Source organism: Paralichthys olivaceus, chromosome 7, assembly GCF_024713975.1.
Source record: "Paralichthys olivaceus isolate ysfri-2021 chromosome 7, ASM2471397v2, whole genome shotgun sequence".
NCBI classification, from domain to species: domain Eukaryota; kingdom Metazoa; phylum Chordata; class Actinopteri; order Pleuronectiformes; family Paralichthyidae; genus Paralichthys; species Paralichthys olivaceus.
The window spans coordinates 4,254,051-4,371,807 of NC_091099.1; the positions used below are offsets into that span (position 1 = coordinate 4,254,051).

The 117,757-nt window shown below is 41.2% G+C and overlaps 3 protein-coding genes across 6 annotated transcripts; all 3 read right to left on the bottom strand.

The window, feature by feature from the left end:
* Positions 1 to 10,116: 10,116 nt before the first annotated feature.
* On the bottom strand, positions 10,117 to 84,543 carry gnao1a (guanine nucleotide binding protein (G protein), alpha activating activity polypeptide O, a). 3 transcript variants are annotated; one of them, XM_020102165.2, is made up of 8 exons: positions 83,739 to 84,464; positions 82,874 to 82,916; positions 65,825 to 65,966; positions 31,129 to 31,289; positions 26,247 to 26,375; positions 24,558 to 24,687; positions 13,443 to 13,596; positions 10,117 to 11,853 (listed from the first exon to the last, which is right to left on the bottom strand). In XM_020102165.2, the coding sequence occupies exons 1-8, from the start codon at positions 83,854 to 83,856 to the stop codon at positions 11,666 to 11,668; spliced, it is 1,065 nt and encodes a 354-aa protein (XP_019957724.1). In that variant the 5' UTR covers positions 83,857 to 84,464; the 3' UTR covers positions 10,117 to 11,665. The 3 variants fall into 3 exon arrangements, with proteins under 3 accessions (XP_019957724.1, XP_019957725.1, XP_019957723.1); XM_020102166.2 differs by lacking the exon at positions 13,443 to 13,596 and adding an exon at positions 19,484 to 19,637 and having other exon boundaries at positions 83,739 to 84,461; XM_020102164.2 differs by lacking the exons at positions 10,117 to 11,853; positions 13,443 to 13,596 and adding exons at positions 14,187 to 18,706; positions 19,484 to 19,637 and having other exon boundaries at positions 83,739 to 84,543.
* Positions 84,544 to 96,722: 12,179 nt separating this feature from the next.
* Positions 96,723 to 112,490, bottom strand: hsf4 (heat shock transcription factor 4). 2 transcript variants are annotated; one of them, XR_011243454.1, is made up of 14 exons: positions 111,946 to 112,490; positions 109,790 to 109,898; positions 109,562 to 109,689; positions 108,902 to 109,026; positions 107,295 to 107,370; positions 106,700 to 106,767; positions 106,132 to 106,231; positions 105,776 to 105,894; positions 105,129 to 105,359; positions 104,882 to 104,999; positions 104,669 to 104,734; positions 100,347 to 100,412; positions 99,777 to 99,907; positions 96,723 to 97,079 (listed from the first exon to the last, which is right to left on the bottom strand). XR_011243454.1 is itself a non-coding variant. In XM_069528511.1 (13 exons), exons 1-12 carry the CDS (start codon positions 112,069 to 112,071, stop codon positions 100,353 to 100,355), a joined length of 1,326 nt encoding a protein of 441 aa, XP_069384612.1. In that variant the 5' UTR covers positions 112,072 to 112,490; the 3' UTR covers positions 96,723 to 99,907; positions 100,347 to 100,352. The 2 variants fall into 2 exon arrangements, 1 of the variants encoding a protein (XP_069384612.1); XM_069528511.1 differs by having other exon boundaries at positions 96,723 to 99,907.
* A 329-nt stretch (positions 112,491 to 112,819) lies between these two features.
* LOC109638989 (cytochrome P450 2F2-like) lies at positions 112,820 to 117,347 on the bottom strand. The gene is made up of 11 exons (XM_020102216.2): positions 117,171 to 117,347; positions 116,656 to 116,818; positions 115,863 to 116,027; positions 115,483 to 115,643; positions 115,259 to 115,327; positions 114,866 to 114,970; positions 114,638 to 114,776; positions 114,300 to 114,385; positions 114,100 to 114,201; positions 113,385 to 113,526; positions 112,820 to 113,290 (listed from the first exon to the last, which is right to left on the bottom strand). The coding sequence occupies exons 1-11, from the start codon at positions 117,330 to 117,332 to the stop codon at positions 113,076 to 113,078; spliced, it is 1,509 nt and encodes a 502-aa protein (XP_019957775.2). The 5' UTR covers positions 117,333 to 117,347; the 3' UTR covers positions 112,820 to 113,075.
* Between the last annotated feature and the right edge of the window lie 410 nt (positions 117,348 to 117,757).

Consider the following 117,757-nt stretch of genomic DNA (forward strand, 5'->3'; position numbering starts at 1 on the left):
GGGTTTGTTATCAAGTCGAGTGTGAAGCTAAGTTTAGTTCAGATTATATTTCATTGTTTTTTTATGAGATTTTTTTAAACAAAGTTTTCTTTCCTTGGCTCTAAACTTGACTAGTTTAGTTTGAGTTATATCCAAAATAATTGGAGTTATTTGGTTTTTATTGTCTTTATGTTAGTTTGAGTTTTATATTTATTCTTCCAGTTTGGTTTTACTTATCTTAAGTGACCTGCAGATTAAGTTATTTCATTATAATATTAATACATATTTCAATATTATATTAATCCAACATTATTTGGGTTTTATTTAGATTTAAAATAAAATTTAATAAAGAGATTTTACGTCATTCAAATATTTGTCTGGTTTACTGTGGTCTTGGTCTGGTTGAGTTTGAAAGGTGATTAATATTATGAAATAAGATGTTTGAGACAAAAAATATATATTTGTATTTAATGCACATTGAGCTACTTAAATGAATCTATCTGTGTTTTTATTTACAAAGCGGACAAAAGGGGAAATCCTTGGTGGAAAGGTTTGGATACGAGGCCTCGGGCTGGAGCATATGTTCTGAAATGTTTTATGACGCCGTGTCATTGATTTCAAATCTTCAAAGCCAATCAGGGAGAATTCTCAGACGATAGAATCAGACCGTAGTACTTGTATCCTGATCTGTCCCGTCTGGCTCAGTTAAGTCTGGTTTAAATTTAGTCGGGATAGTAAATATAAACTTATTTTGTTTACACTTTGAATTTAACCACGATTGAATTTCTTCATCAAATCATGTTGACTTGTTGAGAGTTGAGCTGGAGGTCGTACACCTGACACACTGATTTCTGGTCCTGGCTCACAGTCTGTTTTTATTTGACATGAATACAAATATTATGTCGCCTCACTTTATATATGAAATAATTCCTGATTTAAAGAAATAGTCGATGCAGCTCCTGCTCAGTCTAACACGAATCCGTCTTTCTCCATTAAGCAGCTGATCTCATGTCTTAAAATAATGTGGCTGAAATATTTTTGCTTCACATGATCAGGTTCATATTCTGCTGAATTTCTTGGCTTGGTAACTTTTCTCTTACTCTTAATTTATTGTCGGCCAAGTGCGGAGAGCAAATCCTCTGCACCGTATTAGAGGACGTGAAGCTGTGCAGCGTTTCACTGAAATCACGTTGAAGATGGATTCACTCTTAAAAAGCTTGTTTGATTTTTGTGTGTGATGTTTTTCAGGCTGAGGACTTTGGACCATCACTGGCTGAAAAGATGCCGAGCGGCTCCACTAATTATAAGTAGACCTTAAAACTTCAACCTGATTTATTGCTTCGTGACACTTTATGAGACCAGGAGTTGTTCAGTTTTTAAATTTGGTCAAATCTGCTTGTTTACAATGAAATAAAAGTCTCCTGAGCTGCAACAGTCAAACAGTCAAATGGAATTATTTTGTACAGACATTGATGTGGCTCACAGGATGAATATGAATAACACAAATATAATTTCTTAATAATAACCTCTGACATGTTGTTTGGGCAAATATTCACATTTGATTAAATGAATCTAAAGATCAGTGGCCGATGGTCACACCGCTGTTAGCATGTTAGCACGCTAATTCAACCTCTCACCTTTACTCAGACTGTAGCAACACGTGCACCCACATACACCAACGCACATGCAAATCAACGGACGGCCTCATTTCTGTCACCGAACGAACACGTATGTGGAACCTGTCCCTTATATAACCTCACCTGTCATCAGGGAAATATTCATGGTTGTGTTTCTACTTTGACTTTGACACAAAATGATTAACTGATTATTCAATAATGGAAATAAAAGCAAATGGAGAATGTAGCTTGATCTTTCAGTTTGTAAATCAAATTGTCCGATCGGCTTCACACCGACAGATTTTCTCAACAGCGGCCAAACAAGGCTGCACGAACGACTGAACGATAAAGAGTGTAAAAAGAACAACCATCCCTGGGACATGGCATTGAACCTTTTCCAGACTGAAAAGAAAAGAAAACATTTGTCCTGTATCACATAGATTTGTCCCCGTTGTTCCTCCTCATTGTTATTCAAGGACACACTCAGAAATAAATCGTCTTTGTTCACCGGCTGAGGAGAAGATGCTGCTGCTGCTGCGGCTTCTGTGGAAGTGGCCTAATAAATATTTAAAATGCATCAATAACACCAGAACACAGAAAAGCTAATGATGCTACACTGACACACAGCTGACTGCAGACAATCAGTGTGTGTGTGTGTGTGTGTGTGTGTGTGTGTGTGTGTGTGTGTGCAGATGCCCCTCTCAACTTAACTCCTTGATGCATGCATGAAAGGAGCGTGAGCAGGAGCGTGAACAAAGTGACTTGTCGTCTGTCGGTCTGTCTGTGTTTGGTTACCTGCGTCTCATCCCCTCCTCTTTAATAATGTTGAAACACACTGTGGCACAGAAACGAGACGTTTCCGTAACTCGAGACTGAAAACTTCCATCTGACTCCATCATTTCTGCTTTCGCTGCAAAACTAAAGCGACAAAGGAGCAAATACATCATGCATGAGGGAGGACATTTTAAAAAACCTTTTCAATCCAACACATTAAATATGTCTCTCTGAGTCAAACAGTCTTTCTGTCTCAGCCTCTGCTCTATCACTTATGTGTGTCTGTCCTGTGCAGCTGATGAAGCAGTAAACACAGAACAGAGCCCTGAGCTGGACGGTGTATTATTAGGGGGTTGCAGAGGGTCAGTGGGAGTTCAGCAGGGTCTGTGAACCCACAGTGACAGAGAGTAAAGAGCAACTCTTTGAATTAAATTACCATCAGCTACAGACTGGATCCCCCTGCAGCTCCATAAAGAGAAGAGCTGCTGCACGTGGGCTCGTTTAGACCTGACCCTGGTTACATCAACGACTGAGAATCAACCTCCTTCCTCACACACACACACACAGGGGCGTACAGTATGGAGCAGGGAGACGCCTGTGTGTGTGTGTGTGTGTGTGTGTTTATTCCTGGTCAGACGGTGGGATCCCGTGGCTGAAAGATGAATTTGGAATGGCGCATGCAGTATTTTAGTTTATCTGTTATGTTATGGTCAGTCAGTCTGTCTGCTGAAGAGTTGTTGGGGGGGGGGGGGGGGGGGGGGGGTCTCCTGCTCCTCACGACAAAAACAAATATATAAAACACACACACACACACACACACACACACACACACACACACACACACACACACACACACACTCACTCACCCTCACATTATCTTTGATGTGAGGAAGCAAATGAGTATTTTCTTTTCATTCATTTGTCATCACAACTTGTCACTGGAAACAAACACAGTCACAGATCATCACCAGCCGTTAGCGAACATAACAAACTTACTCGACAACGTTTAATTTGATCTTATTTTCTCATCTGTATCATTTTTTTATTTCGTATTGGTGCTACAATGTCGTGTGACATTTAAATAGCTTTCACTAGTTTCATCCTCATCTTGTAAAAATCTCTCTCGACCCGGGCAGTGTCATGGTTTGTAGTTTTATCAAAGTATTTGTACATGCTGAAGCTTTGATTTTCAGTACAAATACACACTCTCCTTCTTCTCTATTAAACTGCCAAAAAGATGCTTGATGAACGTTGTAACACACCCCACTCACCACCAGAGGTCAGTCATTCTATACGTAACCATGAGAACCATGAGCAGAGGAGAGGACCTGAGAAAGATGTTGAGCAGATGAACAAAACTCAAACAAATGTTTGACTGGTTCGTGTGGTTTTTATAGTTTTCAGGCAGCAGAGATCCACGACACAGACACACAGACAATATCTGATCCATCGATTCGTTTCTTGTTTAGCAGGAATTGATGACAAGACGAAGAAATACAGAATATCAGCAGACGTATTCTTCTGTTTCTCATTAAAACACACTCCTCCTGAGCCTGTGCGTTACGCTTTGCTTTGTGGGATCAGTCTGGTCTTCACTGGTCTGCAGGGGCCAGAAAGAGTTACAGGATTTTGGATTCAGGTAAAAGTTTGATCAAACTCAGATTACTCAATCCAGACATGTTGTAATCCCAGAGGTGGAAGGTGGCCGGGAGAGCTCAGTGCAAAAAGAAAAACTAATAAAGACAAACATAAATTAATAAGAAAACAAATGTAGAAATAAATGAATAAAGAATCAAATGCGTAAATAATGAATGAATAAATGTAGAAATTCATAAATAAACTATTTCATTACCAAACTGTATATTTTATTAATGTATTTCATCATTTATTTTGGTTTTTACTTGTCGATAAATATATTATCGAGTTGTTTATTTATTGATTAAGTAGTTTCTGTCCTCCACACTCAGAATCCTTCACAAGATTTTATACAATCTCTTGTGAAAAGTTCATCTCGTCATGCTGAGTTTCTCTCTGGACCAGTAGAGGACGCTGTGGTTCCCTGTGAGTGAAGTGATGCTGCTGAGGAGCCAGAACACAGAAGAGCCAGGAAATAAACTCTGTCAGCATCTTTCCTCCTTTTCTCTGATTCTCTCTGACGCTCTCTCCATCGCTCCTCTCAGCTCAGGTCAAAGTGTTCCTCTGACTCACTGTGTGTGTGTGTGTGTGTGTGTGTGTGTGTGTGTGTGTGTGTGTGTGTGTGTGTGTGTGTGTGTGTGTGTGTGTGTGTGTGTGTGTGAGACCAAACACACTGAACATGTTCATTTTTGTAAACAAAGATAAACTGCATGTCTGAGAATAGATGAGCCGACTGGTATCCTAGCAACAGACAGGCTGGTGTTAGAGTGCTATAAATATCCTTTTTGGTGTGTGTGTGTGTGTGTGTGTGAGTGTGTGTTTGTGTGTGTGTGTGTGTGTGTAGCTTGGACACTGTCTTTCTATCTGATTGAAAAGATGCGATAGAGAAAAAGAGAGCGAGAGAGGAAGAGAAGAAAGAAAGGATGGAGCGAGGGATGGAACAGTGAGTCCATCCTCTCTCCATCATCGCGTCATGGGGACAGATGTGGTCCAGAGTTTGGCTTCTGGTCCTGATCACTGGGTGTGGTGGTGCAGTGCCCTCATCCAGCCACAAGGTGGGCGACCTGTTCCACTTCAGAGTTAGAGAGAGGGAGAGAGAGAGAGAGAGAGGGAGGGAGAGAAGAAGGGCAGAGAGGCTGGTGTTATTTCAAACCTGGGGCAGCCCTCTTTATGTTCTGCTGCTTGGTGTGAGGATGTTTAAACGAGGCTCAGAGACGGAGGAGAGGAGGAGAGGAGGAATCTTTCATTCTCATCACGTCCTTTTATCACCTGCGTGTTTTTCCTCTGGTCTTTGTTATGGCTGGTTTTGCAGTTTAGTTCATTAACAGGATCAGAAATGCTGAAATGCAAATTAACACTTGTATCTTGTATGTTTATATTTGCACTGTGCCAAATCCCAAGAGCGGTGGTGCAGTCACTGTCGCCTCACAGCAACGAGGTTCCTGGTTCGAGTCCCTCTTCGGCCCGGGTCTGTCTGTGTCCTCGGTCCAAAGTCATCCAGACTCACATTAGCTTGCAGATTTAAGAGACTCCACAGTGACGGTACAGGAGAGGGTGAATGGTGATTGTCGGCCATGTGATGAACCGATGACCCGAGCAGGATGGACAGAGCCTCCAGCCCAGTGTCAGATGGGATTGGATCCAGCCAGAAACTGAACCTCTGGGTTTATGATTTAAAAAAAAAAGGATCCATGAATCATTCTTTGAGAAAATGACCAAAATGCTGGAAAACTCTGTCTCACAATGTTGAAGAAATTTAAAAAATATTGTCTATTTGTAATTTTGTTTTAAAGATGTCTGAATAAAATGTCAGACGTCAGTGATACACGTGTTTTGGTGAATGTTGGACTTGAATATAAGAACATTCAGGTTTAATTTCCTACTCTGAAATACAACTGATTTGTTTTGCTCTCAAACGTCACAGTGACAGGAGCTCGGATTATATAACACTTTGTGAAGTAGCCTCATCTTTAATGGAAGGAAACATAAGAGGCTTTGAATCAAGGACCTGATGAATAAACAGCAGCAGAGAAACGATCACGATCCGGATGAAGAACAAACTGTGTCGTCCTCCTCAGCTTCGAAATCCACTTTTTTAAAATAACAAAATGTTAACCGCCTTTTACTTTTGTCTTCTACTTAAACATTTCAAAAATAACTGTGCTGTACCACATGCACTGTATTCTAAAGCTGAGAAATACTGTGTCTCAATAATCATCATCATCGTCAAAGTTATAATCATCTTCATCATCTTCATCACAGTAATGAGGTCAGAGTTCTTGTAAATAAACGGTTATTTATATAATGTGATATTTGATGTATCTGAGTTGGAACCAGGTCAGAGTGAGTAGATCACATCACGAGGGTCATTGTTTGATGAGGAAACATCTCAGTGATGATTCTGTTTCTCAATTTCCTCTCAGAAGTGACGGCAGTGATTTGTGAAGTGTCTCCCTCCTCAGTCGTGTCCTCGTCTCCCTCCACTCCTCCACCTCCTCTCTGCTTCATCACTCCATCACACTTCCCTTTAAATTTACCGTCCAACCTATAGTTGCTTCTGTGCTGCGCATGAAAACAAAAGCCAAACTTTAAAACTGTGACTCAGCAATGTGTGTCAGCTTTTAGGTGAAATCTGTGATTTGCTGCATTCACACAACATTTGATGTGAAAAGGAAACAAAACACAAAGAAAACTACTCAGTGAGATTCAAGTTGAGGGTCAGCTCCTTCACCTCTTCATCACCGTTAGTTCAAATCTAATATTCTGGATTACGAAAACCTGAGAAGTGAAAAAACCAAAAGGGAAATTAAAGCGTCACACAGTAAACGCTGCATTAAACCTGACAGGGATTCCATTTCTGTGTACAAGCCAACCCTCCTTTGTTCATCACAGTAGCTTACAGGATGGCAATAAGCATCATGCTTCAGGAATTAGTCTGTACCCATGGCTCTCAAAATGACTGCTCCAGTGAAGATCAAGCACTGAAACATGCACAGAAAATGATTTTCTACTCGTCAGTGGGGACGATGTCATGAATATAATTATGCAGGAAAACTACTTCTTCATTTTCTTTCATTCAGAGAAATTTAGTAAAAAACTTCTCTCATTTGCCTTCAGCACAACTTTGTGAATGTGTGGGAGTGGAGATAATGAAAGTGTTGTCATGTCGCTCGCTTGTTATTTTTTAAACAGAAAAACTCGATGAGGAAGAGTCGCTTTCTAATTGGTTTTTTCTCCCTCAACCCATCTTCATTGTCTCGTTATCTTTTTATTCCATTGCTTCCATCGCTCCCTCTTTCTGTTAATGTGAAATGACCATTGATCCATTTTCAGCTTTTTAGGAAAAACTTTTAATGTATTTTCTTTTTTAGAATGAAAGAAAACATATATTTTTTTTAAAAACAATTAGTCTGGAGGAAGTTGATAAGATTCACAGTTTTCCTTCCTCACACTTCCTCCTTCACTCTCCTGCGTCCAGCCTCCATTTTTCCTCTGTTGTCTGATGTGTCTCTCCATCTGCTCGTCCTCCCTCGTCGTCTCTCTGTATGTTGCTTGAACTCAGTGAACCGGTGTCCTCCTCGCAGCTACAGCAGCAGCAGCAGTGAAGATGAAAGCCTCCTCTCTCCCTGTGTGAATGAAAACTGTCTGACACAACCTCTCTCCGCCTCCGATCACCACAGCTAACATTTACTATTCCAGCTGCCATGAGTGTGAGTGTGTGTGTGTGTGTGTAGAAGAGTTCAAATACACCCTGGATGACTCCTCTGCTTTATGCATGACATGGCTTCATGTAAAGTGTGTGTGTGTGTGTGTTTTCATACCTGCATTGAGGTCTGGACATTTTCCTGGAATTTTGCGGATAACTGTGTGAGAACACAAACGTCCCAGTAACTTACTTTGGACGTTTTCTTTTCTCTGTCAGCGTCCGAGTGAAAGTCCAGAAAAATGTCCCTGAATAAAGCAGGGAAACGAATATTTCTCACTCTATTTGTTCTCATGTGTTCTGTTGAGAATTCTTCATATTCCAAGTTTCCAGGTTGAATATTGGAGATTCAGAATATTGAAGCTGCAATTTTACTGTGAGAAAGCTGCATATTTTTATTTTACTAAATGTTATAGGTACTTCTGCCAAAGAGGTTTTGTTCTCACTCCTGTGAATTTCCTTGTCAACAGAGATACACAAAAAAAACTACAAAACAGACTTCCAGGAAATTTGGTGGAAGGATGGGAAATGAACCGAGAGAGAAACCATTACATTTTGTGGATTTTTATCATAATTTTCTGTAAAATTGAAAGATGGGAGATTTTCACCACTTTCTCATGATAAAAAAAATCTAGATTAAAGGATTCAAACGTGGTTTTATGCAATTGGCTTTTTTCAGCCACTGTGTGGTAATAAATATAAATACACTTTGGTTTGGATCTGGACAAAGCAGCAGATCCAGGAGTTCTTTTCTAATTATTTTCTATCACATAGAGCCTTGGCAGAGGTTAAACTGATATTCTAGTTAAATCTAATTTGCGTCACCAACAAACACTGGGCGGAATCTCAGTTTAGAGAACTTACTCCTCAATGTGTGGTTTGAACCTCAACAGGCTTTGATCACACAGATATTTATGATCAAATATCTTTTAAAACTGGAAGATTTCACAAATGTCTGCCCAGGAAATGCTCTGCACGTTCAGTCCAGCCGGATGTGTAACCGTTTCCTCGAAGGTGAAAACACAGAAACACGACTGAAACTAAATGACTCGGAGACAAGAAGAGGTCGTGGTTGGTTTTTTTTTTGTAGTCATGAAAACAGTGGCTTTTTAATGTAAACACTACATTCGATTGGTTTTTCCAGCACGGACATCCCACATGAAATAACAACCATTCACTAAAGAGGAGTAGAGAGGGAGAGAAACCAAGAGAGAGAGAGAGAGAGAGAGAGAGAAAGAGAAAGAAAGAGAGAGAGAGAAAGCTGCACAGAAAAAAGCATTCACTGGGTAGAGAACAGAACATAGAGGAGGTGAAATAAAAAAGGATGAAGGTAAAAGGAACAGAAACAGGTATATCATGTCATTATACACAGTTGTTTTCTCTTTTAAAAACTAGAAATCAAGAAAGAGTGGACTATATAGAAGGATGGATGGATGGATAGATTGATGAGGGGTAACATAGAGTAGGAATGAATAGATAACAAATGTCCAAATCTACTTATTGGATGTGTATGTGTGTGAGTGCGAGCAAGTGTGTGTGTGTGTGTGTCTGTGTGTGTGTGTGTGTGTGAGAGAGAGAGAGAACTGTGCTTTTCATTGTAGACCTGGAAGGTGTGTGTCGAACTGAAAAGAGACAGAGAAGAAGAAGAAGAAGTAGAAGAAGAAGAAAGGAGCATGACTTTATACAGCATCGATGTGTGAACATGCGGCGTCCCTAACTAGCGAACGCAGCGAGAAACGTGCTCTCCCCCCCGAAAAAAGTGGTTTGTTATTTTTTTTTGTTTGTTCCTGAAATAATAAAAAATAGATATTGTTATAGTATTATATTTAATCGTTCTGAGTCAGGCTAAAGAGAGGACATGGTTCAAATGCAGGGAAACAGGCAAAACGGTAAAAGGAGAAGGGGCTTGGGGGGGGGGGAGGGGGGCGGGGGGCGGGCCACAGTTCAGAGCATTACAACAACACAAGGTCGGTCTGAGGTCGCCGCAGTTCCGGATCAGCTCGGCGTCAAACTGGAACCTTTTCCAAAACATCGTGTTAATTAAAAGAGATACAGAGAAAAACGAAAAAAAAAAAAGGATCATGATCGTTGTTGTGGATATTGTGTTAAAACCCATGTTCATTGATTTTCATTAATTATTTTAGTAATAAACTTAAAATCCTACGTGTCACAAAATCCCAAAATCTAAACTTCGTCTTTCGATCTTCCCCTTTTCTACCCTTGAAACATCGACTCGTACTTTTTTTTTTTTTTTTAAATAATTGATCCCGCCCCATCCAATTCAGGAACCAATCACCTCATCTGTTAAGTTGCCCTCCGACTTCTTAGTCTCTTTTTTTTCACATCTTTTTAATTCATCTTTTGCTATTTTTTTTTTTAAAAGGATTTTTTTTAAGTTATTATCTGAACAGTATTGAGGAGGAGCTTGTTTGTGTTTTTTTTGTGATTTTTTTTATTTTATACTGGTCTCTTTATACAAAGGCTTGAGTATCTCATGCTGTCTGTGTCAGGGCTTCAGGAGGAGCAGGCGCGGAGGGACGGTGGGAGGGAGGGTGGGAGGGAGGGAGAGAAGGGTCGGGGGAGAAACGCTGGGGAGCCTTTGACCCCGCAATCTAGGTGCCGGGGTGCCATGTGGAAAGAAGGCCAGAACTGAAAGAGATGGATGGACGTGAGGAGAAGTAAAGGCCCGGTGGTGGTGGAGGGTAAATGAAGAGAGAGAGAAGGCAGACAGATCGGTAATGTGTCGGACAGGCAGTCAATCAATAAATAAATTAATAAATTAATCATTATCAAACCAGGAGTGAGTTTTCTTACATGTTGAATGTTAGTGGGTCTAAAGGTTATAACAGTGAGGAAGGTAGAGTTATAACATCGTGTACTTGCTTCTAAAAGCGTAGCTATCTACAGTTCAGTACCTCTGTTACATGGCACTGATCGGACATTTAGCACATTTCCTATCGGCTCTCAGGATCAGCCTCGGCTGACGCTCGGCCAATGGCTAAGGCCGGGTTTGGGAAACAGGAAGCCTCACTTCCTGTCGATGAAAACCGGGTCTCGGAAGAAAGAAGTAAATTAATACAAGTTAGTCAAAAAATTAAAAAAAAGAAAGTAATCGACAGCAAACATCTTAAAATGTCTCGGCTAATGTAAACAAAAGACTAAAACCCAGCGTTGTCAGTTCCAGAAGGTCTCACAAGTTGTTTCTGAGGTTTTGGCTGACCTGTCCGGTGTTTTTCTTCTTTTTCTTTTAGTGCTATCGATATTTTCACAGATTCCATCAAAACTTGTTTTTTTATATAATCACTACTATGGCAACAAAATAACACACAAGTAAAGGTGTCAGGTGAGGCAAAATGTGAATAAAAATCAGTGTACAGACTGACACTCATGTAATAAATATACACACGACCAACAAAAATAAAACAGAAGTCATATTCATAGTAATAATAAAAAAAAAATGCGGGGGGGGGAAAAAAAAAAAGCACAGGGTTTGTTTTGTTACCAATAAAAGACACAGCGGAGAAAGAAAGAGAGAGGAGGAAGGGAGCAGAGGCTTTCATCGACTTTGTTCAAGAAGTTTTCAAGGCTGCAGGGTCTCAGGTTTTCTACTAAAACTAAAATTTGTTTGCTTGGCGGCGGGCCAAAGAACATCAGGGGGTGCGGGAGAAGAGAAGAGACGAGAACTAAAAACATTATATATATATATATATTTATATATACGTATGCCTATTTTTTTTTTTAAATTATCCTCATTATTAATATGTACCTAGTTGCATTTTTCGTTCTTTTTTCTTTAAATAATCAGCAGAACCGTCATCATCACCATCATTATTTCCACAGCAGTGTCAAAGGAACAAGGAGGAGGAGGAGGAGGAAGAAGAAGAGGAGGAGGAGGAGGAGGGCAGGAAGGGCGGGGGGGAGAGGAGGGGACAAAGAGGGAGGATATCAATGGCAGTGCTCAGTACAAGCCGCAACCTCGGAGGTTGTTGGCAATGATGATGTCGGTCACGGCGTCAAACACCACCTGGATGTTTCCTGTATCTGTGGCGCAGGTCAAGTGACAGTAGATTTCCTTATTTGGGGAGCGATTCTTGCTCTCGAACTGTGCTTGGATGTAAGCTGCTGCGTCCTCGTAGGTGTTGGGTCCTGGAGAGAGAGAGAGAGAGAAAAGAGACGAACAGAATTATTAGAAATACACTCGTCCGTTTTCAGAGAACGCTGGGGATCGAGATCCCAAAGTTTTCGGATCATATAAAGTCACAACGGGGCACTAAGGTGTGCTACATGGGAAGATAATGGAGGACACGATGAGGGAGGGATGAAGAGATGGACTCAGTCAGACAGATCAAGTGTGATTATCAACATGTGAATTATTTATCAGTATATAAAGCATGAGAGACAGAAGAATGGGATGAGCTCAGGGAGATACGACAGGAGACAGCTCTCGCTTGTCATCTCCTCTCTCCCGACCTCAAGGCTGACCAAGTGTGACCGTCTCCTTTTCTCTTTCTCCCTTCTATCCCTTCTTCTCTCTGTCACAGCCACACATGCGTGTCCCCTCCTCTTTCGTTCCTGTTTGCCATCGTCTCCTCCGCCTTTTTTAAAAACAGTCACGTAAATCTTCGTCGTTCATTTGACTGAGCGGCAGACGCTCTTCACACGGGCGAACATTTCATCCACCTGCTTGTTTGGTTTCAGTTTTCTCTCCTGATAAATCTAAGCGACTCATTGCTGTAAACAGCTGGGATCCAAAGAGCCACATTTCTCAGCGCGGTTTATTTCTCACTGACAGCTAATGTGGCGCTCGCTCAAACTAACTCATCCACTGTATCATGCAGAGGTTAATCACTGTCCAAAAACATTGAGGCTGTTTACAAAGCTATTTCACTTCTGGGAATCGTATGAGGCCACGACAGGGCGTCTTCATTCATACTTTCACATGATGTCATTTAAACTGGCGTCCTCACTTTACCTCCTCATGGAGTGTTAGCTCAGAATCTAGATGTTTTTACTATCAGGCAGTTTTAGAGCTGAAGTTGAACCCACTTCTTCTCTCCAACCATGAATCTGCGGAGAATGTTTGATACCACTCTAATATCACATATCTACGATAAATATGGCAGCATCAACAGCAGCCAGGCCAATGGAGGATTTCCTATTTGCGTCACCAGCTGTCCCGCCGCTACCATCGTAACCTTAGCTACTTTGAGCGGCTGCACTCTCTGCAACTCAGCCGCTCGCACGACTAACGCGTTCTGGTGACCTTCGGATCTGCCACCTTTCAGTTTTGATGCTATGCTATGCTAAGCTAACTAGCTTCCCAGTGTAGCTTCAAGTTTAGCATACAGACATGACAGTGGCATCAATCATCTGATCAAAGCAACTTGAAAGTGAATTTTATAACATCATTTCCAAATTAAATCCAAATATTCCCCTTAAATCTGAATTAACGAAACATTTAAACTATTGCTTTGGGGATTAGTGGTCCACTAGTCTCAAATTGAACTATCTAGTAAACCTCAGTTTATAAAAATGCTGATACCAGTTATTTTGTGTTTCTGATTTGTTCTGTTTGTGGCGGATCAGCTGTGTGTTCTGTCGTGTGTAATTACATCCAGTTTCAGTGTTTTTGTACACCTGTCAAGTTTTCTCCCTGTTGACGTGTTGATTGTCACTGATGCATTCACAAAAAAAAAAAGTTTAAAGAATTAAATTCATATGCGTAATTGTCTTACCTGTGTATTCGGGGAAGCAGATGCTGAGCGCAGACTTCTTGATCTTCTCTGCAAACAGATCCTTCTTGTTGAGGAAGAGGATGATGGAGGTGTCGATGAAGAACTTGTTGTTGCAGATGGAGTCGAACAGCATCAGGGACTCGTGCATGCGATTCTGTCGCGGGAGGAAGGAAGGAAAAAGGAAAGGGATGGAAAAAGAATAAAAAATAAAAAAATGAATGAAGAGAGCAAGAAATGGGGTGATGGGAAGAGGTGAAAAGAAAAGAAAGAGAGGGAGGAAAGGGTAGGAAGTACCAGTCAGGGCAAAAGGAGGAAAGGTGAGGAACAGACAAAGAAAAAATGATGATGATACAAAGAGGAGGAAAGAAGAGAAAAAGTTACAACCATTGTTAAACCTTTAAAGTGCGACAGAGACGAACAGGAAGAATAAGAAAAGGCTGCTGTTGCTGTGGCGAGTCGAGACGCACCTTTTCTATTTAAACCCTTAAACACTGTGATGAGAAGAAACAGGAGGACGTTTGTTGTGCAACAGAGTCATGAAGTGTTCAGGAAATACTTTCCATTCTTTTCAATAAATATTTAAAGACGAGAAAAACATTGAGAGGAAAAGAGAAAGACAAATATCAACAAACTCAGTCTTCACAGTTAATCAGGCTGTTTCAACAATTTAGTCAAATATTCTGCGAATGCAAAGACACGGACAGAAAATAATTAGGTCACAGGAAAATAATCGCACACACGGAGTTCTTCATGTGGGCCTTTATTATGGTTTATTTTACGTATAAATACAACGTTCAATAAATTATCACAGCAGTGACGGAGTTACAGCAGACTCATTTTTACTCTGTGCTCAGTGAAATACAGCACTTGCTCAGACATACATACACACACACACGTGCAAATAAACACATTTGCTTCAGGTGATCTGTACAGTATAGACAGGTGTTGTTTGGTTCGGACGGATGAGATAAACAACGTTAAAAAGCTAAAAGAGCTGCAGCGGTGAGAGTGAGAGGACATTACCAGTGCAGATGCTTTGGGATCAAAGTATTTGCAGGCAAAACTCTTATCTCTAAATTTGAAGCATAAATACGGCAGCAAAGAAGAAACATGACACGAGCTTGTTTAAATCAATGTGGGAAGATTGAACTACTCAGTCTGAATAGCTCTAAATTTGGCCATTGTGACATTTCAACACGGTTTTTTAAAAGCTAGCAGGTGCAAACATTTTTTTTTTTGGGAAGAGCAGCTGCCGCTCAGAAAAACATCACAAGACCTGCGTTACCTGAAAGGACCTCTGCTATTATCATCCACACCACAGGCAGCCACTGGAAAAAAATGGTACTGCCCATAAACCCTCCGTGGCATGGCCTCAGACTGCATTACCCACAAATCTCTGCTTTCATATGGGAAAACCATGATTTCTTGTTGGGGCCGAAGCAAGACATAAACTACATTACCCACTATCCTCTTGGCCTCGCCTGTTGATATGATTTCCCACTGGTTGTTTGAGGTTTATTAGTCATTCATCAGGAGCAGGGACGGGTTTTGAAAAGCACACACACACACACACAAACACACACTGCGGAAGCATCAACCCTGTCTTCACCTTATAAACCACTAACAGCTTTTGGTGGCAGTGTTGCAGACAGAGTGGGTCAGAGAGGGAAAGAGAAGATGTTTCCTTTTAAGAATCAAAGATCATCAGAGGATCATATATGAGATGAGACCTCTCTCATCTTATTTGTATCACTGAGCTCAGTTGGCTGAAGCTCAAACAAAGCACGACATTTAACTCTCTCCTCCGTGCTATTGTCTCACCTATAACAATTTTAAGTGTTTCATTCCATTTTCAGAGTTACTGTCAATCACATCAAAATAATCTTACTTTAAATACATCTGATAGAAGAATCACGGCTGTAGAATCACATCGATCTGAGCACATCCTGAGGTCGACACAGGCAAGAAAGAAGCCGACGACCGACGACCGAGCGGCACGAGGGCAAATAAATCACCTAAATGTGAACGGGAGCCTGCTAAGTTAGTGTGAATGGAAATTTCACCAGCCTGTTGTTCCACAGCTTGTGTCAACTGCTACCTGCCCTTTAGGCTCTCAGACATGTGTCTTCATTAATTACAACAGAAATGTCTCCACAAGCATCTTCGCCTGATTCACAACAACAAATGCTGAACCAAATATATTCTAAGAAAATCATGTTATTGTACTACAGAAGTACAATTACCAACCTCAAACATAGGTCGCAGACGCTCATTGAAATATTTGTTTGAAATCTGTGCAAGTGACTAAGAAAAGAGAACACGTGCACACACACACACGCACGTGCATTAAAACAAGAGAGAAGCTTCTTTGCACGATCTAACCACTGACAGGAGTGAGAGGGCAAAAGTTTATTACTGCTTTTATCTTCTCTGCAATCACTTCAGGCCAAACACTCTCAATGTTTTGTGTATATCTCACATCCTGTCGTCCTGAAATCAACAATCAAACAGCAAATGCAGAAAGGTCATTTTCACATGTAGAAATAATGAGACCGAGGAGATGATGATGAACTAAATATACGAAGCACAAGAGGCAGCAGACATCTTGTTGGGCAGAAGAACCTAAAAACATCTGAGGCTCTCTGGCTGTGTGAGGCGGTATTATCTGGTGCTGCCAAGTAAGGTGTTGTGACATTTTGAGAGTCCCAAGGGTGTGTTTGTGTCTTCAGTGCCTGCGTGTGCATGTGTGTCCATGTCCGTGTGGAAAGGGTAGACAGGTGCCTTCTGGGTAATTAATCCGCAGATACTGACTCCAGCGCAACACCCAAGGGCTGATGTTGTCTCTTACGCAACACATGAGCATGAACGCACGCACACTTTCCTACAATCAGCACACACACACACACACACACACAGGCTGTTACCTTAGGAAGGTCTCTGTATCTAGTTAGAAAACATTGGCACAGATGTGTGAGGGAGAGCTGAGTTCATCTTCTACCTGATTAGAGAAAAGATGGCAGCCTTGAGCGGAGGGAGGCGTTTGGAGGCAAGAGCGGAATAAATGCCTTGCTCATAAATAAAAAAAGAAACTCTCTACCTGTTTGCCAGGGAGCACTCATACCAGTGAACCTATAATTCAACACAGTCCCACAGACAAACCGAGCTCAGTTAATAAATGACGCTGTAAACTTTTGCTTGTAACAGAGGGGAGGGAGGAGCTGATTATATATTTTCGTGGTGCATCTCTCTGGCTCTAATACCAAGCCTCAAATTCAAACTGTCCTTAAACAATTACACACATCAAATTCCATTTCACCCAAGATGAGCGCTACATCAATCCTGCGGCAGCTCTGGGAGTTCTGCCCGACACGAGAAATGAAACTCATTTAGCAAAACCGTGACACATCAAGGCTCAAACTACAGTCACAAGCTTGACTTTCTTATCCCACAGGACTGTATGTGCTCACCAGCCCCATCTTTCAAAGCTCACTGCCGGCTTATTAAGGCGGCGCGGTGGACAATAGGGATGTTACACTGTGCAACCCAACACAATGGATGCGGCCCTGGGGACCTTTGAAATCAATGCTTCCATTGAAGCAATATCTGGGAGTCAGCACACTGGCTCTGGTACTTCTTGGTAAAAAATTATATTTATAGTGGATCCATGCGTGCACCCCCCTCCCCCCCAAAAAAAAGTGGCTGGAAAAAAATCGATCCTAAAATATGACCAGAGGTGATGAAGGATGACGTCAGCCTCCTCCTCACACGAATAGCAACTTCCTTGCGAACAATAAATTGAATATAAGTAAAAAATTATCAGACAAGCCAGAGAGCGAAGTTCAATCAAATCACAAGCATTCTTCCCCTGAGAGAAATGCATCCACAGTTAAAACCAATGGGCTTTGGAATAAAACACTATAACTCTATTCATTTCTACTGTATGAACTCTGGCTGGGTCATTTCTAGGGAGCAGATTAACAATGGTGTTTACTGTAAAAACTCTGTGATATGTCCGTTAATAACTTGTCTATCTTATCTGTAATTATCGATTGTAATTTAGTTGATGATGTCTTTTATTTTCATGTTTGCACGCAGGTATTTATATGAAGTTCCATGGTTTAAAGGGCAAAGACGAAGTGCAACAGTCTTACACAACAGAGCAGGAGCTTTACTCAGAATAAATATCAAATATCACAACATGGCACAAGTCCACGTTTTACAGATACACGAGAAGAGAGAGGGGCATAAAATGCAGAGGAATCAAAATGGGGACATTGCAATGATAAGTTATGGGCCTTAACCACGAGGATAGCAGGATGTCCCATGAAATTACGTTTTAGATGACAAAGCATCGGAAAGTGCTCTTATTTTTTTGGCACAGCCAAGTGATAATTTCTTTCAGAACAAAACTGGGGATAAGTTTGACTTTGGATGGGACTCACTGTACGACATAGTTTAGAGCCGTTTTAAATCAGACTTTTATGGGACTAAGGCACAGGTCTGTGGTATATCATTTCAAGCTTAATAAAAAATACATCAGGGTAGGAGAAGAGTGATTCCCACTGTATTTTTAAGGATTTCTCCTGGATCTCGACGAGAGATGCACTTGAACTGCATTCAGTCTATGAGCATGGCACTGTTGTGTATGTACAAATACATGTCAGGAACCTTGTGTACCTCAAGAGTTTACTGTAGGTATTGTGTAAGATTCCTGTAGCACGCTAGCAACACATTTGGCATTTAGGCACACAAACACACAAAGAACAGTGGTACTGGACGGTGCTGCTGGTTCCTCTTAAGGAACTGACAAAGGGAATTAAAAAGGCAAATAGATTAAAAGAAGTCTCAACCAACCAATCAATTCAATAATTAAAAGTCAAGCCATACCAATGATCAGCCTTGTGGCTAAGTTGCACTGTGACACCTCCATATTGACTTCCTGTCACATGACAGGCCACATAACCATATGATTTAAACCACGTGGGCAGCACAAGTATTTACCCTTGTGACACCAACAGGGGTAAATACATGTCATACAAACACCCCTCCTCAGCCGACTAACATTTAACAGCATCCTCAGTAAAGGCCACAGCCCCGCAGGTTATTGGCTATGATGACATCAGTGACGGCGTCAAAGACAAACTGGATGTTGTTGGTGTCGGTAGCGCAGGTCACTTGGGAGTAGACCTCCTTGTTGGTCGACTTGTTCTTGCTCTCGTACTGAGACTTGATGTGGGCTATTCCTTCCAAGTAAGTGTCAGGTCCTGAGGACAGAGATGACAGATAGAGGGAATTAGGTTCAGGCTGGAAAGCTGTTTCTGATATTTCTCTAAAAACATAACCTTTGACTTTCAAGCTCAGCACATAATCTGCTGTGGTGTGCTCACTCTCTGCCAAGCTTTAAGGATATGAAACATGGACGACGTTATGGAAGCTGATAGGGAGTGAAACACAGACTAAAACAATGTACTTCCACAATAAATGGCATTTTAGGTTCATGCACATGGATGTGGCATTTGAGGAAAAAGGAAAATGAGGTAATAATTTGCATTTTCACTCTAATGGGTGTTCTATGACCCTATTAATATGGATTTATATATTATAGTATTCAAAAATTTAAATGCAATACACACTGTGGAATGTGAGGCAATATTCTATATTCTCAGTAGCTGGAGTCATTTGTGTTGGAAGAATCAGAATAGTGAGAGCGACGTAAAAAGGATGAAGAGCAGCGGAGCGTACGAGAGGAAACAGGCTCCGAATGCTAAATTAGCTTTTCTCACACACTTGCTGTTTGGTCTCTCTCCATCTTGCAGTTGTGAGCTGTTTATGTTTTTTCCAATGTCCCTCAGTTGCTCTTGTCTCTCTCACACTCGTCTTGTTTGGACCTCTGGTAACAGCCATGATTTCATTCACTGTTTCACTCTAATTGTTTGCAAGCTTTAACATTGTGATTTCTCCATAATACTGTGTTAGACCTCAGTGGGCACAGTGCCTCCTAGTGTTCATATATTTACAGTATACATTAATGTAGTACATACCAGTGTATTCAGGGAAGCAGATGGACAGTGGCGACTTGGTGATCTTATTTTCAAAGATGTCCTTCTTGTTCAGGAAGAGGATGATGGACGTATCATTAAACCACTTGTTGTTACAGATGGAATCAAACAGCTTCAGAGACTCATGCATGCGGTTCTGTAGGAGAGACATTAGCTCTAGTTCAATGGGCAGACACAGGGTGACATGTCAATAAATAAATGTGCATTGAGAATGAAATGTAAATGTGTTCAGAGGTAGTCAAGAACACACAAACCACATACACACGTCATCGAAACATAAAGAGGAAGTGTGAAAACAAGAAAGCGGAACACAAGAACTGAGGAGTTCCTCTTGTCTATGGTGGTTTGCTGTTGTGAATCAAGTGTGTGTGTGTGTGTGTGTGTTAACGATCATTTCAGTAATAGAAATCATTAGAAAACTTCTTGCAGCCAATCAGTTAAACAAAGCCATGCACCTTTAGCTTGTTAGCTGCAAGCTGCTGTTTGCTAACTGTGGTACACTGAGTAAGTGATCACTTAAAGGGACCATGTGGAGTTTTTGACCACAGGGGGCACTGCAGAGCAATGTTTTGAAGAGAAGGTCCTTGTAATGTTAGAATCACATGGTTTGTATCACATGGTCAAAGCAGCATATGCACAAGGACAAACCAGTTTGCTATGAGTGGGAATTGATAAAAAAAACATTTGTTTTGCCAACTGCAGGAGGCAGCAACAATCTGTGGAAGCAAAGCACTGTAGAGGCAACAGTGCACCAATAAAAGGAGGAAAAGAAAAAGACGAAAGCTTGTGTCTGTAATGCACATTCAAAAAATATATCTAAATATGAGCCACAGAATTTATTATATCTGTTGAATTCTGCAGCTACAATTGTTACAAAGCAGAATTATTATTATATTAAAAATGAAATGAAATTTAGTAGTTTATATTTTCCATCGTTAGGCACTTATTCATGTCAGTAGATCTTGTTTTTCCCATAAAATCATGGTTTTCTAGATGAAATCGTGAGCACCACTACGGCGCTTTGTAAATCATTCCACTTCTTGTGTTTGCTAATGAAATCTGAAGTGGGTGAAAATCAGTTCTAGTGGGTCACATTAGTTTTTGTAGAAACCTGGTCATACTGCATGAGGCACCAGATGAAGAAAATAGATTTGTTCAAAGAATGAGTTGAAAGCAGTTTCTCTCTGGTTGTGAGCCCTAGTTGCAGAATAGAGAATTTACGGGCGCCATCAACCAATCAGATTAGAGATAAAATACAACTGTAGCTAATCACTGCAGATTGAGGCTCAACAGTCTCTCAAAGGAAAGAAGACAGGAGGTTTGAAGAGTTAACAGTAATTTAGAGGTTTTAAATAGTGTTTAGACGGACGGACAGATGGATGATGAATGGATAGAAAGATAATAAACAGATAGAAATAATCATGAAGAGGATTGACAACAAAGCGTGCACACACACACACACACACACATACACTGATACAACTCTTTGCTTCACTAACACAGTAAGTCACTGCTCTCAACTCTCAGTGAGTGTATCAACCTATCAGGAGGTTTCATACCTGTCTGTGCGTGGAGCATCTGCAGAAGATCTGACTGCTGATTGGTTAGAGAGGACAGTCGATGGCGAGAGTGACAGGAGGAGCAGAAGGAGCCAGAGATGCTGCAGGGTGGAGCTTAGAGCAGGAACCGAAAATGCAAGGGGGGGGGGGCCCACCCACCCAGATCGCCCACTCACCCCCAAGGAGGCAGGAAGACAGTGTTCACCGAGAGCAGTTATCATTTCAGAGAGAAGTGAGTGCGTGAGTGTGTGAGTGTGTGAGTGTGTGAGTGTGTGAGTGTGTGTGAGTGTGTGTGAGTGTGTGTGTGTGTGTCTACGAGTGTGTATTGAGAGAAACAAGAGGAGGACAGCCAGAGAAACACACATTGCAAGCAGTTCACAAATAGAGAGAAGGGCTTGTGGTACTGGGTTGGGTTTATACAGCGCACAGATTCATATGTAGATAAAGTGTAAATCCTTCGGCACAGGGCCAGTGAAGTGGTCTTTTATATTGTCCTGTTGAATTGAGGACAAGAGAAATCCACAAAAAACAGCCTCCTCTTTGTGGCACCTTTAAAAACAGACAGGGTTTCTGCTTCATCTTTACAAGTCTTAGAAGCATTTTCAATTATTTTCCCTATAAAAAAAAGGCCTTAGAATATATTTAAAAATCTTGAAATGTTAAGAAAAGTTCAAGTATTATGGGAAAAAGTTTTCATTCTAATTAAATTCACGGCGTATCAGTGACCTTAACGAAACTGCCCAAAAGGGATGTATGTATGACTTTATCACTCCCATTAGAGAGAACGTGTCTGACTGTGGAATATTTCTGTGCCTGTCATTTCTGAATCACTTGCCATGGATGTGTCTGATAGTAGAACTGATGGCGGAGTGTGGGAGCTCACTGAAAAACATTTGGTTGGTGCCTGGTAATTTACCTCCCACGCTCTTTAACAATAATAACACATAATGTTGATCAAAACACAGTCTCTCTGATTAAAAAGGACCAGATCTGCTAATGATGGAATCAACAGATCTGTGATGTTTACGAGATTTGTTGACATTTTCTTTTTTTGGGTGCACACATAATCAGAATCATAATTAGAGAAACTGTCTCGATGCTCGGATGGAATGATGGCAGTTAGGAAAAAGGACGTTGTACAAACTACTATAAAATACTAATGCTAGCTTGTCTTTATTATTGTCCAGTGATCTCAAGCTGCCCATTATGATAAGAGAGAGATATGACTTATTAATCCTCTTCTATCACACTGATTTCTGGACTTTCTCTTCCCCCGTCGCTTGGATCCCTGGTGAAAACAATGTAACCATGGTATAAAGAAAGGTTTTGCTGAAAGACATAAATGATTCCACAGTAAAAACACGGAGGAGATCATCTCTTTACTAGGTTGTTTAGAGAGGAAGCAGCTTAAACAAGTTGCTTTTAAAACGTTGAAGAAATAAGAAACGACACGGAACAACTACGATGGCTGCATTCCTGGACAATAAAGTTTTGACTCTTCTAAATGCATCACACACACACACACACACACACACACACACACACACACACACACACACACACACACACACACAAAAGATTTCTCAGACATCCAACAACATCCAAACAATGGACCTGAGGTTGTATTTTATCTGAATTGTGTTGAGGATTTAGAGGTGAGGAATATATCTGAGCTCCACCACCTCTTTACCCTCTTTAACTTTAGCCAATTACGTATAAGAAATCAAAGTTTAAAAGTCATCTCTTGACATTCAGCTGTCATTTCAGTGCCGTGGAGTTTTCTGACCACCTCAGCTGTGGATGTCTGGCATCTCCATCAAACTCTGCAACCAGAAACGTCCCTCACATGGAGACGTCCCAGCCTCGAGCTCCATTCCTCCTCACCACCACTATCACCAGTGTTTGGGCTCAGGGGGGAAGTGTCTTTCATGTTGAAGCGCCCACTTCATAAGATCTACTTCCTGTTGTTGGGCACTAAAACACTTAAATTTATTCTTCCTCTTCACAATAAATTTAATCTTACTTCAATGTTTCTCTTCATTCCACTCATGAGTCTCTTCTGATTGAAATCATATTACCATGTTAAATTGGCCACTTAATTAAAACATGATGTATCATTGCAGTGCAAACCGATTTGTTGAGGCATCCGTGTATGGAACACACATAATACTAGAGGCTCTTAGTGTGTGTGTGTGCGTGTGTGTGCGTGTGTGTGTGCGTGTGTGTGTGTGTGTTTTATATGGATATTTCCTCGCCTTTTCTGACGTTCTTCTGCTGATCCCAGCGCAGAGGGAAGCTTGAAGACATCTGCATAAATAGAGCAGCTAGTGGACATGTTTTCCCAGCCTGCAATCCTCAGAGGAAAACACTTCAAGCTGATAAATAGCAGCGAGCGTCGCGCATTCAAATCAGGGTATTTGTTTTTCGACTACATCGGGACCATCGCTGTTACAGCCTCACGGTGTGTCGTAACCTTCTGTTGAGGAAACACCTAGCTGCTCCAATGTTTCCATTCCAATCCAACCATTCATACACATATATTTGAACCAAATATCAAATATGGCCACATTTGCATTTGTACCACTCCACCCCCCTTGTGGCACGCACACACACTGACTGTTAGTCAAGCTGCAAAAATTAAAGCAAGCTAAAAAGAAATAAACGTTCTTTCAGTGATCTTTATAAGGGGATTTGATGCTAATGTCTCATTTTCATTATGTAAAAAAGGCCCTAAATACTGTATTATTGATTTTTTTTACACCTACTGTGTGTCTCAGTCGACAGTTGGCACAATTTGCCTTTCGTGCAACATACATTACGGTACCTGTCCTTCCCATTATGTAAAGCAGGCTTTGCCACAGATGTAGCTTTGTATGCACTGTCAATATAAGGACGAATGCTTTGCATAAAGAAACATATCTCACAGATACAATAATCACTTGTAATACAGGAGGCATCCAGAGGAGAGACCGTGGAATTATGGGAAAAGTTTGAAGGTAAACCACTGAAATAAACCACATGCTGACGTGGCAGCTTTGTTAAACAACACCAGGTAATTAGACAGATGTAAAATAGGAAAGACGGAAAGCATAAAAGTGTTTGCATAAAACTTTGTCACTCTTAAAACATTATATAAATCTAAATCTAAACATTTTCATGCTTTAATTTATTTAGCAACTCATTAGAGCAACAGAGACATTTATTTATTTATTTTAAACAGACCACGTATTTGACGTTAGCTTACAGTAGGCTCCGTGTTCCTTCTTCATATAAAGCAAGCATACACACTCTTTATTCATCTTCATTGTTTTATAAATCATGTGTCAAAATGTATTAAGGACGTATTTGCTGATTACTCTGTGTCTTTTAAAGGTGCGTTCCAATATGTAGAGTATAAACGGGTCGTTTGGCCACACAGCGACAGAGAAAAAGCGTCAGTGAGAGGAACAGAGCGCTACAGAGTGAGAAACAACACATGTGTGAAGACGTGTCCTTACCGTGGTCTCGTCCTCATGCAGCACCTGGTCGTACCCGCTGAGGGCCACGCAGAAAATGATAGCTGTGACATCCTCAAAACAGTGGATCCACTTCTTCCTCTCTGACCTCTGACCTCCCACATCAAACAGCCTGATGGACACACAGATACAGACATGAATCATACAGACATGAACACTGTCTTTATCTAGACACTGTCCGTTTTAATGGGATTATACTTCATTTTCTTGAGATGCACAAACAGCTTTGAAGAATTTTGATGTGCAGCGCCTTCAGTAAAGAACCTTTTTAAACCACATCTTGTGTCTGAGTCTTGCACTCGAGTCCTCACTTGTGTCCCAGTCAAACAAAATAGCGATTAAGTACAAAAAAATCAAGATAGGTCGAAATCTCTGAAACAGTTTTATCACATAGATTCACACATGTGGTGAAACGAGCCGCGATAGCATTCATCGAAACTCTGATCGGTCAAGTCACTGAATGATCCGTGTGGTTAATGGGAGCATTGATTTGTGTGGGCAAAGGGGGGGGGGGCTTAATGGAGAATTGTTATCTGGGTAGTTAAAGCTGTTATTGTTGAACAAAACTAATTAGATGCACAAATGATTATTTGGTGCATTAGCATGAAGCACAGAAAAACAAAAAAATTAAAACAGGTGGGCCGCAGTCAGATATGTGATCTGGACAACAGATCCTCGGGCGCCTTCATGGCTGCCCACTGTTCCGTGTGGTCACTGTGTGGATTGTGTTCCGTGTCTGTTCACACAGATGGGTTAAATACAGAGGTCAAATTTCCCCATGTTTGCATGTTGCATGCTGTGTGTGGGACAATAAAGAGGAATCTTGATCTTGATATATATATATATCGGTAGCACATCAATTCACAAATAGAGACTGCACCGCATGCCGCCTCTGACGGGACGAGTTAAAGATCACCTGGTGGTATCGTTCAAAGGCTAGATGACGCTAGATTTGACTTTTCTCTTTGAATTCATCTCACGTCTTCCTCATGTAAAATGTGGATTCTTGTGGTGCTTAGAACAGATGGTGCTGATACAGTGCAGGAATACAGAAGACTCCCACACACTGCCTCACTGTCAGTAATAACAACTGAGCTGACGATATTTAAACTTTTACGCAAAGCACACCCAGCTCCCTGCCTACTCACCTGCGAGCGCAACAGTGGAAAGCACCATTTAGTAGAACTAACATCTGTGTGTTTGCATGTTTAAGATGAATGTGTATGAATGAGAAAGACAAAAAGAGGAAAAGTGAGACAAATATCAGTTGCAAAGTGTGATGGTGACTACATTTGATTAATGTGAGTGTGCCGTTCCGTGAGCACATGCACACACCAGGGGCAGATATATGTTAATTAAATTAGAGGTCGCAACTAGAACCCTCCCGTCTTTTCTCCTTGCTTTCTCTCTCCTTTCCTTCAATCCTCCCATAACGCCTCTCCTCTCTTCTGTCATCGTTCCCATAGCTCCTCGCTCTAATTGAATCAGATCTCATTAAAAAGGCAGACATTCATAAATATAGACACGTGTTCAAAGTATTTAATTACAGACTGGAGTTCCTACTGTAAGCATGGATAGAGGAGCAGGCTGGTAGATGGGTGCTGGTGACTGTAAAAGAACAAGCAGACTAATAAGAAAATGCAAACACCAGTGGTAAGAGTTCATACTGACCTGAAGTGAAGGTTTTTGAAGGTAAAGTGTGTCTCGACGATGCCTGTGGTCTTCACTCGGGTCCTCAGGATGTCCTGCTCTGTCGGCTGGTAGTCTGTTGCACCAATCCGATCTAGGCTGTCTAGGTAGCTGCACACAGACACACACAGAGAAAAAGAGATTGTACATCAGCAGTAATATCTATTGTAATAAGGCGAGTCAGGGCTATCGGGTTTCTTCACATCCTGAGACATGTGCATGGGGCTGTTGTGAAAGACACTTTTTTTCCAGCCTTTTTTCAGAGCATGTGGGGGAAAACCCAATGAATGGATTAGACTGTTAATCTGCTCTAAAGTCAGCTGCAGTTGTTAGCACCTCTGGCTAATAGTTCACTTCCTCCACAAAAAAACAGAATTGTACAAGGCAATGGAGAAAAACATTTAACTAAGCAATATAATTAGCATTTGGATGCACTGGTTTGGGATGGGACAACATATTGATGTAAATCTTCACCCTGTATGATTATCGATATTATGGCACCAAATATGGATATTTCATGATTGTCTAGCAAGATACTGATTATTGCAGAATCGCTGTATCGTGATATTCTTTTTATTATTGCGAATCATATTATATTGTATCACGAGCTCCTCTGCGATTCCCACCCCTCAAACTGTTATTGTTCTAATACTCTATACATGTAGCACTCAGCTGTGTTTAAGTCTGAATCCTATTTGAGTGAACCGCTAGCAGCCTCTCTCCTGCTCTTTAGTAGATTTGCAGAAGTTTAAACTTACGCAACTCCAACAGTTTACACAAGATGTGTTGGTCAAGCTCAAGCAGTTATAACAGTCCTCATCCTTAGAGCCTTTATTCATTAGCTTGAGCAGATCCTGATTGGGTTAGGGTTATAAAGCATACATAGTTCTAAAGCTGGTTTGATCCTTTGACACATAATTGATGGGTGCCAGCGGCCCTCAGGTGGCCCTTGTGAAGTCCGCCTCAGATCGATCAGCAGCTCCGTGCAGCTTGGTCTCACTTAGACCTAGAGTTTTCTGATCACACTGACAGAGTAGGAGCATGATCACTTCAAATACATGCATTTGCATTGCAGTGTGCCGTAAACCTAATGATGAATGTTACGGCTCAGGTGGGCCTCAGAGTAAACATTGCATAACAGGCACAATGAGAAACCCACTGGATTGATGTCATTAATAATGAAAGAAAATGTGCTACTCTATCGACTCCACTCTCTTTTCCTGTATTGACTCCGTTTTTTAACATACTGACTACAGTTGCTTTCCTCTACCTGGAAGGCAAAAGGTCAGTAACAGATCAACACTGCCCCGACAGAGAGGGAATCTACTGTCAACACAAATAATATGACACAATCTAAAAATATATCTCAAGCTGTTTCATGATCATGATCAATCTGTAACTACAGACATTTATACACATTTCCTGTTGTACAATTTTTCAGCGTCACATCAAAATAAACGTCTTTATCTCCCCGATTCACAGTGGATGAGATTTCTCACACAAGAGCATTAATGTTCCGATTTACCATCCTGCTTTTACTCTGCTGAGATACAATGGTGTACTCCTGCACCTTGGCCAGTATTATCCTTTGTATTTTCAGTTATGACAAACAGCTTCACTCCTAAAATCAATGGCAGAATGAGGTCTCAGCAGACACACTCACACACACACACGCAGGAAAGGGACATGGGTTTGATCAGGGTTTGTGGAAGAAGTAGATGGGGGGGGGGGGGGGGGGGGGGGGTTGAAAAGATGAAGACAAAGTATTTACTTATTTAAGTCGATTAACACCAGACCCCAGAGTATGCTCGCCTCATTTCCCCGGTAACGTGCGGTTTTATGGTCTATCGCTAAAAGAGTATTCGGCACAAAAGAGAGACATCTGTAAAGATGTTGTCGGTGAGGTGATAATGACAAGCATGTGTGTGCATGAGTGTGTTTGTGTTTCCAGTATGGAAAGCTACAGAGCTCCTGACGGGCTGTGATATTCACGGGAGAAGGAATGTGAAAAGAGGGAAGAGCTCTGTCATTACTTGGCAGAGAGAAGAAGATAAACCAGGAAATTTCATGGTAACAATGTGAACGCACTTAATCGGAAGCAAAGCAAGATACAGAATCAATAACTGTTGAAAATGAACAAGATTTACCTCATTTTAACCGTCAGCTCTAAACAGGTGTACTCAGATTGCCTGCCATTAGTGGACAATATGCACTTGAATGCAATTTAATTCAGCAGTAATGTAATGCAATAAACCAGCGCACCGAGGACATGTTCATGCTCAGTGTCCATTTAACAACTTTACCTGACATTTTAATGTCATTGAGTTTGTTTGTGTATGAAGGATGTCATCGAATTATTTTTCTTTAGCGAAGCTGAGTCGGTATATGCCACAGTGTCACAACGGCAGATGATGTAAATCATATAGAGTCTTGTGGTAAATAGGTCAGTACATGCAGGGCTTAAATTGCACAGGAATAGAGAGAGAGAGAGAGAGAGAGAGAGAGAGAGAGAGAGAGAGAGAGAGAGAGCGCAGTGGCTTCACGTACATTAGATGCATGTGCAATTATTAAAAGAATCCCAGACTAGAATCATTGAGTGGAATCATGACCTTATACTACATACATGACATCTTACACCTGAAACCCTAAAACAGAAAAGGTCTTAATTTGGAGAAATATCCTTAACTCACACACACACACACACACACACACACACACACACACACACACACACACACACAGAGTGTAGTCAGATCACATGGTATCTGTCCTATCAGCTCGTTGGTTGGTTGGTTTATTCTGCTCCACAGGCCACAACATAATAGGAAGTGTGCATCAATCTTTAATGTGACATTTAACACACACACACACACACACACACACACACACACACAAACACACACACACACACACAGAGAGAGAGAGAGAGAGAGAGAGAGAGAGAGAGAGAGAGAGAGAGAGAGAGAGAGAGAGAGAGAGAGAGAGAGAGAGAGAGAGAGAGAGAGAGAGAGAGCGGGTGTTGTTTGAGTTAATTGACCATATGTAAACGCTGACAGCACTATGTTTGCGCTCCCTCCAAGATGTCTGCCATGATGAGAAATCTCTCTCTCTTTCACTTCCTCTCTCTCTCTCTCTCTCATTCACTTTCTAACTCTTTCATAAGTTTTGTACTGACTCACCCTTTCCTTTCCTTTTTTTTGTTTCACAGTTTTGTATCATTCCATCATCTTGTTATGTTTTCTTTGCCGACAGTTCTTGTCTTTAACTTTAACTTTCACTTAATCACTACATCCTGTCTCTTCTCATCTTCTCTGCAGTTTATTTATTTCCACTTTTTGTTCTCTGTTTGCATCAGCCTCTTTTCTGCACATTTATTCTTAGCGGTAGATTCTGATCCTAAAAATGTGCACATGCTGTGATCTCCTGTGTGATTTCCACTTACGTCATTCAGTTATCACGTTATAATTTAAACTGTTTCCCCATCGACTTCTTTGTAAGTAAATAACAATATTCAACAGAACCTTGTACTAAAAAATATCCTAAGATGGAGGGGACGCTTTTCTTTGCAAAGCTTTTCTTCCTCTTCTTAATACAGTCTCTTGCCATTGAATACATTTTTGAAATTAGCAGCTAATTTTAAATTCCTTTTGTATCCAATTGAAAGTCTGCTGGGGTTTGTTGCATCAGAGCATGATGCAGAAGTAATGGTACCATGGTTCAGATCAGAGCCGAAGGCTGAACTGTTGACCTGAACTATGCTTTTTATCAAACACTAGTGAATCACAGCAATTAATGTGCCATTATCTAAATTTGTTGTAGGAAGATTTCACATTACTTGTGGTTTTCCATATAAAAGGCCCTGCTGTCATATGATTATATTAGTTTGATATTATAAGCTACACTTACCACATCCATGGTTAGAGCCTGCAGCATAAGAGAGGGTTATTGATCAATGACTACATCCATCTTTTTTCTTTACGTCACTCACTAACATGTACAGAGCACAATTAAATTAAGGCTACACACACAAACATGGCACTTAAGAGAAATGCATCGCCCACCTCCAATGCCTCTCTCTCTCTCTCTCTCTTTCCCTCGGTGTGTTTTTCCTGCTGTGTCTCGCTCTTTCTCCACCCACACACAGGCACTGAGCATAAATCAGGGCCGGTAGTTGTAATGGTGATCGACTGTGTGTCTTAATAGCGTAGAGTATGATCGCATTTATAAGATTAGGTTGGTGTGTGTGGTTTTATAGTGAGTGAGCTGACTGGGGGAGGGGGCTAATGAGAGATCTATTGATTTCGACTTAGGAAATTAGGAATCACACACAGACACACACACACACACAGTTTTGTCCAGCTGTTCACTATAAACACAAACCTGGAGCACACTGGTAGCTCACTTGGTTAAGTGTGTTCCATCCACTCAGCTCCGTGTCGCAGAGTCTCTCCCCTGCCTTTCTCATCTCTACACTGTTGCTATCAAAATTTAAATATTTATAAACTGACATCATGGCCTTGCAGTTACAGTTTACACCCATGACTGTTTAGATATGAGGTGAAAACTAAAATGTGTGTTACAAGGCCAAAGTGACAATTGTCTTTGACACCGAAAATTTAATCAGATAAACTTCTCAAAGGAATCTTTGGAATTCTAGTAGTTCATAACACAAGAAAACATTTTTTGTGAAATCCAAGCAAACTTGACCTTTGAACAACAAAATCTCATCTGTTCATGTTCCTGTGTACAAGTGAACGTTTGTGCCAAGTTTGTGAGATTCTGCCTTCACGATAATGAGACTGACGTAGACATGGACAGACCTGAACGTACATATATACACACACAAGTGACCAGGGGTACGTACTACTGCGCTGAATCGTTGAGCTGGTACTCTCGGGCGCGGCTGAAGCACTCCTGGATACCAGAGTCGGACCACAGGCGCATCATGGCGGAGAGCAGCTCAGCAGAGTAAGGCTCCGTGTCTTCCATACGACTGACGACGTCGCACACCATCTTAGCGTCCGCCTACAGGTAAAACACAAGAGAAGAAAGAGCAGGTTAGTTTTCCTCCTGGATCTTTTGAATGACTCTAACAAGGTGCTGAAATGCTGTAACAATATCCAAATGTCATCACATAAATGATCAGACAGTAGATACAACCATCACAGAGATACCGCCACACTGGGAAATTCATTCTAAACACAACGCTAGGAGAAACACCGCCTGTAATTTGACATATCTAAAAGTAGAAATATCAGACACAGCTTAAAAAAAAAAGGTTACACCCAGAGAAGGAGAGTTAACATTGATGGAGGATGAAAAAGTGAGAAGAGGAAGACAGAGGGAACAACAACTACAGAAGGTGATTTCTGCAGAAGAAGAATGAAAACTTTTTTTTTAGAGGTCCATTTTGTCGGTGAAAAGCCTTCACTACAGGAAGTGTCATTCACAGACCCTGAGTGAGCGCAGATATACAAATCGTCATCACAAAGCCACTGCACTGCGTGGACCTGCTTTGAATCATGTCATCATGCACCTTCAAGAAAAATGGGTTCGGACAAAGGTGAACCTCTTATTTAGTCTTTGGCTGCAGAAGACCAAAGAGGGGTCTGTTGTCATGCAGCAGTGATCTAACTCTTCCTCCATCAGAGTCTGCTGGTCTGCACTCAGCTCCTTCTGCACAAAGAGCCAGATAGATTAGCTGCTGCTAACCGACATAAGTGAAAAGGAGTCAGTGTCTTAAAAGCCAGAGCAGTGTAGGTCATATGACTGCAAGAGTTCAGTCAGTCAAGCTGCAGACACTGGGAACATAAAGCCATTTACATGCCTGCTTGGAAGAGGCTGTGCATAGAACCACAAACTGCACAATTGACTGAACAGTTGTTGCTATTGTTGTGTTGATTTTTTGAAAGATTACATACTATTGTTAACTTATTTCCATTTATATTTGAACACGTCATCCTGTGTTTATGGAAAATCACTCTGACCACTTAGCTATGAGTAAACCCACGGCACAGATCTCTTAGATGCCTCAGCCATTACCAGCATCTCGTCTGAATCCAGCAGTTCCCCTCTCCTCTGCTCTCCTTCGCTCTCTGCTGTTATTGATTTCTCCTCACAGCACTTGACTTCGCCTACATCAGTATTCTTGCATATATAGTAATATTTCTGGGGCAGTAAGGCCCTGACCTTTGTACCTTGTGCGCTTGACGGCTTTAAAAAAAAAAAAGAAAAAAAAAAGTTTTACACCGCACTCAAACTGAACACAATAACATTTAAATGTCACTATAAAAACAAATGCAGATGTCTTTTAGGAGATACATTTATGCAAATAAGCATAAAATAAACAAACAAGTAATAAGAAATAAATATAAAAATATAAATTGAACAATGAATAAATGGAAATCAAAGAATTTTCAAGAATATTCCTGATAATTATTGTATATGTGTTGTAAACTTACTTAATATGAGGCAGTTAGAACATTTTCTGACCGTATTTACATAAAAAAAACATGTATTTATTTTATCATATTACAGCGATTTCTCTAATTTTCTATCTAATAATAAATTACAAAAAGATTTCCCACTAGGTGACATTTTATTATCACACTTCAGTTGTTAAATGCTTGTTTGTATTAATTCATTTCCACAAAGAAAATGATCCTCAATATTAACAAATAACCTTGTTCAATTAACTGCAGAAAGTTTCCATGATTAAATTCTTTCTCTTGTGAGATCATAAATTACATAAAACAATTTACAAGACATCTGGAAATATAACGAACAACGTTACTGTTATTTCAAGACTTAGATATTCTGCTTAAACGGCAGCACATAGAAAAGACTACACTTCTAATTCCCTTTTTCAAACATTTATCCATAAACACAATCAAAAACCTTGGACCTAACACAATGGCACAAATGAAAAAGAATAAACAATACAAACAATATGAACAATGGTCATAAATATATTTCATCAATATGCACAGGTCCAACCTATTTCTATAGATGTGATACATGAAGCACTTACCAGCATATTGCTGAGTCAGCAGAATGAAATACATAACTCAGTTAAATATGTATGGGGCTGAACAGCACTGAAATCAATATAACTTTCTATCGGGCTAACACTTCCACTGGAACAATATATCAACAGGTTTTGGATTATTATTTTTTCCAACCAATGAAACAGTATGAGATCAGGATGAGTGTTGCTGTTCCCTGTGCTGTAATTTTATCCAGACATTGTAATTAGATTTCATTGCACTCAGGCTGAAATCACAATAAGTGAAGGCACGATGTGTTTTAGTTTCTAATTTTCTTCCAGAAATGAACGAGTGCGGAGCACTCAGGAGAAGATGATCACAGATTACAAGAGTTTGGAGATTTGACAGAGGACACACATGCTCCTCAAGGATTAAAATTTACCCAACACCTGCGAGTCGACAATGCAGCCGCAGCACAGGCTCATTTAATTCACTGGAACAAGTCACGAGGCACCTGGTTAATCCTGCGTCCTCTCGGAAAGTTCAGAAAGCTAATGGTGTCAACAAAGACTTCACCAGCAGACAGGGGGTAATGCTGTGTTGAACTTGTGTGCTACTTTGTGTATTTCAGCACTTCTGCAAAACAAAGCAAGTGCAAAAAATGTAATATTGCGATCACAACGTTAGGGATGTGTTGTTTGGACTCCTTCCAAGTTGACAAAATAGATTCATTAAGCTCAGCAGCCAAAAAAACTCTCTTTTGCCTCTTTCTGACACTTCCAGCTAATAAAAAAATCAAATGAGCGTCACAGTTGTATGTCCTTGCCAAACTATTAAAATTTATAAAATATGTTTGCAATCGCCCCCTCTGTTCCTCAGTTATTGTTTTAAGTAATAAGACAAAAAGAGTTGCTGAACAACATTATGATGTTGACCTTTGACAGTTTGGATATAAAACATTATCACTTCAGTATTTTATCCTTTGACCAACAGAATCTTCAACAGTTTGTCTGAGTCCATGTGAACGCTTGTGCCAAAATGAAGGGAATTCACCTGAAGGTGTTGTTAAGGTAGTGAACTCCAGAGAACAGGACGTTTGTATTAATGGCTGGACATCCTGAAGTGGAGACCTTAGTCTTCTAATCTGTCGTGTCCATACAATAGGAGGCATTTATGAGAATATGAATAGGATGAGTGCAATGCTCCATCAAATTCTGTGATCTGTAGTTTTGTTGTTGTTTTTATTGTATTTCATTTTGCAGGTGTAGAACAGCCCCCCAGTGAAATGTCAACTCTCGCAGCTAAGAGAGAAATGGGTCAGGACAGGGTTAATGAATATCACGAAGCTGTGACAAAATGTGTGGTGAGAGTCCGACAGCTTTTCTGCACAGTGGAAACTTCATGGTTTGGGTGTAATGCTGAGTGAACAGTGCACAAAGATAGAGATGTCTACCCCCCCCCCCCAAAAAAAGCAAAAAGTATTTGGAACTAAATTCAGATTCAGTAAATTGCTGTCAATCCATCTCGATAAACAATAATAACTACCCTCTGTTAAATTACAGTACAATACTTTTGTTTTTATCACAGTGTAAGATAAACCAGAGCTACAGGAAGGAAAGTACCTTGACTTGCTGTTCACTGTAAACACCAACAGAACATCAGAATGTGAACTGAGTCTTTAAAACCTCAACCAGGCACTTTCATTTTTCAATATTTCTCTAATTCTTTATTGCAGGCAATTTGCTCCTTCCTGTTTATCACTATCTGCACCTCAGCATGTCCCCAATCTTTCTTTGAGCCTGTAACCGTCCCTCCATCGTCATCATCTTAGATGTAGTGTTTTTCTATCTCTGTCCTTCACATCTCCTTCCCTCTGTTGTCATGACCAGGTGTGTCTGTCAATCCTGTCGTCTCTTATTCTTCACACCAGCCCTCCCTCTTTTTTTCTTCTCTATCTTGTTGTCCTTTGACCCTTTTTGCTTTCTCCATCTGTGCCTCATATCTTCTCCCTCTCAATCATCTTTTTCCCTCTCTGTAGTCTTCATCCTCTCCTTCTCTCTCATCTTGCTCGACTGCTCCTTTTCTCTCACCTCCGTGACACTTACACAAGCTTCACTCTCCTCTGTTGTGATGAACCATTTTTAACTCTATCACCGAGGTGTGAGTGTAAGAACATGCCACAGGAGTGTATAATCTACATTTGTCCCACACATTTGCTTTTGATATTTGATGGGACCACATATTGACAGATGCACACACGCATTTATCCATATAAAATTGTATAAAGTAGTTTGATTGCGTGGGTTTCGTCATTTGCAGCACCGCTCTGCTTCAGTTTCCTGCTGTTCATTTAAACTCCTCACTGTTTTTTCTCTTCACTGACAGTGTGACTCATTAAGTTGTTGTGAGACCAAACTGTACTCGTACTGTAAAGTTCAGTCGCACCGCTCTCATCAACCAGCAGCGGTCCACAGCCATCCAGCACCAAAGCTAAAGCTTCAGTAAGATAGTACTAAATAATCAAATTCAAGCTATCAGTCAAAAGGTTTCCTGCATTTAACGTTCCTCAAAGAGTTGAGCATATATTTGCGATTTTAAAAACCTAGTTACATGTGTGTGTGTGTGTGTGTGTTCTTGTCTCTCCAGTGTGATGAAACACTATAAACACACTGACTCTATTTAACTGCTCTACATCCCCGCCTGGACACTGAATAGCCAATTGTCACTGTCATCAAATCTCCTCCGTCCTCATCATCATGCTTCATCCTCAGCATCTGTTCCTTTCTTCTTTTCCTCTCTGTCTCTGTATTCAAGAGGCAATCAAAGCACGTACGTACGGTAGGACCTTCCTCTCTTATTGTCCAGAACTATAGCAAATCACCCATCTGCAAGTCCAACACACGTCCACCTGCCTCAACCAACCAAATTCCCTTTGATTTTTGTATTTTGAGAGAAACGGGGTGGTAACTATCTCAGCCGTTTGTGTTAAAAAGAAAGAAAATAAATATATAGGAAGTTAAAATCTAAACATAAACATTTCTGCATTATTAAAAATATTTCATATCGACACATGGTCAAAAATACAACTGCTATTCCGATATGTGAAAGGTTCACGTCGGTTGATTTTCTAAATATAATAATAAACTAGTCGAGCTGAAAAGTCTTTGTTGAAGCAAACAGTGAAACTGAACTAAATGCTAACACTGTGCATGGCAGTGGGGGGGGGGATTCCTCTCCAATAAACCTTAGTAAAAAAAACAATTAAATATATATTCATGTTGTTTAAATAATTTGGGAGGTTGTTTTGTTCCAGCTCAGAGTGAGAGCACCGCTTTCTGCTGTCATTAACAGCTGCTCGTATTTGTTCCCCCATTGTCTTCCTGTCTTTGGAGATAAAGGAGCTCTCGCTCTATCTTCGAGGATCAGTCCTCCGACCACCTGCTGGGTTTGTTTGTGATGAGGACGGAGGTCAGGTGGTCGAGTTTTCACTTGCTGAGTTTATTTCTGATTTGGATTAGTTGGCTGGCTGAGACTCCCTCCATCGTTTCCTCCTCTCCCCTCTGCTTTCACCCTGTGTATGTCTATACCCCTCCCCACAGGTTCACAACTTGTTATGGTGGCAAAACCTTTTTTTTTTTTTATTATCATCCCCTCATCCTCCATCTCCTGCTCTGTTCCAATCAACAGCTCATAAACTAACTCTTCTGAGAAAAGAGAGGAAATGCCAGGTCTTACAAATGGGTTTAATGAAAGCATAGAAGAAGCTTTTAGTCTCCAGTCTTCAATGTGTGAGGGTGTGTGAAGCAGAGGACATCAATTGCATTTGAAGTAAAAATTCAGCCTGATAAAATCAACATGAAAGGATTTTCACTTGAGTAATTTGCCCTCTTACACCGTCTTTGAAAAAACAACCTATGGCCGAACAGGATCTCTTTCCCAGGTCTGATCTTTGGTCTGCTGGGACACCATGAAACTCAGAACAGGAGCTCTCTCTCTAACGTTAAGCAGAAGCTCTCTCTGCTTCTTGTCCTCTGCGAGGTGTCGATCCCACTTGGAGGGATTGGATTTGATGTAAAAGACTTAAGCTCGGTACCAGCTTCCTCTCTGCTGCTGATGCTGTGTGCTCTCTGTCAGCAGCTACACAATGCCTGATAAGGAATGAGAGAGAGCGAGAGAGAGCGAGAGAGAACGAGAGCGAGTGTGTGGGTAATATGAATGAAGGGGCAGTACAAGACGGACTGCGTCTGAATTCTGTGTGTTTGTGTTCGCATGTGTGTGTCCAGACAGAGTATGTCACAGTTTGAGTGCTGGGCAGTGGGCCACAGACACACTTAACAACCAAAGCCAACGCCAGGGATACTGTCTAAACAGACATTTTGAAAGACACACATAGTATATGTGTCTCTGTCTCTGTTTGTGTGTGTCTCTGTCTCTGTTTGTGTGTGTGTGTGTGTGTGTGTGTGTGTCTATAGGAATACACTGTTAAACCAAGCACAGTGGAAATGCTCTGTATTTTCCTTTGCAGCCATCTTTGTTCCCATCTAAACATACATAGTGCGGACCTGCAGTTGTCAAGGAAACGTCCCACTCTTACCCAAGATCTGTGATGTATACATGAAACACAACTACAATTATTTTTTAAATTGTAAGGTTTCTTTAACTTTACGTCGGTGATGGATGAAAAGCCTAGAGATCAATTAAGTCCATAAAACACAAGTCATGTCTTGAACAAATTGTAGGGTTTCAGTAAATCCCTTAACACCATGAAGTAAGACAGACTCCTTCTCTACATCATGTTTTGCTAATTAAGGAAAGATTGTAGCCTGAGATGTTACAACCCTGTTTGTCATGGGGTTGACATGTATGAAGGAACACGAAGCGCTTGTATGACAGAGAACAATGCATGAAAAAACAGATAAATGAACAAGTGAGATTGTGTTTGTTGACGTCACAGTGAGCATCAGCCAATCAGATAACGGGAGAAAATAAAAAAACATGACAACAATCTGTTCTCTGGATCATTTTCTCTCCCACCCCTCCCTCGTCTCGCATCATTTTTGGACACACTTTCACTCGTTAACTGATTCGCTTCATTCTTCTTGTCAATCACCCCCCCCCTTTTGTCTCTCATGGTCTAACCTTTATCGTTCCTTCTCGAGACAGGTCTCACGTGACGATGACGTCACTGTAATCCAGAGGCCGACAAACGAAACAACAGACAGACACTCGGACACATTTGTGACTTTAAACAGACTATCGTTTATCTCTCCACCGCTCCGCTCTCTCTATCTATCCCTCCATTTTATTACTTCACCTCATTACCATCTCCCTTCTCTCCTTCGCTGTCGTCCGCTGGCACACCCCACCCTACCGCGCTCTCTCTCTTTTTTCGCTCTCTCTCTCTCTCTCAACACTCCTCCGCATCATGTGACTCTCAGCTGCAGTTGCCATGGTGACCATCCTCATTTCCCAGGAATGCAATCGTGTCTCTGATTCTCTCTCTCTCTCTCTTTCACTGCCCTTCCCATCCTTTCTGCCGCACCCTCCTCCTCCCTCAGCATCATCCTTCGCTTTCCTTCAGCAATCCCTTCCTCCCCTTTAATTTTCCTCTCCTGACCCCCTTTTCCTTCCTCCTTCCCTCCTCCTCTTCTATTTCCCTCTAAATACATAGTCCCAATATTGACAGGATAAATTATTATTTTCTGCATCACCTCTTTGGCTCAATTCAACTCATGTCACTGGTAAAAATGTGAGATGTACTGCCAAAGCATCTCGAGATACCCCCCCATCTCTGCCTTGGTCTCTGCCGCTGCCTCCCTCCCTCTCTGAAGCAGTTGCTGAATAATGGAAGTGATGAAATATTTAACTGTTGTTCAGCCCTCCTGTGGACTGCCCCAATGGATCCCTAACACACACAAACACAGACACACGTATACGTTTATACAGTATTTATGTGTGTGTAGGTCTGTGTGTGAGCGTGCATGTTTGTCTGTGGTCCACGCTTTGCTCCAGCGGAGCTTCCGCTCCCGCACAGGGCATCCTGCAACCACACCCAATACATCACACTCACACACACAGAGGAAGGAGGCGGAGGATATGCGGCATGTAAAGTATGTGGTGTTATATGAGTGGATCAATAAAATACACTGAGTCAATAGCAGCACAACAGCGCAGGGGCATACCAATCCTTCTGTCCCCACCTGAACCCCTAAAGACACAGAAGATAGAGAGAAATTAAAAGCACAAGTGGTTCCTGCATGTAAATGTGAGCTTGCATGTGAGCGCGTTACAAAACATTATGCATGCAAAGACGATGCAGAGCAGCATATTCATGAGGATATTGTCTCCACAGGAACTTTGCAGAGCAGAAAATGGAGGATGTGCACTGAGGTTTATGAGCACGTCATTTTGATGTCACAGATTTTTAATCGAGAGTGATCATCTTCGCTGCATTTCTGGGCTTTTTGGTTTAAAATCTATTGAGGTTAAATATTTCTCAACATCGTTTCATCTGCTCAGGTTCTCACACAAAGGTAGCTACAGCAGAGGATTTCCAAAAAAACAAGCTTAATAGGGTTCTTCAGTCACGTTGCTATGGAGAGATGATGTTCATCTTTATTTTCTCACACCAGCATTTATGCACTAATACACACACAGACACAGGTTTGTCTTTCTACTTGACATGATGCATTCCCTAGCACCAGTAACCATAACCATTACAACTGAATGGCTGGCTCCAATCCTACCCCTAACCTAATTCTAACCATAACCCTAAAACCAAGTCTTATTCTTCAAAAAGCCAATTGAAGGTTTAATGGTGGTAACAAATAAATACCGTTAATTGACAATAATTTTCAGTTCAGAGAACAAAACATACTCTGCACTTGTGATACTTTCAGTTTTAAACAACTAAAGTTTTGGAACACCGCCATGCTCGGCAATGTAACTGCCCTCGCATTAAATAATTAAAAATATATAAGGAGCAGGACTTGCCATATAAATGATTCTGGCTGTCTCTGACAACCAGTTATTTAAGATCGTTGATTGATGGGTTACAATGATCGATATTTGTAATCTAGAGTGTAAAGCGATGCCGACACGTCTGTCAGGATGTCAGCTGAGTGTAAACTAGCAACAATGAATGCTTGAAGAAGTGGCCTGAAAATAAGGTCAGGAGCGTTTCCTGCTGAAAAACAGTTTGTCCATGTGCACATCACATGCTCACCATGATACAACTTAGACACCAGACATAACAACAATAATCATGGCGCCTTTCTAAACACCTAAGGACAACTGACAGCACATAAAGAGAACAATAATTCCAAGTAAAACCAATGGTTGAAATCAGATTAGAGACAGATATCTTACAACATATTGAAACAAAAGAGTAAAACCAAGGAAACATCAACCAAACAAAGAATGTCAGCTGGGATATTCACACCCAAATTAAACATTAACTAAGATTATTAAATAAACCATTTATCTGAAACACTACTGCCACACCAAGTATAATTATTAGATGTCATATGTGTATTAGTCAAAGACACCTGGATGGCATGAATCCACTTCCTGAAAACACCTCCAACACTCACGAGGATCTCCATCTGTATTTCTCTAAAGCCAACAACAGCCATCTCGCTCTGTCAGTCTGAGTCTCTTTCCAAATGTCAAGCGTTCCTCCCTGTGCTGGCCTCACACATTTTATTAAAGATCTCTGCTGGACCCAGAAGACTGAACCTGACTATTTGCTGGGAAGCAGGTGGACTCTCTCTGACCCTCTCACTGTCGATGTAGTTTCTCACACACACACACACACACACACACACACACACACACACACACACACACACACACACACACACACACACACACACACACACACACACACTTTGTCCATCATAATTCATGTACAGTGTTTAAAGTCTCTTTAAGAAGTGTTGAAAAACTGTTTTATACTTCCATTTTATATCCTTACACAATAATGAAGTTATATTTCAACTTTTTCTTCCCTTGGAAAACATGCTGATTTCCCCGGAGAGAGACTGTCTCCTTATTTTTTTCGTTGTTTTTCCCACCTGAGATGTTATCTTTTTCAAGCAGCCTCCTCTTCCTCTATCGCTCTCAGCTCTTTCTCTCCCTTTCCCAGTCTCTCTCTTGTTGTGTCTTTGGAGTATCGGTCTCTCGTCCAATCTGCCTCTCTGTCACTCACTGTCTCTTTCTTCTCACACTTCATCTATACTTAGATCCAGCAGTGAGCTGCCACCCCTCCTCTTTTCTCCGACATACCTCATCCTCATCCACACACACTAAATAACACAAATAGCACACCTCTAAGATAACAAGTACTTCCTATGTTTGGGTGTTGGCTCTATGGCAGTTTAGCTGGCTAATTATACACATTATAGATGTGCATATTGCTGCCTGTGTGTATTTGTGCCCAACTGTCATCCATGCCAACCATCAGACTGCTGACTCTTAAATTATATTCTTTGTTTATAATCTGCGTTGTGCCAAGGTTTGGCATCGCTGCCAGCCATTTGGTTCCTATGCACTTCCTGCAGCTCTGGTAAAAATGTTTGCTTTGTCAGTAATTCATGGGATGTTTCTATTTTTGATATATTTAGTTTCAGGCCAACGTCCAAAGAGTGTTTGTGACAATAACCAGGCCTGTCTGCTGTTTGAGGGGAGATGTAATTTTGGCTTCATCAGACAGAGATCTCTGATTTCATTCTCTACTGTCACAGCTGAGGTTCATGAAGATTGAGCGTGGATTAGCAACTGAGCTCTCAGGCTGTGAGTGTGTCCGGGAAAAGGATGAGCTACCCCTGAGACGAGACAACAAGTTTCTAGCGGCTCTCAGACCTGCATTAAAGTCCAAAGTTTATCTGAAATTTTCCAGAAGGGCTGAACAGTACGTGAGTACTCAAATGCACGAAAGTGCCGCAAACGTTTTCCAGAACTTCTCTTTCCAGCCCCCCCCCCTGTAAAATATCTGAGAGAGCCCCTGTGAGAAAACAGTGGGAAAATTCACATTGAGTGAGTGGACATGTCGACAACGTTTCTAACACTTGACTGACGCTGAACTACAAAAAAATAAAAACATGTCAGAAGACGTAGAAGGTGAAGCTGTCAACTTGGAAAGACAATGACATTTTTGAGCTTTTGGCAATAAGGGCCTATTTACATACATATATTACATATATATACCGTTCATGTCTGAAAATGGCTTAAGGTTTTCATTCTTAGGTGAGTCAACAGTCATTTAGAAGTTTTCTAATTCAAGACGAAGAAAGTATAAAAATACACCAATCCTCAAGCTAGGTGGCTAAGGTTAAGTTTGCCCCTTGGACATATTTCTGTTTCGAACTACTCTAAACATATCCAGAAGAAGCCAATGACACATTGGAAAGAATACATTGCAGGAATTGCAGGAGGAGGAGTAGTACTGGACGGCATCTGATAAAATAAAGTACAGAGAAAAATACCTAGAAAATAAAGGAATACTGTAAAATATAAAATAATAGATTTATAATTTAATTAATTACAATTTTTTGATTAACATAAAATAGACTTGTAAATACTTTGATATTTGCCAAATTATTTCTTTCATTTATTATGTTAAAGTGATTTCATCTTTTTAAATGTGAAGACTTGTTTGGTGTCTAATGGCAACTCATCTGTTACCAACCTTCAGGTCATGAACATCAGAGAGTCACAAGATTATTTGTCATTTGAGGGCTTGAACAAAGTACATTACTTTATCTGCAATTGTATTCAAATGAACTTATGAACTGAGACAACAGACTGAGGCTGATCTGTGCTCATGAAAAATACATGAGAAATTCTAATACTAATGGAAAAACAAATAGAAATTGTCACTTTCAAGGATTTATTGTAAAAAGGTTTGAGCATTTTTTTTTTTTTTAGTTAATGCCACTTGGTTGAATCCCAATGTTACAGCACATTTGTTTTCTTTACAGCCCATCAAACAGAAGTATCAAATGTGAATCCATGCACTGACTGTAGCAGTAAGCTGATGTAATACAATCTCTGTGTTTGCTGAGCGAGAGAGCAAGACCGAAAGAGAGGGGGGAGGTGGCGGAGAGATGGAAAGAAGGAGGAGAAAATAGAGTAAGGGTATAAAAATGACAAGGGGGGGTGGATTTGTTGGGGCCCCTCATTTCAACCAATGGGATGTGAACAGACGTGGCCAAAACATAGCATCCAATCGTGTGAAAGATAGGTGGTCAGGTGACGACATGGCTGCATGTTCCATGGAGGTGGCCGGCTAGCCTGGTTGCTACGGTAACTGGTTGGTATCCTAGAGACTAGCAAAAGGGGCTTATAGAAAACTAAATGGTACGACACCCAGAAAAAAGGAGAGAGAGAGATGGAATAGAAGAAGAAACCACATCCCATATCTCAAATCTGAGAATGTAGACACACACAACATATATCAGTGTGTGCGCATGTATACATTTAAAGGTATCTGGCCTCCGGAGATAAGAGCTATTGAAGCAGATTATCTTATTTTCACAGCTACACAAACACATTAGAGAAAGCACAGACAGTGCTAACCACAGTCAGTCAGCCAATACTTCATTGAACTATAAATAATGACAGTCCACATACACACAAACACTCAAATAGAAGAATGCTTGATGAGCCCAGCCTAGATATTCCTGTGCATGTCTGTGAATCATCTGTCAGTGACTGGAGGTGAGTTAGTGCGTGTGTCACCTCATCCTACTCAACTATGAAGTGCTGATCTTTCCTTAGAAAACTTTAAATAGCAGCTCTTATTCGGAGTGGAGTTTCAATATGAGGCCTAAAACTCAAAGGGCTTGATCCCAAATAAAGAGTGCTAAACTGCGTGTGCATTATAACAGATTGCATGTTTGGTTGGTTAGCGTTTTGCAGGTGATCCACTAAAAATAAATGATAACAATGAGTGTTTTGCATGCGTGTCTGGTTTCCACCATGGAGCAGAGTGACCGCAAGTGCAAAGCGAAGTTAAATGCCATGGAATTGAAGGTGCTAGTGGAAGAGAAACAAACATGCTAACACGAGCAGAAAAAACCCGTTCTCTCCGTCTTCTTATTGTGTCTCCTCCTCACCACATTAATTGCAGCCATCTGTGCGCAACGCTGTGCCGATTAACACCTACCTTTCAAACGTATTAAATATAAACAGTCACAATCACCGCAATTATTTTTAGGCTTTGTAAATCACAGTACATGTCCTTACTTAAAGTATTCGCATCTACTTCTCACAATATTTTGTGAAGTGCCCGATATTGCATATTCATTAAGGCAAAAGTACTGAATGGACAGCCTGTGTTTACCTGCACACAATCCTCAGTGTGCATACGTTTAACTAAGGGTGTCATCTGCAGAGATTGGTTCCCATCAAACGGATGTCAGGGCGCTATTTGATTCTGCATATTTACATGTTCCGAGTAAAAACTGCAGCTGTGGAGGGGAATTGTCACGAGCATTGATTCATGTTTTATGACAGCCTAGAGCACTGAATGTGCTTTTGCCAGATCTGACAGTAACTATCAGATCAATATAGAAAGCCATGAAGATAGCAGAGAAATAGTTGACAGAACTCATCTTTTCAACTTTATTAATGGCCATGGAGGCGCAAGACAATCGAATTGCATTCATGATAATATATCAAAATGGCTGATATATGAATTATTATACCAGGACCCTACCTAAGAATTCAAACTTGAAGAAAGGGGACAGTTGATATATGTCCATCTTGTTGTGGGGTTAATTTCCTGTGTAATGGCATGTCCCTTTAAACAGCTACACCATTGCCTCTGCCAGTCTTGTCACAATAATCGATAATTTACATAGAGTGCTTTTCATGTCTATTGATTGTTCGTGGGGACTTGCAGTTAGCGAGCTCGTGACCTTTAGTCCCTAACAAAAGAACAAGTTCATATAACTTATTTATGACCTGAATTTGTACCACTGACGTTCCTCTTTTGTGGAGCAGTTTATACTGAGGTTAAATACAAATGTATGGTGCAACACAGATATTAAGCTGCGGTAGCTTTCGAACTTTTGGACTTTCTGTTTCCTCAAAGGTCAGCGCTGTCAAGAAGATTTGCTATTGATCGATGGCTTAAAATCGTGTGTTGAATTTCGCCTGCATTGAATTCAACCGTTAAGTGGAGATGATTCATCCTGAGAAATGCACGGCTTTGTTACATCTTACATTCTCATGTGGCTGGGCCTTCATTGAAGAATGTTTTTCAGCAATCGCCTCTACAACACATGAACGTTAAATTATACTTTCTTTCAGTGTGTGTGTGTGTGTGTGTGTGTGTGTGTGTGTGACAGCCTATCTGCAACATCATAAAAATCCTGACACTTGTCTAACGCTGTAACACTCAACCTAATGTGATAAAACTGTGTTGTGCTAGTGCGTGTGTGCATGCATGCGTGTGTGTGTGTCACAACCCTGTGGGTAGAACTTTCTGCAGAACAAGACTAGAAAGCAGCAGTGATGAACTCGCTGCTTGCCCGACTGGACGCTAACACCACACGCTCTCACACACATACACAAATTCACACACACACACACATCTTCCATCCTGGTTCCCCTTTTCTCTCTCTCCCTCCCTCCCTCACCACTCAGCCCATTACTCTGCTCTATTCAGCGACCCCCTCCCCCTCTCTCTCTGTAAGAAGGCAGAAGAATAGTGAAGAGAAGCAGCTATGGACAGAGAGGGGAGGAGCGCTGAGGCGAATTACTGTGTGCATGACAGAACTCACACAGTACTCATAATAGCGATGAACTCACAAAGAACACATCAGTTCTTATAGACATTAAGTCTTGCGCTCCCTCTCTCTCTTTCTTCCCATTTCTCACTTCCTCTTTGTGTCACTTTCTTCATCACTTCAGTCTCCAGTTCAGTCTTTATCTCCCACACCACGGCCCTCAGCGAGACAGCGGTTGTCACAAGCCCTGTGAGTGCGTTAACATAATTGTGCTGGGAGAAAACAATGCACGAAGTATAAAACTAAAATAGAAACACTAAAAGATGCATAAATTATTTATCCGAGCTGATATGAAAGACAAAGTTAAAAGTGGCGAGCACAAACATATACATGGACACTGTGAGTGAAAGCAGGAGCAGAGTTAGTATGACACAGTACAGACTTCCTTAACACCAGGAAGTGGCACCGTAGAATCCGTCTGTATATCTGTGAAATATTTGGCTGCAGAAGCATGATGACAAAGTGACAGCTTGCAGGACTTGTGGGTAAACTACCAACTGCCAAAATGCTGTCAGCTGGGGAACATGCTAGCACTAGTCAGACACGATAGCTCTTCTTTCTGTTTTCTCTGGATTCTGCACCATTTATTCCCTACTGCCATTTTTGTCTCAGGATTGTTTGAATAAGTCATGACAGCTTCCTCCATTTTGGACCCTCCTGCTCTTCGTTCCCTCAAAGGTTAGCGCTGTCAAGATGTCTTGCTATCTGTCAAATGAAAAATGTATGTCACCCGTGTACTCATTCCACTGAAATAAGATATTACTGCAAAATTGTTCCATTTAAAATGCTCATGAAAGAAACCCTTTTCGAATAATACTAAAAGAGAGCACGGCTAGAATCTGTTTCGTCTTTTTACTGTGCTGGCAGAAAAGTTTCTGTATCACTCAATCGTTATTTATTGCTCTTTTATTTATCATTTCATTGATAAGAAATACTGGGAAATCACACAGAGAAAACGTAGGTTCACAAGCTGAGTAAAGAGAAAGATGAGACAGTAAAACTGGATTTTACTATGGATATGAAAAAAAGGGGCTTTATTATAGAGCTGGCCGCCGGCAGCATCAGGAGAAGTAATGGGCAAGTGAACCGTTAAAAAATCCAGAAACTTGTCACTGTACTTGACAGGCAGGATGATATTTCCTGCTTTAACTGTGCATGTTCCTGTGACGCGCTTGAAACACCTGCCCTCTCTGTTTACCTGAGTGCACAAGACAGCACACTGCATGAGTAATCACTGGTCAATCACAATCATATAGTCTCATCAGCCTGACCCCAGTCGTCCCTCCCCCTGCCAGCCACCGCCACAGATACAAACTAACGGGAAACACTGGACGATCAGGGCAAAGACAACCTGAAATCAATATAACTACTGCTAACTACTTATTAGCAGAAAATGGTTGAGACAACAAAGACAGGGAGGGTCAGAAAGCAGGGAAGCTGGTGTACATGACAATAAAAAAAAAAGCAATCCTGGCACAGTTTGAATTCCAAAGACAATTCTCTGATTGGAGGGGGAAGTTTGACGGAGGAATAAAAAGAGTAGGAGAGAAAAGTGGACAGATGATGAAGGAGAGGGAGAAAGAAGGGGGGAGACACTGAGACAGAGGGGAAGAGGGAAGGAACCAATGCTGGTAGAGAGGTATCCATTAAAAGTCCAGACACGTTGGGGCCCTTGTTATGTGATTTCCTAACACACGTACACACACAAACTCAAATACACACATAAACCCTTGAGCCTTTCCCCCCAAGCTGATCAATAGAAGCAGCACTTAAGATTACAGCACAAAAAGAGCTAGGGAGAGAGTAAGGGAGGCTTTTGGGGAAGAATAAGAACTGATCCAGCAGTAAGTGCCACTTAAATCCTCATTTGCAGTCGGCAGTGTGTGCACACATACAATGCACTCAATGATATTCCAATATCAGTGTCCAGTTATACTCAATACTGAGCATTTCTTTAGATGGATGGATACATAGATGGATTGATAGACAGGGAAGAGACATAGATGGATGTTTTCTAGCTCACATGTTCACAAGGGAACGAGTCTTATATGTCACGCGTGCGTGCGCAAGCTTGAGCGCACGCACGGCCACACACGGGACACCCCATTTAAAGCTTAATTATTTATGAATGGACAGATGCAGCTTTTTATGGTGTTAATAATTGAAGAAATATGAATAAGAGGGTTGGGGAAGGGAAAAGGGAAGGACTGGAGAGAACATGGGGGAAGAGGGGAGAGACAATTAAGCGGGAGGAAGTAGAGATGATATTTTTCACAGAGCAGTTTACATTAAATCAACTCAAAATGGAGGACTGGCCTCCTTCCCTCGTCTATGTGTGCATTTACACCAGGAATTAAAAAGTGTCTCATCCAGATCTAGGATGTTTATACGATTTCAACCTGATTACATTTTCTGTTTAATTTTGAGTCCACATTGAGATCTGATGAGTATTTGATTGAAATCAAAAATGACAACAACATAAAAAAAGATACTAGAAGGAGAATAGAAGATGATCGTTTCCATGAAGCTGCATTATTCTGTTTGCTGGCTTTATATTTGGTTTCGTCTTCAATAGTTTACGAGTGTCTTGAATAATGTCCACAGTTGAGGACTGGAGAGAGGACTGCTTTGTGGGTTTACTTGCCTATGGTTGCTAGCTGCCTACTTGAAACATTGCAGCTTGATAAGAACTTTTGGCCATGTAGTTGTTTTAATTTCTTCTTGCAGTCACAGTGGTCAAAATGCATGTGTACCCACCTCTGGGGTTTGTTCGCTGATCAATATTAATCCCCAATGTGTTTTGTATGCATCGTCTGTACTCAAGCACTATCCAATCACACAAAACACAATATTAATATCAGGTTGGATTTGGGTATATGTTTCTATCTCTCTGTCCCTTGACCTGGTCATCTTCATTTTCTCTCCAGCCTCCCTCCCTCTCCCTCTCTCAGGTGTCCTTGGTACCATGGCAACAGCAGACATCAGATTTAGTCACCCATCACCTAGTGCTCCGTTCTTTCGCAGCTACAGTGAGGACGTACAAACACATGCACTCAGTCGTAAAAACAAACCAAACAGAAAAATGGTCTCAGCCGTTTGGACCCACTAATTTGTAATATTTCACACTCAAATGTCACCATGTAAAGAGGAGTGACTTCATTAAATTGCTGTAGAAAATGTACCTGATGGTTATCAGACTTATTTGAAAGACAAACAAGACTGTGCTACTGAAGAGTTGCAGTAATCAGTGATGTGTGAAATGTGAGAGGGTAGAGTAACCCTACAGTTGCATCATGCTGCTGTCGACAGTGGACCACAGTGGAATTTCCAGGTGATGGAGATGTTGTATTAACAGGTAACACTGAGGTATCTGTGGAGGAGTAGTGCGACCACCAGTGTGATGTTACTGATTGAGGACAGTGTGTGACACTATGTGTGTAGGATATATAGAGTATATAAGGTATATTCAGTCTTTAAAAAAAAAAAAAAGAAACGTGTCCTTAATAGAAAGCTTAAGTGTTGTGCGTCACTATGTGAGTGTGAGCATGTGTGTCCTCGCAGTTGGATAATGTGGCTCTTGAGATGGACAAAAATACAACTCAATCGACCAAGGACAGGAAGAGAAAAGGGCAGAAAGAGACTGAGAGGGGGGAGAAGGGAGAGAGAGAAATAGAGAGGGATACAATGAGAGTGCCAGAGAGAGAGAGAGAGAGAGAGAGAGAGAGAGAGAGAGAGAAAGGGAAACAGAGAGAGGGGGCTCATGCTGATGGTATCTGCTAACCTTCAATTAGCAGCGGTAGTCAGCAGGGCATTGATTAGCCTCTAAATGCCAGAGCAGTGTGCAAACACTCACACACTCGTGTGCAGGTACAAATGGATGCTTAGGGATTAGATGTTCATAGACACGATTGACGAAATGAGGTTAAAAAATAAGAATCGATTGTGTTTTAGCTGCTGCCACAATGCAAGTCCCCACATAGAGCATTAATATTGCATGGCAAGCACAAGCTGCTTCCAGACGTGCACTGGACTCTGCAGTTCCTCCATATTTTCTCTGGAGGAGGTGCACGTGTGAACGCAAATGTCTGAGTGAGACGCTGTCTCTGCAGACGTTCCCCACCTGACCTCCATGTATAATGTCCAGGAGATTCCGATTCCAGCAGGGGATCCCCAGTGGATTCACCAAGAGAGAGTGGGGGGGCTGATGAAGCTTCCAACGTGCGACACACCCAAAAATTTAAAACAAATATCTGCCGATGAAAAAGCAGTGATATACACGTAGAAGACACAGACGAAGATGTTTGTGATGATATGAGTGTCTGTGTGTTGTCAAGAAGATCACGTGATCTCCGCAGAGGAGTTGATACGTCACTTCCTGCTCCTGTCCGCTGCATCCGGCTGCTCCACCTCTCGTCTGAATAACGCAATGGATTTGTTGCTTTTGTGTACACATCTGTGCAGTGTACTGGTTTGTGTCAATGTGATGGTTTTTAATAGCAGATACTTCTTTAAAACCTGTTTCTGAAACAGCCTACTCTGAAAGCTGTTCCTTATTCTGAATTTGTTTATGCTGGACCTTTCCTCCCTGAGTTAATCACATCACCAAACTGATTTCTATTTCAAAGGATTGGAAAATTAATCTTGCTGTACAATTAAAATCTTTGGAGGGAATTCGAACAAGCTGCATGATATACTACTGCACCCGAATTGCTCTCCTTAAAATATAACTGAGGATTATTCAAAAATAAATTACTTTTTTTAACCTATGAGCTGCTTTGGAAACTTCTGACCATTGAATTATAGAGGAAATTCCAAATCAGTGCCTGAGCATCTTTAATTCAGATTATAATGTAGACAGATGTCCAATGGGGAATCTCAACTTGTCCATAAAACTAAATGTCTCTGTGAGTCACACTCCTCAAAGAGGAACACATCTTAACTTTACTGGCTTCACATTATTTTGCAGGACATGTTACATCCCTGGTCTTCTTGCCTCTAGCCTCCTCTCACTGTCTCAACATATTTGTTTTGTTGTCTTATCACAGCCATCCTCCATCTTTTGTTCTCTTCCTCTATAACTGCTATTATCTCAAGCCCTCCATCTGCCTGGCTTTTACCCTGGAAGAGAAAAAATGTGGCCTTCGACAAACAGAATTAATAGCACGACTTACTGTGTTGTGTGTGTCTGTGTGTGTGCATGAGTGAGAGGTAAACTGTATGTAAACCTTGCTTGCAGGATGTTTAAGCCTGTAGCAGTACATCAACATTACATGTCAAATACAGTTATGTGTCTGTCCTTGTGTATGTGACTACGTCGCCTCTGACATTGGGTGTAAATGTGAGTGCATCACTGTGTCCGCGCGTGCACGCCTGTGTGCTGTCATAGATCAGGGTAGACAGTGCCTCGCTGGAAAACAACTGAGTCAGAGTTTCATTACGTGACAGAGACAGCACAAAAACCAAGCACATACATTATGCTGCTGCACACACACACTCCTTTATATGAAACTGCTTTAAGTCACTCACTCAGCTACTGTGCCCTTAGCCTGTTACACACTTATCAAATTAAGTGTATTCTCAGTTGATTACCAAATTAAAAAACTATTATACTATTATAACTATTTCCACCCAGTAACTGATGGAAAGAACTGACATGGGCTGTTGGCTGTAGAACTGTCTTGCTTGTCTTAATTCAATATTATTTTAATAGAAAACCATAGCTTATCTTAAGGCAGGCCGGGACCTTGCAAACAATAATTATCAAAATAATAACTTTAGTCTCATGACTGCCACATGATCTAGAATCAAACTACTAAAAGACAATTTCCTTTACAGCCTCCAACACAAATCTGCGGCCAGGCCACAAAATCCATACTCCAGTCCCGAAGAAAACAAGCCAGCACATTCTCAGTGTCAGATTGTCCACAATCAGCTCATGGAACAAGATCCTTGTGCGCCCGCAGTCGTCTTAGAAGAGGATGAGAATACTCACCTCTGGCCTTGGCCATGCAGTCCACCACTACGCCAGCTTGACTGCCCAAGCCGAGGACAATCAGAAATCATCAGCCTTCTTACTGATAATGAAGATAGAAACAGAGAAAAGCTCTCTCCTTCCTGGGCCACAGAGAGCGATAAGGCCATCTAGGTCGCCAGAAATTCAGTTCTGACTTACAGCAACTTAGAGAGGAAAGTAGATTCCTGGTGTTTACAGGGCCCCTGCCTCACTCTTCTGTCCCCAGACGTTTCACACCTCCACCGACAGAGACAGGTCCTACTTCAGCTTTTCCTGTCTAAACTTTTGCTTTGATTGGTGATTCGACTACAAAAGTTGGATTCAACCAGTCATTTCGAAATGTAGCTCAACAGTTGAACCTCAATGTTAATAGCATAATAAAACATATAAAACTGAAACTTGGTTTCACACAAAAATAAAGAGCTGCATTTGGTGCCTGCATGTCCAAGCAAATCTCTCTGCTGACCTCACAACACAGAAATACACAATGACTGATTAATTCAACAGCTGTGACCATTTACAACCTAACTTCCTATAAACAGACACATACATACGCTCATACACATGAAATGGCAAATATAGGAACATGTATGTGCACACAGACCCACACAATCACACATAACCGCTGTAGCCAGCATGCTCTGCCAAATGCCTGGATTCCAAATAAGAGACTTTCATCAAATATAGATTCAAATGTCCTGCATAATTTACATCTACAAGACACAGCAGGAACCCCCCCCCCCCACACACACACACACACACACACACACAAACACACACACACACACACAAACAACCTACCCACACTTCCATTGCCCTCAGTGTATGCACTGTACGTGTGTATGTGTACAGGGAAATATTTACGTCACCAAGCAGCAAAACTAGGACACAAAAGAGGAAAGGACAGAGCGAAACTAGAAAAAATAAATAAATAAATAAATCTAAAACTCCACCATTTAATCAAAGTGAGTATTTTTCTAATGCTTTGCTTGATTCAGAAATACTTTCAGAACTAACATTCCCACCAGGCCCAAATTTATTTAACATTTAGTAAATGTTAGCATTCTACCTAACTCAACTAACATGGTGAACATTTTATGACTTAACATCAATTGCATTTTAGCATGCTAGCATCAGCATCTTGCTGAAACCCCCGGTGTGCTAAGGTGCAGCCTCACAGAGCTGTCAGTCTTTCAGTCTTGTTCAGTATTTCCTCCTGTGAACCTGCTTCAGCCATTTTGAGCAGCTGCTGAAGTTTCTTGTGGTTTCTGCAGAACTCATTCTACTACTTCCTAATATCTGAACAGAAAGCAATGAGCTGCCACAGCGACATACTATAATTACATTAGGGTCTATATTGAGACAGGTATAATTAACAGGCTAACTTTGTTCTCAATAATATGGTGCTATTTATGGGAAACTGCTAGAGCACTCAAGTATATGCTATGATGATATTTTTACCTCTTTCAAGGTCGTTATGTGTTGACCCCTGTCTGATCTTTTGTGTTGATCTGTTATCAGCAGGATTACGCTCAAAAAAACTGCTCATCGAATCTCCACGAAATTTGGTGGAAAGATGGGACATGAGCTACATAACAATCAATTAAAGTTTGGACTGGATCTTTAACATTGAGTTTTTTTGACATTTTCACAGGGAATATTGCATGAATCTTGAAAAATATCAGGAATATTTGGAGAATAATGAGCGAATGCAATTTGGTGCAACTTGACTGAACTTCAGGGGTCTATAGGGCCTAGTGGTATGCACTCTACTGAGTGCCATACTAGTTTTTACTATGAATTCCAACCAACAATACCTTCACATATCTTGGAAAAACACGCTGTTTTCAACTCAAACGTTCAGGCCACTCTCACCAAATCTCAGTAAAAATGTATTCCTCTAATGTATTATACATTTAAATGAATCAATTAAAAAAACAGGTGATCTGGTTAGCCACTCTGAAAATACTGACCACCCAGCAGGCAGGAGATTTACACTTCCGAGGTTCTGTATGATAGAGATGATATATCTTGTAAGCAGGTGTCTATTTTTAGCCTGGCCTAATTAGCTGCACCAGCAGTTGGCTGACACATTGAACACCGAACAGAGAAGAATTCAGTCACAACAACACAGATGAATTTTGGTACAGAAGAGCCGTAACTGCATAAAATACAAGCACTGTAACATACACTATACATATTTTTTGCTTCCCATAAAATTCTTGCGCCAAATTGTCAACACTTCGAGAGGCATTGCTGTTTTTCAGTAAATTAGTATATGGTAGATAGTGGCTGCAAGATATGTTAAAATAGAATACTTCAAATTCTAAAAACTGTTTTATAGTATGAATTATCCACATTGGGAACATTGTCTGCTTTCACGTAATCCACAAAATTAAATCTGAGAAATCCAGTTGAGTTGAGTACATTGATTTAAATAAAATAATGCAGTAAAACTCTGCTCACAAAGGCCTCAGACGACCTGAGCTACTAAAGCCATAGCAAGCTTGGTATTAAGAGTATGTCAAAATCTATCAGCTGATACATTTGTTTTACCTCATGGCATTTATCATCCCACTGCTCCACCCCAGTGTGTGTGAGTGTGTGTTTGCAAACAGCGTCTACTGTATACGGAGCAGTACGCTGTATCTGAACTGTGGCAGCAAATAATGACATTTGGCTGTTTTGCAGAGGAATGGAAATGTGATGACATTAATGCAGGTTGCTTTATCAACCTAATCCACTCTGCGTAGGCACAGACACATACACACACACACACATAGTGGCATCATCGTGTAGCAGTGTGCTAACCCCTCAGGACATTCTCCCTAGCTCCCTCCCTCCCTGTGCTCTTTTCTCTCCTCCGTCACTCTATTCATCATGCTTTACACCTGAGGGAGAACATTTCATCTTCTTCTTTCTCTCTCTCCCCCACCTCTCTCTCTCAGGGGAGTATGGTCCATGTCCTGTTTCTCTCAGCACCTGAGATCCCAATCCCTGAGGTCACTTACATACATCCCCGGAGAAAACTCTACTACAGGACACACACACAAAGGTAAATGCCAGTTCATGACTGACAAATCACAAGCCATGCAATTTATTTTACTACTTTATTAATATAAACCTCCCAAACAATGATGTTGTGTTCTGTTGAAAGGGTTGTCAGTGTTTATATATTTAATCTAACAACTTTTTTTCTTCAGGTCCTTCATCTCTTAAAGGTTAGCTGAAAGCTAAGTCTGTGTATCAGTGGATATTAGGGATGTGCTAGTCAGCACCAGAGAGAATAGTCGGTTGAACTAAATATTATTTTATCTATGTAACGCTTGTTAACTTTTGCATCTCAGATGCTACACGGCCATCCGACACTAGCTGGGGCTGCAGCCCCAGCAGACGTCAGCCCTCCTCTGCCCACGCTAATGCCAAGATCTTTCAAAGCAGCAAGGTGGAAAATGTGGGACTGATGACATTTTGTAAAACCAGAGCAGTTTGGAAGTATTGAAGTAAGTTTACTCTGCTTCAACTGCATTTTCTTTAATCGATGAGTAAATCTGTCATTAGTAACATCCCTATAGTTCAAAGACCAAAGATGACTCTGGTATTTTGGGTATTTCCTGGAAACACATATAATTTGAAATGTGTCCACGGGTGGACCCAAATACAGTTAGGTTAGGTTAGCCTGGGGAAAGAGAGATTTTATAAATGAACAGAAGTTCATTTCTTAGCTCCTGTTCTCAGCAGCGCAGTGTTGCGGCTTGGTGAGGTGAGAAAGGTCCATGTGCCTGTCATATGATGTTGGCAGCACCAGTCAGGCAAACACAGTGAGGAGGTTAGAGGGAAAGAGGGTTTGTACTAAATGTGTGTGTGTGTGTGTGTGTGTATCTGTGGTTTTAGAGAGCTACAGGGTAATTTATGAAGGTCTGATAGAGAACCAGCCATGTGTGCTTGTCAGTGTGTATAAGTTGCCCCCCCCCCCAAAGGGCCTACTCTGAGAATTTCTGATGTTTTTCACTCTGAAATGTTTTGCAGACTTTATCTAAAAGGCTATGTTGGTTCACAGACACACACAGACACACACACCCCTGCCCTCCATGGTTGATAACAGCTGAAATAAGAAGCACAAATCTGTCTGAACTTTTCATCACTTCCATAGTTTAACACTGAACATAAAATCTGTACGCACTGGAATTCAATAAGACTCCGTCTCTACGATACAGAGTGTGGAACTGATTACTGTATTAATTAAATAATCAAAAGACTGTAAAATGGGCTAATATGATGCTTTTCTTTGGAATAAATAATATAACATTTTACATTCTAGGCTTTGGTGGCACTGTGAGCAGTGATTGGCACTGTTGCCTAACAGCAAGAGGGTTCTGGGTTTGAAACTGTCAGAACAGGCAGAACAGGGAATTTCTATGTGGAGTTGTTCGCCCTTTGTCTGTGTGGGTTTTTTCTCTGAGCACTCGCAGCTTCCTCCCACAGTCCAAAGACATGCAGGTTAATTGGAGACTCTAAACTGCCTGTAGGTGTGAATGTGAGAGTGAGTGGTTGTTTGTCTCTATAAGTCAGCCGTGTGATATGCTGGCGACCTGTCCAGTGTACCCTGCCTCTCTGCCAATGTCAGCTGGGATCGGATCCAGATGATGGATGGATAGATTTGCTAATTAAGACTAAGTTCAGGATGATGGGAAAGTCAATAGCCTGGAAGGTATTTGGACAAAAATCAAGATATTTGACCAATAAAAATTTTGACTCCATGATGGGAAAAAGTTACCAAAGTTACAGTATGAACCAAATTCCACAGCGATCCATAATCTTTTCAATACTTGTTGAGACATTTCATTCAAAACTAAAAATGTGAACCTCATAGTGGAGCTAGAGGAAAAGTCAGAGGACCACTCACGTCATTAGGATTCATCTGAGGATCATCTATGACAGTGTACAAAATTGAATGGCAATCCACTCTGCAAACATGACCAGTTGCAATCAATCACATCCAGTGTGTCCAAGTGAAAGAAATCAGATGCTCAACAGGTCACCTGATATTTTAATAACGTACACTTTTGGTGGAAGGTTCAGTGCCTGGTTTCTCCTCAGTAAGTGTCACTGAGATGATAAACCGCTCAGCCTGTTCAAGGTCACAGGGTGCTGGAGTCTATCCCAGAATGCAATGGTTGTCAGTCTATTACAGGGGCTGGCACACACAAAAAGACTTACACTCTCATTTACACCTACAGGCAATTCAGAGTGGTCAGTTCGCGACATCTGCATGTCTTTGGACATGGAACATGCCAACTGTACACAAGAAGGTTCCAGCCAGACAGAGACAAGCCAATGAACCAAGCCATGATGCTTCAGCACAGAGAGGCAGCTTCCTCTCCCATCGAAGTCACAGTAAGTGCTTAGCTGAACTGGAATGGAAGAAGATTGCCATTGAGCCACAAACAGTAATCTCTTGTTCTGTGAATACTGAAATGATCCATGTCCAACACTGCCGAAGATGCTGGGCATGGCTGAGTACGCACATCTATGTAAGTAAGTTACAGCAGCGAAGAATAGGTTATTTCCAGTAGTGTTGCTTTAGCCAGAGTTAGCTATAATGTCAGCAATTTCGCAATATTTCACAATGGGAAGTCCCACAACGGCGACATGTAGTGTATGCAAGACATGAGTTTTGAGGAGTGGCACCAGTGTTGCAAATTACAACACAAGCAATCTCATAAAGCATTTGAAGAACCACCAGGAGTTCACCGAGGCAAAGTGTGGCAGCAAACTTTGGAAACTGCATTTAAACGTTGCGATAAAAACAACGAAGACGAGAGCAAAGCAAGATAACTAACAAACTTCTCACGACCAGTGTTTTATCTGAGCTCGGCCCTACAACAATGATTACAGTTATTTTTTTAAATGCATATCACATCAGTACTTGGTATTAACCAAAGTTGCAAAGTCCAGGTATTGGAATCGGTATCTGGGAAGGAAAAAAATGGTACTAAAACACACTGAAATAATTAAAGAACAAACTCCCCAAATCTCAGGTATGGGATCATGGTCCTTTCTGTTGCTAGGATACGGTTCATTTCTCAGCCATGACCATCTCACTTTCATGATGCAGAATCTTTGTTCTCCCCATCGCTCTGTTCACACACGTTCGTGCTTGTGTGAGTGTGTGTGTGTGTGTGTGTGTGTGTGCTAATTGGCCAGCTGCTGTATCTCAATAACTCATGACCTTTTATCACAGCTGAGATCAAATGTATCAATGAATCGACATAACTAACCATCAGATAGATGCCTTATAAAAAGCCTATAATTTGATCTATTGTTGATGGATTAATGAGCTCAAGGACAAAGGAAACAGTGACAGTCGTGTGACAGGTTTAAATGAGAGAAGGAAAAATGATGAGAGACAGATGTAATATGAGAGAGGAGGGAGATTGAGATGACGGGTACAAGAGGGGAAAAAGGTGACATGGTGATATGAGGAGGGAAGTGAGGTAGAGAGAGAAGAAAGAAGATGAGAGAAGGGGAAGATGGGAATGAATGAAGGTGAGAGAAAGTGAGGAGGGGAGAGACAAAAGTAGGAAGCTGAAAATAACAAAAGGAGGGAGGGGGGAGAAGGAGGGAGAGAGGGCGAGAGAGAGGGGTGCATGAAAAATCAAAGCGAGCTCAGCACTGCAGGAAGGCACACTTCAAACACACATGCAAACACACACACACACACACACACAAACACACACATGCAAACACACACACATGCAAACACACACACACACACATAAAAACTTCCAACATCTGAAAGTGAGTGAGTGGAGGCTCTGTCCACTCAATGACCTTCTTAACCTAGCAGGAAGGAATCTATAGTGACACACATGCAGCACAAGCTGATTCAAAGCTTCACATGCACTAATCGATAACCACAAATGTGTGTGTCATGGGTTGAAATACACACACAGACACACACGGACCCACACTGACACTGGACAAAGACATTAGGCCTGGTAAACAGCAGTGCACCCATGCTCTGTTAGGATGACGAGGCTGTGCTGAGACCAGAAGTCACATGCTGCATAATCAATAACGATCTTTAACCTTTTCATTCAAACACTGCTTGTATGAATGTCGTGTTTGTTCCTTACAATTATGACATTTGCAAATATCCACTTTTAAAAATCAGTGTAATGGAAAATGAAGAAAGTGTCTCTTTCACTCAACAATAAGCATCTCTCTAACTTAACCAGTGTTTTTCAAATGGGTAAAATGATTCCCATTTTGAGTCACAGATTAGAAGCAGCAAATGGTTCCAGATTTATGTTTTTATTATTATCAGTTTAAGCACTGTGAAGTTGTTTCTAATGGATGGATGAACGGATCATGGAAGTTGCATTGTCATTGTATTAAACAGCGACCTCACTAGCCTGCTGGATAATTTACCAATTGTAAGACTTAAGACATATCAAGTTTATTGCTGAGAGGAAAACTTTTTCCATCAGCACCTATGAGCCTTTATCAGCAGACACAAGCCAGATCCATGAAATTTGAATTGTGCAAAAACAGAGCACCACACAAATTGATCCACAATTGTTTCAAAGTGAAATCAATTCAATCAAATCTATAGATATGCAGTTTAATGTTATGCCTTTTAATCTGGAGAGACTCAATAAGTTTTCATACGGGGAACAAGATGAAAACCCCAGAGCCCAGACACATTTTTTTTTTTTTTTAAACACAAATGCACACTAGCAAAGCATTTTCAACTAACATCACTCAAACAGGAGTAAAGGAAGCATGGGGACTTGTTTCTCCTGTGGACGAATACACATTTGATGTACTTTAAAAAGGGGTGAATGTAGGATAGAGATATTTGTTTTGACTGTTTTTGGACAGCAAACAATATCTATGACAGAACAATAACACACTGTACGACGGACTTGGGATACACCGACTTGTTGGGTGATTTGTAGTGATTTTATCATTGGTTTCTTTACATTGGATTTGTTGACATTCTGAAAAATATAGAATATAATAAGACTTTAAACTCTATGAATGATTTCCTACTCAGTCTTCAAAATATAGGTAAATTAAGGGGCCTCCTAAAGGTTTGACTCAACCACTTTGATCTGGCACTTGAAAGGGACAGAGTTCATAGTTGAACCACCTGCATTTATAATATGATGGTTATTATAACCCAACCCCTTTTCTTGTAGTGTTGTTGATGTTGTTCATTGTGCTCTGTGGTGATTGTGTTTGTTATTGTTGAGCTTCAGAAATAAATGCCTGAATCTTGGTAAATGTTTGTGTGAACGCTAAAACACAGGAAGCAGTAACCTGTCACACTTACCTCCACCTCAGACAACACTTCAGTGTGTTCATGTGCAGGTTGATAACGAGCAGAGGGAACATTATCATCAGAGGGGCGTTGTTCACATACCCCCCCCCCCCCCCCCCCCTTTTCGATTCACACACACACACACACACAGGCCAACCCATGAGGATAACTAGTGGGTTTCCACAACAACAGGCAGAAACCTGTCTGCCTGCTTGCTCTGTCTCTCTATCTCTCCCTCCCATTTTGTCTGACTGTCTTTCGTCTGCTTCTTCTGTCCCTTCATCTCCACCGTCTGTTCATTCCACCTCCCTCTTGTCTGCTTCCCCCTCTCTCCCTTCATGAGTCCATTGAGACACAAAGTGTTTTTCTGTTATCGGTTTGTGTGCGTGTGTGTGCGTGTGTGTGTATCCTGCAGCTGCGTCCTACTCTTCATCAGTCCTCCAATCTTACAATTGTGTGCTAGGTGCCACAATAGCACCCTGTAATGCCAAGGACAAAAATGAGAGGTAGAAATAAGTTAGACTGCAAACAATTGGTCCCCCATTATTTCTGTCTTGGCAGTTTGTGTCCTGAGACAGCAACGACAAAGCTGATGTGACAAAAAGATCGAGATTTTAATGAAAGGATGTGTTTTCTTGACACAGCAACAATATATAGTTGATCCTGAACTCAAGTTTTTGCAGTTGTGTGTGTGTGTATACTGCTGACTTCATGTATTTCTGCAAGTAGGTCCACCGACCTTGAACAAATAAGGCTGAGTGTATATGCGCACACATAATGTAAGGCTGGTGAATTGTGAGGGAGCATTGAAGCAATTACAACAGAAAAGGATGCCTAGGGCCATTGCAGCAGTAATGTAAAAGCTGGCACACAAACAGGAAGATAAAAAAATAAAAGCTAGATTTTGCCCTAGGCTCATTCTTACAGTCCACTAATGCTTTTCAGAGGATTCAAGGTACGAACGATTAAACTGCAGTCCTGTACAACCAGTACAGTCGAAGTGAGAGAAAGCTCAGCAGCTCCCAACAATCTCAAATTAATCAGGGACCACTGATATGGTTTCTATTCGGGAGTCAATATTGAAAAAAGTGTGAGGCTGGTAAAACAGCCTATATGGCAATGACTTCTGAGATGTCGGTACCATACCCTTTAGATAAACAACAATCAATAAAAAGAAAAACACTAATAAAACCAAAATAAATAGATTTTTTTAAATGTAATATTTCATGCATAAAATGTACAATAGGTTGATTTTATTCATTTATATTTGTCCCTTATTTTTCTGGATTGTGTTTGACTCCAGGCTTTACATTGACAGTTCGGCTTGAGCTAACAAAACAATCACCAAAGTAAAAAACACAAAATGTTAACTGCATAATTATGTCGGAGGAATGAGAGTGAGACGGACACTGATTCATTACAGTACCTCAGCTGACTTGTGAGCTGCCTACAGACGTCCAACAGCACAAATGTTTACATGAAGCAGCCGAACGCTGTTATGTTGTCAGATCTACTGTGAGAGGATGAGAAGTTGGTTCACAATAAGTCTTGTCCTACATGTCTTATTTTGTAGGGCCCACGGTGCGATCACTAATGAAAATTAAGGATTACTCGAGGATATAGCACTCAATTCACCAGAGAGTATATCATCACAATGCACAACACATGATGGGATTTTAACAATTACTCAAAATTGCTGGAGGAATTTCTTCTATGAGAACTGAGTAAAAATTGCTTAAAAGATTCATACGTCGGCGACAACAAGCAGCCTATTCCAAGCCTGATATCAGTGTGTGTGTGTCTCTACAGTATGTGTCACACCGCCCTTGGACATGGGCTTGCGGAATGTGTTGAAAGGAAGGCAAAACACTGGGTTGCCACAGCAACTAGCAAAGACCGGGGGAAACAGATGGGGGTGGGGTGGTGGTGGGTGTTATCATGAGACGAGGTGAAAGAAAGCAAATGCAATAAAAAAAAAAAAAAAAGGTAGGACGGACGAAGTTGAATATATTGTAAGAGAGAAAAGAAAGGGTAAGGAAGATAGTTAGCGAGAGACTGGAAACTGACGTGGGAGGACGGGAAATGAAAGAGGAACATGAGGAAAATGTAAAAAATATTGAACAGTCTACATACATCATCTGAAATTTTTTTTAAATGTAGTAGGTGTCTCCATCTTTTCTTGGTGTGAGGAGGATGTCTCGACGTCTTCTGGTTACTTTAAGGGGAAGTTGAACGTAGAGCGGAGTTTAAACAAAGCTCAGGCTGGTCTCTGTCTGTTTCTCGTCTGCTGTCACATTCTCTCCATTCTCTCAGAAATAATCAGCTTTCTTTCTCGGCCCCTGTGATTCCTCCTGGCTTTTATATCCAACATACTACATCTCTCTGCTTAGCACTTTCTTTTATTTTTGTCTGACACCTTTCTGTCATCCTTCATCTGCATACTCAGTGTAGTAACTAGTTATAACTCTGGATATTTTATTTTAAATTTGTTAACAGTCACTTAACTGTAATCACTAACATAAACAAATAGTACTATGTATCAGAATATGGAAGTATGATGTATGAAATCAAAATGCTTGCTTCTCCTTGGACACTGCCATAAACTCCATTATATTAGTGGGTGAACCAGTTATTAGATTTTGTGCAGATGTTCATGGTTTTAACAATATCTTTAGCAAGATGAAACGCACCACAATAGAAAGAGCAGAACTCCTCTATGCTTATTAATGTGACAGGCTGGGTATAGGTCTGTGTTGGAAATTTGGTCAAAGTGTAGAATATTTTTCTCGGACAAATCTGTGAAGATTTTGAATATCACACAGCTCCATGATGCAGCATAATATTGCATCTGAATTAGCAGAAACTAAGACTTTAATGACACAACCACCCGTGTTTACCACAATGTGTTCTGCGTTTTAGGGGCGTTAAACTTATGAATGCTTTTAAGCTAAAAGGTATTAATATGGATGGATACATCAGCCTTAGATCCACTGCTGCATCTCAGTGTAGAAATACAATACCAAGATGTTAAACACACACACACACATCATTTCTAATCAAAAGATGTACTGTTATTTCAGTCCTCTTAGTATCAATAGCTTCATTGTGATTAAAAATATACTGTGCCTTTGGATAAGGTTAAGGCCAATGACGGCTCAGTGTGAGTGTGACAAAGCCCCGTCCACTTGTCCTATCCATCTGTCTGTCTGTCTATCTATCTGTCTATCTATGTATCTGTCTGTCTGTCTATCTATCTGTCTATCTATCAATCTATCTATCCATATATAGATGTGTGTGTAGCACAGAGGGACAGAGACATTCATAGAGACAATATGAGCCACATTTTTCTCGAATGTTCATAAAAGACTGGATGTGAATTTTGACCTCACAGAGTCAACCCTGCATTCACTGACCTACTCAACTTCACGTCTGCCATCGTCGCCATCAAACACACACATTACCATGGACTGAAGCGTTTGAATCACATGACGTGCGCGAACACACTTCTAATACTGTGTTGCTATAAATAAAATAAAAGGATGTCATACACAGTGCACCATTTCTTGATGTGATTCAATATTTCCCATAGGAAGGAGGTTTTCATGTTATGGTAGTAAGCTCTCCATCATCCAACACTGCATTTACATACTATTATATGAGTATGATTTAAGAAGTCGTTTACGACACATGATGCATTTGAATGTTCCTCTTTATACTTAGAAGTTCATCTTTAATTCATAAACAAGTTTATAAATGTAAGATGAAAAAATGCAGTCTCTGTATGAAAAACCTGCGATCCATTTCAATGTCCATTCACACTCGTACACTAAATGTCTTGAAAACTCTAGTGGCGTGTGTTTACGAGAACCAAGGGACATCGGCGTTGTAATGCAACACTGCGTCTCCATGACCATTACATACCTAATTAACCTCTTTCTATTGCTCTGTGTTGAGATACAACTGATGCTCTTCAGTGGATTAGACTCATAATCCTCAATTAGCGTTTCATACGTACACTGAACTTGTGCGCTTTGGGATTTTGAGGATTTAGAGGCATAGCTAACTTAGAATGAAGGAATTTTGGCACAAGGAGGACAGGGTTGGTTGGCAGCCGTTCCCATTAACTTCCATATCAGTGCTGATGTAGACAGTTTAATAAATAACAGACTCAGGCTGATGATGATGAAGAGCTGACACTCAATGACGAGGTCGATGCCAAAGATAGCTGATCATGCTCAAGTCCAGCTAGAGGGAAAGACTGTATAGACCTTTAAAATGTGACGCAAAAGCATTGAATTAATATTTTCAAAATGGTTTTACTTTTTCTGAAACCACTATCACCAGATAATAGATTTCTGTTCAAGATGTGCGCTGCTTTTTATTGTTTCTGTTTTCCTACCAAAGGACCACAAACTAGCTTGAAGCTATATTTGGTTTTTTTTTTTTATAATTTGTGTTTTTTTTTGGAATATGTTCCTTTATAACACATTTTAATATCAGTGTAAATCATATAGACAACACCAATGTATCTGTGAAATGACAATATGTTCTTATACAATTGGTTGGTCTCAAATGAATTGTGAAAAGTACAAATTGACATTATCTGTCTGTTCTCTCAGTTTAACTTAGTGACCGAGACGACATGTTTTCTCTTTACTGTTACTATTACAAAATACTAATAGAAAGTGAGTACTACTTGTGTCAAGCACAAATATAACATGGTCACTTCTGTTGGATAAAAACATTTCAGTGTGGATGATGAAGAAACGGTCATGTTTGTGAGATCTTTACACAAGCCTTCATCCTTCACAACACCTTCCACCTACAGTCCACTGCATGCTCACAGTAAACATGTGCCATACCCATGGAGACAAGCTCATTTGAAATTTAATTACAGCATTTTGCTGCATTGGCAGTGACAGATTCACTATTATACTGACCCAATCAACATAATGTGACATATCACTTTCCAAGAGGTCGTAGCAAGGACCCGATGCTGGAGGAGATTGGTGTCTAGCTCAGAGATACGTTACCAGGGCAAATACAAAATCTGGACTCCTGGTACTTTGTATGAAAGACAGTAACTCTGCATAAAGCACACAGTGCCCTCTCCCTGAACTCCATCAGCTCCTATGGCATCCATCCAGTGGCTACCTGCTGCATTCGGGACAAGAAGCTGAGCGTTTGGAGCATTAGCTCAACTTCTTCAATCAGCTTTATTCAGTTCACGAGTCAGGACATTAGCAGAATATCAACAATATGTGATTGTCTTGTTCCTCCGCCACATATTGGCGGCATGTCATTAAACACCTTAACAGTGTTGATCGTATTAGGGAAATTAAGTTTACTGTGCTGTGGTCATCATTGTACATGTATGTGATTCCATTGTCTGTGAGCGTGGCAGATGTGACTGGAAAGGAGACTCAATGAGTGCTGACCTTGCGTTCTTTGTCTCCATACTCCAGGCCCAGTGTGTCCATGGCACGGACGATGGCAGCCAGAGATTGGATGGTGTTGCTGTAAACGACAGGCTTGTACTGCTTAACGTCATCACCAGAGAAGCCGTCCTCGTGGATGATCCTAAATACACAGAAACACACACACATTAGTCAGTATTAGGGAAATTAAGTTTACTGTGCTGTGGTCATCATTGTACATGTATAAATGGATCCTGACGATATGGAGTTTTGACGACCTAGGCCGATATTGGGGAGTAAAACTTTTCCATTACCGATATATTTACCGATGAATATATACCAAAGATGTCATTATCAAACCCTAATGACAAAGAAATGTATAAAGTTTATAAATAAATAGAAAACACAAATACAACCAAATATAAACCCTGAATTTAGAAAACACTTTTTCAGTCAAATATAAACATAAATGCACATCTTTTCCACATTATATATTCTGTTACGTACATTTGTATCTGCAAACATAAACCCTGTCACCAATATGTCTGCACGCTGGTCTCATATCAGCCCACCAATGAATCCAGTAATATTACTACTTCACCAGACTGTCAATTATCAGTAAACAAAGTGAGCGAGCCTGAAAATAGGGTAGGTGGAGGTATATTAGAAAGGTTAGATGAATAAAGGTTTTGGGAGAATGGAGGTGGGAGGTTGCACAGAAGCACAGGTGGTTGAAGGAGGAGGGTTACAACAAAAACACAAAGGCAATAGAGCAGGACAGGGGGGAGGTTGGGGGGAGGCAGGGGAGGGTCCGTAAACAGTAGGCTAAGCTGACATTTAGGCACACAGTGCCCAGCAGCAGCCTATCCTGCTGTTTTAAATGTCATGCTATCTTTTACTGCAGCTAAGGACACACAGAGAGGCCGACCCAAAGAAACGTATTCAGACAGACAGATGGACGGATGGACAAGGTCTGAGAGAAATGAGAGAGGAATGGGCAGCCAAGAACAATATGCAGGACACCAGAAAACAATCCTCAGATAAAGACGGGCAGATATGGGTTGGGCAACGTGATGTACGACGACAACCCCACACACACACACACACACACACTAATCAGGGCGAACAAACCGAGCTTCTTCTCGAAACACAGCTTCAAACAGCTCCATCACATTTTCAGTGCATTTCTCTGGATCGCTCACTATCCTCTGGTATAAATGACTATTATTGTGGCTCTGCCCTCCTGAAACCTCCTGACACAGCACATAGATTAGCCGATGGGCACACCACCCACTAATCTCTATGGTGAAAGAAATCCTGTTTTAGTCACCTGCCTATTAGATGTCAGCCAGGCAGTCGATAACCTGTCCACGTCTCAAAACAACGAGCTGACTGACTGGATGCTAATGAGCTAGTGTCAGAGCTCTCAGGTCACGACGAACACATGTACCATGACACCCAGCTGTGCTTTCGAACAAAGCTTAAGTGTCACAATTTCCAAGTCTTTGGAAAAAAAAAAATAAAAGAGAGGTTTAGGACACAAGTGTTACTCAGGAAGAAGCAATAGGCCAAGTACAAACCCAGGAAACCAAAAGAAACTAAAATTAAACGAATACAACTGAAAGGAACAAATGAAGCCATTGTAGCAGGCCCACATGTGCAGCACTGTTGAGCCCCAGAGCAACTGTTTAAAAATAATCAGGATTTTCTGTCCTTTGAGAAATTACAAAGGACAATTTTCACTAACACAAATCAGAAGCATGGAGATTTAAAGGTACAGTGTGTAGAATGTTGTCATATCTAGTGATGAAATTGCATGTTGCAGCTGAACACCCCTCACCCTCTCCTTCCAAACATGAAAAAGTAACTGTGGTAGCTTCAGTTGACATAAAAACTCAAAAGGTGTTTAGTTTGTCCAGTCTGGATTTGTGTAAAAAAACATGGCGGCCTCCTTAGAGAGGGTCCCCTCGATGTACATATAAAGTATTTAAATATAAAGGGCCTTTTCTGAGTAAAGAAAACTACAATTCATTCAATATAGATGAAACAAACTAGTAAAAACATCATGAGGATTATTCTAAACTAAAGCCTTTAATTGATCTGTGACGGATCAATTAAAGGAATATTGGCTGATATGAGACTTTCACAGACATACTGGCATCAACGATTATGTTAGGCAACATGAAAAAATTTATTCTACACAACAAACAATGCAGAACATGTGGTTCCTATTTGATGTAGTAAAACAAATTAAAAGTTATTAAAAATAAATTTAAAACCGAAATAAGTATCTTTAAAGAAAACTATATAATCTTACATGGGTTATTGTTGAAATAACAGCAACAACATGGCATTTTCAAATAGTGGGGACAGTGGGAATTCATTTCACACATTGTAATTGTCATCTTTGTACACACACACAGCTCTCTGTATCCTTCACAGTGTAGTTCGGAGTCTTTCTGAGTGCGTGTCCTGACAACTGGAAAACACGTGCCACTATACATCTGTATGCAAGTTTGTGTGTGTGTATTTGTGGTCTCATGGACAGAAGATTGTCGGGCAGTGTAACGTTTCAGATCAATCAGGCAGCCTGCCAGTTCTATATAAATACACCAGGCTTCTATTTACATCGGTGACTTTCACACAGGGGGGGCAAAGGACAGATCTATACACTGGAACTAGGATATATAAATACTTTATTCCTAATGTATCTGTATGATGTGCACATCAGCTCACATGTCCGACCCTGCATGGACGCAAACTGCATCACAGCATAAAAACCGATCCCACATCTTATTTGCAGCTCTGAATATGCTGCCCTGACTTTTAGTCTTCTCTCTCTTGTCTCACTCAGTTTTAATGAGCTGCCAACCTGACACTTTTCCTTCCATCTTTCTCTGCACCACAAAGGTGAAAAAAGGACAAGCATCCAATTAAGAGAAGTGGATGTCCTGAGTGAAAGTTCTATGTTTTATTGATCCGTCCATCCACCCCGACCACTTCCTGTCACGCACTTTATAGCTCTTTAGACTGCGTCACCTGACTTCCTCCTTTTGTTTCCCAGCAGAATTACTAAAGCTGCAGGAGGAACAATTAAACATAATTGACCTATGGGGTCGTTTTCAACAAGAGGACGGTCTCCATGCTTCAGGCTTTGACACAATAACCTTAAAAGTGGAACCAGGGACCTCTGAAATTATGAAATTTCAACCTGCTCTAAAGTTATGACAGAAACATTTGTGTGCAATTTTAAAATATGGTAAAAGAAACAAAAGAGATTTTACCAAAATATGTGATCTTTAGCTGGTTTCAGTAAAACTCAGTGTGGGGTGTTTATGGATAAACAAAGCAGAATCATTTCTGTCTTGGTAGAAAGTCTATTGACCCACAGAGGGACCGAGCAAGAAAAAAAAGAACAGTTACAAAATATACAGATTACATTATAAAACCAGGGGAAATTACAGATTAGTGTTTTGGCAAGTGTTGTTAAAAGGTGTGTTGCAGTGTCGCAGCTTTCCTCGTGACTGTACGTGTCGAGCTGGCAGGCCCGCTGGACGTGAGCTTCCATGCAAGAGAACCTTTTCTCATTACCCACTCTCCAAGCCCTTCTGTCAGCAAAGAGAGTGTGCGTGTCTGTGTGTGTGTGTGTGTAATTTCCTGTAGCTTTGGCACAATCCGTACGGTGACCTGAAACATAGTTTAGTTTCACACTGAGGCAGACAGATGGACAGAGAGACAGACATATGGGCAATTTAACAATGATATTATTCCATGATATTGTTGTTTGGCTGCCATTTTGGAGGCTAAGTAGCAGATGTTCAGTGTAATGACCAATGTCGGCAAGCAATCTGACATGATCAATGTGTGTGGTGGTTTTACATGACAATTATAATCTGTCAATTTCAGATTTAATTTTTTGGTTGTGTGAAACTAATCTGATAATTGACTTATGGGCCATTATTAAACATTGGTAGTTTATCTCAATTGCTGATGACACTTACTACTGTACATTGCTGCTCAATAGTGGTGCAGCAAATGAGCTGTGAAGGCTCGATTGGCAGGCACCACAACTGACTGACAGGTGACTTGCATGAGCTCAACCCACCTCAACTCCAGTCATGTGGTATGTTCCGCAAATGAACTCCACAAAGTCACGATACAAAAAGGTGCGTAAACTTAATCAGTGATAAGTGAATGATGAGAAAATCCTACTTCAGTGCTGAAGCAAACACCTTAGTATTCCCAGGAACTTTCTCGAGGTGTCTCACCATTAAATGTCATCTTTTTGAAATGTTCCCTGCAGCTCCTCTAGTTCTATTCTGCATTGCATTGTGGGAAATTCGAGTCCATCAATGGCACATTTTCAGATAATAGCCACTTTGAGTAAACACACTGTCTACGATTGGTATATTTGAGCATTTTACCTTTGTGAACGTATAGTCAAGACCTGCGGATGATTAGTGTGTGAAACAAATTTATGACACAACTGTGCTTTGAGATTTCTGGTTCTAAAATCTAACAAAGATAGTGAAGCATTAATCTCACACACAGAAAAAGAAGAGCAGAGTAAATACCTTAAATGGTCAAAGGCGTTATTTTCTTTATAAGATGATGAGTAAGGAGGAAAGCCTCTTATCTTTGAAATAAGCTTTTTCAGCAGACTTGTTTGTTCAGCAGTGTATCTGCCTTTGAGATTTGCACTGTGCCAGAAATGATGTCCACATCAGCAGATATTAGCATCCGCCTGCGAGCTAAACCAGCCACGCCAATTGGCCAGTTTAAAGGCAATTAAGTAATGACAACCAGGCCTTGATACCGGTTCCTGCGGGACCTGGAGTCCATCAAACCGACCTTCAAAACCTCCTCTCAGGTGTCAACATTTTGGGACAAAGACATGTCCACAAAGCTTACTGTATTATCTGTGGGTTTTATAATAAGGATTTATCCACAACTTGAAAAACTCTCAGAGCAGGCATACCTTCACCAAGGCTAATGCCCTATCTTGCCACGTTAAAGAAAAATAGAATGCCTCCATTGATTCTGTAGATTTGAGTGACCCTGTTCATTGTCAAACTGACGATAACATACCCTCCTTGACAGAATTAAAAAAAAAAAAAATCACTGAAATCAAGTGACTATAATGTCAAGGTGACTCCTGTCAACTTTGAATAATGATTATTCTAAGAGAATTAGAACACACACACACACACACACTATCAAACACAACATGCTAGCCTCTTCTTCTTTCTGTCTCCCATAATCCCCCACACTCATATTTTTATCCTCACACCTACTCATGTGAACACAAAGCCTACAAACTGCACTGTGCAATTAGGTCTTTATCTTTGTTTTGCATTGTTGCTAGCTACCACTGTCCTGATTCTTATTGATATGCTGTGCTTACACTTACTTCGTGGTCTTTGTCAACAGAGCTCTTAGTTGTGATAAAGTGTAACCTCACTAACTCCTGTCAGCACTGCTGGCCAGAGTTACTAACACAACCTGTGTGTGTGCATTTGTGAGTGATGGTGCGAGTGAAGGAGAGAGAGAGGGTAAAACAGTGTGATGGCTGATAATGGGTATGAAAGAGAGCATGAAAGAAGAGGGAGATAATCAGGAAAAAGATGCTATAAATAACTGAAGGTGTCAGTAACACAGCACAATGACTGACACACACACACACACACACACACACACACACACACACAGACACACACACACACACACACACACACACAATGAGTGAGATGGAGGCATCAGCTGCTCTGTCATCTGGCTCCATTCGTTTGCCATCACACCTTGAGGTCAAGCAGCAGCATCCTGACCACACACACTCGCACACACACACTCGCACACACACCCCCACACCCTCAGCTCTCTATCTGTCTTTCTTCAGAGCAGAAATAATCAATTCTTGAATTCTGACAGCGGCATCGCCGTAGGGATGGTCAGTCGCTCGGTCAGTCGCTCGGTCAGTCTACCAATTATTGGACGTATTAGCATGAAATGTAATATGGATATTGATGGCGTCCGGACTCTTCTGATCCCTTGACAATTTTGCTATAGTGGCACCACAAAGTTAACCTCTGTGGTTGTCAGTGAAACATCATGTGTTTCCTAACATGCTTTGATCCAAATTTTCAATTTTGTAAATAAATGACAGAATAGAAATGCTAGAAAATTGAAAAAAATATATAACATATAAGGAACTGTGAAGAAGTAGCTTACTTAAGTAAGAATATGATTTAAATATCCAAAGAGGCCTCTGCTCTACTGAAGAGACTAAACGTTGCCGCAGTTAAAAACATCTGTGAGGAGTGTTGACGTCAATATTAATACATGAAACAAACACATTCTGATAAACTAGCTTCTAATGACGGAATCTCTGTCTGTATTTCGACAGTGAGTGTTTCTCAAGAAAGCTTGACTTTTCTTCATGTTACTTCACTAAGAAAAAAAGTGGATCAACACCACGAGGGCGTGGGAGCGAATTTCTACTCCTTCAAAAGGGGAAACAACTATGTTAACAATGGTATATCACTCAGGGCCCATGGAAGTGTAGTGTTGGGTGTAGACATTTTTAAAAGAAAGCACAAAGTCTCATTACACAGGCCAACCGGCACGTCACTATTTATATAAACACTTTGATGAGAATTTATTACAACAGTCACTCTTTTCACATTCCCTCGGAAATCTGTGAAAGAATTGTGATCAAAAAAAATCCTCGATCCCTCTTTGTCCAAATTCATGCACAAATTTTATGGATTCTTTCTTGGCCAATGTTCTATCCTTCCACCACGTTTTGTGGAAATCGGTTTTTGCGTGATCCTGATGACAAACAAACAGATGGGGGCTAAAACAAACTTCTTTGGAGGAGGTGAAACATATTTTTAACTCCAGAAAGAGTTGGATGAATGACTGGTGAAACATGGTCATACTTTTTTTCTGTGTCAATGCATTTGGCCCATTCCTTGTTGGGATTACAAGACACTCCTAATTGATCTCAGTATTGATCTGCTGCTGGTATAATATATACAAAAGGCAGAAAACAGAATTCTCCCAGCAAGAAAAACTTAATGTCTTTCACCCCCCCCGCCCCCCTCTACTAAAAGACAGTATTTCCACAGTAACAGGTAGATTAGGGGTTTCCTCCTTTGCTCTGTTTGTTTCTCATGCTAACGATGTATCCCCTAATGCAGAGGAGTCGTCCTGGCTCCAGGTTTGGTCATGTGCTGATGGAAGGTTCTCGTGCCAAGGGACACAGTCTGCTTCACTCCGGTTCAGCAGGGATGTTAGGAGCTGCACACACATGCGTATAAATCCAGGCAGACAGGAGAGCAGAATAATTACAGTTCACTATTACATCTAGGAAGACCTCATTAAATCTGTCTGCCATTATCTCTCTGTTTCACTGTCACATGTTATCTCTATCTGCCCCTCTCCTCTGCCAGGCCTTCTTTCATCCCGTATTATTCCCGTCCTCTCTCTATCGCTCTCTCTCTCTATTAATTTTTTCCCAAACACATCACACTTGTTCTCCGTCAGTCTGTTCTTCTTTCATCCCTTCTCACTCCTTGTTCTTAATCATTTATTCATCTTTTCTTTTTGCTCCTCTCCTCTTGCTTTCTTCCCTTCTCCATTTGCAATTAACTATTAATTAAAAAACAAATTGTTGATGAAGAGCACACCTTTGTCCCTCCCCAGTCACTGATTTCTACAGGGACGGACACACACACACACACACAGGTGCTCACCTGGTAAAGCTTAGTGTGACTTGAGTGCAGAGTCATAATTGTTCCCTTATTAACAGTCCGGTAACAACAGCTTCACAAAAAGCCACACCCAAAACTCTGCATTGTCTTCTAAGTTTTAATTGAACTGTCAGTTTTATTTTTGGATGAATATTTTGATTCCGAGTACGCGTGCGCCTCTACACTGTATACTCTGGACTACGCTTGATAAATGCTCAGTTCCATCGTAGATACTCTTTCCAGCAATCAGTAATCATGAGTGAATAAAATGTAAATATCTACCTAATATTATTGTTGGCTGGCTATAGAGATACAGCTGCCAAGATTCGAGGCCTTGAAGTATTGACTCGCTGCCTCATCCAATCACAGCGCTCCATTTAAGCATTGGTTTGCACATTTTCGGTTGAATCTCGGCATCTGTAACTGCTGATCTGTACGAGATCCCCTTAAAAGTAAAGGTACAGAGAATCTAATCAGAATGTAGTGCGATCACAATAATGATATAAAGGAAACACATTGTACATTCAAGTTTAGTTTAAGTTATTATTACTATTATTATCAGCTGGCTTTGTTAAGGGACGTGTCAGACTAGCTGCTCACATGATATCACAATGACCAGGAAGTCTCGGTCAGACTACTCAGAGGCAACTTTGGGGTTTTTAACTTTGCATAACTTGTACACGAACAAAAAATACCTACATTCATGACTCATTCCAAGATAAAGACAAGCTGTGAGCGCCACTGTTTCCCTCTAGACAGCTGCAGTTAACCACAGTGGGGTAGTTTCTCTTCAATGCTTTCCTCTGTATTTGCCGACTGTAGTGTGATGTTCAGCTTTTCTTGAAGTTTCTTAAAACTTTGAATTGAATCTAGGCCATTTACGGTCTCAAAATCTATCCCTGTTTTATATTCACTGCATCTTATGAACATAAAAACTTGGCTGCAGCGATATTATGTAATCATTGTTGGCAGAACAGTTTAAGGAGAATACATAAATATGTCCTAGCAAATGTGATTGAAAAATTATATTTGTGTAATTCAGAACACTCAACAACTATAAACAGGTTTTAGTAACAAAAACACGTAAAAACAGTTTAGAGGAGACGTCATTTTAGCATCGAGCGATTGAAAAGAAACAGCGACTCTTGTTCTGCATGTCCAGTCCAAGGAAATTAATTGTTTCCAGGAGCAGCTGATAACATCAGACAGCGTGTCCTGTCGCCGGCAATTTGACTCACTAGTAGATTGATGATCAGATAGATAAATGGCTCTAGCCTGGAACCCTAGCAAATCAAAGTTAATGTTGGTCCAGCCGTGTCACCACGTCAAGTAAAAAAAAGTTACAAACACAAGCTTAATTCGATCCCTCCGAAATGGAACGTGTTCTTACTTGGGTCATGCCATACCCCTCCCCAAAAGGTTTCCATTATCATAATTAGCAAATTGTATATATTCAATAGGACAGGTACTTTTTGTCTATAATAATAATACTGATCATGATACTAATCTTTCTGTATATATAAGCGTAAAAAGACTAATGAATAGATTGTATAACATTTGATTCCACACTTAGGTGTAATACAACATTCAAACACTCTTCCAGCTGTAAACCCAGCCACAGTCCCCATCAGCTGACTCTCTATCAGCTGAGCGTGGTCCCTGTAACAGGACTCCATTGTCTTGTGGTGTGCTGAACTGACATGAAATCTGCCAAAAAGGCCAGCCACAAAAAACACTCACACCCACACCAACATATACACAAAGACAAAAGTAGAGGCAAATAAAAAAAACACACGCTGTCCTCTGTGTATAAGTTCCACACACACACACACACACACACACACACACACACACACACACACACACACACACACACACACACACACACACACACACACACACACACACACACACACACACACACACACACAGTTTCCTCCCACAAAAGACCTTTGTTTTTTATAAGACTTCCTGATTAGCGCGCAGACCACACACACAGTCACACTGACCTGCTCTCATACAACTGTGCCAACCAAGGAAGAGAAAGCGAAGGTGGCTAAGTACTGTATTTTTAGGGTACTTGTACTTAAGTATTTTCATTTCTTTGCAGATATACTAAAAATCCTATAATTCCACTGTAGTTCATTGTATAGCAGTTTACTGAATTGGCACAATTAGCTGTAGATGGATGTGTTCGTATAAGGATAGGATATATTATTTTTTTACAAAATGGAGATCTATCCACCACAACAACAAAACATGAGACTTTGAAATAGCCAAAGAAATCCAATGCTGCTTATTGTCGTGTATTTTTCACAGGAAGGCCATTGGTGATATCAGCCTTGTGTGTCACTGGCAGACGAGATGCACACCCACAGGTCACTATTAGGTTGCATTTTTTTTCAATAGTGGTCATAAGCGAATACACATGCTGTAAATATCCTTTTTTTGAGAGTAGTACACAGCTGAAATCCCACATTTGAAATAATGGGTGGTGTGTATATGCTTCAATAAAGTTGTGGTGCTTGATATGAAATATAAAGACGTTCACCCTACTATGCACGAAATGCAAATGGGACTCCACACACACACTTACACTGAAGGCTGCTCGGCCATGTTGGCGAGCACATGCACACATGCAAACACAAGCACACATGCAAACACAACTATCATGATGCCTGTTATTTCAAAGCTCACTGAGGCAGCCAATCAAATCATCCTAGAGATGAGCACGCCCAGGGCTATATTTAACCAATGAAGGGTGAGTATCTGGCTGACACACTGCTTCAGATGACCAGTTGCAGACCGTCTCTTCATGCAAGACTTGAGTCGGTGCCAACACGAGTTCCCCATTAACCCCCACCCCCCACCCCCACCCCCCTTTCACTCTTTTTTTTTTTTTTTTGTTGCTCTGTCTTCTCTCCTTGTGTGAAACCCTCCCAGTAAAGGAGGCTAATAATTATCAAAGAGAGCAGAGTCCAGGGGAGGAGCGCACTTTGCACTGTGTCCTAACAACCCGTCCTCGTCTCTCTTTGTCACTTCTTCCAACTTGCTTAATAAGTGAGAACATGTTCTTTCACTTGTCAATCTCTTTCCTCTCTTGCTCAAAATGGCTTCGCCGCACTTCTCTTACCTCCCCGGCGTTATTTGCACTCATCCTCCCTCCTCCTATCTTACTTCACCCTCTTCTCTCCTGTGTCTTTTCACACTCCCAAATCATTTTACCCATTTTTGAAAAAAAAAAAATTGAATCTCTCTCCCCTAGTTGCTTTTGCAGGGTGTCACTGAGGATTTTCACTTCTCTCTCCTCATCCCTCCCAATATTCCTCCACTCCTTCTCTTTTCATCCTTACTTCCACCACTCTGTCTTTCATTCAATGCACTGGGCACTGAGTCCCCTTTATTAAAACTCTCTCTCTGTCTCCCTCCATGTCTCCCCTCTCCCACTCTCCCTTTCTGCACAAAACACCACCACCTTTTTTTCCTCTGTCCTCCTCCCCTTCCCCCCTTTATTCTCCTCTTCTGAGGCTTAAACCTAATTATCTCCTGTTCTAGAGAACCCCCCCCACCCACACACACACAGTCTCTCACACTCACACACACACACACATGGTGGGAACAGCCTGTGGGAAGCAGTGCAGCCGTGAGGGACGGGCAGCGTTTGTTCTCCCTTCGGGCCAGTCGCCTCTGATCATGTCAACGAGGCACAAACACACATACATGAAGATGGAGAAAGAAAATGAGAAGTACTGTAAGTTATGCACTCAAGCAGTGACTGACTGAATGGGGTTGAAGTTTCTAGGCTCAAATACCAGAATGGTACACAGTTCAGCAACTTTCAGCAAATCCACCTTTTTATCTTTGAGGGTAAAATGGCTGATACTTAATTTCTAGTAAACGTCCCGTCTTCTGTCCACAGTTTATTTAGTTTTATATCGGCCGTACTCTGTAAATGATTGAGAGAGAAATTACCTGGAGGGTTTATCATGACTGAAAACATGTTACAGGTCCTCATGTGACTTAGAGAAGTCAGGAGGAGTCACCGGGCTTATTTTTTCAAGGTGTCCTGACCTCACAGCAGCTGGTGTATACCACTGAGTCAACTATCTACTCAAAGAGATGGTGTAAATTCCACAAATCTATACTTTTTTTTTCTTATTAGTCTACGATCATAACCCCAGTTATACAGAACATACAGAAATCACAACGTACACGTCACTCAGGGACGATACACTTTAAACAATACGACAAACCAACAAAGCGTGCTTCCCGTAAATGAGCTTCCCATCACATTTAAACATTCATGATGTTGTTTACGTTTTGATCGGGGCTCTTTAGATTACATCATGTCGTTCTACTTCTGCCGTTTTATATTGACACCTGAAGATTAGCGCCACCTACTGCTTGCCTTGATAAACCCACTCTTTATGACTGCCTAACAGATGGAACACGCAAAAGTTAGCATTTTGTGTTTCGTGTACTTGGCCTCTTACAGGTAATCTCTCTTACTCCTTTTGCAAAAATATAGAGAACAAATAACAACCAACAAACAAACCTCTTTGGTGAAGGTATAAACTTTTAGATCTTTAACACCATGACTCAACATTACAACTCCATTTATAGTATTATTGCTACTTTAGTCATACTTTAGTGATAGCTGCTTGCTGATGAGATAAATCATTAACATATCTCATGTCTACTAAGCAAGTTAACCAGGAATAATTAATTCCTTTCCTGGTGCATTTACATCTGAAGTTTGCCGTCACAGAAGCAACTTTGAAAGGGGAGGGGGCTGCACTTGAACCCACCACAGGGTCGAAGCTTTTTGTGTGGCCAGTAGTGGCATCCTGTTGGATTATATAAAAGTATTACAACATTAATTATTTTTCTCACACACACATTGAGCCGTGCTGGAGAGGTCAGTTTGCCAGCTGGGCAGCGAGCGAAACCTTTGCACACGTCTAAACACACACAGGCTTCATAAACAGATGGTGTCTCCCGCACACAAACGCACAGCAAGCTCTCTGCACAAGATAGAGATATGTTGTTCACACATGACCAGATCCCTTGGGATCCTGGCCCAAATATTAAACTCAATGATAGAAGATCATATATGTATGTATTCACAATCATCACGTTTCTCCAACGAACACCTTAATCTTCAAGATAAGGTTTTCTGCACAGTCATAAATGTTCTTCTTACGTTCGTCATTCCTCCCCCTACCCTGCCTTACAAACGTAGACCTACATGAAACCATGTCAGGGCTTCACACTTTGATGATTCACTCATCCACACACAACTTTAATCTACTCCCTCTCTCTCTCTCTCTCTCTCTCTCTCTCTCTCTCTCTCTCTCACACTCATAGCAGACCTCTGCTCGCCACAGAGATGTTATCAGCACCTTGAGTTATTAGATGTGTTTCTGTGCATCTGCTTCAATGCATATTTTCAATTTGTGGATACGGCAAGAGTAATAAAAAAATATCTCAAAAAAGCTTGGGCGAGGTGCAAAAGTGTGTGTGTACCGATACAAGGTAAGTGCTACCAGGTGCAGCGTTAACAGATTTAGCAAATAAATGATGCTGTACAAGGAAAACGACTTATGCCTCATCGTTAGATGCGTACACGGCTAAAGACGGAGCCTTCTGTCAACACTCTGCATTTATTTCATCTGTAGTTGTGCCCGCCCTCTGAAAGCTTACAGATTCATACGAAACAGACAAAACGGAGAAGTAGGGTGTGCAGAGTAGCCACTACTTCAGGTGAGACAATGGTAGGACATAAAGAAGAAATTTCAACAATGGTCTATGGAACTATTTGAGGAGAGACTTTGCAAGTTGGTAAATTGGAACAATGCTTTTCAAAACGCAGCTGTTGTAGCTCAACAACCATGCTAACGTAAGTATGCGCACAGTGACCGTTACATGGTTTGAAAGTGAAGGTTTTTTTGCATAAATGAGCCTTTCATCAACGCAAGGAGACAGCAAACTTCCTTGAATCAACACAACAAACAAAGCACACGTTTAACCAATTCCTCATAGTCGCGGTATGATTACATTCGTATAATCTTTGGCCGATTTTCTGTAAATTTGGTTGAAATTACCAAAACATTTCAATGAAGACCTGACTACTAGCATAATCTCAGAAAGCAAAAATTTGTGTTTAGAAAAAAAACCATTTTGTCAGACACATCTCAAATAATGAGGAAACCTCAAGAGCCCACCAAAAATACACAAAACTTCCTCCTCTTTATTTTACTTTCAGTTCTTCTCCACTGTGTTCACAGTGTTCATTGTGGTGATGGACTTCCACTCACTGAGCTCACATGCACAGCTGTGTCCCACACTGCAGCTCAACATACACATCATAAAATCTAATCCACTCCTCCCTGTGCGTCTCTGTCCGTCTCTGAAGAAAGCAGGCACACAACCCCACACATACACACACGCACAACTGGTCACTCGAGCACGCCCCAGATGTTCAAAGCACTGTGAAAGAAAATGCAGCGAGTGCTTTCCAAGCCTCTGATGCGGTTCCGGAAATAGCTGAGCATCTCTGAACAGGAACGTTAAGGCTTGCCTGGCAGGGCGCTGTCCACCACTTGTAAAGCTGCTTCTCTCTCTATAATATCACAGGCCCTTTGTAAAGATATACAAACACTGGAATTCATTGTCAAAAAATAAATAAATCGAGCCTTCAAATACCTCAGCTCTAAACTTATTCCAGCTTGGACGTTTAGATTTTTCAAACAGAAAGGTGTCTCCTCTGTCCTGAAGTATTCACACTTTCCTACTTTGAAAATTTCTGACTAAAGCTTCTGAAATGGCCACAACAACCTAATTGTCAGCGCTCTTTATTAGGAAGTAAATTTGCTGTTAGACGCTGTATTAATTAGCTTCCTATTCACAAATAAGACGTCCCCTGAGACGCATACAAAGTCGATTTCATAAAACCTGAAATTTCGAAGTAATTAAAAGACAACACTCTCTCCCAAGATCCAGTTTCATCATCTCAAGAATTACTAAGAACAGCTTGTAGCTAGACATCAGACACACGGAGGTGGCATGACTGGAATGACTGAAAGACGTGAGCGTGAAATGAACCAGATGAAAGAAAATTTGCACTTTCCTACCAAGAAATCCTGCTCAATTCATTCAATAGTCACAATCAGATACAGTACAGCCGCAATGTGTGGTTGTAATTCAAAGCAATAAAGCGACACACCTGGTCTCTGTACCAACACCACAATAGGTTCTATAACGCAGCCACCTCGTATACATTTGTGTCACTCCAAGTCATATAAATGTGTGATTTACAATGCTTCAGTGCCTTCAGTGGATCCTGAGGTTATGGACAAGTAAAGTGTAGGTACATTCAATGAACCCGTCTGCGAGCGCTGGCCAGTCAGAGTGCACAATGTGCTGTGCTGCTGGAATGACCATTAACAGCTGAGGAAGCGGCTCATCTGGATGCACTGAATCATGTCGTTGTGATGTGTCAGTGTACGACCACTGCCAAAGCCTATTATCGGCTAAAACACACTTAGCTGTCTGTGAAAGGACGCGGCAGAGGAGACTGAAAAAAAACCATATGTCACGAGTGGATTAACGATGAAATGATATGGGAGGGTGGGGGGTGTTTCAGTATTATGCTGGTGTTTGGGAATTTATCTAAATCTGTGGTAATTCCTTGAAGTATTATTGTAGTAAAACAGTAAATACAACAATGCTATTAGCGTTAACTCTACATTAAGTACAGTGTCTCTGATAAATACATTATGCATTGGCAAATCCTTCCCCTGTAGCTGAACAAAGTCCACGAGGAAATAATACAAATACGTCCCTATCGGAGGAACACTAAGAGTACATAATGATGCCATGGGAGAGGACACAAAAATGGTGCTAGAGGTTCCTGTTAGTAAAGCAGGAGTACTTTGTAAGTATTTGATCTATACGAATATCCCCTGTATAGTAAACAGGCCTTCACAGGCTACATCCACACAGCTACACTGTACTACTCCACTGCTGGGAGTGTCTAAGATGGAGACGCTTAGAAACACATCTGGTTCGTTTGAAAATGGGCAGAGTACGGATGAGCAAACTCTGAGACGTTTGGAGACAATGAGGCAGTCACCTGTGCTTCCTTTTTGGTTCTTATTAGTCAAGACTCGACTACCAAAACACAAAGTTCCACCTCATCATCGGTGTAAGAAAAGAAATCCCTCGTCTTACTTCTCACACCTGTCAGTTCTCTTTCGTTTCTCTGTGGTCTCCTGCAGAGAAGACAATCTGCCTCCTGTTAACATTGGCGTGCACGTATCCAGTGCAGTTGAATTTCATTTGAAAACTAAAGTATAGTATGGAGGATGTAGCCAAAGAGACTGACATAGCCAGTAGGCAACAACCAACCACAACAGCCGGTGGCCACTGATACTCTAAAAGTAGCTTGTTCTTATTTTGAGTTAAAGAAAACAACACAAGGCTGCGACAAAGGATCATTCTCATCTAATAATTATTTTGGGTGACAAACAGATATTCCATTTCCAGTAATACCAAAACAGAGACAAGTATAAAATTGAAGAAGCTGGGACCAATCGATTTGTGTTATTTATTTGAAAGAAAAAAAATATCTTAAACAATAGTTCGACTGTTCCATCGTTTCCTCTCCGACCTACGGGCATCCATATCCTGAAACTATGCAATATCAATTAAAGACCCCCCCCCCCCCCTTTCCAGATACTATAACTACTATGAATCGTGTGTGTGACTAAAAGGTTAAATTGATTACAACATGCTGGTTCAAGTCTGCTCGAGAACCATTTTTGTTCCAGTGAGGTCTGGTGACAGGGCCACACCTCAGACTTTTTTAACTGATGCAGGCTTGTGCTGAAAAAAACCCAAACAATTCCAAAGCTCAGTAAAAGCTCAGCTGGAGGAAGCATTGGACTGAACATGTCAAATGAGAGGCCATTTGATGTAACACAGCAACATGTTCAAACAATATCCAGGTTTACACAGCAAATCACTGCATCTGCTCCACGTTCACACCCACACCGAGCGACATCAGCTGTTCCACAGGGGTTGAGTGACGACTGGTCAGATGGAGACCGAGCACAGTTTGGGTTGAGGTCAGGGTTGGGGGGGGGGGTGGGGAATAAATCTCTTGGAAATAAATGTAAAATCAAGATGCTGAAGGCTTCAGCCACACACTCATACATGCGTGTGTGTGTGTAAGGGAGAGACACGTAAAAGAAAAAGCGATAAAGGGACGCCACATACACACTATAGGGTTATTAGACCGTGCTTATTAAAGACTTACTTCATCTGTTTGACGATGGTGCTTTTCCCTGACTCTCCAGCCCCTGAGGGATAAGAGACAAGAAGACAATGTAAACAGGGTGCATGTGTGTGTGCATGTGAGTGTGTGTGTGTGTGAGACAGCAAGATGGAGACAGAAAGAGAGAAAGAAAGAGAGAGAGAGAGAGAGAGAGAGAGAGAGAGAGAGAGAGAGAAAGGGAAGAAGATATTGAGCCTGTTAAAAAGCTAAGTGAATAAGGACAGCAGCAGTGGGGTGGAGATGCAGAAAGTTGCTGCACCCTTTGTTCCTCAACATCCTTTCTTCATTCATCCCCTTCCTTCCATCCTCCATCTTCCCACTTGGACTTTAATACACAAGATGATTCCCCAGCAGGAGCAATCAATGCATCAATCACCCAAACCCCCTTAAAAGAAACCAAAGAACCAGCTGAATGTGCCGGGCCCTCCCTGCCTTGCTGCATAGCTACTGCCATGTTTTTTTTTTGTGTGTTTTTTTTTTTTTCTCCCCCCCACCCCACCACCACCACCACCACCTCCAGCATCCATCTGCAGTTATCATCTCAGATGTGGATCCCAGGTTTAACAGGGTGATTGTGCAGAATGACATTAACCCACCTGCTTATCTTTAATGGGTGTCCTGCAATCAGGAGGATGGAGGATGTCAAAGCCAAACAGCTCCTCGTGAGCTCATGGTGAAGGTGGTGTTTTTTTTTAAATTATTTTGCCTTCACACCTTCAGATGAGGATTTCTTACCAAACGCCCACCATCACTACCACACCTTTTCATCCACCACCACCACCAGCACCACCAGCAGCAGCTCTCCAGGCCGCTACCAGCCACTTCCCCCCCCCCCCGGGTGTCTTACCCAGCAGGAGCAGCTTGACATCTTTGGCCGCGGTGAGACCGTCCTCCTTCAGGTTCTTCTCGATGGCTTTGCTCCGGTCCAGAGCCGCCCGCTCCTCTGCGCTCAGAGTACATCCCATGGTTAGAGAACACAGCTTGATGGCGGTACCGGGAACCAGGATCCACGGAAGAAAAATACAATTTAAACAACACAAATAAGCCCCAGATATCTTCTTGTAGCTCGGTTAGTTTCCTCCTGGAGCTCCCTCTCTCTCTCTGTGTGTGTGTGCGTGTCTCTCTCTCTCTCTCTCTCGAACCGGGGACACGGCGCGCCGTTAAAGCATTTAAGTGAACCGACGGTCCGCTCGGGGTCGATCCACGGAGCACGACGCGGTGTAGCCTCCGGAGCTAAGCGGCTTGAGTTTGCTTCTGTTCGTCCGCGTCTGTATTTTTTTAAATCACGGTTCTCTTCCTCTCTCCGCTCGTCGACGATACGTGTGTGTGTGTGTGTGTGTGTGTCACTGGGCGTCGGTGAGCAGCGCGGGCATCGCTCGGTTCTCGTGGCGGCTCACGGCGGACCTTCCCTCGGCTCCTCGCTGTCTCTCTCTCCGGGGCGGTGGGGGGACTCGCTCTCTCGGTGTGTGACGCTACTGCCTCCCGGTAACAGCTCCGGCGGAGAGGGGCTCGGTCCTTCCTCGCTTCTGTCGCTCAATTTGCGGGCTGCTTACGTCAAAACGGGGTGGGGGGGGGGGGGGAGAAACACAAGTGTTGGTAGAGAGAGAGAGCGATGGTCCAAGTGGCGCAGCCTGGTGGCGAACTGAGCAACTACACTTTCTCTGCTACTTTATGTTAAAGGGAGAGTTCACTCATTATCTGCTCCCTGCTATGTTGATGGAGGAGTTTTAGTGAAGTGTCCGAGTCCACAAAACCCTTCACGAGTTTCAGGGGCAAACTGTGCTGCAGCAAACTTCAATACAATCGGAGCGAGGGGTAAACCAATTCTTCAAACGTAGAAAATCAACAGAAAACCATCAAAACGTGGCTCCATGCCGGAGGTGCGGCGTCATCCAAGTGTCCGTAAGCCCCGAAAATCTGACTCGAAACTATTCAGTCATTTACACCGAGTTTCTAAACGTCCTCTGTGGTCCAGGTGGTAACGTGGCTCCGTGGTTAAGGATACCAGAGGAGTTTTAGGCCCAAAACACACGAACCCTAACCCCAGCAAACATATCTTGCCAAGACTTGCATTTAATTTATCCGAATCAAAGATGCCCTGGTTAGAGTCATTGCCCGAAATCTTTCTTACACGTTTGGATAGAAAAGTGCATTTATAGTGGTTGAGCTTCTAGGTCTATGCAGCTCATTGTTTTTCTGGACTGCGTATAGATGATAGATTTCAGTGTCAGGGCTCTCATCTGTCCACATTAATGAACCCCCACCCCCAGCAGCTGTTTCCTCACACACCCTCAGACACGCTGAGCACACATTACCCTGCCCAGAAACGGCAGTGAGCCAACGACAACAAGTGGCTGTTGCAGGAAGTCAAGCATCGAGCAGTTGCTAACTGCTATAGCTGCCACATCCTGGTGGGTTTTAAGACAATCATTATCCCATCACGAAAAACAGAACTAAAGTGTGAAAACAGAAACGAATGCAATGTTCGTCTTCATTTAGATTGGGTCTAATCCAATTATACATTAAAAAACATAAAGAAAAACACTTACGCTACATTTAGGTTGTTGTAGACAATAAAGAAAACGAATTATTAAAGGTTTTCATATCATTTTCTATTATTTTACTATCCACATTGCTAATGTAATATGGCAAATTTCCCTGTAGTCGAATAAAGGATCTTATATTGTCATACCTTAGGAAACTGATGAAAGCAGAAGCAGTAACACCTTCTGTCGTCACCCTCCCTGTTTCTGTTAACGCTTTGACTTTAACTTGAACCTCAACTTTCTGCTCTGAGTTAAAATGAAATTGTTTGTGGTTCCAAACACATGTGTCTCAGCTGCTGATTCAGAACGAGCAGACTAAATATAACCGACGTGGGATCCTGATCGGGGCGGACAAAACATTTTTTGACCACAAGCTGTTTGTTTTCAAGAACATATTCATGTTCAAGATTTTAGTAGAGAAACATTTTTACACAGACTTTAGTTTCCTTTCTGAGAGCTCTGTGAGAAGCTCAACCGACTGTTTTGTTCCTTTAGAAATCAGACTACACACAGGATATGGTTAGATTAGTCAAGATTATTGACTAGAAACACGTAAACACCTCATCTGGCTTCATTCAAAGGTCAAAAAAGCGGTTTAGCAGGAATCTCAAATCTGCACACTGACTTCTTTAAGTGGTTGTGGCATATGACATGTTCTCTACCAGTTCACTAAAATTGGAGCGATGCTGTTGCAGCTTCTTTCTCTCCTTCCTTCCTTTATTACATCTGGTCAGTCCATTAACCAACACAGGCTGTGGTTGCTGTTACACAAGCAGCACACACGCACACAGACTATCAACGCTGATATGATGCAATTCTTCCGAGCAGCATGTAAGAACGATGCCGTTGCCTCAGACTCAGGATGGAATCCACTTAGTGAGGACAGAATAAGACAGAAGAAACTATGATGACACTTAACCTTCATTTAACAAGGTTAATTAAAAGATAACATAGCTGAAGGTAAATACATCACAAGTACCCGAATATTTACACAGCCCATCATCAACTACCTGGATACTAATGTCCTGCACTTTTATGGATTTGGGACATTTACAGCCCCAGACAACAAAAATATAAAACACCGTGAGACGCCCCATGATGATTCATTTTAAAAGAGACGGAGAAATATTAAGAAGTCAGCCTGCCAGTTAGAGCTCATCCACTCATGGAGCCAACATTAGTTTAATTAGATCTCTAGATACAAAATCTGCCAGCGACAATGATCTCAACCAGTGTTATCAAAGGGTTGCCAGAGAGAAATGAGAAACCAGCTTTAGGTCTGCACGCCTCTGTCTGTGTTTCAAAACTCTGACTCTGATCATTGAACCGTCATTTCCTCGAACAGCTTGTAATATTACAACGCAAGAACCAAATGCAGATTTTTTTTCTGATTAAAACGTGTTGATAGAACAACATCTACATCTTATTTCTAAAGTCTGAGCAGAGGAGCAGGGGAATCTTCTCGCTCGAGGTGTGGGGATGTAATTTGCATTCCTCCGTCTGCAGCCTTCAAAGAAACACGGCTACAGATCGAGAGATGAATGAAAGAGAACGAAGTGATGTGAGGGGAAGAAGAGACAAGTCGAATGAGTGGCGTACTGTAGAAAATGGAAGGGGGGGATGGAAATGCAACCGTGGTTGTTTCCAGACTCAAGTGTCACTTAAGCAGAGCCACAATATTAACAGACCTAAACAGACTTATTAAATAAACATATTGGTATCATCAGGATTATGTTTGACAGTATGAGAACAGTCATGTTTAAATTTTACACACATTTATTTTCTAAAATTGAGCTCTATGTATTAGGTGGTATTTGTGTTTTCTTTTTATATATAATTATATGGTCAAATTGTAAATTATCAAGGCTCAATTACATTTGTTTTTCATGAGGGTTTGATAAAGACATCTTAGGAATCATCGTCAAATTATTGCCAAAATGTATATACGTATAATAGTACACTGTATATAATGAATATATCAGTATCTGAAATTTTGGCTCTCAATTATTGGTGTATCTTAGCATCACCCCCTAAATATCCATATCCCTTTATAGACTCTAATATAAGGCAAACTCTTGATGTTGTATGAAGACAAACCAGGTTTGAGTGGGTAGACGTGACGTTACTGTGGTCGGAGATCACTCACTCTTCGTCTGTTTAAGTTAAATTCCATTAGCTGCGTTTTCACGTTGAGGAACTTCAAACATTTACCACTCGGGTTAATTTCCTGTTTACTTCCCAGTCAACACAGGTATCAGGGTCTGCTCACCATCGTCTCTACCTCAGGCTCAGATGTGGCTTTTAGTTTTAAATATATAAGAACGCAAATTGGACTCTTCTCTCTTGTGAAGGTTTTTTTCTGTGTCAGAGCAGAAGTTATTACAACGATGAACGATCAAACAAAGCATCGAAGCCTCTGTCGATGTGAGGGCCCTGCACTGTGTGGGCCTTCCAAAACAACACACCCACTCCTGCTTCCTGAATAAGACCTGGACAGTTTGGAAAGTTGTGGGACTGTTACAAACATGTCTTTAAATAACAACACATCTATCCACCATGGAGCTGGGATTGTGGTTTTTACCCTCCACAGAACCACAAGCGTTTTATTTTGGTTTTGTTCAGGGTTACATAAGAAATACAGAAATGTTGATTTTATTTGCGCAATATTTAATTCACCTGCAGCTGTTAATGATGTGTGACATCCTGTTATTGTTCATTTTATGTGATTAATGCATTTGTGTGGGGGGTAACTGAGTGTGTGGGTTTGGAAATGACTGTTTACTTGATGCCTTGTGTGACTTTATTTTAAAAACAAACAGGCCTGTGTAATAAAAATGTATTTTTAAAAAAGCAGACAAGTATGTTTCTGTTTATAGTGAAGGAGCCATAGAAACAATGGAGTGCAAACATAAATAGACAGAGAAAATATTTTTATTTTAATGACATCGTCTAAAAATACGGCTCACCCTTGTCCCCAGATTTTAACTGTTGAAATAGAAAACACAAAATTACTAAGTTAAGTTATTTTACAGGTAATTGTCTTATTAATCGCAAAATTTCAATCCACATTAGGATAAATAATCAAAACTATTAACTGATTGTGTCCACTGTTGAAACTTGACAATTTATATTTGTAAAATTCCCCCCAATATATATTCATCTTCACTTTATCATAAATCAAATTAAATTCCCATCTAATAATCTTTACTGACATTTCTTGGCAGTTATTCGAACATAATATTCTTCATATTTACCATGATAGCATTTTCCCCTGTTTATAAAAATGAAACTTGAAAACGCAGCAGTATGAGAAAGTGAACATTTATTCACTAAGGACTGAATATAAGAAGGAAATGAATAAGACCTTGGAGCATGTGGTTAAACTGGAGTCAAACACAGAACACTCTTGAGATGGAAAAGCTCCACTCCTCTGAAGGACATGACTGATCTTAATGAAATTAGACAGACAGGAATAGAACAGTGCAGACGGAGCAGTGGTCCAGGAGAAAACTACAATTCCATAATAACTGTGTGACACAACATGCTTTCTTTCCCCAAACATTGGCAGCTGCTGTTTCCATTTTTTTTTTTATCAGCTCTCTATCATCTGCAGAATATACACAGAGAGACATTTATTGAAGAGGTTTGAAGTTTCATTACATTCTGAATTAATACAAGGACTTGATTACAGCCTGGAGTCACTGCAACATCCTGCAACTCTTTCACAGATGCTCTCTGTTTGTAAGAGCCACGTGTAATTATCTCAGTCTTGTTCTAATAAATGTGGTTATTATGGCTGTGATTTGCAGGATCCATGCTCGGAACAGCCACAACTGTGAAAATACGAGCAAGACTGAAAAACAATTTTCAATTCATTTTCCAGGAAGATTTTAGTGAGCCACACATTTTAAAGGAAAAGAAACATGACGTCAAGTGATGTACAGCCGAGACCGAATACAAGACAGGAAGTTTGAGGCCACTGACTGAAATTACAAGATATCTTGGACACTTTGAAAATGCAGTGGTGTTAAAAACTAGGAGAGAGATGTATGTAGAGAAGAGCAGGGTACCAAACATAGATCCTTGGGGTATACCACAGTAAAATGAAATTGATGATGCCCCTTGAATTTACTAGTGCAGTGTCTATTCTGAACCTGTCTGTTTGAATGGGCTGTGTGGTTGACCCTTTCTGAAACAGTAAAAATAAAGACCGGCTGCTGGACAATAATTAGAAACAAGTGTGAAGCCGATAAGAAGTTTTTGAGATGAGTGTTCCACACAGAGATTTCTGGAAGTGTTCAGACCTCTCCACTGACCTGTGATCAGGCCTTTGAAACCATCACTGCATATAGAAATAAGCTTTTTTTTTTAATAATAGTTTTAGTTGCTTAACAAGGGTCTTGAGGTTTAAAACTAAAAGTTGCTTTTACTATAAATTCTCATGATAATCTCTTTTTTTATCTGGCGTGAAGTGACAGTTTATAAAAATGGGGCTCGTGTGTGATTTTTCATTTATTTTTATCAGTTGCTGTGAGCTCGACGATTAGATCTGTCATATAATATTGTTTGTGAACATGAAAGATACTCCCACTGTTACAAACAAAATGAAACTGACATTTGACCTGTGCTGTGGATCGTGTTTGACAGTGACTCTGTGGCTGTCAGTGATTCATACTGCAACGTCATTTTTTTAAAGGCATTCAGACTGTTTTTAATCTTCTCTGCAGTTTATCGTCACAGTGAAGGTGAAGAAAATGTGTGTTGTTTAAACTCTACACCGTGAAATGTATTGTTATAATATGAGCGATCACTGATTCTGTATCTGGGTCTTAATTCTACTTCACTGCTTGGGAAAAAAAAAAAAAAACATGTCCGCGACTATAAAAAGATATTTTGCATGAAAAATGTAGAAGTGTTTCAACCCTGATGCCCCAGTCACATCATCGCTGCTACCACTGAGGCCGGCGATTTCTTCTCCAGGAACATTCACGGCGCACGTCTTTCATTTGTGCTCCCGTTAGATCATCTGCACAGCTGTTAGGCGACAATGAAAATGTTGAAGAGAAACTTTGCTGTCAGAGCAGATGGAGAGTGGAGACGTCGCAGAGGCCACTTTGCTGAAAGAAGAGGAAACTGAATGAACCGCTGGAGATTTTCACTTTAAACTCTACATTTTGCAGGAAAAAGCAGCACAAATGAAAATCCGTCCCTCCCACAGTTCGTATATGATCCTCATCTACGCCTCATCATCATCTATTTTTCATTTAAACCATTTTGATATTCTGCTTTAAACAGTGAAGCATGTTTAACACACCCAGCTGCTCATTTTCCATCTTCTTACATCTCTTCTCACCTCCCTCTCATCTGTTCCTCCTCCTCCTTTACTTTTACACATCACTTACATTGCAGGACTGTCCTCTGACTCTTTGTATTTCCATTTCAGTCCTCGCTGTTTTTTGAGGTGATTAAATATGCAGGGATGTTTCTTCTTTTACCCCATTTTTTTTTTCATCGTTGCAGAACCTTGTCCCCGCTCTGTGTTGTAAGACTGTGGCGCCTGCAGCTCAAGTGCTTCATCTTGGTGCTGCTGGAAGTTATAAATAAAAGACATCTTGTTCTGTTGTAGTCTGGTCCAGCATCTGGCTGCAGCTGCTGCTTAAGTGATCTCTGAGGAACCCTGGCTGATATTTGGGGGAAGGAAGAGAAATACAGCGGGAGCATGTGCGACATGACATTGCAAGTACTTCTTTGCATTCACCTCGGTGTGCAGGAGCAACGATGTGAGCTCATGCATGTTTGTGTGTGTGTTTTTGTGTCTGTATATCTGGAGTTTTCCAAGCAGGGGTTAAACTCCAGAGTGATGCTCTGTGGAGCGTGATGAGAGGAGAGGTACTCAGGGAACAACACAAGCCTTTCCAAATAGCACTCAGTCTGAATAATGCAGCAGTATGGAGGGAGGGATGGAGGTGTAGAGGATGAGGGATGAAAGGATGAAGAAGAGGAAGAATCACAGGAGAGGGTGTGAAAGAGATCGTGGAGTGACTGGGGAGAGGAAGATTTGCAGAATGAAGTGACCACAGTGAAAGGAGCAGGAAAGAAAATTGAGTGAGAGTGGGAGATCAAATAAAGGGAAAGTGTCAAGAAGAAGAGGAAGAAGAGGGTCGGTAGACAGGATGGGAGAAAAAGAGCACACACAGATAAAAGAACGGAGATGGATGTGGCGGCAAGAAGGAAAACAAATGGTAGGTCGGGCTGGGTCGGTGAGCCCAGTCCAGGATTACAGGTGCACAGAGAGCGCTGGTAAAAACATTATGGATTTGTTTGACGGTCCAGCTGCTCACAGATGTGCTGGAACACAGTGTGAAGGAGGGGTTGTAAACACTAAGCATCACAACAACAGTAGATTAGTGTCTGTAAATCAAGTGATCTATAATATTTAAACCATAGACTGCAGATAAAGATGGACGACGAGTCTCCACTTCATCCCACTATAGAGAAATGAAGCCAAAATATCTGTAATCAGGGGATGGAGACCAAGGGATATCTAGATCCCGCTAATACACTTGCTTGACCAATCATGAGTCAGTCTAAGCTGCCATTTTATGCATCAAATAACCTTAAAAACCGAACTCATTTGTTTATTTAACATAAACTTTTTAAAATTGGTCCATGTCCCATCCACTAATATGGAGGAGACAGGATTTGTGACTATACTAGCTTCAGTTTTGTAGCATGTCTATACAAAATGTTTGATTCAAACAGCTGAACGATCAAACCTTATTTCCAGCCGTTTATTTCTACATTTTGTTTTGGCTTTCATCAACACCACAGCACTGAGACAATTAAAATGATAAAAGAGATAATGGAAGAAAAGAAAAAGAAACTCTCAGTATTTGTACTTGTAGCCATAACTGTCATACTCTACCTCATGGGGAAAATGTAAGGATACTGAAATAATGGCATCTTTTTTTCCAAATTCTGATAATTTTGTGTTATATTCCAAGCAACAGAGAAGATGCTTTGGAATTATTTCCGGAAGAATGCTTCAAGTCTGACACCCTGCCCCCGCACACTTTCTGACAACCTCAAAAGAAGAAAAGAAAAAGGACTGGGGTTAAAGAAAAAAGAAAATGATGTTTTTGCCACTTCAGAAAACATCGTCTGAAGCATATCGAAACACGTCAATGCTGATCTTTGCAGAACGGTTGGGGAATTTCCACTGGTGAAAGGTCAATCAATCAAACTTTATTTGTATAGGATGCATTCACAAATCCCAATTTGCCTCATAGGGCTTGACGAAGCATGACAACCTCTGCCCTTAATCCTCCAATGAGAAAGGTGAGCGTAAAAATGCACAGAGAGCAGCTTCAATAACCAAAGCTTCAAAGCTGCTAAGATTAAGTGAAGAAAGATTTCAAGCAGAAGAAGATGTTGGAGTTACAGAAAACACACCACAGCCAAAATTATCAAGAAGAGGCACAAGTGGCAAAACTTCCTCATGTGCTGTCCACTCAGATCCAGACTAGAAACCTGCATTAGGTGCTGGAGCAGGAGCCTGAGCTGTTTTCTATCAGCAGCTGCAGATGCATAACAGAATGAAAACACAGAGCTTGATCTTCACGATAAGACTTCTACGGTAGTTAAGAGCACGACCGGTGCAGTTTCAACTCATCGATTTAGGTGCAGATAATCATCAGAGTCAGTTATTTGTTCAGGACAGCCCCTGCCGCAACCACAACATGTGTCAGTCTCTCTGTGATTCCTCTACTGTTTTCCAAATTAGTCAAAGACACACTTACCATCTCTGTCACAGCACAAAATCCAACTCTGCATAGGAAAACCCCCCTGATTACACTCAGACTCAAAAATCAACATTTTTCTGACAAGGATGACATGTGAGTCGTGCGTAAAGGCTGCCAGCTTCTCTCAAAGTCTAAATGATCTGTTTGTCTGACTTTAAAGTTCACCACTGACGGCTGCCATGAGAGTTTCCTTTTGAAAAATTATTAGATTCAGGCCAGAGGGTCATTTAACAATTATGTGCATTGTTTTGATTTTGTCTCATACTTAGTGTAACTTTCTCTGTGCTTGACAGCGGAGTCGGCATTTTCCAGTTTTGCCGTTAATTAGTTTGTCTTAATTGTTTTTTAACTGGCAGTAAACCCTCAGTGTTTTGCAGTGATAGTGAAAGTATGTCGACAATTACCAAAAAACCTCTCGGTGCCGTGCAGCCTGCAGAGTTCCGTTGATTCGTGACAACACAATTTAGTCTCGGTGGAGATATGTACGCAGCAAGAGTAATCCTGCTGATGATGCCTCCGGAGGACTCTGTCACATTCATGCGCCAAAGAAGACACATGCCCGTGAGCCCCCTATGTGAGCCTGGTCTCTGGCCTGTGGAAGAAGAATTGGTTCCCAAAGGCGTTACGAGCTGATCCAGAGGTCAGGAGAAACACTGCTGCACTCATGACAGAGCGTGAAACTCCCAGAGACCGTCATATTTTATTCTTCTCAGACTCGGATGAGGGGATTTAAAGCAGCGGCGAGGAATCTTAAACTAAAGAATGATTTGATGTTTACAATCAGGTGAAAGGTGATTTCATTTGGTCACGTCGCTACTCAGTGATGCAGCCGTTCAAGTGCATTGTGGGAAAATGGTATAGCAGATGTTATATATCCTTCATAAACCTGAACATGGACCAGTGACAGCTGCTGTATGATGCATTACAACAGTGATCAATCTCCACTATTTTCAATGTTTGAACACTATGACCTTCTGCTGTGATGGTGGATCGTGGATCATGGTGGCAGCTGATCGGGCGTTATGATGCAACATTGTCTAGATGTAAAATACTTATACTGCCATCATTACAAATGTCATTGCTGCTTTTCTTTGGTATAATAATTTAAACGTTGACACACCTCTGTTAATAATAGACATCGTCTTCTCTCATGAATGTTGTAAATGTTGTTATTTTGATGATGTGCTCTGTTACACGTGACATCTTCTGCACATCTGTCCGTCCTGGGAGAGGAATCCGTCACATGCAGCCGTCTGTGAGATTTCTATGTATTTTATTCCCCCTGTTAAACAGTATTTTCTGGGAAAAGTGTGTTCTTACTCTGCTGAAGGTTAAGGCTTCAAATGAATTCTTATCAGATGGTTGAACAGCATGTGAAACCTCCTCGCTCACACCTTCTGTGTGTGTATCTTAGGGTTCTTGACACTTCAAGCCAAATCTTAACCCGGCATGTATTTCACACTTCAATACTTTTATATCAGGCTGCGTATTTGTAACAATACCACACACTGTGCCAGTAACCAGAGACACGTTCCCTGACATCATTGTTGTAAGAAAATTTCAGACGGTGATTCTACCACCGACACTCTTAGGTTGAAGGCTGGTTTAAAAGGCAGGAAATCTAATTTGAAGGCTTCACAAATGGAATATCTGCTCCATCAGAGGCGTAACTGGAGAGCAGAGCAGCTGCAAGCCACGAGAAGAGAAGTGGAAGAGACGCAAAAGTTGAGGAGAGAGATGATGATATTTATAGCGGCTGTGCTTCCTGTCTCAGTGTGTGGATCACAAATGTGCAGGATTCTAAAGTCGGTGTCAACTTCAAAACGTCTGTGATGCTGCTGGCTGATACGTTCAAAACACTCTCATCTCATATCCAGTGTAAAGAAGCGATTGTTCTAAAATTACCTGCACCAGGATTTACACGTGTGCACAGTCATGACATTACAGAATTAGCAGCAGAAAGATTTCTAATAAGAATTCAGAGTGAAAACACCAGCAGATGGTACTGTGGCACAACTAAGATTTATAAATGACTATACACTGATGATGTACTGGTATTGTTGTCAGACATGGGCCAAAGTGATATACATATAAATATCCACTTATAATAGGTAGAAAATATTGATTTACAAATGGATTGATTATTGGCTCCATCACTGATATGAGGACTACTCGAACATTTAGAGTGATGGTGGTGGTTTATATTGCATTAAGCATTTTGGGTTTATTATTATGATCTCATTCTAACTTGTTTCATTCATGTTTAGTTCATTAGATTGCTTGTGTTAAAACTGTGTAATCCAAATGCAATTAAATTAAATGAAAAATACTATGATGTGAACAATTTTTTTACTTATTGTATTTTTTTGTGTATTTCACGATTCCTCTTTTTTTTGCTGCTGTAACATGGTACATTTTTGAATAGTCAGACTAATGAAGGACGACCTATCTAATCTTAAAAGTCTGCAAGTCTTCAAGCAGCTTCATAGCAGCCTAAAATCTCTTTTTTGCCAACCCCTCACCGTGTTGAGGTGACAAATGTTGGTTGTGGTTGCAGCTGCAACAGGAGAAACAGCAACAGACCTGACCTCAGATTATCACGTTGCTCTGCAGGCAGGTGACGAACTGGCATTGCATATGTCTGACAACAAATTTCTACGTTAGATTAAGATAGAATTGTGTCACGTCCCCAAAAACAAACAACCAGCTGCTATCCTTGAAACTCAGTGGGTGACAAAAAGCATTTTCACACAAAATGACTCTGTTTCTAAATATATCTCTTCAATGTCCTGATGGCAGCCTTGAGAAGCAGTTTTGTAAAAAGGACAGGTAGGTTCTGCAGTGTTGCCACATGTAGAGGACAAAGGAACATTTGCATTTCCAAATGAAAAGCAATTTGTTTTGAAGCCATGTGTTTGACAGCGTGTGTTGGTTATTACAGACGACTCCACCTCAGTGTTTGTCCTCAGAGGCCCAGAGACGATAATAAGTGTATTTGAATACAACCGAACAAAATAGGTTGGGTTTTTTTACATCGGAGAGAAAAATGGAGAAGGAAAACTAAACAAGTGAAGTGAACAAAGAGAGTGTGACATACATACAGAGATGGAAGTTTTGAATTTTGAATCATGACACTTTAGTGGAAGTGCAACCAACGAGTGAGCTGGTGAAAATGTTGAAGATCAAACGGGACCTTCGGTTCCGTAGCTCCACTCGACCGTTACTTTACATACTTTGCCTCCATTTTGGATTTTTGGCTCCATCTTTGTACAACGGGAGGAACAGGAGCTGTGGCATCCACCTTTATACACAGTCTGTTTCATAACCTGTAACACACTGTTGAATTTGTTTCTTTCACAATAAAACAACAGACATCCCTCTCTAACCTCTCGATAAGCCACGTACATATTACTTCATCATGTTGCTAACCTGGACAAGTGCCGTGTTGGGACAGGAGTCAAACCAAGGATTTAGAAATCAGTCTTTTCTCTGCCTTCTTTCATTTTTATTTGTTTGAACAACTTAAATATTTCATACACAGGTGGAATACATGTTCAGTTCTTTTAGGTCTGTGTAACAATACACTTTAGTCTTTGCAAAAATCCACGTAAAACAATTCACATGTTCAGCAGGTTGTGGCCCACTTTCAAAAGCAGCTCGGCACTAAGATCGTCCGTGTGTGTCGTCACTGACAGCAGCTGCATGTTGTGGCATCAGGACAAGTTGTCGTAGTCGGTCCGTTGATGTTACACACTGACCGGTGTCGTCCTTTCATAGTGCAGAGGTGCTTTTGGGATGCCGGAGATCTTTTCACTCACAAAAATACTTCTATTTGCAATCCTGACAAGCATAAATGTCATTTTAACACACATCCGTTTATTTCCAGTGCAAATGATTAAAATGGAAAAACAGAATAAATTAAGAACACAACAGCAACTGAATGTGTGTATTTATCACTCCCTGGAAAAAAAAAATCATTAACACTCATATTATCATGAGGAACAAGAATAAATGCTATGTCTAAAATGTACCGTATACTCGCAATTATCATACATGTGTGATTTTTAGTGCAATTTCACTTGTTACACATCACAGCTTGCTTTTCCTCCCTTCTCCCCAAAGCTTGCACGTGCACAGATGGAGGGTCTGCCAGGAAAATGTTAACCTGCAGGGGGCAGTTCGCGATGGCTTGTTAACTGAAATATAATGTTTAGGTAAATCTACCCAGTCCGAACACATTGTTTCATTTCAAGTGCACCTTTAGCTGTTTATTGGACTACTTTTCCTTCACACAGACAAGAAAAACTTGGGATCATGTCTGAGGAATTTCTTTTTCTAATTTTTGCAGAAACAAACTAAATCTAGATGCAAAGTTACAGCATTATTTATTCAGCAAGTTTCAATAATTCAAGAGTTATAGTACTTGTAGTTTTCGCATCAGCTGTAGTAGTTTAAAACAGAATCAAGTGTAGGCCGACGTCAGCTAAAGAATCTAACGCGAATTGCTGGATACATCTTTGCCCTGCTAGCAGCAGCATGTGGCCCTGATGAGGGCGTGTCCGGTCAGTCGTGTAAAGAGCTTTCAAGTTCTTAAAGAGTTAGCATATAGCAGTAGCCCGGTCCTAGGCTCACGCTGGGCCACATCGTAGCTATGTGCCTCCCATATGTAAAGATGGACGCCGTGACAGCTTCCAAAAAGCGAAGCCAAAACATCTGGATCGCCCTCTAGTGGCCGCTACATCGTAGGTCATAAACCCTGCCCACTCCATGTTAGCAGATGGGACGTGAATAATAAAATGTGTTCATGGCAAACAAATTATTTCCAAAGATGGTTTCTGTCATTTTATTTAGTTCTTAACTCAATGAATGAGTTGATTTATCTAATAACTTTGATTTCAATTCATTTTTTTTTGATACCATCACAACAGGGAGGAAACGCCATGATTGACAGCTCAGACTGACTCGCTATTGGTCGAGCGTGAATCCACAGACTCTGCCTCCAAACGACATCACCAGGGTAAGATGGCCGCACCCGTATCAGGTATACTTTGGCTTCGTTTCCGCACAGGAAGTAGAGATGTGTCACCCATCTCAATTTTATGTTGCTTCCCCTGGACTGAAAATCAAATTTGGGCTTTTGTATTACCAGGCTAACATGATCCTCCGGCAGTGCATCTCACTCTCCTGTCCACCACTCACAGTAGTTGTTTCCTACATTCCTATGGTCATCCATGTATTGCAATTTTGTGAGTTCTCACAGTTATGTACAGTATTGCACAATTCAACTCTATATTTAACAGTTTAAGTGTTGCCTGCAACCAGCGCTGAGGATTAATATTTTACATCGAATGGCATAATCATCAAGGAATATTCATATTTAAGAGAATTCATATGCATTTCTTCAAGCAGGTATTCAAAGTCTTACACCAGATTAAATTCTCAAGTAACCACCCCACCATATATTTAATAAAACATGATGAAATCTTTTTTAAAGACTGGCTCCTGGACAAGTATGAAAACCAGCATTTCGTTGTCTTGACTGTTTTGTCAGTCTTGACTTATCGTGTGGTCTTTGTTTCCAGATGACAACAGCAGCAACATTCAGACACCTCGTGGTGAAAGTTTTGTTTCTGAGTTTTTGGAAAATCCTGCCGCTATGGCCGGTATCTCTTTTAGACACACATGTCTAGAGCCACAGAGTGTTAGTCATCTACAGACAAAAAGAAACTGACCCGTTGTCTATATGACTGAATATATCTAGTGATACAGGTTGTGCAAAAATGCAGCGGTGTTCATGCTTTTGTTGATGATGAGTCTTTCTTCACACTTCAAACTTCACATTTAAATGGACAGAAGAGAAGGAAGTAAGTCTCTGGCCACATGTCAGACATGTGCAGAGATTAGATGGGTCTTTAAATGTGTAAAATCTCTAAAATCGAAGGTTTCTTGCAGGATTTAATTTTTCCTCTGAAGAACCTCACAGGTCACCTCTTGTCCGTCTCGACACATTTATCATTGTTTGAAAAGCATTAATCATATGAGGAGCCCTTAAATGTCCGACACCAGACACATTTTCACACAGACTGACAATATTTACATAACTTGCAATATTTTCTACATTGTCCACCAGTGACTTTTTAATATTTTTTTTACTAAAGTTTGCCCCTTAATAAAAAAAAATGTTTTGTAATAAGCATAAAATAATAAACATATGAATTTGTATACATAGTAGATTATGTAGAGGAAGAAAAAAAAATCACTTCCACAAGCAGGAACTCCCTCTCACACAAAGACTAAAGTGCTGGAGCCAAGAATGCACGGTCTGCATCCAGCTGGCTTAATACTGGAGTCTAGATAGAATCATTTGTCATAACACACTAGTTTTTTGGTTTTGTCTGGATACTTGTTAAATACTTAGACCGGCGTCTTTTTAGATGCTGGTAGTGTCGATCCCCACGGAGCCAATAGCTGATCAATAGCAGTCAGCAAACCAGGAAATATAAGCTTTTATCAGTTCATTAAAATCATCCACATTACCTGTAGAGATCTTTTGTGTGTATGTGGATGTAAGAATGCGAATAAAGCCGTGTGTAGGACAGAGCCTGGCCGGGCCGTGGGATCAAACTCCTGCAGAGTGGAATCATGAGGGAAACAGCAGCGTCTGTGGCCTGAGGAGAGAAACAATGTGACAGCGACAGGAAACAACACGAAACGCAACTCTTAACCCTGGTTTCCTGTTTGAGTCGCTCTATTCAGGCAAGTCGATGTAAATCACATAAATTAAATACCCGTTAATCTTCTGACTATTACGCTACATCAACGGTAGATCTGCCAAGCATCCACTGCAGCTTCTTTGACTTGCTCTCTTATAAAATGCCCTGCAGCTATAAGTAACTTCAGTTTACCAAATGTGTATCGACCCACATTTGTGAATAGTCCTCATGAAATCTGATTTTAACAAATCAACAGTGATTAACATGATTTTCAGTAAAAACAATGCTCATGTGTCTGGATGCTGCAGACAGATGGAAAGTATTTAAAGACACAATAAGACAATGCAGGTTTTGGTATTTTCATAGGTAACAGATAAAGTCACAGGACTCTTACCTTCAATCACTGTTCCTCACAGCCTGCAGCTGGAAAAGCCTCCGCCTCTTGATTCTGAAACATGTACTGAAAGAGAACACAAACACACATTTAACACACTGACCCATAACTCTTCATGTCATAAAACATATATATAACACACATTACAGCTATAGTGTACGGGAACACCACAAATACATGAGTAAAAGAACAATACAACACTATGCCCGGGCACGTTTAGAGACAACTGCTTCATGTTTTCCAGGAGAAGTTGAGAGTAAAGAGGAAGTAAAACTATCATTGTGAAAACCCAGAAGTGTGGTTTTTAAAAGACAAAGAGAAAACAGACAAATTCAAAAGCCAGACAGCCGATAACTAAATGTTCTTAAGTTAGATAATATGTTACAGTGTCACTTTTAACTTGAGTTTTCAATTCTCCTCAATGCAGTAACATGATATATAATCTATTATCCAGCATGCTCATTACATGCAGATATAACGAAGCTAAAATGTGCTGAACGTTGTGTGATTCCCTCACTGCTGCATGAGCCGGCCTCATATCTATCCTATCTCATTACAGTGTAAATGCCACAGGTCACACAAGCTCAGATCAACTCCTCTGGTTAGAGAGGCCTCCTCCTAAACGATGTCCCTGGAGCTGAGAGAAAAGAGGAACAACTCGAAGTTGAACTCTAACTTCCACGTTCCGTTACAACCACATCCTCAAGTGAAAGTGCTTCTGTTAGGCTGCACAGCACAGATGGAAGGAAAGGAAGCAGCAGTGATGAAAAGGGGTAAAGGTGAGCGCACACGCACACACACACACACACACACACACACATTATAATTTGTCTGCTGGCCCTGAGAGAAGACAGTGACAGCCACAGTGCGTATGAACCAGCAGAGAAAGAGGCGCCTCAGCACTGGAGGGATTAATATGGATGATAGATGATAATAACTCTCTCTGCACAGGAGCTGTTGACGTATAACGAGCCAGTTTTATAGAAGCACTTACAGAAAAATAAGCCATTAAAAGGGTTTTGTTATTTTCACTGCTCAGTTGCAAAGAACTGTACATTACATCTGCAGAGGTTTATAAGTTGTATTTGAAATGGCTCATTATAGGACGTGCAACACGATTGTGAATGAGGGACAATCCTCAATGAAGTTTAGACAAAGGGATAAATTGGCTCCAAGTACGGGCCCCCAGTCTTTAATAATTGCAGATTTAATGGCTAATTAGAAAATGAGAAACTCACAAACCTTCATTAATGACTTGACTATCAATGGAGATTTTTTTTTCCCACATTGATTAATTCATTATAATCATGAAAGTCATTAGTTACAACTGATAAACCTTTTGTGAAAGAAAATCTTCATGGCTCCTCGTACTCTAGGAACAGTTTCACACTAATTTTCTTTTTTGCCAAATGTAAGACGTGAAGATCAATACCCCTGTCTGCTGTGTGTGTGTGTGTGTGAGTGTGAGTGTGTGTGTGTGTGTGTGTGTGTGTGTGTGTGTGTGTGTGTGTGTGTGTGTGAGTCGTGCAGCTGGAGCCAGGAGATGATCACTGTAGCTCAACATGAATAATGGAAGCAGGGAGTGAGCCTGTACTCAAAATACCAACACCCAATACCAGCTCCTGTAAAAAACTTTTAAAGAACTAATTTGTTTCCTCTAAACAAATATAATAAAACATGTTATTTACTGTGCGCTCAGTTCTAAATGAAGATATAGTCACATCTGAATGACTGGAAGAGTTTAATCATTGTCACAAGCTGACTGGGGGGCGATATTTCACAGAGAGTCAAAACTGCTCTCGTTTTCAGCGGTTATTGATCTTTTCCAGGAAAGAGAAAAAAGCAACTTGAGGTGGAGTTCTCCACATCATTCCTACTGGGAAATTTGCTGCAACGCTTTCAGAGAGACGAGAGGACTCGGCAGGAAGGAGCTGCTCGCATCTATCAGTGGGTCAGACGGTCCCGATCCCGATCATCATGACCGCGAGGAGAACAGTCTTATATCAGCGTGTCCTCTGGAAATTTATTTACAGTGTCTGATGTCTCAGATGAAATGGAACATTTTCTGCTGCCATGTTTGTCTGAAGGAAAAGTTAAGGGCCATGTTTTTCTTGCACAGTTGTACAACAGCCTCTGCAGCTTTGGGTTCCATGTGTGAACAGATCTAATATTACAGTAGATAGAAATATAAATGAAAATGAGCAGAGCCAGTGTGGTCTACATCACATCTACGTTTCAAGGAGGACAAGAGGTGACTGTGCATCTCACTGTCAATTAGACCTTTGAGTTGAGATCATTGCATCACAGTCAGGTAATGGAGTTAAAGAGCAGAGGCACTGATTCCACATCCTCAGGAGTTTGGACTTTGAAGTTGAACTTAACAGTTTAAAACTTTTTCTTCTCCTCTTGGAACCAAACATGTGAAATAAGGTGAGAGAAATTAAAGAACTACTTTCAAATGTCTTTCACTATTTGGCTTAAAGTACTGCAGAGCACCGAGGACAGAAGTATTCTTCATTCAGCAAACTCTGTATTTCTGCCACTGGAGCTTTTAAAACATGGGACTCTCTGTGAAAACACTTGAGTTGTGAACATGAAATGTAAATTAAGATGTGAGGCCAAAATCATCTTAATCACCCCCTAGTGGCTTACCACAGTATAGCTCATAAACCTCACCTCCTCCATGTTAGCAGAACAGGTTCGGACCAAACTCAAAGCACACATTAGGAAATTTGGTTTTGTGCATTAACGTTTCTGGTAAGTTTGTTTTTAATGAATTATTTGATGCTGTAAAAACAGGGTGAAACTTCATGATCGACAGCTGAGAGTGACTCGACACAACTGCTCTGGCTCCAAATTGAAATCAAAACGTGCCGGCCACCTTTCAAGAGTGGAAAACATTCTCATGACAAGAAGGTCAAAGATGAGACATTTTCCAGAGACAGTTACTGTGATGAGGACAAACAAAAATTTCACAGTGTAAATCAGTAACTCACAGAACCAATTTATCCCTTAATGTCCTCCCGAAAGCTGTTTAACGAGATCCAGCAGATGGCAAAGTCATTTTTAGAGAGGTACTGTAAACTATTAGCTGGGGGTGAGGGAGCTTTTCATGAGGTGAAGTGCATGATATACTATTTAAGCCGCACAATATATCAAGAGCAGCCTCATCATCCTGTCTCTTTGGTGCAAGGTGGATAGAAAATTGGACTTCAGTGATATTATTGATTCATTTGCCTGCACAGAGTTTTACTCATGGGCTCTGCAGGTACAGACTGTAAGCAGGGGGTCGGAGGGCAGACTTGTTTTTTAGCTATGACCCAGTTCTGGATCCTGAATCTATGAGTCACATTGGAGAATGTGATCGTCATCCTCAGCTGCACAACTGCCTCTGTTGTGTTGAACTACTAGTCTAGTTTGGTAGAAAGCCTCCCCCTGGTGGAATGTTTCCACACTGCAGTACAGTTTGTACTCAGAAAACAGAGCAGCTTCATCTACGTCCTTTAAACCAGCAGCTGTCACAATGAGGAGGGGCTGAATCGTACAACAGTTCCAGCAACATCATGTTAAAACACATTTCCGGTTGATTACCAATGTTAATAAAAATACTGGATCACTGTGTAATTGGTGGAGTGGAGTTTGGTGTCTGGGACTGGTGGATGTGTGACTCAGACTGTTCCCGCACACCAACGCAGCCCCATGTGTTTGTCAAGCTGTTCGTTCTGAGCGCAAAGACTAAAGGTGCAATGCAGAGAGATTTCATTCATTCAGCGTGACACTTACCACTTCTGTGGAACAGCAGATGACAAGAGTCAAAAAGTTTTTGAGTACAGTGCAACTGCTATAATCAAGAGGTACAAGAAAATCTGTGAGTCTGCTATTTTTACCAGCTATTCTTTAAATGAGTCTTCAAATGAGGAGGATTTGTTTAGTCCTTAATGTCCTTACTTTCATTATTTATTAATCAGTAAAGAAATAGGGAAAATTGCATTAAGATTAAAGGTGGAGTTAGTCTTTTAGTGTGGAGTCATCTTTCTGTTCCATCGTTGTCTTCATTAAATGGTTTAGTAATTGATCTTTTACATAGTGCTTTTATTTTTTATATATTATGACGACCACTCAAAGTGCCTCTACTGAACTTTCCCTATCACACTTCAATCACACTGCGGCGCAGGCTTCAGGAGCAATTTGGGATTTAGTATCTTGCCCAGAGATGATGCAGCATTGCAGAATAACCACCATCCTGCTATACTTTGTGGACAACCCGCTTAACCTCCTGAGCCAAAGCTGTCCACATACAGGGTAGAAACTGTGTGACTTACTGATTTGAGGTTGGACTCCATCTCGGTGAAGTTCCACTCAGTCAGAGGTAGGGTTAAACTGAAGGGCTGCAGAGGCACAGGGGAGACAGTTCAGCTGAGCGTTGAAGACGAGATCACTTAAATGTCTGCTGTGTAATATCTCTTATTTGAGGGCACAGTGTTTCTTTGTGTGTGTGTGTGTGTGTGTGTGTGTGTGTGTGCAGGTTTACTGACATCCATCACAGCACTGGTCCCAGCTTCCACAGTGCTCTGCTGGTGGCTCCTGAGCAGCAGCTGCTGCAGCTCCTCAAGGCTCATGTCCACGTTCTCCACTGCATCTGAAACCTCCACTCTGCACACACACACACACACACACACACACACACACACACGGTTATATATAATTCATAAACACACACAGATTCTTCTAACATATGAAAGTTGGTGTGCGATCACCTATAATCTCATCGGAGAACCTTACCTGTCCAGAACGGGCCTCTTACCCCTCCTCTCCACCACAGAGGCCGCGGAGCCCCTCCCCTCCAGAACAGACTGGACCATTGCCACAGGGAGGACAGGAGGTTCTGAGGAACACACCTCACAGGTGGAGGTCAAGGCTACGGCCTCTCCTCCACCCACACCGCCTCCTTTCCCTCCTCCTCTCACTCCGGGACTCACAGGCTCCTCTTTGATGAGCATCATGCACTTGTCCCTGTTTAATGGAGTCAAACACTGAGTCTAAAGTACGGACGATCGAAACTGCCACAGTTAAAAATACATTAATGAAAAACCCGATCAAAATGAATAAATAATAAATGCCAAAATAAATACCTAAATAGAATACATTTGTGCAATGAATTAGGCTACTGATGCAGTTATACATGTATTTACTTATTTATTTCTACAGTTAATTATTTATTTCTTTATTTCTACTTATTTATTCTAAATTAAATTTCTACATGTATTTATCAATGTACTTTTCTCTGTATTTATTCAATTCAACATCTATTTATTACTAAATTAATTAATTAGAATGAGTTAATTAGGTAATTTGCACTTCAAAGGTCACAATATCTTGGAGAAAATACTTTGATGGTGGGAAATATTCTGTCACGCTGCATCGCTCACCTCGTCTCGTCGGGTTGTATCTGCAGGGCCATGCTGGCCTGAGACATGTCAGTGACGTCTGATATGATCGGTCCTCCTGTCAGACCACTAGTGGAGCAGGAAGCTGTGTCACTGGATGGCTGAGGAGGAAGACTGTGATTTAGTTATTTAATATAGTTGTGTAGTCTGTGTATACGTTGATACACACGTGTCACTGCACACTGCTTCCCTCTAGTGTTGAAATAACCTCACAGCCATGAGGACTAACAGCAGGGAGGATGTGAAATTAGTTTTAACTGTAAATAATAATCAGCTAAACCGTCTTGAGCTGCTGAAGAATGAGATTTCCTCCGTGTGTATCTTGTGTTACTTCTCACCGACTGAATGTAGAAGGGCTCGTGTATGGGCTCCATCGGGTGACTGTGGTTGAACTTGGAGGCCGGAGGGCTGGGAGAACCATCGTCCAACATCAGGGGCCTGGGAACGACATCGGTTCTCAATCAGTGAGTGGACGACAACATCGTGATTGTGGTTGTTCAATTCTCACTAAAACGTGTGACTTCTTTCCCAGGTGGAACGCAGCACCTGGTTTCTTCAGCTCTTTAGTGGCGCTCAGGCGTCGGCCTTGTTCACACTCAGCAACAAAGCTGAACCAGCATTTTACACACACAGGCCGCAGCAGGGTCACGCACTCTGCTCTGCCTTCACTGTGTGTGTGTGTGTTTGTGTGTTTGTGTGTATGTATGTGTGTGTGTGTGTGCGTCTGACTGATTCAGCACTTGTCTCCATTCATAGCACACGTTGCGTTAGATTGTTCAGTTTGTCAGCTGAGCCAGCCCTTCCCTCTGCCCCACTGTGGCCCTGTTTGTCTCACTTTTGTTGATTGCTCCACTGTGTGTGTGTGTGTGTGTGTGTGTGTGTGTGTGTGTGTGTGTGTGTACTCACAGCTTTCTTTTTAGGCCCACAGTACTGGGTGTGTTGGACTGCATCTGGCTGAACAGAAACTGAATCAGCTGGCAGGGAGAGAATAAGCACAGCATGAGTCAGCATCTTCACTCTGTCTCACACACACACACACACACACACACACACACAGACACACACACACACACACACAAGCACTACAGTTGTAATATGGAGAAACAACAACTGGAAATATCATAAATAGACATTTACTTTTTTTTTAAACTTTATTTTGACTAAAGCTTTTGAATTGTCCGTCTTTGATGCGAGGACAGAACTGAGTCAATGCACTTGTTGAGAGCTTTGGGTCATACAGTGTAAACACATCACTTAGCACAAGAGAACACACTGATCATTTGTGAGTCACACTTGCACCAGTTTACCCAAAACCAAGCATTTAGATCTCCCGATGGAAAAACAAAATACTACCCAACAACTTCTGAGGGATTTTCTCTCACAATAGTAGTTCACAGGTAAGAAAACCTGTATTATTCTGTTGATCATTCTTTGCACATATATGCATTTACCATCTGTTTGCCTCCAACGGTTTATGAGACACACACACACACAGACTGACCTTGTTCATGACTTTCTGTTGCTGTGTGTGGTTCTGCCTCAGTGACACCACCTCTCTCCACAGAACCTCGTTCTGTCTGCAAACAGGGAGACGACACAGGTGGAGGAGGGGAGACAGAGAGAAATAAAATTCGTTTGTGTATTTTAAAATTGTTGTAAAAGTAGATTTCCATCGTCTCGAGGCAGCGAAGCGCCAAAAGATGCTGCTGACCACATGTCATTCTGACCAACATGCTCATGGATGCTCATACGGGCAAAGGTGCGTTTGGCAATAACACAACACGACAAGTGTGTCGATCTGAAAAACTCGGCCTGTCGCCTCTAGACCCAACTGACATGAGGGCAGTCATCACACACTGCTCCCTATGGAGATGTTTCACTCCTGCAGTGAATGAGTTCCCCTTTTTGCTCAAGCGTTTCCCGTCAGGAGGCGAATCCTGAATAAAACTAAACAGGTGTTACACCCTCGTCACTCCCCAATAAATCTGTAAAAGGTCAGTTTGCAGCTTAACGGGCTCGTTCTCGTTGACTTAGCTTACGAGTCAGTTCCGCAAACAGCTGGTAGGTGGACGAGCCGTCGAGCTACGTTTACAACATTCAGGAAGTAACCATCATTACTGTAACTCCCTCAGATGTGGGTCATTTAAAAACAACTCATGTTTTCATATTAAGACGTTCGTCCATTTTAAATTATATGATAAAATTAAAAAAGACTGTGCCTGCGGTGGAATATTTTCTCTGACCATTGTTTATGCTTGTGTGCATGGCATGTGCACGTGCACGCACATGTGTTCATGCTTTCTAAGAATGTCGTGCGTGTGCGTGTGTGTGTGTGTCGGTCAGGTGAGCAGGTGAACATTCTCTCCTCTCATTAGCAAACAATACCGAGCACAAAGCAGCTCCATCACACAATGGACACACTGCAGCTATTTTCAGCAACAATAGCTTCTAGAGAAAAAGTCCGTTCATCCACCGGGTTGATTTGTTCCAACTTAAAAACTGGAATAACGGTCGGGTCCATTTCTCCCAGAGCAGCAAAGCATCAGAATTTATCACAAGCTACAAAAAAAATGGGGTATTCAAGAATTAACGTTTATAATCCTGTTCAGATGATCGATCGAGTTGAGCACCTGGATCAGGTTTTTCCAGTTAAGCCAAGAATTTAAACCAAAGATTATCTTCCAAACAGCTTTTAGAATGTGACAGACTAAAGTATTTTATAAAATAATGAGCCTGCTGTAAATTAAACCTTGACTGTGCTTGTGTCATTAACACATGTCACATGTTTAAATGCCTGAGGGGCAACTACCACACTCACACTCATTTAACCAGTAACCAGAGCAGGACTGCACCAACTGTTCGGTATTTTCCTGAGCCTAAAAATGGCTTTGTCCATCTGTGTGGTGTTTTTGTGCCCAGAGCAGAAAACACAGATGAGAGGAGAGACGCAGACAAGTGGAAGGATCGACCCTTTAACACTTCGCTGTTGCAGGTGCTTGGAGATGTCAGCTGAGGGCCTGCCTGCCAAAGACCTGCAGCTCTACACGGTCGCTCTCTGTGGGCTCAAACACTTGATGATTAAAACATGACCCGCGCGCCTCCACTCACTGTTTCATGTCCTGCATCTGACACTCCATGTTGTCCTGCTGTGTCCTGAGGAGCTGGACTTCATACAGCAGTTTACTGAGGTCCTCCTGACGAACTTTGGTCTCCTCACTCTTCACTATAGAAACCTGCAGACACACAGTAAAGCCTGATTCGGTAAATTATTCTCTTCAAGCACACGCAGCCGCACATTTCTACTTCTGTGTCTGTGAACAGAGACGTCAGGAGCCAAACTCTGTGGCCCTAAGGTCTGTCCACTTAACAGACATTGATGGTCCCCAGAGGATGAATCCTAATGACTTTAAAAAGTCTTGACAACCACTTACTGGATCGCCATGAAATTTAAAACATCCGGTGCGTTCACGTTCCCATCAGGATGTATTATAAAAAACTGTAATAATATATTCTCATTTCATGCAGCACCATTTTCTGATCAGGCTCCTCAGACTTGCGTCACAGTTTGTCCATCAGAAAATGAGACGTACTGATTTTAAACTGCAGATGCAGACTTAGCAAATACATTTTACTTGGTTTTATTTTTCAGGACTTTGTAGAACAGCTGTGCAACTTTTTAAAAATTATTCTTCTTTTACTGCAGTCAATTTAAGACACTGCCCTAGTGTGTGTGTGTGTGTGTGTGTGTGTGTGTGTGTGTGTCCATACCTTCCTCTTGATGTGTTCCAGCATGTGTTCGTGTCCCTGGAGGAAGTACAGATGTTGGAACTCTGTGTCGTCTCTCTCGGGTTTCACCAGACCGCTCTGCTCGATGTTCACCACCTTACGGAAACCATCTAGAAATAAAGAATACAGTCTGTAACTAAGAGAGGAGAGGAGAGGAGAGGAGAGGAGAGGAGAGGAGAGGAGAGGAGAGGAGAGGAGAGGAGTACTCACACATGTTGAGCTGTCGAACGAAGCTCGCCATGTTGTTGTGTTTGAAGTATTTGGGCAGAACTTCCTTGGCAAAACGTCCCTGATCAAACACATGAAAACTGGTCCCGGTCTGAAACAGAGACCAGAGTCGGAGGGGGAGAGTTAGTTTCCATCATGTCTCACTCAGTCTGAACAGAGCAGAATTTAAATGCTGGACAAATGATCTTAATTCAAATTTACATTTACGGTCAAAATAGTAACTTTAATTTTCTGGATTTTATTTGTTTAGGGGCTAAGTAAAGTTCAGTCCTCGTCTGAAACACAAACTCAGTCTGGAGGCAGCATATTTTATTATTTCTAATCACTGAAAACTATATCTGCTAACACGGTTGACCACTGGGGTCATCCTGTAAAGCATATCAAACTTAAAGTAAAGTACAGAATTTAAAGTCAAGCTACCTTGTCAGTATTTCAAAATGAAAATGAAAAAATGACACATGAATGAAAATACTGCAAAATATGTCAAAATGAAGAAACCGTGTGAAGTCCCCCAGCTACACTTTGAGTTTCAATATGCTGGGATCAAACTTCTGGGAGTATCCAATACACGACGCTGACGTGATAATAATGTTAACGAAGATATAAAAGGAATTATTGGACGGTTGAACCTACAGATTACAGATGACAGTGTTTGAAGAAACTTCTAAAGACAGAAAAACGTCTCCAATGTTTTACTAGTATGAGAGGATTCAAGAAAAATGAGTTTAGTTGCTGTTAAAATTTAAATCAGAGCCAGAGTCGCTGATCAGCTATAAGTTTAGATGAGTCGACAACACAACTGTAGGTGGAATTATGTAACGTGAGTGATGACAGGATGTTTGCATGGAGGTGATTTATGTTTCCCACATAGTTTAACATCTTTGCATCAGCAGATATATCAGCTCAGTCAGACAATCAAACTCTCTCTCTCTCTCTCTCTGAGTGATGAGTCATGCTCTCTCACCCAGTCAACCTCCGTCGCTCTGTTTTGCTCTGACAAAGGTTATAGAAGCTTTTTGAATTATATCGAAAATAAAACCGTTGCCAAATGTATAACTTCACTTTAGACAAAGTGTTGTGACTTTGTGTTTGGTGACGATGCGACAGCTGATGCTGCGCTCGTGGGATTGGACAGCATCTGTTTGTTTCTTTTCAAACTAGAGCAGAGGGGCTGTGTGTCCTCTAACGCTTTACTAATGAAGCGTCACCTTCACGTTTTACTTTCAGCCCAGTGTCCGGGGTCAAAGGTCAAAAGGAAAGCGCGAACAATAAGCTTTGTACTTTAACAGAGGAGCCACATGATGTTAATAGATCCCTCACACAACATAAAAGCAAAAAGTTGGGTTCATAGACAGATTCTGAAGCGAATGAACCCACGATACTTTTTATAAACCCTCCACTTGCAGATAAGCTGAAGTATTTTTACATCAGCATTTCTGTTCTTCACATCCTCCATCTGCACTAAAGCCGACCTGCGGTCCTCAGATGTTGAGGTCTGTAGTTTAACTCCTCTGAGAGAGGCAGCTAGTTATTAATCTAAATGAAAACAGTGACACCCTGGGTTGTGAACTACAGCTCAGCTCCTGTCAGACAGTGGAATTACTTAAAGATCCTGCTACCATCACTTTAAATTAGGTGAAATGCAAATAGATAGAAGACACTGAAATATTAGGATTCTTCTTTCTGTGACAACCTCAATTAATCAATTAATCAATCAGTCTGAATCCATCTATAGTCTTCACAGGCTCCTCAGGCCTCACGTGCATACAACCTCCATATTGAGTAAATATATCAGAACAAAACGAGCTTCTGTGTCTCCAAGTCATATTATTTAAATATAATTAATAGGATTAATTACTATACCTATATTAATATACTTTTAAGTTTGCATCCATTACTATTGTCATTTGTTTAAGTCTCTTATCCTCATGAGGTTTCTCGTCTGGTTGCAATTTATTTTTGATCTAATGAGAAAAAGTGTCATTTCATGAAAATATGGAAAATCTTCTTGATGTTGAAAGATACCAAACAGTTTCTCCGTGTCAAGTCTCAGTTACTTTTTGATTTGTTTGTACATTGACTCATTGGTGAACGTGTCGGTGTGTAACGCTGTGTATGCACAGTGTGTTGTGACTCACAGCGCTCCAGCAGATCAGGTGGTTGGTGTCTGGATCCTCCACCAGCGTCCACAGTTTGGTCAGAAAAGCTGGGACGTTGCTGGCGTAGCTGCCGTCTACACCCATGGCCCCTGGAGACTCCTGCATACTGACACCTGTCCACTGCCAAGATGTTAACAACAGGAAACCTGAAACGTGTGTGTGTGTGTGTGTGTGTGTGTGTGTGTGTGTGTTTGTGTGCGTGCGTGTGCCAAATCCCAGACTACTCCATGATAAACTCCACTTCTGATGATCTGTTACTGATAATCCCAAGTTTGTCTTTGTCTCTTGGATTCCATCTCAGTCTCTGTTTGTCCTCGATGACACAATCGCCTCTTTGTCTTTGATTTCTTCTGTTGTTTTTTTCTTCGCAGACTTTGTCGGTTTGAATAAATCCTCCTGTGATCTGTCCGTTTGGTTTCTCTTTGCTCTCCTCTGTCTGTGCTGCCACACCGCTCATCCAGCTGACTGTCATCACAGAAGGTCCATGTCAGCACACGTACGCCATTCAAGCCCGACCCTGACACCCCTGCTCCCCCTCCGCTCCGTGGCCTCCTGCTCACAATCGAAAGAGACCGCCCAGTAAAACAAAGCAACACAAAGGCTTTAATAAAACACCAGTGTGCAACCATCAAAAGGCTGCTGGTTCAGATGAGCAGGGTTCAGTGTGCTCGTATAGAAAAGATCATACATGTCTTAGAGTGGAAATACTGTTAATACCACAACAACTGCACTGACTGATGGTCTTCATTTGTGTGTGTTTGTGTGTGTGTGTTTGTGTGGGTGTGTGTTTTGCTTGTTTTGGACACTGGGGGGTGTGAGTCCCCAATAATGTGAACATCACAAACACAATTAGTTAGTCACAGCAGATGTGGATCATTTTAACTTTGAATGACAATTTTATTTATTTATATGTCACAACTTATGAAAAGAACATTGAATTACCTTGATGTTGAAACGTGCTGTACAAATACTCTTACTATACATACGTCATATGCATTAAACAAAGGTTTACACTTCATTTTCTCATCATTTAGTTTGCACATAATTCAGAATGACATAGAACTTCAATAAACTAAAATGTGTTTTATGTGCTTCAGTAGTTTACAGTATTAGGATAACGTGTGGTTTAGATTTGTTGTGTCGGTTCTTCTGAGTTGGACCTTCATGCGAAACGGTTTAGGGGTCTGAGTCGTCCCAAAAACGGGCGTGAAGTCTGGCTCTCCTGCGTCTTCGGGCCAGATAAACGTAAACTTCCTCAGCAGAGTCACCACAATGAGAAACAGCTCCATACGAGCCAGAGCCTCTCCGAGACACACCCGAGGACCTGTTAGAATATCCACAACGCAAACATTACGCCTGGCCTGTCTCCATCTGCGTCAGGTCTGTGTATCTGTGAACATCATACTGATGTCACTCACCTGTAGAGAAAGGCATGAAGGCTTCAGGTTTAAAAAACTCTCCCTGGTCGTTGAGGAAGTTGTCAGGGTTAAATTCATGGGGGGATTTCCACTGTCCCTCCTCGAACAGCACCGAGGACAGGTTGGGGATGACGATGGTTCCCTGGAGGACAAAAAGTATATTAATCCGCCCACATCTCCTCAGTCGTGCTTCTCATTGTGGGAACTTCTGTGTTTCTCTATAATTCTAAGGTCTCGAGATAACGGCTGTTTCCAAAATCAAGAGAGCACTATATAGTGAGGTCATCAGAAGAAGAGAAAAAGGTTTTCGGACGCTACTTGGTACATCGTCTTGTCGATGACCATCTTCAAATGTAGAAATAAACCTGTTAGCCGCAGTTTGTGCTGCTCTGCTCATATTTACTGATATTTTAGGTTAGGCTGTTCCTGTTCGCTCCTCTCGTCTCTCTGCAACGAGCGCAATGCATGATGGTATATATTGCTCAATTAGCGGCCACTGGTTGAACATTATTTTTCGTGATGCATTATGGGAAACAATCAGTGCACTATATAGGGTGTAACACATTTCACTAAACATTCGGACACCTCTGCAAATTAAATAAACATGACTCTCATCACTGGTTTATTTTCCCCCGTGTCTCCAAATGCTTTGATTCATTCAGGACGCTCATGTCCACGTGTCTTCGTAATAGAACAAATGACATTTTGAACTCACCTTGGGTAAAGAGTAACCCATTAACTGTGTGTCTTTAGTGGTCTTGTGGAAAACAGCGAGAGGAACGGTGTTAGCCATCCTCTGGGTCTCATGAATGACAGCCTGCATGACAGAGACAGAACATGTTACTTAACAGCTTTGTGATATATTGAAAATCAGATTAAAATATAGAGGTGTAATTGATCCATGAAGCTTTATACCTGCACATAGGGCATCTGGTGTCTGTCCTCAAAAGTGGCCTGGTCCTTCCCGTCCAACACTTTGTCTATTTCCTGCTGACAGCGCTCTGACAGACACGTCACAGATGAAGGGAGGAAAAGAGTAAATGGAAAGAAAAGAACAATGCAAGTTTGTTCAAGTTTATGTGCTACATGACAATCTGAGGTGTGTGGGGGGGGGGGATATGATCTTCAATGCCACAGCCAGCCACCAGGGGGCTTTATTGGCTCTACTTTTAGGGAGCTATCATGTCGTACAGTCTACGGAGCTAATGCTAACGTCACCTTCAGTGTGGCTACAACAGACAGAAGATAAATACCCTGTGTGTGTGGGTAATTCATGAGGTACAGGAAGGCAGCCAGCAGGGTGTTGGCCGTCGTGTCAGTTCCAGCGAAGTGAAGATCCAAGAGGAGCGCACAGAGCTGGTCCTCAGAAAATGACGAGCCATCCTCTCCTCTCTTCAGATAGAGGAACAGAGAGAATAAACTCCTCCATCATTAATATGCAGGCGGACGCAGGCCTCATGGTAAAAGAGAGAGACTCACACCTTGTGCAGTTCATCCAGGTAGCAGTCAATGAAATGTCGCGGTTTACCAGGAACCCAAGTCTTTTTTTTCTCAGTCATCATCTGTAAATGTCTCTCTCGAGCACCCTGGAAAAAAAAGAGCAGAAGACACATGCAGGCGGTCATCATGTTTTAAAGTTTACAGGACAGCAGCAGTTTTACAAAGTCTTCTGTGGCGACCACACATTTCACAAAGGGATAAATTATGAATAAACCACATCATGTAAGAGTGTTTGAGAAACTAAAGCCCTTTATGTCTATTTTCCTTTTCCCTTTAATTGAATTTCATTGAGCAGGGCGATTTATATAAAATGTGAATTTAGGCCACATTGTCTTTGCAATTAAACACTGATTAATATTATTTTAAAAACGTACCTTGAACAACTCAAAAGCTCTCTGGAAGGGCAGCGGCAGGCTGCGCACCATGGGAATAGAGTCATAAATCTGCATAGGAAAAAGAAAAAGATTGGTTTTATTGAGTTTCAGCCTCTACTATCTTATTATTTGATTTCTTCTCCTTGTGGTTTGTTTTTTTATTCTTGCACAGACCTTTGGTCCACACGATATGTCACTGAGTGACTTTGTTTTAAATAACTCACCATACCCCAGAACCCGTTGATGATTTTGGACGTCTCGTGAAAAACCGTAACGAAATACTTCATAAAGTCGTCGTCGTAGTCGAACTGTTTGGCGAACAGAACTTGGCAGATGATGTTGGAGGCTGCGTTGTGGAACAGCATCTGAGGACTCATGATCGTACCTAGAGAAACAACACACGATGTTTGTACGTGACCTTGACGAAGGAGGAGAAACTAATGGTCTAAACCTCGATGACGATGTGAGAGAAGAATAAAAATATATATTGATATTCTGGTTTTAATATCTGTGTTCAAAAGGCCCTTTGTTAGATCTTATTGTTATACTGACTGTAAATGTTTAACCAGACAATCCCTGTGTCCTATTTGAAAAGCAGACATACCGATACTGTCCTCCATAACCTTCGTAATGTGGCGAATCTCTCCCAGAATCCTCTGCTCCATGGACTGTTTGCCCAGGCCAAAGTTTCTCAGGGTCATCAGACCAAAGCGTCGCTGCTCTCTCCAGTTCGGGCTGTAATCTGCCAGAATCACTCCTGGAGCGTGATCTGCCGACACAAACGATTGATTTAGAACACAACAAACATTTATATCACCATGTCCAGATTATCACAGAGGTTTTTTTTTGTAATCTTCCTGAACCAGAAATCTATTGATTAACTCCAACCTGCACAGAACTGATCACATCACTCCTGTTTTATCATCTTTGCACTGTTCAAGTATTGATTTCTCCTCTTGTTTCCTCTTCATGGTATCTGTCTCTGATATTTGGTGTCTTTGGCCTTTTAATTCCCTTTATAAACGATATTCTCAGGTAGAAGAAGTCTTTAGCTGATTGAGAAATCTGGTTGGAAACTAAAAGGGCACTGGAGAGTTGCAGTCAAAGACCCAACACTGGGAATGATCAAGAAAAAATACAGTAATTGACATTATATAGACAGCAAAGATATTTTATTATATCAAGTTTATCATACATTTAATCATGTTGTCCTTGTTGTAAACTGGAAAATAGTATGCTACATGAAATTATAGTCCAGATTATACAGGCTTCTTAAATGTGTAACATAAATATGTTTAATAATAATAATAATATCTACACTGTCTATTCCTGCTGCTTGATTTAATGATATTTAATGTATTAAAAGACAAGAGGAGCAGAAACAAAGTCAGATGTACCTTTCATTTGAACGGCATGATTGACCATTAGGTCTTGCGGTCGACCTGAGAAGTCGCCAGCTTTGTTGACCAAAGCTTCTTTCATGGCCTGGAGCCCATTGATTACCACCATTGGTCTGGAGCCAATGAAAATGCTGTAGATGTTTCCATAGCGCTTGGCCAGCTGCAGGGAGAGAGAGTTTTATTCAGTTTTATTCATGAGTTTATTCTGACTCTGTATTTAACTTTGTATTGTCCTATGTTGCTTTTAAAAAAAAATGTCATGATGCCTTTTATATTTTATGTAAAGCACTTTGAATGGCCCGGTTGATCCCACTCAGCCAAACAAACAATACACATGCGATTCCTTTTTAATTGAATCATATGTAGGTTGTTGACGCTCATAGCAAAAATTTTGCAAGAGTACTCCTGAGTACAGAAGACTGAACAAAAAAACTGAGACCATCCAGGCATTCACAATTCAGACCAAGAATTCAGTTTATAGATACAACACACATCATTTATTTTAACTGTACCTTCTCCAGATCTGCAATGGGACTCTCCAGGTTGAGCTGCAGCAAGTTGCCAAAGACAGGAATGGCCCGGGGTCCCGGAGGGAAACCTTTAGCCCTGAAGTTCTGAAAGAGGAGCAGGAAGAGCAGAAGGACCAAGAAGAGTAAAGCCACAGACGCAAACATATTGAAGTTGGGATTCTGAATGATTTACTCTTTCCTTGAGATTCTGCCTTTTATGTTACAGACCTGCACAACCTTTGCACGGTCATGTGGTCTACACTAGTTGCATGAGGTCAGTCACCTGTTTGCAACCTCATTTAAAGTTCTCCCATCTGTCAAGTCAGGTCATCTCAGGGAACTGTTTAATGGTGAATATTTACTGTAGTGATTCTGCTTCATTTCACCTTGATGATCTTCATCACAATTCAATTCTAAAATAACTATTATGATACTCTGTTTATATGATTTCATATTATTTCAGTGGATGAGATTTATTTCCTTTAAAGTTTTACCAACAAATTAATCATAAATGATCATAAATTACAGTAACTTTTATTTCATTCAACTTTCAATTTTTCTCTTGATTCTACCGTGATTTCTGTTTGTAA

Excerpts from the sequence above, each read along its gene's own strand:
- gnao1a (XM_020102165.2), bottom strand. The coding sequence starts at position 83,856 with ATGGGATGTACTCTGAGCGCAGAGGAGCGGGCGGCTCTGGACCGGAGC. Across the intron at positions 65,967-82,873 it reads ACCATCGTCAAACAGATGAA|GATCATCCACGAGGACGGCT; the intron begins GTAAGTCTTTAA and ends CTGTGTATTTAG. Across the intron at positions 26,376-31,128 it reads CTCAACGATTCAGCGCAGTA|CTACCTAGACAGCCTAGATC; the intron begins GTACGTACCCCT and ends GTCTGTGTGCAG.
- hsf4 (XM_069528511.1), bottom strand. The coding sequence starts at position 112,071 with ATGCAGGAGTCTCCAGGGGCCATGGGTGTAGACGGCAGCTACGCCAGC. Across the intron at positions 106,768-107,294 it reads AACAGAAAGTCATGAACAAG|CTGATTCAGTTTCTGTTCAG; the intron begins GTCAGTCTGTGT and ends TCTCCCTGCCAG. Across the intron at positions 100,413-104,668 it reads TGGAGTCCAACCTCAAATCA|TACATGTTTCAGAATCAAGA; the intron begins GTAAGTCACACA and ends GTTCTCTTTCAG.
- LOC109638989 (XM_020102216.2), bottom strand. The coding sequence starts at position 117,332 with ATGTTTGCGTCTGTGGCTTTACTCTTCTTGGTCCTTCTGCTCTTCCTG. Across the intron at positions 114,777-114,865 it reads ACCTGGATGAACTGCACAAG|AGAGGAGAGGATGGCTCGTC; the intron begins GTGTGAGTCTCT and ends CTCTATCTGAAG. Across the intron at positions 114,202-114,299 it reads ACCAGATGCCCTATGTGCAG|GCTGTCATTCATGAGACCCA; the intron begins GTATAAAGCTTC and ends TCTGTCATGCAG.